The sequence below is a fragment of the Thermobia domestica genome, chromosome 2 (genome assembly GCF_964235325.1).
Source record: "Thermobia domestica chromosome 2, izTheDome1.hap1.1, whole genome shotgun sequence".
Taxonomy (NCBI): Eukaryota; Metazoa; Arthropoda; class Insecta; order Zygentoma; family Lepismatidae; genus Thermobia; species Thermobia domestica.
The window spans coordinates 9,211,777-9,355,955 of NC_137455.1; the positions used below are offsets into that span (position 1 = coordinate 9,211,777).

The 144,179-nt window shown below is 36.5% G+C and overlaps 3 protein-coding genes across 3 annotated transcripts; 1 reads left to right on the forward strand and 2 right to left on the reverse strand.

Moving 5' to 3' along the window:
• Nucleotides 1–4,222: 4,222 nt before the first annotated feature.
• On the reverse strand, nucleotides 4,223–62,542 carry LOC145670034 (serine/threonine-protein kinase Sgk3-like). The gene is made up of 10 exons (XM_081738379.1): nucleotides 62,444–62,542; nucleotides 45,750–45,844; nucleotides 40,736–40,831; nucleotides 40,228–40,364; nucleotides 35,389–35,526; nucleotides 32,316–32,589; nucleotides 29,026–29,292; nucleotides 18,236–18,409; nucleotides 16,391–16,531; nucleotides 4,223–12,194 (listed from the first exon to the last, which is right to left on the reverse strand). The coding sequence occupies exons 1-10, from the start codon at nucleotides 62,451–62,453 to the stop codon at nucleotides 12,024–12,026; spliced, it is 1,503 nt and encodes a 500-aa protein (XP_081594505.1). The 5' UTR covers nucleotides 62,454–62,542; the 3' UTR covers nucleotides 4,223–12,023.
• Nucleotides 62,543–62,760: 218 nt separating this feature from the next.
• Nucleotides 62,761–100,941, forward strand: IFT52 (intraflagellar transport 52). Its single transcript, XM_081738380.1, has 8 exons — nucleotides 62,761–62,971; nucleotides 67,850–67,986; nucleotides 70,729–70,946; nucleotides 75,344–75,482; nucleotides 77,840–78,122; nucleotides 94,907–95,149; nucleotides 97,100–97,354; nucleotides 100,370–100,941. The coding sequence occupies exons 1-8, from the start codon at nucleotides 62,957–62,959 to the stop codon at nucleotides 100,436–100,438; spliced, it is 1,359 nt and encodes a 452-aa protein (XP_081594506.1). The 5' UTR covers nucleotides 62,761–62,956; the 3' UTR covers nucleotides 100,439–100,941.
• A 14,032-nt stretch (nucleotides 100,942–114,973) lies between these two features.
• Nucleotides 114,974–116,871, reverse strand: Uba3 (Ubiquitin-like activating enzyme 3). Its single transcript, XM_081738386.1, has one exon. It carries the CDS (start codon nucleotides 116,671–116,673, stop codon nucleotides 115,333–115,335), a length of 1,341 nt encoding a protein of 446 aa, XP_081594512.1. The 5' UTR covers nucleotides 116,674–116,871; the 3' UTR covers nucleotides 114,974–115,332.
• Nucleotides 116,872–144,179: the final 27,308 nt, after the last annotated feature.

Genomic DNA, 144,179 nt, shown 5'->3' on the forward strand with positions numbered 1-144,179 from the left:
CTCATTATCACTGTCTCCTTTAGCCTAACCGACATAACCGTGGGACGTAAAACTTAAAAATTTCCTTTTTTGTTTTCGTTTACAGATAATATCTGCAAAAATACTAATTGTATTTAACTACCCTTTCTACAGAATGTAAAAACATCCACGGTGAGTGTGTCGCAGCATTTCTGCTTCAAACCAAGTCACCATAAGCATTCAAACACTTGTCCCATTGAGTGACCAATCTACAAATGTAAAATATTCATGTAATTTTTAGAAGATTGATGTTCGAACCTTCGATGGATGGGGGTATTCATCTCGTGAAACTTCTGACGTTTCAATGGCACCTTTAGATGATCAGGACTGTAAGCAGTGGTTCAACAGTTCCCAATTGAATCTTTAAGAAAAAGCCATGAACAGTGTGTGCGACATGGGGACGAGCATTACTTTGCAATACAATTACCCCTAAACTCAGTAAACCAGATCTATTGTTTTTAATGCATGTGCGAAGACGGTAACCATTACTTTTCCCTGCAAACTCCTGTGACGAAATTCTTGAGGCATGGGGATGAGGAGTGTTTCCATTGCACACTGAAAGATTTTGAACTTGGTTCAAAATGATGCCACCAGAATTCATGCCCAGCAATGAGAAGCCATGCCCCTCCAGCAGGTTATGCGACAAATGTTCAAGAGAATGCGCTATACGCTCCAACGTTAAAAAAGAAAAAAAAGTTACTTCATATAGAAATTAGTGTCCACTGATATAGAAATCATAAACATATGAAGCTCTTACTGTAAGCTTTTATGATCCTTGAAGATAGATTCTAGTTTTCATATCTGAAATATTGGTTTTGTTGCTTCTAGATAGTAATATTAGGTAAGTACTATTTTACTCTTAAAGCATGTGTTTTGCAATGAAACTACGAACAGAGCTTCTTTCTTGAATTTTGGCCATTTGCATTGTTAACACATTATAGCGACTTTGAAGTAAACTACAAACAAAAAGCACAACCTTTCTGACCAATTTTGCTTTTGTGTGTCGTTTCAGTACAAGATAAAAATTGGTGCAAAGGAAAGGGTATTTTTGAATAACTCTATATATTACTTTGGGAAACGATTCCTCACACAACAACAAAAGAAACATTGTAAATAAATACGTGTACACAAATAGCTAGAAGAGAGAAAAAACGAGATGTCCGATCTCGGGTGAGTAAAAGGACTTAATGATTATTTTGAGCCATAGATGTCATTAATTCCTTGAATCCCAGCTGTGTAGATAGATTGCATAACCGTATGACCATGCTAAGCAGAGAGTATTAGGCAATGAATAGTGTAAACAAATCAACCACATTGGTCGCTAATACCATAATTGTTTTAAAATTGTTGAAATTAATATTTGGATCTCCTGTAGCCTAGTGGTTAAAGCATTGGACTCATCCGCGTGGTCCTGGGTTCGAGTCCCACAAGCATAAAATCACGTCTCATAAATAGCAAGGGTTCGTACTCTCAGCAACAGATGGCATAACGATCATGCTTTGCTCATTGCTTGCAAAGATCACGTGCTTTAATGTCACAACACGTAGACTTCGGTCCTCCCCAACCAGAATCATTCGTACGTTTCGTGACCATTATCATGCAAGAATATTTCCTCTTCAGCCTTAGGAACCAGCTACGTACGGGCCATACGTAGTGGTAGTAAACTGTTAATGAACCAATGAATAGGAATGTATACCAGTTTCAAGTTCTTCATAGTTTTCGAAGATCACGAATTTCCTTCTTTTCTTTGAAGATAATTTTTGTGCTGTCCCTGTTCTACATCGGCAAGTACATTTAATGGGGTCTATGGTTTAATATCCTTGCCCAAATTGGACATTATGTGCTTGATGCTTTGAAGTTGGCAAAGCGCAGATGTATCCGTCTCTCAGTTGATCCAGCCTACGCGATTGATTTCCATTTTGTGTCGGGTCGTTTAATAAAGAGAGCGAGTGCTAAGTGTTGGGATCCAACCTATTAGTTGTGAGATTTTTAAAGCGTTTTACAAAAACAAAACAAAGATATTAACACCTTCAGTGCTAACACCTATAATCAGACCCATTGTGGGGTAAGCAACTTGCACTGGCCTATTGAATAGTACAGAAAGTGTCCCTAACATTGTCCAATGCCTCCCAGTAATAGTCCAAGTGTGCATAAAATATATGCATATGGTGCTTAGTGTTAAGAAACGCGTATAAAGTCTAAAGAAACACTTGCCGATTAGCTGAAAACACAGGAAGAAAACAGAATAAGATCGAAAATGTAATGCTTGTTTTCCTCATCTTTCTCAAAGAAAATATTTAACATTAAGTGTATGGTATATGTCGAAATTGCTATTATAGCATAATAGGCAGAAACCCGGCGGGAAAGCAATTCAAACTAAGTTTTCTTTATATTAAAAAAAAAAAGGGGGGGGTTATAAAATCAAAGCGGAATCACTTCATTGCATTGTATTGACTTTTAAATACTGCATTATTAGTTGAACTGAAACTTCAATTCTAAATTATATTTTACTGTATGATATTGATAATCAACATGTTCTCTATTTAGATATTGCTAACTTTTACGAAAGATGGGGAATGCTTTTCAAAAAAATATGCAGAATGTTCGGAGTAAATTAAACACTTCGTATGTTGGAGGCTATGTGTTTCACATGTACAGTCAGCAACAAAAGTTCTTTCAGTATGGCTGGAACGTACAGAAAATTACATTCTTTTTAATTTACTGAGAACTATACACAAATTGTCCTTCCATTCTGAAGTTATTTACGAAACTAATTTAATCAAAGGGAAAGAACGTTCGTCGCTGACAGTACGAGATCCCGGAGCCGCATCGAGGCAGTTGTGGCTACTGAGAATGGTTTTGAGTGACTCCTCTTTTCCATGTCACCAATATATTTCGTTTGACTCAGATATGATATTCTCTGTTGTCTTACATCAGCAACTGTCAGATTTAGCTCGAAGATTCTGTATGTATAGCGTATGAAGTAACTAAAATTAACAAGCGGGGAGGGTACTCAACCTGTGGTGTGAGAGGTTCTGGGTCCGATCCTTACCCACGAGAATTGTTATGACCACCGTAGTGTTCGTGCCTTTTCTCAGCGGGTTCTCCAACATTTTCATTTCACCAACTCATAAAAACATTTACTTTTATTAATGATCCGTCTCCTTCATTCTAAAGGGCTTAATAGTTAGACATAAGACGAAATTTAATTTTAATAAAATTTACTGTATCCGTATGAAGATTGTAAATTAATCAAAACTATATAGCCCTTTAGGATGCGTATCTTGCGTCCAGACCTTATATTGATCTTTATTATAAAGCAATTTTTAGACTTCGCTTATATGTCATGATAATGTTCCAACCAATAAGAATACATGTGTAGTTGAAATGAATTTAAAAAATTGTATGAAATGAGGGTTTCGAGATTACTTTTTACGCCTGGGTTCTAGACCTGTGGACGGGGCTTCGTGAGAGAAGCGGGAAGAGCCATTGCGGAATATGACTGATAGGCTAAAGGATCTTTTATAAGTGTTGCATTGTTTTTTCTAAATTAAACCTTTACATATAATACGTACGTATGTAAACTGAGGCTGACAAGAAATTAAATACAAAAAGTTCGATCGTATATGTTTGATTCAATATTTTCCTCGGTGCTACGCCTATACTGGATTTCATATTATGTTATAGTGAAATCAAATTGCTGAAGTTATTGCTTTCAATATAACTCCTAAAATATAGTGGTTTATTGCGGTTGTTTGTGGTGAGGTTGGAACAAAACTTTGTTTTATTTGAATCACATCACAATTTGCAGGAAAACAGCATTTGTGTGCAGATAGCCTTATATGCATTCAGGTTGCTATTAGTGAAGTTGTCAAACCACAGGTGATGGGTGGATTCAAAGTTCGATTCCCGAGCTTGGTCATCACGTTGTTTCTTTCGGCATCCACAGTAATAATCTTCGCAGGAATTGATCGGTCATTAGTTCCAATTTATTGAACAAATTGTCCAATAGAAAACACGATTCTTTATTGGAGATATGAACATTCTACAAATAACTATACAATCTAACTGGAAATGATTGTACCTTAACTAGCTCTTCCATAAATTGTGGGAACGTGACTAACTTAGCTTCCTGTTTTTGATGATTGATGTGAAGAACGAAAACCTATTGGCTTTTTCTCTTTAAAGAAAACTCATTTTAAGAAAGAAAAATAATTATATTGAGACCTTTAGTGCTTTCTAGTACATGAGCATCATAGGTAAGTGAAACAAACCATAATAAATTAACATACATTATTGGCATTAAATTGCCATACTGGAACATCAAAAATATACATTTACTTTTCATAATCACTTTGGACATCACATGCGCATTACGTATTGTTACAACATGCTTAAGGTGCTAGGTTAGTACATTACAAAGATTGTTTTTGGTTTCGATCATATTTAAATGTGACACTAGCTAGCAATAAATGTTTCATCCATTCCAGAAATATTCTTTTTTTGCATTTTGAAAAAAATAAATGCCATGAATTTTTTAAACTTTTTTTCCAATATTTCTGAAATTAATGACAAAAAACATTAATTGCTCAGTACACGTGTAGGCACTTTTCAATTAGGAAATAAGTAGCAATAAAAAATAATTATCAGTAACGACTTCCATTGATTAGTTAAATTTTGAGCTTAGCAATACAATGGATACTTCTCTGTTATCTCGAGATGAGAAATATTCATATAAATATTCTATTGGAATAACAGCCGTTAGAGATTTGTTCACATACCTACAAAGTGGAATGTTACAGTATACTTTCTTTTTTCATAGTCTGTAAAAAAAGGAAAAGACAGAAGATTACCATTTCTTTGGTATATATTATGTATTGCATATTTACAATTACATTGCGAAACTAGCGTTATCTAAAAATCTTTCATTATTGACTAAACAGAATGCACGTTAACTATAAGATTATATATTTTATTGCATATTGCAGAACAGGCTTCTCCGTAGCCTACTAGAAGCATGCTTGCAAATTCAAACCGTCTGCTCAGACCATAACATCTCGACTACAAACCAAAGTGTAACGTGGACTCTAGTTCTCATATAGAAACCTTAGTAACTTCTGTGTTGCCAGAAAATATTTACACAGAACAGTTCTATACAACAAAGAAGAATATCCCGTGAAATCGCAGGGTACCTATAATGAAGACTGGATCCAATGAACGTGTTTAATTACACATAAAAGCTGTAGACCTGACAAAATATGGCCGAGTGCAGATAACTATTCTTTCTGAACGAAAGTGTTTGAGACAAAAGTCGTTGGTTGCCAAATTCAATAGGATATATCCTAGTAGGGTCAATTAAACGTAATACAGTTGGAAAATTGCTACCATGTATTTCTTAAAAAAGGATACCGCATCCGCGAAACAGGATCAGTTCTTCATAATGAACAACGGTGTGGTAAGTGAAGGAACTAAAACTTGAACACGTACAATATGTTTTATATTAATATTAATGGACTGTTTATCAGCTATCCTATGTTTTATAGCTACCTTATAACGTTGTGTAGAACTTATACTGCATTGAAAGTTGTGATGTGTGATATAGCTGAATGAACATACTTCACACAATAACTACCCATTATAGATGGAATGTAATTTTACAATTCTCAAACTGACCCAAATACAAATAATAATCTTACGAATGAGCGATTATATTGCACATTTTCACCTTGCAGAAAAAATGCTGTATCGCTTATACATTAAGAAAAAGTTGGAATGTTATCGGATGGTGCGAACAGTTTAAAATACATCATAGTACTACATAATAAATATAGTACAGCAGACTCCCGAGTAACCGGCTCGCGACTATCCTACCTACTGTTCTTTTATCGTTGGCAAGGCAAGGCATTGCGTTGGCAACATTGCCAAGGCATTGGAAGCAGGCGTCTGCTACGATCCTTCTACGTGTCGAGTGCAAAATTCAAGTTGTGACAGGAAGAGAACAGCGTTCTGTTCCTTGCTCATTGTTTCGTCAGTGTGTAACGGACCGCAACAGTGCGCTTGCCGCTGTTCTCGATTATAACTATACAGTATTCGTGAATTTTTCTTGGGGTATGCTTCATGAGTTCATAGAACTCCGGCCTATCCTTCCGCCAAATTAAGCCGACCTAAAAATTCAGCTAGGAAGAAAAATGAGAAATTCATACACACTGGACATTAGATGCTCCCAAATGTCTACCATTTCAAGCTCAATTTATGATCGTATGTTCAGACTTTGTACTAAGCGGCATGACTACTGTCGAAGAAAAAAAATACTGCAATAATCGGTATTAGATTCTTATTTTAGTAACAGCTCTCTCTCTCTCTCTCTCTAAACAACATATAGAGCACCCTTTACCAAAGAAAGCTTTCTAAGAAAAGCAACAATATTAATTGTAATATATAGTCACAAAAAAGGCAGAACCTAAGGATTAGTCAGATAAATTTCGAATACACTAGTTAAAATTTCAGGATATATTCATTTTTCAAGTTTTCAAACGATGTAACAAATTTAATGTAGTGTGAACTTCTTAAAGTACAATATTTAATACATAATACTATTATTTTCGTGTGGAACGAGAATGTTACATGATTCTTTCTCAATATTTACTTCTAACTTCGTATAATTACTTGTCTTGTTTCGTGAAATTTTTAAAGCTTTCAAACTTTTTTTTTTTTCTTTTTTAAATATAGAAGTACATGTTCTAAGAAACATTCTTTAAAATAATTAACTGCAAATAGGATACGACAGAACTGCACATTTATGACAGCATTTGGATTCTTGTAAGTTACATAATACACAAAAATTTTATAATTCTTTTAAATAAATCTACTCAGAAACATACAAAAAAAAAGTTTTAACAACTCGATAAAATTTCTGTAAGTACAATAATTAGAAAATATATCACCACAAAATATACAATCTTTGGTAACAGAAAAAAAATCTTTGCATAGTATTAATAGTACATAGATTGCTAATCTTTGGCTTTTCTGAAATTTTCACATTTCAAGGAAGTGTATAGATTTGACTCGCCGAATAAACATTAATAATACAAATTAGAAAAAAATATACAAATTCTTCACCCAAATCTACAGAGAAGGAAATGTACTATAATAAGCGTATAATTTAAAATTGTCAAATAGACACATAAGAATAGCTTAACTTTTTTTTCGTTACGTAATATACAGTTACAAACAAAAATTAGTTCCTTCTTATAAATTCTTTTCTTTTTTTTTTTTTTTTTTTCGATTGCATTTGGTATACACAATCCTGGGCAGCCTAGTAGGCTCACATAGAAAAGATATTATGCGGTGAGATCCTCGAAATTATTAAGTTTACGCTTAATAAAATAGCATTCTAAGTTATTTTTAAGTATCTCAAATAAACATCAAATTTAATCACAGACATTATCGTAACCCTGTATTATAAATTTACTTTAAACCTAACTGTAAAGTCAATATTAAAATACACTATATTACCATTCAAAAAAGTACATAGCCTTTAAAATAATAAACTTGTTGTTCTATGAAAATTTCAGATTTGTGCTCTTTTCTAACGTTAAGATCCTAATATACTAAAAAATAATACAAAATTTACCATTTTTCTTTTGCTTGTTTTTCGTAAGTAAAAGGAGATAATGAAATGCAACTTGTAACACTCATAGATAATGTTATTGTATAACAGAAAATATGAACCTCAAGAATTTTCAGTGCTGCCATCCATAGAAATTGCAGCGTTGCCAGAATAACATTTCCCTCAAAATTTAAGTTAAGGCAGCGACTAGAAGAACAAACTCAACTGCATTTGATTACGTATCATGTTGTCTTGGAATCCTGTGAACTACTTTTTAAATAATAGCTGTATTTAGTTTGTAATAAAGAAAATACAGTTACTTCAATTAAATGATAATGTTATTTAAAAAGTAGTTCACAGGATACCAAAACAACATGATACTTAATCAAATGAAGTTGTGTTCGTTCCTCTAGTTGTTGCCTTAACTTAGATTTTGCGGGAAATATTATTCTGGCAACACTGTAAATTTCTATGGATAATAACACTGAAAAATTCTTCAGGTTCATATTTTCTGTTGTAGAATAACATTATCTATGATTGTGGTAAGTTGTATTTCATCTCCTTTCTTTATGAAAAACAAGCAAAAGATAAGGATCTACTGTAGTAACTATAACCGGAAAGAATTCAGGTAAGATGACAAGGGATAAACCCCTTTTTCCAGGTAAATTCTGAGTTAGATACTCCAATCCAAAGGCAAGAATACTTAAGGAAGAATCTTACTTCTCCCAACGGTTCACATCTCCACAAGGTGAAAATGTCTGAATTCACCACTCAAAACAACCATTGATATAGATAAACATAGGAAAAGTTCTGCTTTATAACATGCTACTTGTTTCTAAAGCTAAAACCTAATATAATATAAATGCGACAACAATAGCAAAATATGCTTACAAAGATATAATAACTTTTACGGAATGTATTTTTAAGTAAGTATGTAGCATACGGAATGATATTTTAAAAAAATCACTATTAACAAGATATAAATGAACTTTTTCTATTTACTACCCATAGACTTGATGTGTTACGAGGACATACTGGCAAGTCCTTAACCCTCCTCACTTTCAGTGCAGTAAGGTGAATTTGATAATAAAGAGCATTCTTTTTCCGGTATATACCACAATTTTCATGGATATCTACCTTTTTTTTTTCTTTCTTTCTTTCCAGGGTTAAGAAAAAGTCATGTAACTGACTGATGTAGAATTTTCCAAAAATTGGAAAGTGAAGGAGCTAGGACTTAACCAAGACATCCTCGTATATGTGCCACTATCATGGCGGTTCTGCAAAATGATATTTCAGCTTTTATTCAGTTGATTCCATTTCGTTTATCTGAATTTAGGAAAACAGCATACAAAAAACTACAGTATCAATGGTAAATTTAAATAAGAAAAATGTGAACATCTATTACATGGTTTAGTTATAAAAATAAACTCACTGCATGGCATAATAACGTATCAAACGTATTTCCAGGAACTCCTATTTAGGCCTATATTGTGGTTGAAGTCGCACGATAGTTGACAAAAGAAACATTCAATATACAAAGAAAACAGACTTGGGAAAGTTTTCATTCCCCTCACTTCTTTCTTTCTTGAATAGTGACTTTTTCATAGCTCTCAAGTTGTATTAATTGTAATTCTTTGTCTAATATGTCCCCGACTTTTCACCCGCAATAAAATATTGATTGAAACACCTAATTTTGATGACAAACAATGTATATCTGTATACTATACAATGAAGAGACCTCACTTTACAATGCATATATGGCATTAAAGTGGATAATCTCCAATCCTATCATGGAAACAACCTACAGAAATCACACAGAAAGACGAAAAGAATGTATAGCCTTGTTAAACACCAAATCTGCTTAAAATGTGAGATTTGTTTCGTCTGTTCCAGTGACAATACTATGGTTGAACCAGTTTCATCAATCAAAACAAAAATCTGAACCAATGACTGAAACAGACTTGATCTGATTACAATGGACGCTGGATTGATGTTAATAAACTATTTACAACTTTTAGGATTTCTGTAAGGGGACACTTGTAGTCCAGTGGTTAGAGCGTTGGTCCCGGGTTCGATTCCCGGCTGGAGCTTCCCAATTTTCGGTGTCCACCAAGCGTCGTGAGGCAAATTGGAGAGTCGCGTGAATAAAAGACGTGACTGTTACTAAGTCTAGAAAGCGCCTGATAGGGACCATGTGTTCGTCGCTAGGCTGGACGTAGTTTATCCGGTCGCTAGCAGATGGCGCTGGAGCATGCTTAGGCTCACAAATGGACCGTTACGCCAAGTAGGTTGACTTGTTTCTTTAGGATTTCTGCACATCGGACAGAAGCTGTTACAGACAGCTAAAACTGAAACGAAGCATCTATTTAATGATGATGAATCAAAAGACACGGTAAAACTGTAAGACTTTTTTTTTCACTATTATAAATGCATGCAATGTTTTTTTTTTCTTCTTCTTCTTCCTCATGTACGAATTGTGACCCGTCTTTCACACTGAAAAGCTCGCAGCCGTAACCAAGAGGTTGTGGCTACAGAACCTCGTTATTTCTTTTCGCTTTTTTTTTTTTTTTTTTTTTTTTTTGTCTGATAACGGACTTTTCGATCGAAATAATGTTATGACTATATTGTTTGTGTATTTAATGTTTTTTTGTTTTTTTTAAACCTTATATGTCTTAAACTGTATTATTAATCAAGCATTCCTTTGCTATAACTAAATATGTCAATCCTCTATTCAGTGCCGTGCCGTGGGGATGGGCGACGAGCGGGGCAACGGCCCCGGGCGCCAAAGTAAGGGGGCGCAACATTCAGGAGGAAAAAAATAGAAGAAAAGAAGGAAAGAAAAAAGTGAGGTAAAATTACTTGAAATACTACTAGTATGCACTTAGATCCTCTTCCTGCTTTAGGAAGTGGTCCTATAATATTGCTCATGTTAGGAAAATGCATGTGCACATATATATAATGGAAGGAAAACAGTAATAAAAAGTGCTCAAAATCAAGGAAAAGCACGGTTTATTTTTGAAAATTCTCTTACGCTTCGTGCCAACCATGGTGGCACTTCACGGCTAGTCTGTCGACCTCACTCATATGTACGGGAGCGCCGTCGTGTACTCTCGCCCCGGGCGCTGATTTTCCACGGCACGGCACTGCCTCTATTTATTAAAGAAGTATATGATTTTTATCTTCAAACCACTGTGTTCTGTATAACATTCCTTCTTTCAGGAGGATAATGTATTACAAAATGGACAAAATCAAAAAATTACTAGAATAATTAGAATGACAAACAGACATATATATCTCGAAACATGATTATCTTAATGGCTAATATTGCAACATGAATTACGAGACTTAAAAAAACTGTATATTACGAAAACTACTGGTATTTTCTTTGCGTAAATAAATAAATTACATCTATAGGGACGACATATATAAATGGACAATATTTTGGAAAGGCAATTAACTACTATTTCCACAAATTCAACATATGTTTACATCCTGAAAGTATTCTTTATAATAATAATAATAATACATTATTATTATTGGTATATATTTTTTAACGCTATAAACTCTAACAACACAAAAAATAGTGTTATCTTCTAATCAAACATTTAACAACTAACAACTTGAGCATACATACAAACAAGTCCTAGACGAACTTAACACCGATTTGTTTGATATTAGATACATATTTCAAGATACTGTAAAAGCACAGGGAAAATAATTTTATTTTATAATACAAATTGTCACCAGTTTTTAGAACTTAAAACGGTTACCCTTGAGATATTGATATAGTTGAGAACTGTTTATGCATGAATAGCAACTAAACCAACTTATCGCCTGTTATTTTTGAACGAAAAAAAAAAAAAAAAGTGGTAACATTCAACTAATAGATCCTTATAACTAAGTCGACAGTTGGCTAAGCGACTGCTAATTATAGTTAACTGAAGCTGATGAATATTAACTGGAGATGAGTCAGTCGAATAATTCTCAAGAATAACTAAAGCCTCGAAAGCAATTGCCATTTTAAACTATTTAAACGAAGTTGACAACTTGTAATATAGTATTTTTGACTCTTACAATATTTTGAAAAACACGTGGTTAGCATTCGTAGAGGACCGTTCAAAATAATAATAAATCCAGTTTATTTACAACACTAGAAATGGACGATATAATAATAATTCTCACTACTTGATACTTTGGTGGCTGTAAGGCACTGATTATGCATTAGTTTGTGATCTATTCTAATAAAAGAAAATGACTATCTTCGCAACAGTTTCTCTTTCTAAAATATAAGTTCTGGTATGTTTTGATTACCGACAATCTAGCACCACTTTGGTAGGAAGAAGGAACTGATAACTCTCTTTAGGCTCTTGGGTTTTCGAAGCTTGGTGGCATACTGTCATTGAAGCTCCCCAATCGGAGGCGCATACGAAAATCCTACAAACGCATCATCTGCATCCAGTACACTGGCAGATAATCCGACTCCATTTAGATGTGACCTCTCAAGGGAAGAAGGTATAGGCTCCTTTGTAAATTCAGGATCAATGTTGCTCAGATCAAGTTTATCGCACTAGAACGAAAAAAATGAATTAAGTGCGTATGTCAGCCATGATAGAGAAAGATTGTAAGTTTAAATTAGACTCTAAAAAAAATATTTAAAAGAGTTTCAAACAGAACCACGAGACCATACTAGAAACATTTACCATTTTGATACTACCAATGATCGACCTGTTGATCAAGTGGTTATCTAGTAGTCGTAGTACCATCGGTCGGTTTATTGCCTATGCCTTCGGAGTGAATATGATCTTCAAGTATTAATTCAAACATTAATTACACACAAATAGATCTCCGTCGTGGCCACATTAGTAGTGTAGTGATATCAGCGCAGGAGACCCGGATTCGATACCCGGTGGGAACCCAAGTGGTTTGAATCCCATTTTAAGATGTATGTCCATATTTCATATAGACGGAGGACCATAACTCCAACCCAATTACTCAACCAAATATTAACTACGAACATTTTTAAAAACAGATGAAAATCGGCCGCTGACATTACCACTATTACGTATCGCTTGTTGGAAAATGACATTAAAAGTGCTAATATCCAGGAAAATGTAGTTTTGGAAGGGAATCGGACAGAGTCTATATTTAATGCCACAATACTAGCCTTTACTTGGCAACGACGGAAAAGCCCGGAAAAATCTGTCAGGATTCGAAGCTGAAATGTTTGCATTATAAGGTAAGAATACCATCTGTTTACAAATGTTTAGTGGTACCTGATTTTGTTTCGAAAGACGAAATTTAATCATTAATTCTGAATTCAGCATTTTTGTTCTTCCTAAAATGATAAAGTTGACGTTTTAGAAGTAACTAAAAAAATAGAGTCCGTTCTTCGCATGGGAAGACTAATGTTTACGGAAAATATCTGAAAAGTATATACAAACTTTTTCTGGTTTTCAAGTTACTTGTTGATGTAAGTTTGATTTCACTAGAGTTATGTAAATTCTTCTCGCACAACTGTCCATAAATAATTTTTACAACGTCAAGACCAAGTCAAATCGTTTTCTCACACTTCAAATGGATGCATTCCCCCAATTCATGCAAAATTGGATTTTATTTTTAAATGAAATCTTACAGTTTAACGTCCCACGTTATGCTCTTTAGGCTAAGAGACAGGAATGATTAAGGCAACTGAATGATGATCGAAGAATTGGTGGAATGAAATGTGGAAGGAAACTAGAGTACCACGAATACGATGTCGTCCACAACGAACTTATTTGACCGGGAATCGATCCACAGACCCCACGCACCAGAAGTAAGCGCCCTACTACCGTGCCCCCAAAATTGAAATTTATAATATAGAAATTTCCTGCTGTCTATCCTTTCTGTGACGAGTATATATATATATATATATACCGAATTTTAAGGCACTAAACGCTGGTTTCTGGTTTGCGGAGGAATACTAGGCTTAAATTTTAACAAAGCTTTTTCAGACCAGCCATCCTGTGAGATTTTTCTGGGTTTTCCTCATTCCCACAGGCTAATGCCTGGATAGTACCTAACATATTGGTCCCAGGCCGTTTCCCTTTTATCCCGATTCCCCGGGTAGTGGATCACCGAAGAGTGTCATTCCTCACATGTGACGGACTTAGACAAGCCATAGATGCCAGTAATAATTCATAACCTAACCGAATTTCAACTCCCTACCTTCACGGGGTTGTGAGATACTCAATTCTTGGTCAACCCTCTTCTCCTTAGGACACACATTTAAATCGAAGTGCAATCACAAAAACTCAGCTCAATACAAGTGCTAACATACATAATACTTTTCTGACTAAAGTATATACTTATTTATTAAAATAACTTAACGTTATCTTCATCAGACGTTAACTAGCAGAAACATCTTCATAACATTCAATTAATATTGTTGTATAATTTTCATTTGTTGTTTTAATTTTGAATTTTGAAAAGTCACAAAATACAGACGTGTTCAAATTATTACACTCAATTCAGTTTCTGAATATTTTACTGTTCGTACAATATTATGTGAGAAAATACGTTCGAACTTAGTCCAAATTACTACTTTGTAACTGTCCTAATTTCTAGTGGGTGTAGCATATGCTTTTTAATATCAATAAAACAAATGCGTACTTAACATTCAAATATAATTACTATACATTGTGTATATCCAAATTGGAAACAAAAAATGAAATGGAATACTTACAAGAAAATTATCTCTCACACAAAGATTAATATTTCTTATGAAATCCCTTATTCTTTATTAAGTCTTTTATCCTTTGTGGCATCCTATGTACGAGTTTAGCACATTTTACCTTCAATTCAGAGTCGTGATACCACAAATTGTTGATCTCCTTGATCAATTGCAGTTTAGTTCTAATGTGCTTCTTCTCTAGCTTTTCTTTCATGAAGCTCCTAAAGTTTTCAATCGGGTTCATATCAGGACTAGTGCCTGGCCACGGAAGAATACTAATTTTGTTGTCCTCAAAGAACTTTGTCACAGCTTTGGCCAGGTGGCATGGAGCTCCATCATGCAGAAAGATGAATTTACGTCATCAAACCAGAGTGCAGTCTGGGACAGCAGTTCTTCGTGAAGAACTTATAGGTATTGGTCGTGTGCTTCATTGTCCTCTCTACTATATACAGTCTTCCAGACCGAAAGACAGAGATCACACCCCAGACCATGACTGAAGTAGGATGCTTCACGGTTTATTAAAGACATTCCAACTTGAATTCCTCCCAGGTCAACGTTGCACATATTGTGAACATTCATCAGACACAAAGATACATGATTCATCACTGAAACACACTATTCTCCAATCGTCAGCAATCCAATATTCTAAGCGTCGTGCCCATTAGAGGCGCTTCTTTGCCATAATTGGAGTAGACTCTAATTTTTTCTTTCTTGACCGTGTGCTTTTATTCCCTCGGCACAAAGAATCCTTCAAACACTTTCAGGCCAAATGTCTGCGCCATACTCAGCCATTTTTATGCTTAAGTCTATTAGAAGTTGCACTTCTGTTTCCCAGAGCCAATCTTTTTAGTTTTCTGCTCATGTGGTTCGGATTCCACGTTAATCAGTAGGTCCCGTCTCATATAGCCTCGCTGCTGAAACGGACGTTAAACTCAAAATCAACTGAACTTTTTAGTTTTCTGATACCTCATAGCGATAGCTTTTGTTTTCGCCCACACTTCCCAACCCTATTTTCGCTCTTGTTCATTTCAACAGAGATTCTACTCAGATTTTTTTCTATCCCAACTCTACTAGCAATGTATATCTTGCCGTGTAAATCTTATTTCCACCAGAAGTATTTTGTTAACTTCCATTTTACGCGGAGAAAGGTCTTTTACTCTTCCCATTATGCTGCAATTACAGGACTACACAGAATAAAAGATTGATACACGAAACATGTCACGATCATTTTAAACTGGTCCATTCGAACTGTTGAACGCTTTGAAAGTCGTAAACTTCGTACGACAGCAACCACAACACTTCAGACTGTAACTTGTTGATAGGAACCACGAAGCACAATAGCTATCTACAACTGAAACACCACTTTGAGAATTCCCTCCCTCCCCCTCAGTAATACCATCTGCTGTTTAACAGTGATATCACCACTTCAACTGTACAGTAAACAAATGAAGGATCCTATATTTGTGGTTTAACCATTAAGTTAAAATGTTCTAGAACTCTGAAATTAGGACTCCTATATTAATTTTGCATTTTTCGAGCGTGAGTCTATTAATTTGAACACTTCTTTATTCTGAACTAATTGTTCTTTATAAGAAAACAAAACTTACAATAGAAGAAGTAAACGTGACGATCCGGTGACACAATCATAAAAATGGTACTGATGTTCCCAGACAAGAAGGAAATGTTAAATTAAAGCAATGAACATGGAGGCACAAGGTGAATAACTTTTCGTTTGTTATCCACATACAAGAAAGAAAGGAAAAAAACAAAACATGAAAAATTAATTTACTTAAAGAAAAAACCGAAATTTCCAAACCAAATGAAAAATTCCAGGAGAAATTGAAAAAGAGAAATTCTATATATATTTTCAATATTTGGAAAAAATTTTTGAACTTGCAGGTTTTCCAGGACGCATTATGAGCCTAATAAATGAAACTAAAAGAATTATCTGATTAACTGCACGGAACTCTTCGACCTAATATTTTTAAAGTCACAAGATAATGGTCAAGGAAAAGAGGCAATTACCGAAATTTCCACTCGGTTACAAAACTTACCACATTTGGATTAAATGGTGGTTTTATTTTTTTCTTCACTAAATCTTCCCAGTGAATACATTTATAGAAGTCATGCCTCTTAATGTCTTCAAAGTCTCCTTCACCAGATCCCAAGCGTAAACTTCTATCTTTCTGCAGAAGCTGTAGGAATAATAAAAAAAGAACTTATAAGATATATTGTCTTTTACATAAATTTCATTCTTCACTATGCATTTTGTAACTAAATTACCAAGTTTTGAACTTCAAGAGTAAATAATTGAAACTTATACCGGTAAATCTTCGGATGGAATAAAAATGAAAATGAAATCTTTAAGTTTTACGTCTCACGGTTATGCTGGCTAGGCTGAAGGAGACGGTGATGATGAAAATTGATGATACGGTGGAGTGAAGAAAGTGGGAGGAAACTGGAAACCCCGAGAAAACCTATGTCCCATCACAAAGCTTACTTGGTGCGACCTGGGATCGAACCAAGGACCCCATGCACCAGAGGTGAACGCTCTACCGCTGAGCCACCACGGCCTGTTTCGACGTGTAATACGTCTGTTAGACACCAGAGCACAGCACGTTGTTTCTTCTGGAGACTAAACTAGTCAAACCATGGCACAGCAACTGAGATATTACACAAAAGATGAGGCGCGTAGTGCCATTCGATTCTTGTGTCCCATGGGGAATAAACAGACAGAAATTCATTAAGAATTGATACATGATTATAGATAAAATGTGATAACACGTGAACAAGTGTACAAGTAGGGTCACGCATTTCCCAGCAGAAGACTTTGATGTGATGGATGAAGAAAAAAGTGAAAACCACTCTTTACATAGGGGATATAGTAGCTCAGTGTTAACATCTGGTGCATGAAGTCTCTGGTTCGATCCCCAGCCAAGTAAGTTTGTGGTGGACAACCTAGTGTCCATGGGTTTTCTCGGGGCATTCCCGTTTCCTCCCACATTCTTTTTCACCAATTCTTGCATCATCATTTACTTGCCTTGATCATCCGTCTCCTTTAGTCTAAAGGGCATAATAGTGGGACGTTAAACTGAAAGATTTCATTTCCACTCTCTGTATACCCTCAAATACCCTCTGTATAGTATTGATCTAGCCCCTCCTAACTACCATATTTTGGGACTTATGAAGGAATACATCCGGTGATAACATTTCAACACATTTAAACAAGCGCAAGATGCTTCGATTATCTAACTTACGAGTTTGGGATAAGATTTTTTTTTTTTTTTTTAATCCGGCATGGGAGAATTGCTCTCCCGATGAAATAAATGTCTAAACACCGGTGACGACTACGTGTAATTTTGTATGATACCATTGCCCAATATACTACAATTTCATACTTGTACTCCTCCATGTTTATGAATAAATTCAATATTCACTTTATTTTTTAATTCTTTCTCGTAGTACCCAAAGTTTCATATTATTATACAGAATAATGTATGTACCAAGTTATTATCTTGCCAGACTAATACTTTGCTCTCTGGAAGACTTCCACCAGAAACGCAGCATTTTAAAAATATTAATAGCCTACAGTCTTTTCCCCTCAGTTACCCAGAAATGTGCGAAACCAATGGTGTAGGTTTATGTAGCAGAGAAACATACAATCAAATATTCAGCTTTGTACGATTTGTTTTTACGTCCGCTCACTCTCTCCCTCTCTCACACACACAACTAAAGGCGAATTTTCAATTGAGATCCAAAAGGTATTAATAGAAGATGTCAACTTACACATCAGAAACCACACAAAGAAATAATTCAAAATAGATGAGTCTGTTCATTTATGTGGTTAATTGCAACACTATTCTGGAAGTATTTAACCACATGGAAATTTCTATTCTTACCTTTGTTAGAATATCTTTAGCGCTTTCTGACACTGTGTTTCGAAGCAGAAGTTGCTTATTGACAATATTGTTATACATTTCAGAAGTATTTCTGCAGTAAAATGGCGGTAATCCATAAAGCATTTCATACAGTACAGCTCCAAGGCACCACCAATCAACAGATCGATCATAGGCCTGTTTAAAGAACGGAGAAAAGAAAAACATTTATAATTTAGACGAATAATTGAAAGAAATGTGTTGCTAAGCACACACGTAAAAATATAAACTTCTACTTCAAAGGAGCTATAGAGTAAAATGTCGCTGTAAGAAATATCAATATAACGAAATATTCAGAAATCCGAAATCAATATTATGTGGCTTTTCTTTTCCCTATTTAATGTATGTTAAAACATTTCATTATAACAGATTTCGAACTTTCAGTATAACGAATGAAAATTCCGTCTTTTTGCATATATTTAACTTCAATGTTTTCAAAATAAAATTGATATTAATCCTGTTTTATAATATAAATATTTTCCTTATTACATTATTTTATTATTCAGATGATATAATAGCCGTTTTTTACACACAGTGTATTTACTAAATTTTAAGACTGGCATTATCAGAAAATAATGCAGAAGAGAATTGCCTTGATTGGCTGCTAACCTTCAATATATGACTCTCCTTGTTGTACACAGTCAATTGCACGGCTCTATAGTTTCTGGATTTCTTTCTGGAAATCCTCTTGTCTGAATGTTGAGTTCCTTTGTCATAGCCCTTTGAAATTGAGTCAAAATATTTTCCTTTCAACGTGAAAGAGTGATTCATCACCATTCTTAAGCCATTCTGGATCATTTTCGGCCAGTTTGACCCACTCCTGACACGACGACACCCAGTCTCCTTTTTGCTCTGCTGTCAGAATGTGGGGCACAAATCTGGAACAAATCTTCCTCTTCCGTAGATCTTGTTTCACGGCCTTCTGAACAGTATATTTACCAATGTAAAAGTCCATCTCAATCATCCCGAGGAACTGACAACGATTTTTAGCTTTTTTTTTTTTTTTTTTTTTTTTTTTTAAACATTTTTGTCAGTTCAAGATATTACCGGACGGCCAGGTCTAAGGTCGTCCATGACCACCTCCCGACCCACACGAAAACGACAATTCCACACAAAAATGTTCGCTCGCGAAAAAGAATCATTGTTGTAAGCTTCTTGAATCATGTCCACGGTTTCCATGGCTGTTTTGCCAAGTTTTACGCAAAACTTGATGGCTACTCTCTGCTCCACTTCATTACCCATAACGAACAAAGAAAACATAGTACATTGAAATCACTGTACGTCACAAAATTCGGGACAAACTCCTGAATTCTTATACCATGCACAACACAGTCGGTACTAAAAGCTACACACAATAACCGCTTGGTGTCTCCAGCGGTTATCTTACAGTATTGCCAGTCTTGAAATGTAGTAGACACACTGTGTATATTTACTGCTCGGTTGAGCAAAATAGCGATTGTAACGTAACAAATGAGTTATACCATTAAATAAGCTTTGTTATCCTTCAATGCACGAAATAAGGAATTAAATCACAGCAAAGATAGAGTCCCTTTTATTATAAAATATTAAAAAATTAACTGCTACTATTAAGGACTTGTTAATTGAGGAGTTTGATGTAATAAGGGCGTAAGCGAGATTACGCCCTTTTTGCACCAAACGCACCTGTGGCTTTTGCCATGCTTGTTTAGCATCCTGGTAACATTTCAATTCAATATCGGAATAAAATGCTGCATATTACACTGTTTTATGTAAGAAAACAACTACTTAAATTTTCAACATCGTTTCTCTCCAACTGCATGTTTCAGACTTAATGTTTCAGACTTACGCCCTTATTGCATCAAACTCCTCAATTATGTATATACTCATTTTAACATAACCCCTTTAGAATTGTTTAAAACGTCCCTTTATTTAAAACAGTTGCACAGTGAATAGGTGAATAAATGCAGAACAACTAATTTCATCCTGATACACTTACCCGTTTTCATTGTTTAATTATATATTTCATATTTTTTGCCTGTAAATTCATGTTGAAGTGATGAACAATGTGTGATCAAAAAGTATGGTGAATGTCGTTGCACAGTGTCATCTGTCAATGTTGTATCCATTTCAACTAGTAACCGGGGTAGCCTAAACCTTTTGTACAGTTAGTGTCGAGTTTGAACGAGTTGTGACATGTTAGTTGGCTTCCAGAGGCAGAAGAGTGAGGGCATGTTACAGTGTCTGTCGCGTGCCAACATTAAGCTTTGTTCTAAGCTGCAAATAAGTGCCGAAGAAGCTCACAAAATGTCAAAATCAGTGCATAGCGATGAAGTGGTGGCATTGAAGACTGTTTACAAATGGTATGAGCGATTCTAAAGCGGAAGGAGTCAAGTCGGTTGAAAACAAACAACGATCGAACGGTCTTCGATGTCAAAAACAGACGAAAACCTGCAAAAAGTGGCACAAATGATTTGCTCAAATAGGCGAATGACTATTCGAGAGCTTCCCGAAGAACTAAACATCTTGTATGGATCCATGAAAAGCATTTTCACCGCTGATTAAATGAGCAAATGATCTCCTCCTTCACCACGAACGCGCCGTGCCATACTTTGCTTTTGATCCGCGAGTGTTCCTGTCTGTCCACATCCACCTTACTTATCAGATTTAGTACCATTCGATTTCGGGCTCTTCCCAAAACTTAAAACCATGCTTAAAAGAAAACGTTTTGACACCACTCCAGGACATTCAGAGGACCACGACAGACCAGCTGAACACCCTTAAAAAGCTTCCAGTCATGGATTCAACGTTGGGATAAGTGCATTGCTGGCCAAGAACAGTATTTTGAAGGAGATTAAATCAAATTCCATGTAAGCTTATTACTTTGCTTCTAATAAAATTATTCACCTTACTTTTTAACCACGTATATTCTCGTATATTCTGTATTGGATGAGTGAGTTCTTGAAAATTGACTTATTTCAGTATAGCAAAATTTCACTATAACAGATAAATTTCGGAGCTCTCCAAAATTTAGGTATACTGATACTAATAGTAACATTTCTCCAAGAATATATTTGAAATCTTATACGGTCACAGTAACAATCAAAGATAAGTGAGAGTACTCTCGTTACGAATACGCTCATCGTTAGTTTACACAATAGTGTGTTTTAATTAAACTAACAACTAATCGGTCAAGATATGTATCCCCATTGTATCAATTACTAAATAAAATCTGTCAATTAACTTTCACCGAATTGATCAATATATCTATACATGTAACTACTCATGTATCATTCAAATTAAACACAAGAAACTAAAATAAAAACAGCGCCTGGGGCAAGTGTATTATTTCCTTATGCTGTTATGAATTTTACCGGATAGAAATCTTAACGAAAATTCTATTGTTTTGTTTCTCCTTAATTATAATTTTGAGAAGCGCTCACACACTTAGACAATCCCAAGAATGTTGATTCACTCTCTTTAGTATTTCTACAGTTATATAAGGTTTACACAAGGCCTCTTCAATTATGCGTTAAAAGATTTGAATCGTATTACACTCACCGACAACAACAAAAAAGCACCAAGAAGGAATCGTCCAATTCAACAGCAATTCGGTTGATGTATAGTGCTATGGAGGGTGTGTGAACGATTACAGTTTCAAAAGTTTCAAAGATTGAGAACATCGCGACAGACCACCAGAGAGCAGTAATATCAGAGGTAAGGAATGCAACCCTGGAAGCGTCAGTCAGTTGTTAAATGAGAGAGTGAGTGAGCACAGAGTAGAGAGCATTAACAGCATTTCACGGTACTCAAAAGGGGCATCGTAAGATTGCACGAGGCCAGCTTGGCTTTTCATGCAATTGCCAGACATGTAGGACATTCCAATATCACTGTTCCCAGATTTTGAGGTCCGTGGATACATGAAGGCACCAACGTACGACGCGATGGTTTCGGTCAACCACGACAGACCACAACAAGGGATGATCGTCACATTGTGTGTGAAGCATTACGTAATCCTGTGATGTCTGCGCCTGGCATCCGGACACAAGTAGTAGATTCTCTATTACACCTTGTATCATCCAGCATCGTATCTGAACAACTGGTATCAGCTGGATTGCTGGTGTACCGTCCCCTGCATAGGCTGCCTTTAACACCAGTGCATAAACGATGCGTCGCACTCGGGAAACATGGAATCCTCGTGAATGGCAACGAATCATGTTTAGTAATAATAAGTCTCGATTCTGAATTAGAGATGAATATCATATGTGTGTGTGTGGTGGTGCCGGAGGAGAGGTCATATCCAGCCAATATTGTAGAACTCCTGTCATCATGGTATGAGAAGCCATCGCATATATGACTTTCGGTCACCTTTCGTAGTCATTCGCAAATTACTGATGGCACAGCGATAGGTGAGTGAGATTCTGCGTCCGCATATGTTATCATTTCTGTGAGAACAGGTTGCTAAAATCTTTCAACAAGACAACGCTCCGCCACACGTGTCTATGGATTGTTTTCCTGGCCAGTAGTCACCTGATCTCTCCCAGATTAAACGCATTTGAGACCGGTTCGGACGCCAACTCCGTGCCACTGCCAATCTGCAAGATTTCGAGGCACAGTTACAGCAGCTACGAAGTGACTTACTTCAGGCAAGTTAAGACGACTCTCTACGACTCAGTTCCAAGCCGCATCAACGCATATATCGGTACCCGACGAAGTGCTACAACTTACAACATGCAACACGCATTAAGCTTTTACTACCTAATCCGTTGTCCATTTTTTGTCAGTGAGTGTATATAAGGACGAAGAGACCAACATTAAATCTAGATAAAGGTAATCTGAACGAACGCTAGGATTGTACCTAGGTACCTTTATAAATTTTCTGTATAAACTTCTTTTTCGATGTTTTACGTTACATTATCTTTCCAGGATATTCGACGGAAAATCATTTTGTAAGTCTCGTACGTAAATAGATTATGGATTACTGACGAAGACATGAGAGTGTGTCCAAGTTACATAATGATAATTTGTCCAAACACATACTTAAAGATTTTTTTCTTTTTTTTTAATTTCATAGTTCTCTTTTTCACCGAAATGTACAACTATAAAAATAACCAAAATTTCTCCGACTATAGAAATAAATGATTTGGTAACGATGATTTTCAAAACTGAATTTTAAACATGGTGTTTGTATAATGTCTGCGGTCTTTGTGTAAATAATTTAAGTGTCATATTGCATACTTTAACAATTTATTTTGGCAATTTCCAGTTTTAGTGCAGGAGTTCTACATACTGGAATTAACCGGCCATTACAAGATTATACACAAAAATTGAAAGAGGACGGAAGTTCACCGAATTTGAACATTATACTTAAGAAGATGTAAAGAAGTTCCCAGATTTCAACTTTGCAACTGCTTGGATCTGATGATAAAATAGTTAAAGAGATTAAAATGTGCAGGGCATAGTGGTGAGTATAGTTTTTCTTTAAACTGATATAGAATGCGCTGTTTGCGAACTATGACACATTAGACATTAGTAGATGTCTATAATACAAAACTTATACATGTGTTCATAGCCCCGCCTCTACATATGTCTACGTATCTCCGGTCTTTTCATAACAATTCCTGAAGATAAATGCAAGTCTGCATGCGAAATGTCGGAAGTCAATATTTTCACTCGGCTGATAACTTGAGAAAACGTTGATTTTTCAATGTTATTTATTACATTACGCGAAAGTAGGAATTCAAAATAAATGAATCTGGCCGAAAGTACAAGAAGCAGGTGATAAGTTCGCGGCGTAAGGTTACTTAGCAATGATTCTTATACTCATTAATGATAGTATTAATTGCGGCACTCTTTGGTACTATAAATATGACCTCATTTCAATAATAATCTCATTACGCTATTATTTCTGAAAGGACAACAACGTAATATCAGCCATACTCGAAAAATTCTCCTAATTTTCAGCACCGCGCCATAATAGAATACCTTGTGAAGAAAGGAAAATCGCCTAAAGAAATCTGAAGACAATGAGTTCAGTGAGAATAGGATGAATAGGAAAAAGGATTTGGTGGGGATAAGATGAATGGTAACAAAATGTTAGTGGAAATAGGAGGAATGGAAGAAAAGGGTACAGTGGGATAGGATGAATGGGGGAAGTATTTAGTAGGAGATAAGATGAACGGGGAAAATGGGTTTATTGCAGGATAGGATGAATGTGAAAAGGGTTCAGAGCGGAATAGGATGATTGAAGGAAATTGTTTCCTGGAGACAGGTGGAGAAAGGATTTAGGGCCATAATCTTAATGGGCAAGAAAGTTTAGCGGAGGATAGGGTGAATGGGGAGGAAAAGGTTTAATGAAGCATAAGATGAATGGGAAATAAGATAAATTAGCAAAAAGTTGTTTTATATATATTTAGTGGAGATAAGATGAATGTGAAAAAGGCTTCAGTGAGGGATAAGTTGAATGAGGAAAGAGATTTAGTGGGGGATAGGATGAATGTGAAAAAGGTTTAGTGGGGAATAAGATGAATGGAGAGAAAGGTTTAGTGAAGGATAGAATGAATGGGGAAAAGGGTTTAATGGAGAATAGGATGAGTGGGGATCAAGTGTTTAATGGTGATAGGTTGAATTACGAAAAAGATATATTGGGGAATATGATGAATGGTGACGCAAGGTTTAAAATGGGGATAGAATGTGATAGATTGGTTCAGTAAGGGATAAGATGAATGGAAAAACCGTTTGGTGGAGGATATGATGAATAGTGAAAAGGGTTTAGTGATGAAATGAATAAGGAAAAAAGATTTCGTGGGGATGAGATGAATGGGAAGAAAGGATTTAGCAAGGGATAAGATGAATGGGGAAAAATATTTTAGTGGAGGATTAGGATGAATGGGAATCAACTATACAGGTATCCTGAAACTTCCAGTACAGGTCTTTAACAGCACCTCAAGCCATTGCGATTCTTCTTTTGTGGCTGAAGACAACGGTTAAAGGTGTTCATGACATTATTCCAATTTTTATCCCCCGTCCCAGTGTCGGAATTTAGTTTTCACTGCTTCATTTCAATAAAAAAGGTTTCTACAGATAATGAAGACTTTTGATAACTTGTACTTTATCAAAGATATGTGTTCTATCTTTCAGGTGCTTTGAAATACCGAATGTTGAAGCATTGTTAAATTTGACAACACTGATATGTTCTTCCAGTGTGATGTCTATGTTCTTTGTGATGCTTAGTAAATTATTTATTAATGCACATGGTTGTTTACTGTATAAATAAATCCCATTCATTCTATTCTTACTAAATCTTTTTTACTTATCTATGTCTTGATAAGACGAAAATTCGACACTCAATAAAGATGAATAAGTCATGGTCACCCGTAAATGGGATACGTGCTTACCTCTGAATTTTTTGAAGAGGATTTAGTTTTGCGAAGTATATGCGAAAACATATTAAATTTGCTTACTTACACACTATAGTGTTTAACACATTTATATTAAATACAGGGTGTATCAAAAAGAACTTTACAACTTTGAAAACTCATATTGATTGATTCAATTATCTTACAGACATGGTTTTGGTGGCATTTTGTAGCAAAATAACATCAAGTTTTGACTCACGTACTACACTAGCTCAGAAACAAGCCACCGCAAGCGCTAGCAGCAGTTGCAGCAAAGATGGCTGCCTTTACTAGTTCCGAGAATGCTAGCTGTGTGTTTTAGTTTGAAGACTCCAAGTCTGCGACAACTGTGCAACGTAATTTTTGTACAGTCCGCGGCAAAAAACCTGCAACATGAGCATGTAAGTTTATTGTGAAACGACGAAGTCTTTTGCTCCAAAATAAATATGCAAGGGAGGACGTCGATGTTTCTTCTGGTGTGATTCGTGCCACTTAGATATTATGTTGATTCCCAGCGCTGTTAGGCATAGTTTCACAATAAACTTACATGTTCATGTTACAGGTTTTTTGCTGCGAACTGTACAAAGTATGGTAAAGATCCTCCCAGTAGGCCTACTATTTATCAGTGGGATAAGTGTTTTATTGAAACTAGATGTTCGGTAAGATACAACAAATCTTCATTTCTTCCCCGTATCGTTTGAAGACGTTGTAGAGCAAGTGAGACTTTAGATGGGATTTGTACAGCATCACCAATGGAAGCAACATTGAACCTCTTTAGGTATAAGGTAAAAAGATCCTCCCAGTAGGCCTACTATTTATCAGTGGCATAAGTGTTTTATTGAAACTAGATGTTCGGTAAGATACAACAAATCTTCATTTCTTCCCCGTATCGTTTGAAGACGTTGTAGAGCAAGTGAGACTTTAGATGGGATTTGTACAGCATCACCAATGGAAGCAACATTAAACCTCTTTAGGTATAAGGTAAAAAGATCCTCCCAGTAGGCCTACTATTTATCAGTGGGATAAGTGTTTTATTGAAACTAGATGTTCGGTAAGATACAACAAATCTTCATTTCTTCCCCGTATCGTTTGAAGACGTTGTAGAGCAAGTGAGACTTTAGATGGGATTTGTACAGCATCACCAATGGAAGCAACATTAAACCTCTTTAGGTATAAGGTAAAAAGATCCTCCCAGTAGGCCTACTATTTATCAGTGGGATAAGTGTTTTATTGAAACTAGATGTTCGGTAAGATACAACAAATCTTCATTTCTTCCCCGTATCGTTTGAAGACGTTGTAGAGCAAGTGAGACTTTAGATGGGATTTGTACAGCATCACCAATGGAAGCAACATTAAACCTCTTTAGGTATAAGGTAAAAAGATCCTCCCAGTAGGCCTACTATTTATCAGTGGCATAAGTGTTTTATTGAAACTAGATGTTCGGTAAGATACAACAAATCTTCATTTCTTCCCCGTATCGTTTGAAGACGTTGTAGAGCAAGTGAGACTTTAGATGGGATTTGTACAGCATCACCAATGGAAGCAACATTAAACCTCTTTAGGTATAAGGTAAAAAGATCCTCCCAGTAGGCCTACTATTTATCAGTGGGATAAGTGTTTTATTGAAACTAGATGTTCGGTAAGATACAACAAATCTTCATTTCTTCCCCGTATCGTTTGAAGACGTTGTAGAGCAAGTGAGACTTTAGATGGGATTTGTACAGCATCACCAATGGAAGCAACATTAAACCTCTTTAGGTATAAGGTAAAAAGATCCTCCCAGTAGGCCTACTATTTATCAGTGGGATAAGTGTTTTATTGAAACTAGATGTTCGGTAAGATACAACAAATCTTCATTTCTTCCCCGTATCGTTTGAAGACGTTGTAGAGCAAGTGAGACTTTAGATGGGATTTGTACAGCATCACCAATGGAAGCAACATTAAACCTCTTTAGGTATAAGGTAAAAAGATCCTCCCAGTAGGCCTACTATTTATCAGTGGGATAAGTGTTTTATTGAAACTAGATGTTCGGTAAGATACAACAAATCTTCATTTCTTCCCCGTATCGTTTGAAGACGTTGTAGAGCAAGTGAGACTTTAGATGGGATTTGTACAGCATCACCAATGGAAGCAACATTAAACCTCTTTAGGTATAAGGTAAAAAGATCCTCCCAGTAGGCCTACTATTTATCAGTGGGATAAGTGTTTTATTGAAACTAGATGTTCGGTAAGATACAACAAATCTTCATTTCTTCCCCGTATCGTTTGAAGACGTTGTAGAGCAAGTGAGACTTCAGATGGGATTTGTACAGCATCACCAATGGAAGCAACATTGAACCTCTTTAGGTAAGCAACATTGAACCTCTTTAGGTATAAGGTATATATATATATATATATATATATATATATATATATATATATATATATATATATAACTTGTATTTAGCTACAAAATGACACCAAAACCATGTCTGTAAGATAAATAAATAAACTAATAAGAGTTTTTGAAGTTGTACAGTCTTTTTTGATACACCCTGTATTATAGTATATATATATATACTGTAATTAATGAAGTTACGCAATGTGCGTATAATTGTCGTTTTGCATGAAGTATTATATGCATTCATGCATCAAAGTCTGTGTGTACTTACAACTGGTATGTATGTTGGTCTTCCCATTCAAATCAAATAATAAATAAATAAAAAAAAAAAAAACCGGGCGTCCCTGAACGATCAGTAAAACCTTTTGAACTTATTTAGCTGACAGACCTGTATCTGTATCTAGTTATATGCAGACAATTATACCAACTAGCTTGTAACTAGATACATTACGTTGCAAGAACTATGCTTGTACAAAACAAAGTACAAAATAAAAGTACCTCATCCAACACTGATTATGGTAACAAAGGCACAAACATTAAGTCTTCACCACACCAAAATTAAACTACCGCAAATTTTAGAGTTTCTCTGCAATATCTTCAAAACAAATAAAAATAATCGAAAAACAAACAGGTAGTGCACTATACAATATGATTTTACATGTGATACCTTTATCACAACTCACCTATCTGCTTTTGGTGTGCCGCTATTTACAGAACCCGCAAAAAATGCTAAATCTATCGACAATTGCAAATCAATTGCAGATAGCTGAGTTGTGATAACGGTATCACATGCAAAATAATATTGTCTAGCACACTACATCTTTGCTTTTTGAATGTTTTTATTTATTTTGAAGATATTACAGAAAAAACTCTAAAATTAGCGGCAGTTTAATTTCGCTGTGGTTAGCCAAGAGAAAGCCATCGCAAATCTAGTCGAACTCAATTAACTCTCTAAACTACTCATTTCACTTCAATTAACAAACTTAATACAATATTTTTACCTGCTTCTTAATTACTTCCGGCGCCAAATATTCTGGCGTCCCACAAAAGGTATTTGTGGTATCATTAGCACGTAAGCCTTCTTTACAAAGACCAAAGTCTGTAAGAACAACATGGCCGTCAGAATCCAATAAGAGATTTTCTGGTTTCAAATCTCGGTATACAATTCCTTGCGAGTGCAGATAGCCAAGAGCAGACGCCATTTCCGCACTGTAAAATCGAGCACGAGGTTCTGCAAATGTGCGCTCCCTTTGAAGGTGAAAGAACAACTGAAAAGTAAAAGATAATTATAGAGTAATAATGAGTATGTGGATAGCAATATTATGTAGCACATTGAAATTTGCCGCCATTCAGTATAAAATTCAACAAAAGAGCAGAGTGATTCAGTCAATCTCACCTTGTTTAGAATTAACCGTTTGATTGGCAAACATTGAAATATCCCCGTAAAAACTGCCTGGTTCGTTTTTATGGTTGAAACAAATCATTCTCATAATGATTTCGTAACTTTTAAGGTAGTTCTGTGTTTTGAATACAAAATACAGAATGTATATTTCCAAGCAACATTGTTTTTAATATAGCTGATCATGCGTTGATAGTCAGCAACATGATCTGTAACATGTTCAATTATAATTAGGAATATTTCTCGATACGAGTAATTAGCAGCAATTCCATTAAATATCTGAATGAAATTTACAAGACCACTCCAGCTGGTATCCTTACGCAGACACAAGAAATTACATTCGATTAATTTTCAACAAAATGGGTCCAAACACTGCCATGTCGTGGAAAATTAGCGCCCGGGGCCCGGTACGACGGCGCCCCCATACATATGAGAGGTCGACAGATCAGCCGCGAAACGCCACCATAGTTGGCGCGAAGCGTAAGAAAATTTTCAAAAATAAACTTTTTTCCCCTTGATTTTGAGCACTTTTTATTACTTTTTCCTTCCATTTTTACAGTATATGTAAATGCATTTTCCTAACCTGAGTAACATTTTCTTCTCTCTCTTTTCTTTTCTTTTTCCTCCCAAAGTTTGAGCCCCTTAGTTCGGCGCCCGGGACCTCCGCCCCGTTCGCCCCTCCCACGGCACAACACCGAGTCCAAACTTCTCTAGCCCTAAGCTAACCCACCCTAGTCTACTTTTCTTACTTTACCTTACTTCACTATATACCCATTGAAAGCAGTCCTAATTATGGATGCGCAGCTGACGCGTCTATTGCAAAGTATAGCCAAACATCTTTCTACATACCACGAAACTACAATTTTCGCAATACTCAAAAAATAAACTTGGTGTACTGAATTTAACTGTCCTCTGCTGACAAAGATTAAAACTATGTAAACAACTGATCCGGCAGTCATACATGTGAATATTGTATGAAAGCAATAATGCCAATTAAATTATTACTGAAACTATCATTGGGCGTCTAATGCAATAGAAAACGATGCTACTTGTAACCAACAAGACCAAATAAAGAGTTAAAGAAGAATATTTTAAAACTATCTTATTTGATATTTCATCTAACAATGGTAAGCATTTCATATGTTAATAGAAGTCTTAGGTTAAATTAGAATGAGGGGTACTCATATACAAATTCACACACAAGCCGCGTCCGGAAAGTAAGGTCACAACGGCTAGTATTCATTATAATGTATATAAAAGGTGTATATGACAAAATGCCTACTACAATGTACTTAGTGATACAGGGGTTATTTTCCGACGCAATTGGCGCCATTGTCCATACACTTGTTAAGTCGAGATACCAGCTTCTGTATCCCACAGTCAGAATTCTAGCGCCTGCTGCTGGAACCACATTTCAACTTCGTTGTCCATCTCTTCATTGTCGTAGAAGTGTTATCTAGTTGCAGCAATGTTTCCAGAAATGAAAACAAGAGCTCTGTGAATATACGTTGGGCACTTACCTTGTCATTATAGAAAATATATGACGACGTGCTCTTCATACTTAACGGGATTCTGAATGGCACAGCCATTGTAAACACGTGTTACGCTCATTAGGTTCCACATAGCAATGAGGAACAGCCACGAGAGAGAAGTGGAAGCTAATAGTAAAAGGCAGTATACCCAATTTCTGCACGAAAAAGTATTTGTCCGCCGACAGGGTTGATACCCTTCCTTAAGGGATACGCCTCGCAGCACTTTAACTAAAAGAATTGGTATGTAAGTCCAAACGGTCCTAGGTCGATATTAACATAATTACCGAACACGAAGGCGTTAAGATTAACTTGAGAAGATTACCATTACTAACATCCAAGCTTCCTTTTTGGTCACAAATTTTTGATCCAGGTTTGCCTATGAAATTGTTACAACAGTATCAAAAATCTACCAGTCCCCACGGTGTAAACTCGGTCTTCTCTCATCTTCCTGTAATGTTTGTTTTCATCTTTCAGACCTTTGATTTTAATGTGCTTGAAGTTAGCAAAAATCCCTCCATTGTATCGAAAGTTTGCAACCACAAAATTCTAGTAATGATTAGTTTTTCTCAAGTTGCTAGATAAATTTTGAAAGTTATTATTATTATTATTATTATTATTATTATTATTATTATTTAATATTATTTTTATTTATTTATTTTTTATTTTATTTATTTATTTATTTAGTTTGCGATCAATAAAACTACTGATTAAATCGTACCAGGAAATATCTGACCTGTTGCAATCAACATCGTCCTCACGAAATGCCGAAATTGAGCATAAGAAATCCTCCTTTTAACTAAAATCGTAAAGTTCACACTAGATAAAATGGTATTTCAATTGAGGGTTCTTGTTCCCACAAATCTCGTCGCAATCTTGACAGCAGCCCAGGAAATAAATGGCAAATATAGAATAATAGTCACATGTCTAGTAGTCAGAGTGTCAAATTCCCGCCGCTCTATCAACTATCTGCTCTGTGTTACTTAACATTTTTTTCATAAACACTAGATTTATTATAAAAACAAAATAATTAAGAAAAATACGTACACAGGCATAGTAGTTGTAAAGGAATAATAAAAATTTCATAAAAAACATTAATATTGGAAGTAATAAGTTATTATTCACAGCAAAGGTTAATCAATACTACGTCCAACAATGTTCTTTTGTACTGAGGATGGCAGTAACGCTTTGCCGTAACGTTCCCGGTTAGAACTAGACTCTGGATGTTTTTGGTAAGCACAACATTCGTTCCCAGCAGGTATCAAGAATTACTAATTATCTGGTTATGTGGACTCACAGTTCTTGAAATAAAGACTAAATTATTTTGCTTTTATTGGCTAAAGAAAGTTACAGTAATACTTACTTCACCACCATTTATATAATCCAGGACAAAATACAATTTGTCCTGCGTCTGAAAACTATAATGAAGTCCAACCAAGAACGGATGATTCAAGTTCTTTAACAAGACATTTCTCTCAGCCATAATGTGTTTCATTTCATTCCTTTTTATGATCACTTTCTTCTGTAGAATTTTAATTGCATAGAACTTGTTTTCTATTTTGTGCTTAGCTAGAAAGACTTTTCCAAAACTGCCTTTTCCTATCACTTTGAGAAAGTGGAAATCACATGGTTTCACCCTACAAAGAGAAAACATCATTGCGTTACAGATAAATATACAGGGTGTTCAAAATAACACCGACAACATTTGGGAGGTGATTCCTGACATCAAAATATGACAAAAGGTATAGATCAACCTGGGTGCAGAAATCCGTCATTTCGGAGTTATAGGCTGCCAAAAACATGAAAAAATGAACTTTAAAGTTCCATAGCTTCAATATTATGCGGCCTACCGTAGTCAGGTTAAGACCTCACTTAGGAACTAATATGTGCCCTATCCAAATATTCCTATTTGAGAATCCTGCATTACTTCCGCAACAATTTTTATAGAGATAGTTGGTGAGTACTTCAAATTATATTCCCATAGAAAAACTCTCTCTATAAAAAATGTTGTGTAAACACAGCAGAATTCTGAAACATGTACTTTTGGATAGCGCACATATTAGTTCCTAAGTGAAGTCTTGACCAGACTACAGTAGGCCCCATGGTTTTGGAGGTATGGACCTTTAAAGTTAATTTTTTTCATGTTTTCGGCAGCCTATAACTTCGAAAGAAACATTTGTGCACACAGGTTGGTCTGTACTTTTTGTCTTATTTTGGTGGCAGGAATCATTTCCCAATCGTTGTTCTGAAACACCCTGTATACATCATAAATTCAAAAATTCTAATATTCAATTTATTATTATTACTACTATTACTAATCTCTTTACCATTTCTTTCAGTTCGGCGTAATCTTTCAACACTCAGTGTGTTTTCTGCAGTCGGACGCATGCAGTTTCTTGTTATAGGATATGTAAATGAACCTAATAATCTGAGTGGACAATTTTTGAACAAGAAGAACTTCGTCCTATGTCTTCTTATTTTCCTGCCAAGTGAGTCAATATTGACAATATATGCTGTTCTTCCTGTTATCAATTGGATTTTTAGTTTGTTTTGGGGGCTGAAGTAAGAATAATTGCCTTGTTGGAAGTTCGTACCCCCCTCCCCCTGCCTATAATGAATATAAGTAAGAAATAAAAAAAATGGTTTTGATGTAACGCCCAGTTAAGTGGACACTTATCCTCTATCAATCGTGTTCTCTTCGCTAGCAAAAAATTCATCTAGCCGACGCTGCAGTGTCTTTTCGAATAATTAACCACAGCTCTAAAGTATGAAAAAGGGTAACAAGCAAGCAAGGTAAAAATAGGAAAGCTATCCTGTTGATATTTCCTGTATGTATTGCAGTGGTTCGCTCTCATGAACACCACGACTACCATTACAAATGAGTATATTACTAATCTTCACTGAGCCGGCATACGCGGATAGTAGCATTCTCGCTGCGTAATCGGGAGGTTTCGGGTTCTAATAATGAAGGTTTCACATTTTTCAGAGAATTGTTCCTAGGCTGAAGATGGGAACAGGGATTTCCGAAAGCGCTACTTAGAGGAATACTTTGTTTTTTGCGGTGAGTGCTAGCTTTTGTTTACATTTCTTTCTCAACGTTATCACCGCTCACAATACTGTGATATTGTTTTCCAACATTCGAACAATTTCGTTATTTGATCAATATTCGAGTAAAGAATTTTGTTCCAATATTCGAATAATGAAATTTAAATTTTAACGGTACTACTTAATACTAATCAAGAGCTTTGGCTTCACAAATATTTTTACATTTTACATAATATAGTTTTTTTTTTCACAGAAAACATTAAAATTAACATGTTATTGAAAGTTGGTGATCACTACACATACTGACTCACAACTTTTGTACCAATATGAAAGTCTACGATGTTACTATTTACACACGTTTCATACAATTTAAAATGTCTTCTCTGATACAAAATAGGTCAGTGTTAGTTAAACTTAACAAATAGTGCCAGACTATCTAGATATTAAAATGCTAAGTTTATACGGTTGTAGTGAATCCTCTCGACAATGAGATCTCGAAAACCGCAAGTGCTAGAAACGTTCGATGCTCGATTCCAAATTTTGTGTAATTTCCCAGCTCTAACAAATTTTCAAAAAAGTTTTCTTTATTTTTCTATTCCACATTTAGGCGTTGCTTTGGCCTTATTAGTTTCGAATTGCAACTAGGATGTTATCCTTGTGAAAGGCAACCAGTAGAGGAGCTACGTATAGCGGGTTGACGGACATTTCAGGCGCTTTGCTTTAATCTAAATGACAAAATCTATTGCAAGCTGGCAATTTCGAGGCCTTGTGGACCCACAATGAGGCGTACTCGGATGTAGAATTATAAGAAAAAAATATTTGCATTTGGTATCATCTATCACTTATCCAAGTTTACCACAAACTCCTCCCAACTTTCTATATATTAAAATACTACATTTACATGTTTCTCTATAGCAATACACTCCCTTTGAGCAATACAGAGGCCTTATCACTGCGAAATTAAAATACCGCTAATTTTACGGTAATTATGTGATATCTTCAAATAGTTAAAAGATAATCGGAAAGTGGAACAAGATCTCCCTAGACAATATTATTTTGCGGGAGATACCGTTACTACGACTCAATTATCTGCTTTCGATTTCGAGCCATTTAGAAAATCAGCATTTATTTTCGCGTTTCTAAATAACTGCAGACGGAAAGCTACTAAGTGACTCGTGATAACGGTACCTCATGCAAAATTACATTGTCTAGGGAGGTCTTGTTCCACATTTCGATTATCTTTTATCTATTTGAAGATATCACATAATTACTGTAAAATTTACGGTATTTTAATTTCGCAGTGATAGGACTCTTAAAAAAAAAAAAAAGCCTGAATTATTGAACTTTTACTTTTCCAACTATTTATATATAGGCAGAGCAACAAGACTTACTGAAGCCTTTCAGAGGGTCCTAGGTTAACCGTATGGCTATCTTGAGCATCACCTGACTCCTGTTCACCAGAGTCATCTCCATCACCTTCGGAATCAGACTTGTGCTTATTCAATTGGAAAAAGTCACGTACTTCAGACCTACAAAGAAAAAGTTTCAACTTATATTATACATTACGTATTACATTTTTACATATCATATTGCTGCACAAAACCTAATTAAGTTACAGTTCTCGCTTTCGATGTACGAGATCTGGATTTACTTCCGATAGAATATTTTATTTTTCCCCTCTCTCTTTCTTAATGCTGAATCAAACCATTTAATAAATAATAATAATAATAATAATAATAATAATAATAATAATAATAATAATAATAATAATAATAATAATAATAATAATAATAATAATAATGTATACACAAATACTATTACTACAGTAACAACTATAACGATAATACTCTATGTCAACAGGTTGAACAAATTTGGAAGGTGATAAAAAGGAAAGAGTAAATTTATGCTTCTATTTTTGCATCGATTGACATATATTCATCACGTTTACAATTTTGGAAGTATCTCGAGCTTCTTTTGAAGAACCCAAAGGGAATAAGATATATTTAATCAGCTGTGCGTTACAAGTATAAGATAAAAGAAAACTTTATATTTTTCTTGATGTATACATGATTTTCATAAACCTATAACGGTAAATTACCTAAAGCATACATGAATATGGCAATAAACATATTATGTAAACTATAAATAAAACAAAAGAAACACCTGAAGAAAATCCACCTTGGTTGATTAATGCAAGGAGTGATCAGAAAATAAGGTTACAAAAGCTGCAGAGAAACATTGTGATAAACTTTTTCTGCATTATTCGTACATATATTTTCAAGAGGTTTAATTATTATTGATGTTTTAAAATGCTACTATTTCCTACGAAGATTAAAATCTGTTCTGTTCAGCATCCCATAGCATTGCTGCTCGCTTCGCTGCATAGGCGCTCGTGCTTAGCAACCAAGTTAGCTGCCTAGCAACCAGCAGCCAATGATAGTTCCCGCCATTAATTACGTCACCTTAACGGGAGAGCATGAAGTGAGAACACCAATTGGCAGACTAAAGAAAGGTGACGTTGATGTGACTCATTACTCGCGTCGGAATCAGCCTTGCAGCGAGAAGTAGTGAAGAACTGGTTCATTAGAATTATAGCTAGGACATTTCTCAAGTCTATTTGTGCATCAACATGTAAAGTATTATACAATATTTATCCTTAATTTTAGCACATTTCATTATAAAGGAATGTAAGCATGTAAAAACATAATATAACATTTTTCCATACATTTCTGTTGTTGGTTGTGAGTTAAAGAAATTACCTCGTTGTGGTTCTTTGTCCTACGTACATGGTTTAAGAAACTTTGATATGCATCATTTTATATTGTGTAATGTATGTCAGCCCTATTTTTGAAACCTATATGTGATGCTGACAATACTCTACAATTGTTTGTCATTGAAGTTACTATTTGAATGCTGCTTATGTCTGGTTATCGTTGGAAGAAGCCATTACAAAAGTAATAACATGGTTCATCGTCAATGCTCGGGCGAACATACAAATAGCGACTACTAAATTGTGGTGTTTGCTCTACTTAGGACCAACAGCCTAATGAAGAAAACACCATAACGTGTATACATTATTTCATACAACCAATAGTGTCAACAGATAGTACATACATTAGGTTATTTTTCGACATAGTCTCCATATCGGTTGAGACACTTGTCGCATCGTGGGATGACTTTAAAGATACCCTCTTGGTAAAAATTCCGTCCTTTCGTGTTCAGTTACGCTGTCACGATGTATTTTCACCTCCTCGTCTGAAGTGAAACGACGACCTCCTAGGTGCTCCTTCAAGTGTGGAAACAGGTAAAAGTCACTTGGAGCAAGGTCTGGGCTGTACGGAGGGAGGTAGGGTGTTCAAATCTGTTGAATCCGTGCTGGGTCGGCCACTGCACTCCTCGTCGCTGACGTTTTCTCTAGCAGCCGTAAACTTTCGACATCATTCTGCGACATGCAGACGACACATTACAGTCTTTCTGTAAACCTCTAACAGCTGCCGGTAAATTTCAGCCGTGGTTACATGTTTCGCCTACAGAAATCGAACAACTGAGCCGACTTCTTCGCGCCAACTCCATTTACTAAAATTACCGCACACGCCTCATTCCTTTATAAAAGACGGAACTCCAGAAATATCGGCCTTGTAACGTTAGTTTCTGATCCTCCTTCGTACGACAACGTGGGACCATTGTTAGCCTGCAGTTCGAGAAATTACCACAAGTGTTCAATAATAATGCTGAAGTATGGAGATCGTCCGGGAGTGAGGAGGTGTTGTAGTTCATCTGGATTTTTATGAAGTTATGTATCAACAGTACCAACAGCGTAAATTGACTTATTATAAAATTGATGAATTGCGTCATTAGCCTGAAACATCTAGACTAGAGGATAAAAGTGGTATCCTAAAATGTTCACATAACCACTTGCAGTAATGCGTCCTGTAAGTGTAATAACAAGATCCTACTATGACCCACGGCATCATAGAGACGACACTACGTTTCACAGTAGAGAGCAGCATAACATTTTGGGACGTTTGCCATACATAACTACGGCTTATTGTTGGAAATAAGAAGATTCATCAGATCATATTACGTGCTTTCAATCACTGACACTTCACTTCGAACGTTTTCCTCACTATTTTCTCCGAGCGCTTTCTGGTGGCGATCAGCAGTTTGGAAATAGCAACCCGACTGCGTATGTACAGACTGTGTTCTCGGTGCTGAGTGGCTGATGTTATTTCGCCATGAGTTCTGCACTCATCATCATCTTGGACACTTTTTCTCGCTACACACCTAATATGTAGGCAACCTTAAATACACCTGCATGGCTTAGTGTTAATGCGGTCACCTCTGTGCAACGAGTCTATGATTCCATTCCTAGGCCATGCGAGTTTGTTGATCGTGTCCATGAGTTTTCTCGGGTTATCCCATTTTCTCCCACACTCTCATTTCACCAATTATTATAATCATTCACTTGCATTGATTATCCATCTTCTTTAACCCACACGGCATAATCGTGGGGCGTTAAATTAGATTTCATTTCTTTTAAATGCCCCTACGCCAACTACGTACACTAACAATTCAGCTGCTTTGAAACTCACTGAAGTCTCTCACCACTGTCTGCCCGCTTTAACACACTCCTCCATTTTACCGAGCCTGACGTACTACAGATGATCACCGACCTCCAACGGCCACACGTTGCACATGCCTCAGTGTTACTATCCACTAACACTACGTATTACAATAACCGTGGGACGTAAAACTCAAAGATTTCATTTCATTTCATTTCATTTTCACTACGTATTACAAACTATTATTATTATTATTATTATTATTATTATTATTATTATTATTATTATTAATAATAATAATAATATTTTTATAATCATCTGTACGAGGGGCTGCTGAAAAATTCGTAGCTCAAACCAGAAGAAGTAAAGGTACTGAGAAAATTGTACAGTTCTAAAGAACGTATCTCTGTACGTACAAATACAAATTTTTATATTAATAATGACATTCTTATTGTTTTTTTCAGGCTCCTGAATTGATCATGTATAACCAACCAACGAATTTCACGAACATCAAGATCAGAGCTGTCTTGAAATTTTTGTTCTACCAAGGAAGCCACAGAAGCAAAGTCATAAGCACCTCAGTGAAACACTACGGCACTCTCCTCCGTCATATGCAACGGTGAAGAAGTGGATAACACAGTTTAAACGTGGCAATTTCTCAACAGATGATGTTTTATGTGCAGGAAGACCAAAAACAGTGACTCCTCGAAATCGTGGATGAAATTCATGACATTATTCTTGAAAATCACAGAATCTCAGCAAAACATAGGGCAGAGATAATGAGAACGCGTTTCGAGGCTATCAAGGGAAGTCAACTCCCATTTTGACTGCAATCCCAACCAATTTCTGTCACAAATAATAACCATGGACGAAACATGGTTGCAACACTACGATCCTGAAACGAAACAACAGCTAATGGAGTGGCGGCACTCAGGTTCCCCTCGCCCCAAGAAGTTCACGAGATAGAAACTGGCTAGGAAAGTGTCTGCAAATTCTATTGGGATGAGGACGGAGTCGTACTCATAGATTACCCGCCCAAGGGTCAGACATTAAATGCAGAGTATTACTCTTCACTACTTACAAAGCTGAAAGACGAATTGAAAGTGCGACGTCGCAGACAATTGAAAAAAAAAGGAATTCTGTTCCTTCAGGACAACGCCCCTGCCCATCGAGCACTGCAGACACGCAGACACAACTGATATTGCATGGTCTAAGGTTTCAATGTCTAGATCATTCTTATTTTCCCAGATTTAGCTTCGTCAGACTACTACTTCCTCCCCAACCTCAAAAGAATACTTGAAAGGACGTCATTTAGGATCTGATAAGAATCTGAATAGTGCTATAGGACAGTGGTGTAAGAAACAATCTTCAGAATTTATTTTAACTAGTCTGCAAATATTGGAGCACCGTCAAGGAAGTGTTTTGAACTTCGGTGAAGTAAGCAGAACAACTGTGAAATTTAATCATTCCATGTACATTCCTTTTGGGTTGGGCTACGAACTTTTCATCAGCCCTTCGTACATTTAGCATTACCTTCTATTTGCAGATAGTGTAAATTCGAATATAAGTGGCATGCTCTCATATAAGTCACATTTCTCGAACTTAAAATCCAATGTTTTAATAACTTAACGAAAAAAAGAAAACGAGATAAGCAAAAGGACCACTTACAACTGTACCAGCCTCTCATCGGTCATCAACTTCTTTACGAATTCGTCGAGACCTTCCTGTCTGCTTTTGACGAACTGAGGGTCCAAGTTATTGCCAAACAGTTTCTTCCCTGGGAATTTCAGGTTTAGATTAGGCACCTGAAAATATAAACAAAAAGATATAATCTTTGGACATTATACAATCGATCTACTAATATTTAAAAAGAAATACAACATTGTAACAACCCTCGATCAGCCAACTTCAAGTTCCTGGTTGCTAGGAGTTCGTCATTTCAAAACTGGCCCTCGTTCTTACATAAAGAAAAAAATGATGGCAACTTCAGTTCTCTAAGATCAGTCTTCTTTTCTCTTTTTCTTTTAGTATGTTTCCGTAGAGTTGTAAAGTACTGCATTCAATTACTGTAAATTGTAAAGTATAACTTAAATGAACAATACTTTCGTCAAGAAAGAACCTTACCCTAGTTTATTTTTTATGTTATGTATGTTATGTTATAAAAGGCCTTACATACCCGTTTCTTCAAGAATTCGTGTAGCTTATGGAATTCATTATATCTTCTGAAAATGAACCACGTGTTCTTCCCGGATGTTATGACAACCTTATAAACCTGGAAGAGAAAAATATGTTATCATTTTCGGAAATTTATCGCTGCAACCTGTTTTATGTTAATGTAAAAACGCAGTTTGAACTGCTCTTTTTCCAAGCTCTTGTAAACAGAAGGGCTTTATCATAGTCTCAGCTCTTGCTTTGATGCACATGATAGAGCACTGACAAACATACAAAGAATTCACAACAAACAATTCTATTGCTAGGGTTATTCGCAAGCGCTATCTACAAAGGAAAACTTCCGGAAAACTGTGGGATAAAGATATTTCATGCTGCAAAACGATGATAGAAAGTATACTTCAGGAAACAAGTCAAAAATTTGTAGTAAAAATAGCCGAAAGCAATTAAGGTAAACTAACTAACAACTCTATGGCCTCTGGAACCCGGAGGTTCAATGCCACGTTCACAAAAGCTCTCCAATCACTTCTATTCTTAGCCAACTGGATCCAGTTTCTACTTTCTATTCCTATTTCTGCGAGTTCCGTCTCAATATTGTCCTCCTATCTGCGCCTAGGTCTTCCTAATGGTCATTTTCCGATTGGATTTCCAGTCAAAACTTTGCAAATGTTCCTATCTTTTTCCATTCTGGTTACATGACCTACCCACTTGAGCCTTCTAGACTTGATGATACTAACAATGTCTGGTAAACGGTATAAATTATATAATTCCTCGTTATAAAGTCCTTCCCTACTCCCGTTCCTCTTGGATCCAAATATTCGTTTCAGTATTTTATTCTCAAATACTTTTCGTCTGCGTTCAGAGTAAGCGATTATGTTTCGCAAACATACAGCAACGTTGACCGCCACACACAATAAATAAATAAATAAATAAAAACGGCAATAGATAGTAACAACATTTTTTTTTTTTTTTTTTTGAATCAAATTAGCGTCTGAAGGAAAGATCAACTATTAAAACCGGAAATAGTGGAAATTTACTACTACTTTCGGGCTCGATATTAATCTTCATAGAACATAAACAATAAAAGATTGCGAGTAATCCTTGTTTAATATGAATTCAGCGTCCAAGAAACAGATACTACTTTTGATCGTATCACTCTGCTGGAACCAAAAGTTATAGAGTACTTACGTCCAATTTTAGTATTGAATGTGCATAATTTGTAAGTCAATCATAGTTTCACACTGCGAAACGGAACTCACTTGTTTAAAAATAGAGTGCAAATTTTTATTTCTGTTCATAAAATCCATTGTGAAAATCCTTTCCGAAAAAGTAAATACCGGTACAACAAATAAACTGGGAAGACATACTGCACGTTATATTCAAATCTACTTTGCTGACCTGCATCAGTAAAGTGGGATTTAATGCAAATAAATGTTCCATTAGCAATCTACAGTATATTAAACTGCTGATCGACGATCAATATCAATCGTACTCATACATTCATATTACAAAACACTATTTTAATGCAGAAATCTAAAAACATATGAAATAAGCTATTTACATCGATATTTAAAAAATACATAAATAAAACTTTACTTTGTATGCAGGAAGTTAACTTCAAGAAGGTACGTTCTTGTCCAAAATGATTGTCGCGTATCTATAACTGTCTTCTTCTAAGAATATAATTTGATAATGATTTCGCAGGGTACTTTTAGTACTGGTACTATGTATATAATCGGGAAATGTATATTTGTGGTAAATTTCATAGGAAAAGAATTCATAAATACAAAAATTAGAATGAGTAAAACAAAATGTTGCTAAATGGACAAGAAAGTTTTATTGTTCTTATTTACTGCTCTTTTGACATGAAATTTGCTACATACATGTCTCTGCTGATTATACGCATGCTAACATTATAAGAAATACCGGGCGAATTCGTTATCAAATTACATTCCTACAACATATTTATAGACATGCGACAATAATTTTGGACATGAGTGTACTTTTACCTGTAAATAATTCAATAGTATTCTAAGGGGGGGGGGGGCACGGTAGCTCAGTGGTAGAGAGCTTACTTCTGTTGCGTGAGGTTCCGGGTTCGATTCCCGCCAAGTAAGTTTGTGGTGGACAACATTGTGTCTGTGGGTTTTCTCGGGGTACTCCCATTTCCTCCCACTTTCTCATTCCACCAATTCTTCCATCATTATTCACCGTCTCCCTTAGCCGAAAGGTCATAATCGTGGGACGTTAAACTGAAAGATTTCATTTCACTAGTATTCTAGCTAACTCACTCACTCACTCTATGGTCTATGAAACTCGGAGGTTCAATGCCGCGTTCAAAAAACCTCTCCACTGACTTCTATCCTTTAAACTGGATCCAGTTTCTACTTTGTATTCCTATTTCTGTGAGATCCATCTTAATAGTGTCCTCCCATCTGCGCCTACGTCTTCCTAATGGTCGTTTTCCAATTGGAAACGAAACGAAATTTTTAAGTTTTACGTCCCATGGATATGCCAGTTAGGCTAAAGGATGAGAAATGAATGAAATGGTGGAATGAAGAGTGGGAGGAAACGGGAGAACCCCAAGGAAACTCACGAGCACAATGTTTGTGCACCACAAAGTCCACACGGCGCGAGATGGGATCGAACCAGGGACCCCAAGCACCGGAGGTGAGCGCTCTACACTGAGCTACCGCGTCCCCCGTTTTCCGATTGGTCTTCCAGTCAAGACTTTGAAAGCGTTTCTACGTTCTTCCACTCTGGCCACATGACCTGCCCACCTAAACCTCCTACGTTTGATGATCCTCACAATGTAAGGTAAACGATTTCAATTATGTAGTTCCTCGTTATGAAGTTTCCGCCATTCCCCATTCCCGTTCGTCTTGGGTTCAAAAATTCGTCTCAGGATCTTGTTCTCAAATACTTTCAACATTCTATAGCCACAATTAACAAATATTTACATCGAACTTTGCAGAAGTCACAACCAATATTTTATTTTATTTTATTTATGTATATTTATTTATTTTTTGTGTGTTTGGAATGACTGTACAAAAATGACCTTTCTACGTATATCTTCTCTTAATACAGGAGATTAATGTGTTTGAAACTCTCCATAATACAATCAGATCAGGATCTGAAAAATGAAAGGATGTGTAAAAACATAACCTAAAATACACGAAAGCTGACAAAAACATTTAACTTCATAAGCAGACAAATTAAACTTGTTACACTATCAACACAAATATTTTAATTATATAAACATATAATTAAAATAGTTACTAAAGACACAAGAAAAATATTCCATTTTTTTTTTTTTTTTTTTTTTTTTTTTAAAGGTAAAGTTTGAGAGGTAATTTCTGACATCAAGATAAGACAAAAAGTATAGACCAACCTGGGTGCACTAATGCTTCCTTTCGGAGTTATAGGCTGCCGAAAACATGAAAGGATGATTTTTAAAGGTCCATAGCTTCAATACTATTGGGTCTACCGTAGTCAGGTTAAGACCTCACTTAGAAACTAATGTGTGCCCTATCCAAATATACAAGTTTCAGAATCCTGAGTACTTCAAATTATATGCCCGTAACCAAACTCCCTCTATAAAAATTGTTGCGTGAGTATCTTAGGATTCTGAAACATGAATTTTTGGATAGCGCACATACTAGTTCCTCAGTGATGTCTTGACCCGACTACGATAGGTCCCATAGTGGTGAAGCTAAGAACTTTTTAAGTTCATTTGTTTCACGTTTTCGGCATCCTAAAACTTCGAAAGTAACCACTTTTGAGCACAGGTTCATATGAACTATTTTCTTACTTTGATATGAGGAATCTGTTCACAATATATAGTAACACATTTTCGTATAGGGTGTAACAAGAAGGTATTGTAAAATTTCAGTGGTGGATTCCTTATGGGTAGACAAGCAAAAAAGTTCCTATGACCATATGTCGAAAACTGCATCGTCACAGAGTTACGGCCATTGAGCCGCCCAACGGTGTGAAACAGTCACATTCTGGACGCTCCTCAATAGGACTTATTTTAAACTTCCATAGCGCGGCTCCTACGTAAGCTAGGAAAATAATTTCGGTATCATTGTGTTCCTGAAGGATGAACTACGTATAAACCACATGCAGATATGGCGTGTATGTCGTCGAGCGAGCCTGTATCCATATAACCTGCAGCAAGTGCAGTCTTGGTCAGCAACCGACTATCTGCCGCGAGTATGCTTTTGCCTATGATACTTCCAGCAGTGTGCCGTCAATCACATTTTCCGTTCCGCAATTGCGTTTACAAATGAGGCTCAGTTCACACAAGAAGGCATTTTCAATTGCCATAATGTACATGTTTGAGCAGACGATAATCCTCATGCGATTAGTCCCAGGAGACATCAACAACAATTTGCTCTCAGTATGTGGTGCAGTATTGTTGGTGACACTTTACTAGCCCACCCATACTCCCGTAGAGGCTGACAAGAAACACTTACCAAGACTTCCTGGTAACCCACATTCCGAATGCATTGAATGACTTCCCCTTGGCTCTGCGTCCACCCGTGAAAATGTGTAAGAGTGGAAAGCTTTATCCTTCAGGAAGGCATTGATACCAAAATTATCTTGCTAACAATTAGCAGCTGAACTATTCAGGTATTGAGGTTTAAATTTAATTACGTTGAGGGGGCGTCCAGAATGTGACTACTTCGCACCGTCAGGTAGCTCAATGGCCGTAGCTCTGTAACAATGCATTTCCCGACATATGGTCATATGAACTATTATATTTGTCTATCCATAAGGAATACACTCCTGAAATTTTGCCGTACCTTTTTGTTACACCCTATATATATATATATATATATATATATATATATATATATATATATATATATATATATATATATATATATATATATATATATATATATATGTATATATATGTATATATATATGTATATATATATTGTATCTTACTGCAATATACTGTATCTTAAAACGTAATTCCTAAGTTACACAATATACAATGGAAAAATACTGACCGTAAATTTCTTCTGCTTCTCCCACGTTTCGGAATCTTCCACAGAGACCGTTGTCTGACTCTGGCCATGATCCACACACTTTTGCTCTTTATCTCCTTCGAAAAAGAGAAGCAAATTAGAACACAAATGTTTTATATCACACATTTACAAAACTTAATTAGTAAGCATCCACGAACGCGTAAAAAATCTCCTGCAAAACTGTTAATACAGTCAAAACTCGTGTAGGAAGAAATCTTATTTGACATCAAACATATATCACATTATACACGAGAGAAAACAATCAACGGTACACAAACGACTACTATCGTAACATTGGAACAAGTATTTTATCTTAAATAAACTGATAAAACGTATCGCAGGCCTACATATGAATTTACTGAAAAAAAATGTAAGTTGGTTTTGCCAGAACAACAAACCACAAAATATAGGAAGTCGCTTAAATTGATAAGAATTACTCAAAAATTCAATAATAATGTGTTTAAATGGAAGGTACATATTTAGATTATCACGTACACATTTAATGTTATTTTTATCAAATCAAGTAAATATAGTTTTCAACTATACTTTATCTATATACCTTCATTGTTGCAATTCTTTTTGTCCTTCATTTAGTCTGCTAATATAAATTCTAGAAGAACCGCATTTACTTTATGATATCAAGGCTTATCTGATATCAAGTTTATCATAAATCCACTTCATTCAAGTACTGATAACATTTATCATTGACAGTCCCATTCTAATACTTGTTGATAAGTGTTTTAAAGTTAATAATTTATTTATTCTTAATACCTATCAATGATGACTATGGTTCTTAAACTGGAAACACGTCACCAGTGAAATTGGAGGGATTAGCGGATGTATAAATTCCACACTATTTCCTATTGCAGAAATTAGCGGATACATAAATTCTACACTATTTCCTATGTTTTCTTCTCTAATTTTTCATGAAATACTTTTACGGAGTCCGCGTATCTGCTTACTTTCAATTCAATTCTCCCCCTCCAACTGAATATATTTCCTTCGAGTGACTGCTGATAAAGGGACATCATTTCGAATTAATCACAAAAACGGTAAGAAAATATATTGCGAATTGCGAAAATTAAGATGATTCTGCAAACACACAATATCAAAATTTCGGAAGTTCCTTTTAAATCCACAGGCAAATATATAAATTTTAAGGCATGTTTTACTCACCCTCTACAAAGCAGTGGCGTCTATCGGATAAACTATCAGTGTGATAAAGTGTATATATATATATATAAGTCAAACAAAAAGGACATTTGCACTAAAATAACTGAGAGTGTTCATACATCAAAATCTTGGGGCCTGCAACAGCTGTCTCGTCTGGCAATGCATCTTAGAGATGATAATCATAAAATCGCAGATTCATATTTAATTGAGAGCAAAAACAACAACGGAACGAAAAACCAAAGAATAATATTACATCCACAAAGAGAAACTGAATACTTCATTTAGAAACTATGGGGAGAATAAATATGATTTGGAGCATTTTTTTTTAACTACATACTTTCCCCATCTGGAAAGCTTGGAAAGAAAACAGTGAACAATGTCAGTGAGTGCCTATTCGTAAGTGTTTAATTTTGACAGAAAATTTGTGTTTTACATTTCTTTTTTTTTTCTTTTTTTACATTTATAAGAACGGGATTGGCCAATGGCATGTTCTGCGATTTTCCGTTAAACCTTCTCATTCCATACAAACAAAAGAGATTCTGTTTCAGGTTTAATTTTTTTTCCAGAATTTTCGTTATTCTCGATTCTAGGCTACTTCTATTTCAGTATTATTCACCGTTTGATGTAAACTTCAAAATCTTGTCTTAATAAGTTCATCAACAGAATTTGGAAACTCATTGTTTACAAAACAACCTAACGTACTTCTGACAAGCATCTTCTTCCTGAAGTACATCCATTAGTGGCTCCTCTTTCTGAAACAACTTTAAAATTTATCAAATGGCAGTGACGCATGTAGTAAAAAATACAACTGACCAAATGCACTTGTCGAAATATTATACTTTACACACCACAGTATCCTTTTACACGAACGGTTTTGGCCGAACTTTTGGTGTCGTTTGGGAAGCTCTGAGATAAAATAACTTTCTTATTGCTAGCCATGAGTTATAAAGATTTCCGCAGCTGGCACCAGTGTCAAGTATCATCTTCAAACAAAAATGCAGCTCTCTCAGATATTTTCTTTTGAGGTTCATGGAGATTCTACACATCCGAAAGGTGTTTTGTATTTTGTGTAGATATCAAATTTCGTTCTCATATTAAGTTGGGAGCCGTGACAAAGTGTACCTCCGCGTGGCTTGAAACTATTTATTAAAATAATCAGTTCAACAACATCTATTCTTAAATGATATTGTAAAGAAGTGTTTTGGTTCATATCAATATATTTTGTCTTTTAGAAAGTTACTGTACGAAAAATTATTCCCGTAACTGCTGGAGTTCCTCAAGGTAGTTTTCTGGGTCCACTTCTATTTTTATTATACATGGACGATTTGCCTTCTTTGTTCACAAACAGCTCTACCAAAATTCTTCTATTTGCTGATGATTGCAAACTCTACAGACAAGTTAAATCAGAATACGATGCTCTTGCTCTTCAGCATGGTGCTTCTATTCTTCTCAACTGGTCTAACTCTTGGAAACTTAATTTAAACATCGAAAAATGTGCTTCTCTTACAATTCTCAATAAACACCTATAAACCACATCTACAAAATTGGTCATCAGAACATAAATCCTGTCACCTCTTTCATAGATCTTGGTGTTATCATTGACAGTAAGCTTACTTTTGCGGATCATACAAGCACAGTATCTTGTACTGCTATGAGAAAACTAGGACTCCTTTATCGCTTCCCTAACATAAAAAATCCTAGTTCCTTAAGCTTGTTCTATAAGTCATATGTTGCTCCCACTATTGAGTACTGTTCTCCTATCTGGTCTATGGCCTGCCCTACTCATCTGAAAAAATTAAATTCTGTAATTAATTTCTTTTTAGCCATTGTATCCTACCGAGTACCTCACCTTCGAACACTTCCAAAAAATGATGTTTTAACATTTCTCGATATCAAACCTCCCCTAGTGAGAAACAAAATTTCTGACCTAATATTTTTGCATAAAATTGTAAATGGCCATATATCATGTGAACAGTTATTAAATCAGATCAATTTTCGCGTACCCGCTAGATCAACACGATCTACTGATCTCTATTTTTTTTATACTCGAGCTGTGAGAGTTAATATTGTCCAAAGGTCCCTTCTAAACAGAATTGTTAGCACGTATAATAAGTTACCAGAAACTGTAGACGTTTTTTCAAATGAGCATACCTTCAGAGCAGCATATCTATAAATAAACTATCTTTGTAATGTTGCCATTGTACTGTACTATCTTGATTTTAAATTCTTATTCAATTTTATGTTACATAACTGTTAAAATGTTTCAGTAAAATAGCCTAGTGCTGTATCTGAAACCTATTATAAGTAAATAAAATAAATAAATAAATACATAAAATATGATACAATAATAGTAGTAGTTCAAAACAAAAGGGTGAGAACATTAAAAATCACAGTGATTATTTGATATCGTACCATTCACAAATACAATAAAACATGTCTTTAGCGGAATTGAACAGGATTCGCAAAAATTTCAGTTAAAAATAAGTTTTCGGTTAACGAAGCTAAACCTACATAAAAAAAAGTGCATGCATATAATGGACATACTGAGATGAAATAAAATACTGTACGTACCTTAGTCAATTTATAGTATTTGTTTCTACTACGAATCAATACACACAAACTTACAATGAACAGAAAAATACTGTTACTTAATTACTTAATTTTTTCAATATTCAAGGAGGGTTTTCTGTATACATCGCTGCATGATTGCTCTATTTTCCGCAGACTTTAGCCTGAGAAACCATACTAAGCATATCAGTGTAATTCCGACATAACGCACATGTTGCAGTTCCTTTAAACTTTTGACAGAATCTATATTGTCTTAAGCTTACACTATTCTTCCAACTCAATGCCTTATTTCTCTTCTTCCTCCACCTCCTCTTCGCCGTTCAGATTTTCCATATAATTCTCAATTAAAGCATGTATATCTTTCGTGTCCGCTTCGGTTTGCAAGTCACTGTCTGTTTTGCTAAAAATATATCTGATCTCTCATAGGATGTCTAAAACCTTTCTAAATGCTGCACTCCGAAATTTGAAATATTCTGTTAAGACGCTTATTTTGATATCCGTTGTACGCGTAATAGAGTTTTCGTTTAATGATGGGAATTTAACACGATTTTGCCAGTAAATTCATGCGACCATGAAATATTTCCGTTTAATTAAGGAACCAACATTTGTAGTAGGTACCATTTTTACACGTTTTGTGTGTAGTAGGAGATACGTTTGAATGCCATATACTGAATCAAACGCTGCAAATAGTAATCCACTCCTATAGATAGGCAACCATGCCTGGCAAAGCCACTCGCCAAGAATTTCAGCTCTTCTTAAATTGCTGACTAGAGCCTAAAAAATATCTGTGTGAAGTGTGACCTTTTAGTCATAAAATGCAGAGTTGAACCCCTTAACGGCCGGATTATTGTGAAACAGCTCGCACAAACATTCTACAGCAACGGAGTTGAGTTGAGTTTGTGAGTTTAAGTCCCTTTCAGCAGAAGGCCATATGAGACGGACCTACTGATTAACGTGGAATCCGAACCACATGAGCCCCAGCCAGAAATCGAACCCAAGTCTCCCACACCAAAGGCACGTACGCTAACCGTTTAGTCTAGTACATCGAAAGAACATAATTTTAAGCAATCATTATTTTCGGCTTATATGTCATTACAAAAATTTCTGTCTAACATCAGTTCACTTCTTACAAAATTTTACTAACTTTTACAAGCCTTTTATTTAATTATTCATGAAATTCAGCGTTTTATGTGTCAAACTGCCTTAAAAGAACAAAAGTATTCATCCTTAGGAGATCAGAATTGAGATTACATTTACAGTTAATGGAAAACAACAATATGAAACCACACATGTACCATCTTGTTCCATGATCTTCTGCCATTTTTCCGGCAACATCATAATCCCGTCGCAATAGAATTTCTGTGCTTTCTGGTAAAAAGACACGCGGTTGTCACAAGCCTCTTTTGAAACTAACTTAACACCATTTAGGAAGTCGGCAGACAACGAAATAAACGATACTCTGACGATGCAAGGTTCAGGCTATACGGTGGATGATTATAACCTTTCACTCAAGTTCTCTCAATATTTGAAGGGCCGTTAAAGATGGATGCAGTCTGGTGTCGTCAGCGTGGTATACAACAACTTTTCTGTTGATCAGTTCTGGCCATTTCTTTTGAACTGCTAGATACACTCCTGCTAACTGTTGGCAGTACAGGTCCAAGTCAATCGTTCTGCCCGGTGGCAGCAGCTCGTGATGCACGATGCCCTTCCACAACCAGCAAATGCACAGTATAACCTTCCTGGACGTCAGTGTGGGTTTTGACACAGACTATGGAGATTCTCCTAGCTTCGACCATTCGCACATTGATGTAAAATGAAATGAAATCTTTTAAGTTTTACGTCCCACGGTTATGCTAGCTAGGCAAAAGGAGACGGTAATGATGAGAAATAAATGAAATGGTGAAATGAACATAGTGGGAGGAAACGGGAGACCTGAGAAAACCCACGCACACGGTGTTTATCCACCACAAAGTTCACTTGGTGCGAGCTGGGATCGAACCAAGGATCGCCCATTGTTGTAGTAAATAATCAATTTTTCATCACTCGCGATCAACTATGTCAGAAATGGCTCGAGTTTGTTACGTTTCAGTACACAGAAATTCGACTAAGTAATTTCTATTTCAGACCATATGGCATCCAAACATCGAGGTTCTTTTTGTAGCCAGCATTTTTTAAATAGTTTAATACTGTTTGGTAATGAATGTTTAGGTTCTTGGGATGCGCTTACATGGAGGTCTTGTTCGACTTTTGCCAAAATGTCCACTTTTCCGTGATAGATCGTCTACTTCGAGGAGTATCTTAGACATTAAAATTTCCACAAAAACACGGAATTAACCATTCCCTAGCTGTTGGTTCTCATACGTATCTCGCTCATAAACAGCAGAAATTTCTTCACGGATCTGCGCACCTTTTCCGCCTATATTGAAATAAAATTGCAAACCGGGGCGCATTTTTAAAGAAAGTTCACTCACAAAATTGTAAAACAAAGCGCCGTTTTGCGGAAATTTCACTCATAAAATTGTAAAACGGAGCTCCGTTTTGCGAAAAGTTCATTCATAAAACTAAAGCGGAGCGCATTTTTGCAGAAAGTTAATTCAAAAAATTGTAAAACGGAGCGCAGTTTTGCAGAAAGTTAATTCATAAAATTGTAAAACGGAGCGCAGTTTTGCAGAAAGTTAATTCATAAAATTGTAAAACGGAGTACAGTTTTGAGGAAAGTTAATTCATAAAACTGTACAACGAAACACAGTTTTGCGGAAAGTTCATTCACAAAATTGTATAACGAAGCGCAGTTGTACAAAAAGTTAATTCATAAAATTGTAAAACGGAGTGCAGTTTTGCAGAAAGTTCATTCATAAAATTGTAAAACGGAGCGCAGTTTTGTGGAAAGTTCATTCATAAAATTGTAAAACGAAGCGCAGTTTTAAGGAATGTTCAGTGATTTTCACGGCGCAATATCTTACGTCTGATTACAAGAACTCTAATGCTTCTTGCACACCTCCTAGTTTCATATGTCAGCTCTCAAATGACGTTCGGCCCGACCCGCTATGGCCTGATAGTTAAAGATATCTAACAACAATTACTACGAGGTTTCGTGATATTGAAATTTCGATATTCAAAATACAGTATACTAGGAGTAAGCGTTTTTCGGTGATTATTCCTCGATGGTACATCGGATTTTTGATTTCGACCTATGTTGTCACTCAGCACGACATACTCTATCAGCGTGCTAAGTTTGGTTGAGATCGGCCAAACGGTCTAGGAGGAAGCGTTTTTCGGTGATTATTCCTTGATGGTACATCGGATTTTTGATTTCGACCTATGTTCTCACTCAGCACGACATACTCTATCAGCGTGCTAAGTTTGGTTGAGATCGGCCAAACGGTCTAGGAGGAAGCGTTTTTCGGTGATTATTCCTTGATGGTACATCGGATTTTTGATTTCGACCTATGTTCTCACTCAGCACGACATACTCTATCAGCGTGCTAAGTTTGGTTGAGATCGGCCAAACGGTCTAGGAGGAAGCGTTTTTCGGTGATTATTCCTTGATGGTACATCGGATTTTTGATTTCGACCTATGTTCTCACTCAGCACGACATACTCTATCAGCGTGCTAAGTTTGGTTGAGATCGACCAAACGGTCTAGGAGGAGTTCGCGGACAACCAAACGGCTAACCCGAGTATAAGAGCTTTGCTTCGCTCAGCTCAATAAATTCTTTGGACAAAAAAGAAAAGAAGCATAAATCTTACGCTGCAGAACAAGTGCTAAATCGCCTATTTAGAAGACACTGGCATAACACTTTGAGAAAACAACAGAAAACAGAACATTTAAGACAAAACCGAAAACAAAATAATATGAACAACTGTGACGAGGCAATTGGTTCGTTACAAATTCCAACGAAATACTTAGTTGAATGTAGGTTATTATTCCTAATTAAAAAGTATAGGAAAAGTAGGACTTATTAAAATTAGGATAACTTGAATCTCTGACACAGTATTGATTAAACTGCTTAAAAAAAAAAAAAAAAAAAAAAAAAAAGTCAAGTAAGTAGACCGAAAAGAAAAAGGAAGAAAAACAGAAAGGAGATAACAATAGCTCCGAGTAGATTAAGACAGCACTTGACAGGATTCACTAGCAAGCAATGTTCTTTTAGGTTTCTTAAACATAGGTACCGTTAGCGAACATTATATATAAACAGAAAAAAAAATGTGAACTTTTGACTATAAATTCTGCCTAACATTTTATTCGATTTCCAATTAGTTGTTGTTCGTTATAAAAGAAAAAAACTAACATTTGTTTTTACATAATGAGCCTTTTCCCTTTTTTTTTAAATTTTAATGTCCCAAGATTTTGCACTAAGGCTAAGGGAGACGGTAGTGATGAGATGGATGATAATCGTGGAATGAAGAAAATGGGAGAATCTCGACAAAACAAACGCACACGATGCTGTTTACACTGTGAAAAATCAACTTTCTTTACGTGTTGGACTCTGCGTTAACCGCGCAAGAAAAGTTACATTAATGCCTGCGCACGGACTTAGAGACCATGTTTTCTTTTTATTGCTAAAATTGGGTTATAATGAAAAACAAACGTTGAAATTTATGGCGAACTTACATACAATAGCAAGTATGCTAGCGATAATTACATGTCTACAATAATAGGTGTACTTTAAAATATCCACTAAAAACTTGTAACTAGTATCTAACTACAAGAAACCTTTTACTGGAAATAACTTTTCAAAAAACATTGCTTTTGGGCCAATATGCTCTGCACAGATGTATCTCTTGCATCTACCACTTGTAAATCTGTTTTTTCTGCTCTGCTTCCACGAACAAACCGAACATCTTCCAGCACTACCTTCGACAGTTACACATTGCTGATGATCTGGAACTCCAGCGGCTCTTCGAACCCTCATTTACAGTTAACGAGGAAGGTTCGTCTTCGCTACTCTGGGCTGGGAGGGGTACAAACGGAAGCTACACGGACTGGCCGAATGTGTTGTCAACTTATAGTGATGTAATAAAAAATAATAATAATAAATAAAAAAAACCGACGCCCGGACCGTGAGTAACGCAGGGTTAATTTATATGTGTGGGGTAAGTACGATTCATGCGTTGCAACAAAATTTACCTCCTAAGAATCTTGAAAAGGACATGACCACTGGTTTTTAATGTAGCATCTAGTTTCTTTAAGGTTATAAAAGCTGCAGTTCAAGTAGCTAATTCAACCAGAAATTAGAAACAAAGGAAATTTTATCACATGGCGAACACGTACGTCTGACAATATCAAACAGGCGCGACTACACGACTTAAGTGCCAGCGCTACGTCACGTGTACAGTGCATTGTATTTTCCACTTTATTACTACTCGGATGATGATTATCTCTGCTAATCAGTGAGAAGGGAAATAAATAAATAAATAAACTCAACTATACAAATCTTCTATGTACAAGAAAAGCACTAACATCCCGTAGAAAAGAGCAAATATTGTTGTCTGTGTTGTGAGTCAAGGGATATTCTTCTACAATTTTTCGCGAGCCCCGTTATTTTCTTATTCATATAGACAATATTTTTCGGATTACTTCTTCAGCCGCTTCTTAATTCACGGTTTTCCTTTTGTTCGGGAAAGAGGATAACTTCTGTATTTTCGAGCTCCTTCGTGGCTAAGCGGTTAGCGTACGCGCCTTTGGCGTGGGTAACCCGGGTTCGATTCCCGGCGGGAGCTCATGTGGTTCGGATTTCCGTTAATCAGTAGGTCCACGTCTCATATAGCCTCGCTGCTGAACGGGACGTTAAACCCAAAATCAACTCAACTCAACTTTACTTCTGTATTTGACTTCGAAATCAAGTAAATTAGTATGCCTCTTTCCCAATTCTCAGAAGGAAAAAATAAAGGACACGCGACAACGTAGTAAACTTTCTCGATCTCACTTCTTAAAATGAATCATATCATGCTGTAGTTATTACGAAAATATACATTTACGAAATATCAATAAAATTATAATAGGCATTTTCGGAAAATTGTATCGAAAATAAATAAATAAATAATTTTCATGATTAAGTTACTTATGTAGGTAAAGTTCACCTTTTACAACACTCATTTTTTTTCTTCCTTCTCTTATTCTATACTCACTTTCCTAGTTTGATTTCCAGACTATCCAATGCTACCGCACTTAGCATATTGATTTAGTTATTAATCACGTTAATTTTCTTACTGTTGTAAAAGTATTCATTATTCAAATCTGCTTACAACATTGAACAATAATGATCAATATTTGTTTTACATACACATTTGAGATATGTAATAATATGACGTTAATGCTACGATGGTATCCATATGTACACATGCTACGTCTACTCTAGCAAAATTGTAACCGTATTGTCTCGTTCGTCTCACTTGCGTTATTACTATTGTAGAGGCCTTCACAATTTGGATGTTTGTGACGCTGTACCGTCCTTAGTTTGCAACACTGAGTAATAAATGTGATGTTAGCTTTCGTTTTAACACGTAGAATTGAAATGTGTAATAATTTTGCTACACCCCTCATAGCAGCTGTTCAAATGCAACAGTTAAATTTTAAACGGGGGGGGGGGGGGAAGAGGGGTTGATCGACGCGGCTTATTACTATCCACGGCGAGAGGCTGCCCAAGGTTAATGGATCGCCACTGGGTCAACACCAGATAAATATATCGGATGAAATTTTGTACAAGTATTCTCTTGGGTCCTAAACTATAAGATAGCATTTTGCGAAATGTGACCCCTACGGGGAGGGAAATGAAATGAAATCTTTGAGTTTTACGTCCCACGATTATGCCTGTTAGGCTAAAGGAGACGGTGATGAGTAATGTATGAAATGGTGGAATGAAGAAAGTGGGAGAAAACGGAAGAACCCCGAGGAAACCCACGCACACGGTGTTTGTCCACTACAAAGTTCAGTTGGCGGGAGCAGGGTTTGAACCCGGGACCCCATGCACCAGAGTGGCCCTACGGGGAGAGGGAAGAGCACTTGCATTTTTTTTTTCTTTTTGTATTCATCAATTTCCGAAATATTATGTATGGGACTTGAAATTTTGTACAAATACTCTCCTTGGATATTATGCTGTAGATAAGGCGGAATTTTTCGATATATGACTCCCTAAAGGGGGTACTTGAATATATTTTGAGCATTCTCCAGATCTCCGAAACTATTAGGTGTGGAACCCTCAAATTCTGTAGAAATCTTCTTTATTTACCATAAATTGACAATAAAACTGAACTTTACAAAATGTGATGTCTAAGAGGAGAAAGGGGTCTTGAAAATATAATTTACTGTTTATTACATCTCTGATACAATTGGAAACAGAAAAATTATGTACAAATGTTTCCATTAAACACAGAGTTTTACGAAATACGACTCAAGAGGGGGAGAGCTGTTGAATGAGGAACTTCGAAAATTTTAAAAGTAGGAACTTGAAATTCTGTGGAAATATTCTCCTTGTAGCCCAGGTTAAGAACAAAGTATTAGAAAATGTGATCCGCACGGACGAGGAGGACGGACAAGAAAATATTTTCGCCGTTTATCGAATCTCCGAAACTGTTAGATGTAAGAAACTGCAATTTTTACAGATGTTTTCTTGAACCCTATTCTAGGAATAATGTATAATTTCCGAAATATAAATTTTACATGGGGGAAAGGGAATGGAACTCTTTCCACTGTTTACCAGATTTCCAAAACTACTGCCCAGAGAAACCTGAAATTTAGTACCTACCTATAGAACCCTAGGCCAATGATATGTCTAAGTCCTAGGCCAATAATATATCTGTTTTACGACATACACCTATTGTTGTGAAAAAAAGGAGTGTTGAATTTTTTCTTTGACCTTTACCAGATATTCTCCTGATGTCTTGGGTAAAACTTGAAATTTTATACAAATGATATCCTTCAGTTCTAGGCTGAGAATAATACAAAGACCTAAGGAAAACTACCCCTACGAAGGGAAAGGGTTCTTGAAAGATTTCTCTGAAGTAGCTGGGATTAGAAATTTATTTCGTACAGAGAGCTAACGATCATGCCACTAGTAAAAAGTACCCATACTTGAATACATTTCTAATTGTGTCTTTTATACTAATTTGAGGACGCTCAATCAATGAAAATATTTCAAAGCACATGCGTCCATGAGGTTCTTAGAAAAGTGACCTCAAATGTGGAGTATTTATAAATAAATATACATATCTCAACTTCGAGATTATTTATCTCGTAACACAATAGAGAGATATGTTTTAAAATGTTACATTAGATTCAGGGTTCTCCTATTTATATAAAATATTCAATTCGAAGTTTATCCACGCGTGGCAGGTCGTTGATGCTCTTTCACTGAACCCTAGGATGAGGATAAAACAGACTTAAACGAAATCTGACCAACAAGGAAGAAAAAAAAAAAAGCAGGTGTGCAATACTCTCTGGTGATCACCAGATATTCGAAACAATTTGGCGATGGTGAATGAAATTTTGTCCTAATGTTCTCCTCAGTCTCGTTGACAATAAGTAAGAGAGGATTTTCTGGAATTCAAAATCTAAGGAGTGCATTGTAAGAGCATAAACGTTTTTTCACTCTAGAAAATTCGTTTCTTTTCAAACATTTTCTATATATTCTAAACTGTGTAACACAGAGTCCAAGGGGTACCTTGATAGACTAAATAAACCTTATTCTTTCCATGCGATAAACGGGCATTCTGTTATGCACGGTATGTTTTATATATTGTACACACGGTAATCTCACTTTAGTTTATCATTGTATTCATTTTGGTTTTTCTTACGAAAAAAACATTACACTACAAAGCCAACACTTTAATATAAAAATGAGGGGGCACAGTGGCTTGGTGGTAGAGCCCTTATCTCTGGTGCGTGGGGTCCCTGGTTCGATCCACGGACAATTAATTTGTGGTGGACAATATCATGCCCGTAAGTTTATTTGGAGTACTCCCGTTTCCTCCTACTTTTTCATGCCACTATTTCTTCCGTCAGCATTCACTTGCCTAAATCGTCGTTTTCCTTAACTTAAAGAACATAATCGTGGGACGTTAAACTTAAAAAATTCATTTATTTTAAAATTGGAACATGAAATAAAAATTCAGTAAAAAGAAATTTCCTTATGACAAACTTATTGTATAAAAATCTAACTAAAATGTTCAAATGTTTTCTTTGATTTACTGATATTAATTGAGTTAAGTTGATATTAGTTTAGCGTCCCGTTCAGCAGCGAGGCTATATGAGACGTGGACGTACTTATTAACGTGGAATCCGAATCACATGAGCTCCCGCCGGGAATTGAACCCGGACCTCCCACGCCAAAGGCGCGTACGCGGATAATTCAATTGAAATCATGTAATAAAATTATGAATTCATGTGTCCAATATTTATTATCGACCTGATTCAATGAAAATTTTTGTAACGACTTGTTTGTTGCTAACTGAGAAACTACCAAAGATTTCCAATGTTATTAGGGAAAATTCGGCACAGTGAAGAGGTAGAAATAGCCTCAATAACACAGTATTAGATATTTTTTTAAAAATATTTTTAATTTAACAGTCTAAAACATTGAATGTCCTGACTTATGGCGAGCGTAGCTGGGCTTGCGAGTCTGTTACGGTAGCTTACTGTGTGTGTTTGCAACGCCAGAACGAAGTTATCGTCCAATTAAGTTACTTCGAGTGTGGTTGCGAGGGTGAGTTGTGATCCACTTAACCGCCCCGGACGTCAGTGGCAACGTGCCAGTAGTATACACGATGAGAGGCAGAGGGTTCCCAAAGTAGACGTGCCAAGCAACCCACCAGGAGGCCAGTGCAGGATAGTTATGACCACCTTAATAACAGGTCGGCGACAGCCATTGGAATCAGAACCACTGTGGGCCAGTGTTGCCAGGTCTCCTGATATTCCAGGAGACTTCCTGGTTTTGTAAGTTATCTCCTGGTCTACTGATTTTTGTTTCAAAAATGTTAAAAACTCCTGGTTTTGCGCATCATCCAAAAGCTCTTAGAAAATGTAGTCTTCAAAAACCAACAGGAGTTCTTATCTACAGATGAAATGTACTTTGCAGCAAAAGTTTCCCTACCCATGGCATCAAGAAATCTCCCAAATTATGGACTGCAAGATTTTAAACTCAGGTATCTTGAATTATATATTGAAGCAGTACATCACATTCGAGAGAGATATGAGATCCTCTGTGGCTAAGCGGTTAGCGTACAAGATTTTGGCGTGGAAGGACCGGGTTCAATTCCCGGTGGGACCTTATATAGTTCGGATTCCACGTTAATCAGTAGGTCTACGTCTAATATAGCCTCGCTGTTGAACGGGACGTTAAACTCAACTCAACTCAACTCGAGAGAGAGATATGCTTCATGATTCTGTCATGAAACATTTAGAGATGATTAGCCCATCAAATGAAATAAAGAAATCACTCCTCTCGTAGCTTACTTTCCTAATGATATAGAATAGAGTAAATTGCAACAAGTAGACACAGAATGGCGGTTATTGTGAAACACATATTTGTAAACTGAAAATGATGTTTCTATTCAAGATTTTTGGATGCTTCTCAGAAGCATCATTTCCGATTTTGCTTAGGGGGGATAAGACCCTTTGTTATAAGTAAAATTTCGCACATTTCATTGATTCACTACTACTCTATTGATAAAATCAATATAAATCTCCAACTCCGGGAGGGCAATTGTCCCTCCCCGTCCTCCCTAAATGACGCCTCTGATGCTTGTTAGAAAAAAAAGAAGTAGATAGCCTAACCACTTAATATTTCCGAATTTATCCACATTTGTTATGTGTTTGCTGTGCCTTCTTCAAGAGTCACTGTAGAGAAAAGTGTTTTTAATAGTAAATTTGATGAAGGCGAAACAGACAGACTTGATACCCAAACTTTGCAAGGATTGCTGCACACAAGAAGGCTCACTTCCAACAAATCATGCTAGGATCCCCTGTGAATCGCTCTCTGACCAGCAGAGTCAGTGTTAACATGTACGCAGATAGAGATGATTAACCTTTTATTGGTAAGTATAATCATTGATGGGTGGACTGTTTGCCTTGTAAAAAAATAATCATCCTAATTAACATCTTTAGATTTTAAGTTGTATCTCCTGGATTTTGAATAAGAATTTTCCTGATTTTTCGAAAAATTGGTTGGCAACACTGCTGTGGGGCTCTAAGTGAGCGCACGAATACTACATAAAGGAGGCAGGTGTCTGCTACTTCATTCCTGTCGCTGTCGCACTCTTACTTCGAAACCTGAACAATGACAACATATTCGGTGGTGTCAGAAGACACTGCAGTAGTAACGCGAATGAAGGGTGGTGATATTCAGTGATGAAAGCAGTTCCCGTTTCGGCACACTTCTTAATTAAAAGTTGACTAATTTCCAGAAACCAACATAATTTTAGTTCCTCCCTCTGGTGCACGTGGTCCTGGGTTCGATTCCTGGGGGAGGGTACAAACAACTAATTTCACAATAATAATTTAAACTAATTTCACTTTCATTAATAATCCGTATCTTTTAGCCTAAGGGCACAGGTGGGGATGCCGAACTAGCTTAATTGTAAAGTTCTACGAAAAGCTACTTGAAGGATGAGTTCTATGAAAATTACTGTGAAACTGGGTAGAAGAAAAAGCGTCTTATTACTGCTACAGAAAACAAATAAATCTAGTGTTCGCGTTCTTAGAGCATATTATTTAACATTACATCGTATTATTGAGTACGCAATATAATAAAAACAAACTTAATGTAACAGGAAATCTTCAACATGCCAAAAATAAATTATTATTTTGATATTAATTAATTTTACAATATCCCATAGGGGTCACTAGCCTTTTGTAACATATAGGCCAAACTTCTTTCGTGTTTTCAATAACATATTTCTGAACAGTAATACAGGTAATGCAATAAGTATTACCAATAAACCCCATAAGCTAATAGAAACTGGTTAAGCATTACAATACACACTTCAGCTGTGCAACGATAAGTGGGGCTGCTTTAAAATGATATAGTAGGTAGAGTAGGGTAGGATGGAGTAGACTATAGTAAGAATAAATAGGATAGGTCAGGGTTAGGGAAGTTTGGACCAATTTCGGTCAAATTAATCGAACGTAATTTTTAGTGTATACTTAAGGATATCAATTGGAGCAGGCATCTTAAAGTTTACCCAAAACATGTTAAGAATAACCTTGAAGCAATAATCATTCAATCACTAAAAAAGATCAGAATTACAATAAAGAAAATGATTTCACGTACCTTTGCGAAGTTCTATTTATTTTAATATATATGTTTCGTTCTTTTTTGCTTCTGCGAACGAACTGTAAAGACTAAAATAAATAAAACTATACGCAGAAACACCTAAAATTTATTTATTTTTTTTAATTATACACAACTTGCGTACAGTAATTCGAAAATTTTCAACATACTAGATAAAACTATTTCCAGGGATATAATTATTAGTTTGCGAAAGTTGCATCTTTCAATACTGCATTGATACCATTGTCATTTTCCTATTTACTTATAAAAAGGCAATTGTTAACTGTTACAAATAACCTTTATCATATGGAAACTGGTAATGTTGCAAAATATTAAATTTTATTTTTTAAAAAGACAGACATTTCGCTTAAAGTATTTAAAACAAAACAAACGTATTATATATAACTTTTAATTAAGTTGCAATGTGTTTGTAAAATACGCAGTTTGTATATAATATACTTTCAACGTCGATAAAATTAAAATCAGATAACACACACGAAAGGGTCACTAACATTTACAGAATGACAGGAACTTTCCTGATGTTTGGAATTGCATATTTGAAGAGTCGTACATGCGATGTAACAAGCATTAATAACATACTAATAATGACATATGATACCAAATAGCAAAATAAATGAACTAAAAGGAAATGAATGATTGACTTACGTAGCGTCATTTTCGACGATAACTTATCATAAACATTACAGACTGCAATTAGAAAAACAACACACGCCCTCTGCTTTTATTTAGCAGTGTTCGCAGGTAGTAGTATAAAATTAAATGTCTGAAGTATATTATTGCCGATTCTGAAATTCACTTGCTGTCCAAGCCATTTGCATGAAGCTGCTCTAAAAGTTCAAATAATGCGACAATTTTGAAAATAAAATATTTTTTTAGTTAACCAGCTTTAATAAATTGCATTGCTCAAGTCCATGATTACACCCTAATGGTGCGTTATACTGCAACACTGAATTTTGTTATTCATTTGTTATCAGACGATGCATATCTACATAAATATTTTTATCATGGTGGTTGCATTTTGTGTTGTAAATATGGGTTTACATGTATTTGACGCTCCATAAGTATGAAAAATTCTAAATTTCCATAACGAATACAATGTATAATAACTTTGTGCCTTAAGATTTCTTTGTGATTTATACTGAAGTCTTGATTCTAAGGATGGCTCCAACAGAGGTAAACATTTAATGTGAGATTTAAATAGCAATTGTCTTGCATAAATGATCATAAATTCCTGAGATATATTAGTATATATTGTGTAAACGAAAAATTCGTCCAGATGGAGAATAAATCAACATCCATATGATTTTAGATTACTTAAGGAAATGAAAATAAGCAAGGCTTAAATTTACATTAGGGCATAATTTTGGATTTGGGGGCCAGAGGGTTTTTTTTTTTTTTTTTAATTTTTACTTTGGATATAGTATACATGAAGCTGCATCAGTTCCCGAAGGAGCAGGACGCTCATACGTTTAGGGATTATTCATTGAGTATGTACGAACTTACAAAGGGGGTAACAAAGCGACTTTTATTTACTTATCGACTGATACGAAAATAAAAAAGAACGTACCTGTACTTTATATCTGCATGTGTAGTGCCCTTTACTTTATCTATGACTATGTGTGTGGGGGGGGAGGGAATTTAACGCATATCGCATGTCTTGTGCACATGGATACTTCTTACTATTGCACTACGTAGATAATTTATGGTATTTCATGTAGAAATGGTAATAGAACACAGAAGAAACGCAGATCAGAGGGCTCTCATGTATACTATTACCTTACTTTCTTTCTAAATTTTCTGTGGCACTACTCGAGCAGACGGCTCTACCAAAAACAAAATTTACAGGTAAAATACGATGTCAAACACTTTTCGTAAAAGAAGAGGAGTGTGAATATAAGTAATTTCAGTCAGTGGATATCATATTGAAATATATTTTGAATGCCAATGAACGTATTCTAAGTGTAACTATTTACCGAAGCGGAAGAGTAAAAGGGCGCGAAAAAGGTGGAAATAAACGGTGGGAATATTCTGTTCGTGTTAGCAATGGACGTTTGTGATGCATGTAATGCAATATACAATTCTATTACAAAAAATTGTGCGATAAAGAGCGTAATATTATCGTGCTTTATGCATTAGCTCCTCATTTAGTGCTTTCTGTGCAAGAAGAAATCGGAAAATGCAATAGATGTGTGAAAATTTGGTAGAGCCGTCTGCTCAAGTAATGCCCTCGATCAAACGGTTCTACAAAATTATAACGCATTTCAGTGAAGTTTTACTATACGGATCCACAGATTATGCAAGGCCCTGAAAAATTTAGAGAAGTCTTTAATTTGTCCATTTTATGTCGAGAACAGAACCCAACAAACCCCTTCGGGGCTTCTAATCCGTTCCTACTCCTACTCCTACTTGTACTACTACTACTTATACTATGGATCGTATAGTAAAACTACACGTACATTTCTTACATTTTCAGGTTAGGTTTGAGCTTTGTATTTCTTTTAGCAGAGCATACACTTAATTAGAAACTATATTTTAACTACTTGCAGATTGACTTCAGGGCTAATGTTTAGCAGAAGGGGTCCAGCAATTGTTTATAAAAAAATGTTACAATATCGGTATTTTCTGTTCACATTTGGTTAGGTTAGTTTATGTTAGATTATGTTAGTGTAGGTGTCCAGCATAATGTTCCAAAAATGATAGAATTTCGCTTATTTCTGCTTATATTATGTTAGTTTAGGTTAGGTTCGGTTACATTTGGTTACGTTATACTGGCCGTAGGAAGGAATATTGCTGTTCAGTTGTGTGAAAATTGCCCTGGACCAAGTGGTCAGTAGAAGAGAATGTTGTACTTAGTCTGTATCACGGCAAGTGAAGCTGGAGGAACCGCACGGGAGCTTGTTCATAGAGAGGAGGCATGTTAGCGTCAATGGGAATGCGAATAAAGGACATTGTATTTGTTCCATGGTTTCTTGTCATGGTTGGAAGTACTGTTATCTTTAGTATTTTCCTAAGGAAACGAGCCTGTTATCCAGGGTTACCCAAGTGAATAGTTTTTTTTTTTTTTTAAATATATATATTTATATATATAACAGGAACTGGCGTTATTATTGCGTGCTAAGACTTCTAGGAAATGTTTGAGGAAGAAAAGGGTCTGCTGTACAAAACTTAAGTTACAACAGACTTATTATTTACAGTGTGCTGAATTTGTGGAACATGAAGTGGTAAATGGATTACCCACTATGATTCCGCTTTAACAAATGCAGAAGACGGTTACTGCAGCTACTGAAGAGTCTCTTGCAACAGTCAAGAGGAAATGAAGACTGGCGGTCAGCAATAAACATATGAAAAAAAAAAAAAAAAAAAAAAAAAACGTGTGGGCCGACTTGTGCGTCAGTTTTTGGCCAAAAGAACGGTCACAGTCCTTGAACCCCCTCCCCTCCCATATTCGCCTGATTTTGGTTCGCTCTTCCTTAAACTCATATCTGCTTTTAGTGGGGAGTTCTGACATGTTGCGTCGATTCAAGCGAATGTGACTGTTGTACTGAGCAGCATTCGACTGAATATCTTTCCTAGGGCGTTCCAAGTTTCTGTGACAGGTCTCGAGAATGTATGTTAAAAACTAAATGATAATACATTTTTTGGCATCATTAAATATATTGTTTCAAGGTACACCTGGAACTTAATGAATCCTTTTGTGTATACAAAAGAAGAAAGAATGAAGAAAAAAAAAAAAGGACGGAAACGTAATGTTGAACGAATCACCGATATATTTACGGTTTATGCTGCTAGTTGCCATTAATATGGGATACCTTGCATCATACTGCAAGTTGGCATTATTCTGTGAGCCGAGCAGTTCGTTCATAGTGTTGCATTGTTTGTGGTACTGCGGCCAGAACCTGACATTTTTTTTTTTTTTTTTTTTTTTTTTTTTTTATTGATTGTCGATATGGCTGTCCACAAAGAGCAAAAAACTTTTTCACTGGCTGGATGCCCTTTTTGATTCAGGATCGCACTCGGTAGCACCAGAACTTATCCTTAGTTACAATTCGTTTGAAGTAATGTAGATCATTGTGCAGTTCAGTCGTCAAGTCGCAACAAACAAACATTCGTTCGGATGTCTCTGCTCCTTTGTCAGGAAGCGAGACACAAATTTCACGGAAACCCGTCTCGTCTCCAAATTGTTAAATAAATTGTGATGAGGGCCAGGCCATGGCAAGTCTTTAATTGACATGTCGCTGAAGCGGAATAACCGCTCGTAGACTTTTGTCTTCCCCAAAGCAGCATCATTAAAAGCTTGGCGAAGCATAACAGCGGTCTTAGCTTAAAACAAGAAACAAAGTTTAACATAGATCCTTTGTTCCTTGTGGTCCGCCATCTCAATCAATCAAAAATTGCCGAACTCTTGCCGCAGCACCAGAAACAGTGCAAGACTACAAATGAACCATTCAACACGCAATAATGTTAACTTGCAGACTGATGCAAGATATCCCATACTAATGATACCGAGCAGCCTGAGCCGTAACTACATCGATAATCCGCGCAACATTATGTTTTCATGCCTTTGTGTGTGTGTTGGGGGGGGGGGGTATCCCCTCTTGTATATATATTGTAAAATTCTCTGTTCTATAGAGTAGAGCTAAATATGGTACACGGGAGACTGGACTTTCCCATCACCTTTTTTATTACAAAAGATCCTCTTGAATACAAGTATCTTACAATAAACAAAGTTTCCTCTAATAAGTAGGTAAATAAGTGAAAGGAACCCAATGGCCAGGCGTCTTAGGCTTTGTTGGTTAGTTACTCTCGATGACTGTGCGTCTTAGAGAGGGAAAGGAACTCAATGATCAGGCGTCTTAGAGCTTGTAGGAAAGACACCTCTCAATTGACCAGTCGTCGCTGAGAGGAGTAAGGTGTTCCCAATGGCTGGGCGCCTTAGGGCTTTTTGTAGTTTGATTAACCGGGTGAGATTGATGCTTCTTAAGATGTGCTCTCCTCTTTTATACCACAATATTGCTGACTGCTGGCCCCTGCGTCACAAGTCGAATATTGGCGATGATGGACGACGTCCTCTTCGTTGCTGTCGTCTGGAGTGTGTTTACTGCAAGCACGTGTAGTAGACACATGGATACAGCATGGTGCGAAGATATGTGGAACCTTACAATATATATATATATATAGGGTTTTTCAAAACAATACAATAACGACAACGTTCGGGGAAGGAGAGAGCATACCATAGTCGGGTCAAGACCTCACGTAGGTACTAATATGTACCCTGTATGAAAATCCATGTTTCGGAATCCACAACAATTTTTATAGGGAGTTTGGCTACGGGCATATAGTTTAAAGTGCTCGACAACTCCCTCTATAAAAATTTTTGGGTGATTACCTTACGATTCTGAAACATGGATATTTGGATAGCAGTTCCTAAGTAAAATCTTGACCCGACTACGGTGGGTCCAATAGTTTTGGAACTATGGACCTTTAAAGTTCATATTTTCATGTTTTCGGCAGCTTATAACTCCGAAATGACCGATTTCTGACCCTGGTTGTTCTATACTTTTTGTCTTACCTTTGTGTCACGAATCAGCTCTCAAGAGTTGTTGGTGTTGTTCTGAAACTCCCTGTATATATGGTAGAAAAAGACATATTTTGAGATATAAAAATAACATAAGATATTTTTGCTTTTATTTAATCAATTTAAACTTGAATGTAAGTTCACTTTGAGAAGGGAAAATATAAATCTTTTTAAATGACCGGAAACCGCCCTTCACTCCGAAGTTATTGAGAAAAGATAGGTGTACATTTTGAAACACCTGTACAAGAAACGTGCAGAAAAACACTAAACCTGCCAAATTAAAAGAGATTACTGTAATTGATTATTGGTTATAAACAGTTCATAGTTTTCATCTCCTTTTCTGTACAATATAACTTTTCCTTTTTAAGAGGAAAAGAGAAAGGCGTCTGCATTCATTTTTATTTTATTTCTTTTTAATACCCTGTCATGCATAGTAGTTCACAAATAATTAAAGGATTTATTATTGTGTTTTCCAGGACTTCGGTGTTGAAGCTAAAGACAATAGTTCACGTAATATTGTTTTGTTTAATGCTTCAAAGAGCGAATTGTTTAAGACAAATGAAGGTTATGAAAACCTTTGCAAGAAGCTGAAGGGGAGCTGGCAGATTGAAACGTAAGTTTATCTTATGGAGTAATAATGTGTAATTGACTAAAAATAAACTGAATTTCATTTTTAGTTCCATATATATTTTGAAGCTAGGTGAACGCCTGTTCTTCGCATGGCGGAAATAGGTTTATTGGAAACATTTGAAAGGTATATATGAACCTCATTAGGATGCTTATTTCAATCGAAATAGAACAGTGAGAACACAACTTGACCCAAGTGTAAAATATGTTCACTCAGTTCCCTCAATGTGTAATCGATTTCTTCTTCCTCTGCTGTTCTTAATCTGTCATTGAACACGTCATGTCTGATTTTCCTTTCTCAGTTTGTTTGCTTTTCACTGGCAGTTGGTGATTATGTTTAATATCTACGTCAGAACCAATGGAAGAATATCTTATGGCGTGTATCAGTGAAAAACGGAATATTTAAATGTAATTCATAACTAAATTAATGTAGAGGAATTTAGTTATGAAAAATAGATGAAAATTATGGCTTGGTGGTAGTGAGACATCCAGAGGGTGAGTGGACGTCGGTTATAAGTTTACAGAATTGTTCAACCGTCAGCGGAGGAAATACGTATCATAATACTCTATCCTGAAAATAGGAAACGTGAGACATCCAAGTTGCCTCAATGAGCTAGAAACATTGGCGACTACGAAGACGACAGCCATGATGAAATGACGGCACAACATTATTTGCTGAAAATTTTTAATAACATGTGACTCTTTATCATAGACAACGCTAGCTACCATTTGCTAATGCTAGTAAATATTCCATCAAAAAAGTCCAAAATACAGGACATAGTTACCTTAATTCGTGTACTAAACCTAGTTAGAGGCTATTAAATAGGCATACCTAACCAAAAAATATGTAGAAATTAACTTATAGCCTCATTTGGATATGAAAAGTTTCGTCTGCTCCCTGTCACTACGTGCTGAAGCCAATCTAGCTTCTGGTTGATTTCAAGAGTGTGTTTGAAATAAGATTATACTCATTTTAGGTGCCCTTTATCATCTCGAAACGACGAAAACATTAAAAAGATTCCTGAAATATCAACAAGGTTAATCATTTCAAGATCGACAAATTTTCAGAACATACAAAGAGTGAGTTGGAATTCGTGTCAACGGATTTTGATTGAGGATTTGTAAATGAGAAGTGTTGCCGCTAAGTTTGTCCTTCGCCTGCTCACAGAGGATTAAAGAAACGTTCGTCTGAATTTAAGCCAGAACTTGAAAAATCTGATTGAAATTGACCCAAACTTTTTGACCAAGTCATTACACGTGATGAGAGTTGATGTTACTAATAGACCCCGAAACTAGACAAGGGTCTAGCTAATGGAAGATCTCCGACCAAGAAAAGCAAGACAAGTGAAGTCAAATGTTGATTTATTTTATTTATTTATTTATTTATTTATTTATTTATTTTTTAATGTTCGTAGAATTGTGAGTGTGTCCCCCTGGTCAGATTGTTAATAACACTTTTATTTGGAAGTTTTAAGACATTTGCGGAGGAAATGCCTGGAACTCTGGCGATCAGGCGACTGGTTCGTTCACCATGACAACGCCCGCGCACACACGCCCTTGTCTGTGAACCGCTATTTGGGCTCTTAAGAGTGGACTATCGTTCCCCAACCTCCGTATTCGCCAGACCTAGCCCCAGGTGACATTTTTTTTTTGTTTCCTAGATTGAAAACAAAAATCTAAAAGGGAAGTGTTTTGATTATGTGGAGGCTGCAAAAAGCTTCGTAGAGAGCACTGAACAATATCAAAGTTGAAGAGTTCCAGAGGTGCTTCGAACAGTGGGAAAGAAGACTGGAGAAGTGCATCGCATTTAATGGAGAGTACTTTGAAGGAGACTGAAAGAACATCGTAAAATATTAATGTTTTTTTTAGAACAAAGGTTGAGTTTCGTTTGGGTCCCCCTCTCATATGGGAAAAAGTTTGGAGTGTTAATAATAACCAGCTGATATGAGCAAGAGGCTTAAGCTTAGTGTAAAGGGACAAGTTTAGCCGATAGATGTCACTACAGTCTTCGTATTTCTCCCATGTATTTTTTTACCTTTCACGAAAATTTACAATTTATTTTATAAATTTCAACCTAGAGACTTCAAATTTTTAGAGAAGGAACTTCATAACCTATTAAAGGGAACAATCCGTGCCGATTTTTTATTTAGAATTTTCTTCATTGTTGAAACAATTCTATTGTTAAAGGTTTGGATATCCATTTCAACAATGAAGAAAATTCTAAATAAAAAATCGGCACGGATTATTGCCTTTGATAGATTATGAAGTTTTTTTTTCTAAAAAATTGAAGTCTGTAGGTTGAAATTTGTAAGAGAAATCGTGAATTTTCGTGAAAGATAAAAAATACATGGGAGAGATACGAAGATAGTAGTGTCATCTATCGGCAAAACTTGTCCCTTTAAACCAACCTTAAAACATTAAATTGGCGGTTGCAAGACCTGTGTGTCGTGGGTTCAAATCCCACTCAGGATATGAATGTTACATACTGTCGTTTCACCTTCATTTCATTGCCATAATTGATCTTTTATGCTTTTATGTGCGACCCTGAAGAACTGATAGTGGTAATTAGAATGTTTATTTGTGAAATGGTAATTAAATTTCTTAGAAATTCTGATAAAATTATCAATCAAAACTTAAGATATTTCTTCTATACCATTTTATATTTCTTCTGTACTGTATCTGTATTATAAAGAGTCTATGATTACTGTTATTTATTTTTCTCGTTTAGAAATCGAGATGAAATAACAAGTGAAACGTTGTCAGCGGCCAGAGTGTTCGTTCTGCCTGGTCCAAGGGAAAAGTTCACCGAAAGCGAGTGCAAAGCCATGATCCATTATATGGAAACAGGTGGAAGCATTTTAGTGTTATTGGGAGAAGGAGGTGAGAAAGTATATCAAACAAACATCAACTATCTCTTGGAGAACTATGGGATCATGGTGAACAGTGGTAAGACTCTTTAAAAGTATATATATATATATATATATATATATATATATATTTTTTTTTTTAATGAATTGGTCTGATTCATTAAGTTTTATCTAAAGGTTACATGTAGTAGCAACTTGATATGTGAGCTAATTCTGTTATGACATCAGTGGCGGATCTAGAACGTAAAAACTGTGGGCCAACCAGAAGCCTGACTATGATAGGAATATCATGAGTTTACTATAAACTTTTAAAAATATATAAATAATAGCTTTAATTATTTTTGGCACTCAAAAATCTTGGACCCTAACACCCCTGACCAGGGCTATATCCGCCACTGCATGAGATCTATTTATTCTGCTTTTAGCAGCTAAAATTTACGTTATTTATTTATTACAGTATTTAGTTATTTATGACAGTATTTCAAACCTTACAAAACCCATTGACAGGGATCAAGTATTTTAAATTCCTGGATTAGAGACATTATAACACAGATTATTATTATCATTATTTTAACACAAGCATACACCTTGATTAATATTGAAGACCTGACAGTGATTTATTTTGTTATCATGGAAAGAGAGTAGTAGCGCCCCGCGTAGCGTTGTCGCTGACGCTCTCGCCTTTGGGGCTAGTGGTCTCGGGTCCGATTCCCGGCGGGGCACTCGGTCGATAATAAATCTATAAAAGCTTTTTCAGGCAAGCCATCCTGAATGAGATTTTCCTGGGTTTTCCTCATTCACACCGGGCAAATGCTGGGATGGTACCTAATATAATGGTCCCAGGCAGCGTCCTTCCTTTATTTTTCCTTTCTTCCTCTCCAATTCCCCGGACAATGTGGACGCCGAAGGACATCCCTTATACAGGACGGGTTAGCATGGCCACAGATACCGAAAACCCAGAAGTCTTTAATTCCTAATCCTAATACTAATGATAGAAGACTATAGGGAGGAAATGATTCGATTCGCTATTTATTGTAGATAACAAAATAACTAACTTGTATTGCCGTAATTTTTAATATGTTGACTTGAGATATATCGAGTGTTCTAAAAATGGCGCCCACGAACATCAGAGCGCTAGTCTACAGGTCAAAATTAGGCGAAAATGCTATATAATGGTATACCCTCTGGGGCCTCCTTCAGCCGCTATGGGGACTTATAAATGTTACTATATGACAACGTCGTATATTAACTTGGAACCAATAGCATTGCTCTATGAATCCATCAAGCAGCCACATCCATTGTCATTCTAGTAAGTGATTGTAGTGTCAAAATATATCCACTTTAACTACCATCTGGAAAGAATCAATGTTACTATTTGATGGATTGATTGATCTACTATATGATTGTTTATCTGCAACGTTGCCGTGCAGTGAAATTTCTTTTTGTAGCATGTTTCTTTCGAACCCAGCGGAAATAATTAATGCTAGAAGTCCATCGTGCTTGACCCATTCATTATTATTTGTAGAACATATTTGATCATATTCCTTTGTGTGCAGTTAGTTAAGTTAAGATTAGGTATTAGAATTCTGGTCTTCCCTTATCTGTGTCCATGGTAGCCCGTTACGTATGAGGAACAACGTCCCTGGGCGATCATACTGCCCGGGAAATTGGTGGCATTTGCCTGGTGGGAATGAAAGAAACCTCGCTCAGGATGGCTGGCCTGGATAAACTTTTATACTCTTACTACTGAGGTCCCCAACCGCCAATGGAACCCAGGACCGCTTGCACCAAAGGCGAGACAGTTAGCGACTACGCTACTCGGGGCCACTTATGTGCAGTTCGTGTTTATCTTAACATATCAGTATCATGGTGGACTACCCATGTCCATGGGTTTTCTCGGGGTTCCTCCCATAATCTTTTTCCACCAATTACTTAATAATTATTCTCGTTCATCAATCATCCGTCTCTAGCAGGGCGTCTACTAGTCTGGAAAACATGGAAAACCTGGAAAAGTCAGGGAATTTGATAATTTCTGGAAAAGTCAGGGAAGTTTCTATATATTTCTGGAAATTTCTACACAATGTTTAGACAACAACTTTTCGCCAGGAGAAATCATCATACAATGAAACACTTGTAAAAGGAATTGGCGAACCTTGCGTCTGGAGCTCGTGGTTTCTGATCTCCACGTTAAAAAATGATACTGATGTCCAGGAGTGTAGCTAGGCTTTCTTCCAAACCGTTGCTGCAGATATTCAACCTTTTCTTACGAAATTTCAGTCAGACTCACCAATGCTTCCTTTTCTTTATGGTGAAATACTTAAGCTTCTGAAATCCCTTATGATCAGATTTGATTTAAAAAAAAAAAAAGTGATAGGAGCAGCAAATTCTGAAGACCTGATAAAAATTTGCCAAAAGGATCTATATTCGGCCAAGCAGGTTAATGTCGGATTTGCAACACGTACAGCATTAAAATCAGAGAAGTTATCTGAAATGGATATCCGTTTTAGGAGGATTGTTTGCATATTTTAACAGGTTTTTGTAAAAAGATTCTGTGTACATTGTTATTGAAATGCAGACTTACTTATGGTGCTCCATGCCTCTCTCCCGATTCAGTTTTAAACAAAAGACTTGGAAGGAACAAATAACCGTAGCATTGAAAGTGCTTGTATAATCATCATTCGTCTGGCCCTGCTGCTGATGAAGTAAAACGACTTTGCAGTGAAATTTGTACTCAAGATTCAGTTATCACAAGAATGAAGAATTTTGACGTGACTAAGGATCATTTAGATCACTTGTGGTTCTTCATTGTTGTCGACACTAACACCAGCAACAACTTCGCAACTTTTGTTAAGAAAATTCTGGTGTTATCACACGGAAACACTCCCGTTGAACGCAGTTTCTCATTGAATAAAGAGTTTCTTGTGGATAATCTACACGAAGAGTCTTTAGTTTCGTGGAGAATAGTACATGACACTGTCACGTTTCATGGAAGTGTTTAGGCAGTGCCAATCTCAAAACAGGTCCGAGGTGGCTCAGTGGTAGTGTGTTCACCTCTGGTGCTTGAGGTCTCTGGTTCGATCCCATCTCGCACCAAGTGAACTTGGTAGTGGACAAACACCGTATACGTGGGTTTCCTCGGGGTTCTCCCATTTCCTCCCACTTTCTTCATTCCAACATATTCATTCATTTCTCATCATCACCGTCTCCTTTAGACTAGCTGGCATAAACGTGGGACGTAAAACTCAAAAGATTTCAGTTTTTTCTTTTTTTCAATCTCAAAACAATTCATGCAGTAAGGAATGCAAATATCAAATGGAAAGAGGCCCTCAGAAAGAAGCAGACAACAACTGAGACGGAGAAAAATTGTTCGAAAGAAAGAAAGAGCAGCTGCAGAGTTGGAAAAACTGAAGAGAAAGAAGAAATGTTCTTGAGAAGGCAGCGAAAAAAATCAACGAAGTTGATGAGCACGAAAAATCTTAAGAGAAAGGTCCAGTAACGTGATCATAATTGGAAAACTCATGTATATTTTTGTGTTCTAGATTATTAAGATATTCTGTACTTAGTATTCTACATAGAAATACTAAATATAGAGTACTTTTATAATCTAGAACAGTGCTGTTCAACCTTTTTTTCTCCGGTACCCCTAGACACAGTGCGCCATCCAATTGTGTACTTCTGAAACCGTTTAAAAGAAATCGAAATGAATTTTCTAAACTTAATATACATGTTCTGTTGATTTAAAAGATGAACAAATAGAGACCCAATAAAAGGACAATCAAAAGAGTATTTACAGGGGAATGAACTGCATATCCGGAAAAATTAACATGGGAAAATTTTCTTCAACTATGATCATTCAATAAATATTGAAAATATGCTTATTTTAGAATTACGTACCCCCAGAAACATCTTCGCGTACATCCGGGTGAATAGCACTGATCTAGAATACTAAAATCCATAAGGTTTGTCAGTATTTGTATCTTGCAACGACATTCTTGTTAGTATTCATATATATCTGTGCATTGTCGTGTATAGGCCTACTGAGTGTTGTATTAGGCCTACTTCATGTCCTGGAATAATAAAGAAGTAATAGAAGTAAATGATTTGAATAGTCCAGTTTATGTAACTGAGTGTACCTCACGAGTACGTCGTATGAAATGTAAAATCTTTATACGCATTTTTGTGTTGTATTATGTATGTTTTGGCATATTCACACTTTTTGTATTCGAATATATATAGTTGTATTGAAACAAGAAGCGGAGAGGGGAGAGAGATGTCTGGAAAATTTTCTCTTTTGGTCTGGAAAATCTGGAAGAGTCAGGGAATTTTATTTGCCTGAAATAGTAGACACCTGTCTAGCTTACGAGACATAATCTGAGACGTTAAAGATTCGTTTTTATTTTTGTATCAGTTACGTGATTTGATTATTTCAATTTAAAAAGTAACTTTTGTCGTGATCCATTTATTTCTTTGTTGCAGATTCTGTAGTTCGAACTCACTATTACAAATACTTTCATCCGAAGGAGTGCCTCGTTTCCAATGGAGTTCTTAATCGAGCTGTTGCACAAGCAGCTGGGAAATCACCGGGAGTTTCTTTGGACGACGGGAATAACACGCAGTGAGTATTTCACTCTCCTCTGTTTTAGTTAGGACATACATCCTTGTCGTTTGCTGTATAGGCGTTGTTATCGTACCCACCTTTACTTTTAATCATTTTCCAAGAATGAACCAAACATGAGTATGTATGAAACTGATTTCGTAGAATTGTTAGAGGCAAGTGAAACACTTACTTCGTTGATTGCGTCTTGCGTTTGTAAACAAGTTTGGCGCTGACGACGACGACAACAACAACAACAACACACACACACACACACACACACACACAGACACACAAAGCGACATAAGAATGTTTTAAGTAGTTCACATGTATTAACGTTAAATGTCAACGAATTTGAATTTCAATATAGTGTAATGGTTACATACTCATAATCTCTTAAATGACTAATTATATTTTTGTTCAGATGTTTAATGTTAAGTATGTAAGCTATATAAGGAACGAAAATCATCTCTAAAAGAGATTCTGACATTGTTAATTTATATAGAATTGTTAAAGCTTAAGTTCTTTCATAAAGAAATCTCCGGATTTTTTTTTAATGCATATACTACTAGTATATTTAAAAATTTTATTCCAATTTTGGAATCCTTCCACCGAAAGTGCAAAATATGTTTATATAGTGATTCAATCTTCGTGTGAGTAACTTCGGCCTGTATTTATCAATATTCCCTAAATTCCTTCCCTGAGTGTTACTCAACCGGGAGATAGTCAGCAGTTCGCCTAAAAAGGATAATAAACCACACCCCTACCTGACGGGTACAGTAGTGTTACGGTTATCGAGGTAATGTGGATCGGATCTAACTGGGATAAGCTAAAACTCGGTTAATACGGAGGATACATAGAAAATTGTGTACAGTATTTATTGTTGTTTATTCATTATTTATCTTTATTAGATTATTCATTATTATTGTATTTATTATTTTTATTGGACATACAGTACAGTACATATAATTATACATATATACATAAGGAATTAGCTATAATACAGTAAATAAAATGAGTTTTATATTGATACGTACATAAGTTAAACACAATATAAAAGACAACACAAATAAGGTACTGTTTGGCATACACACATATATATATATATTTAAATAGTTTTCCATAGTCGTCTGTTTCATTAAGCTGTCTCGCTTTTGGCCGCTATATTGCACAGACGTAGCAACATCAAAATGTCAGCCTTGGCCATGTCATCTTGCTGTTCAACGTAGAACACTTGCCTTCTCAAACTGAAACTCAAGACATGCAACAATTAAAGATCGCTAGCTTAATTGTGGCAATGTCAGGCGGAGTCGTTGTTGCTGAAACAAAAGCCTGTTGACTGCTTATCGTTGTAACCGGATTAATTTTTAAGTTTTCGTTTGTTTGGATTAAGCTCGGATAACACGGAGCCTCGGTTAATCGAAACTCGGATAATCGGGACTTCACTGTACCTAGGTAATTACAGACTTGAGATGTGACAACGCTATTTTAACTTACAACTTAGGTGTGAAGGCTAGCCAATGTAACAATACTTTCGCCTTAAGGTTACATAATTAATAAACAGTTTTGAAATATAAAATTTTTGTTTAGTTGAGTGAAGTCTCATAAGCCATGACAGTCAGTAGAATTTCATTCACAGACAAACAACTATTTGCATTTGCACATTTGTTGAAACTTCCAAGTATTGGCAGTAAACAGTTAAATTTGTATGCCGTGTTTGTGGATTATGAACTGCATTTGTTTGTATGGAGTTCGTGTGTTGCCCGCTAAATTACACATCGTCTTGTGTGCCTGAAGAGAAAGAGAATTGCGAGGGATTGACCCATACCTAATTTCGTCTTCATTTGTAATATGTTTAACAACATTTATGAAATCAAAAGAATCTTAGTTTTTCATATTATAAGTTTCTTTCTGTCATCGCAGATTATATTAACAGATCATTACACATATTGCTTCCCCTATCATGCTAGGTGAGTCTCGATATGCCCGCAGGTTTTAATTACACTATAGGTTTGCCAGGAGTGATGTTGAGGTTTATTAATACGAATACTCGTATGTTTTCCCATAGGGGCTTCTGAAGTGTTCCCTTAACCTAGGGGAATTTTTTTAAATACAGACCTTAAAGTGATGAACAAGGCCACTGAATAAGTGGTTGAAAGCGGACAGGAAAACTTTTAGAGACGCAATCGACGCAGTAAGATTTAAAAAAAAAAAAAAAAAAAAAAAAAAAAAAAAAAAGTCTATTACTGTCTTTAAATAAATAATCCTCAGAAGATATCATGTTGACATTTTGTTTAAAAAAAAAAAAAAAAACGAATACCAGTTCCTGTGTCCCATCAATGTACCTCTAACCTGTAGAATTTTCTTCTTTCTTCCAGAGCATTAACGTTTCTGTATGCGTACGGAGCAACGTTAAATGTGGCTAAGCCTGCCGTGCCTGTATTGTCGACGGGAAGTGTTGCTTTCCCATTGAATCGGCCTATCTGTGCCTTCTACCAGCATCCAGAGAAGGAGGGGAAAATTGTAGTGTTGGGATCTGTGCACATGTTCTCGGATGCCTATTTAGATAAAGAAGAGAATAATAAAATCCGAGATGTTTTATTTCAGTTTCTCACGACAAACGATGTTCAGCTGAACAAAATAGATGCCGAAGATCCAGAGGTAAGTACAACGGTTTTACTGATGAAGCGTGAGGATACGGTGGGACTTAATTAATGATTAGTATAAAATTCTTGTGTATATCATATATATCCATTGTGTGGTCTCGTATCGGTATCTTGTGCATTCTGTGCATAAAATTTCTAATGTTCATTTTTTAAATTTTTTTAAGAAGAAGAAAAATTAAGTATTAGTCACCATCATAGGTATTCTGCCATTATTGGTAGGTCACTTGTTGCAACCGAGAAGCTTCCACGGTCTTCCGCTAACTTCTTCGTCTTTACGTACGATTTTTCTGTTTTAATATCGTCCATTAATTGTACAATCCTTCTCCCTCTCCCTCTCTTTCCTGCCATCATACCGCCTAGCACAGGTACGTGCAGGTTGGAAGAGAGGGTGGGCCAATTACAAAATGCTTACTGGTATTGAGGGCCGTACGAAACAATGTGTAACATTTCCACAAAAATTGAATAGCTATATTGAATGAAGAAATTTGTTCGTCGTACAATAACAACACAAGAACAAGAGAACTTTTATAATGGTAACCAAAATATTTACTTACTAAAGAAAAGCAGAAAAATTACTATATAGTGTATTCACTTACTATTTTAGTAGGAAACTTGATCCTTCATGTGTTAAACTAGTCTCTTAATGTTCGATGGTCAATTGGATATTCCAACGCAAAGGATATTTTTAAGGTGGACATCAGTTGTCCAGGAAATATGAATTAAAATTAAGAGGTTACGTAAGAAATACATTGATCACACGGGCCAGATGAAAGGGTTAAATGGGCCGCAATCGGTCCGAGGGCCGGCTGTTGCACATGGCTGCTCTAGTACATCCCTCATGATACAGTTCCTTCTTAGCCAATGTTTCTCTTCTTCTTCTTCTTAATAATATTTTAGAATTGTTCTTTTTCTCCCACCATTTCTAGCACTCTCTCATTTGTTTTCCACTCAACCCAGCTAATTCTCTTCATTCTTCTCCACACCCACATTTCTAAAACCTCCAGTCGTTTCTGATCATTTTTGTGTGATGTCCATGTTTCGGACCCATACAGTACAATACTCTACACGAAGCATGTTATGAGTCTTTTTCTCAACTCTTTATTCAAGATCGCACAAAATAGTATCTTCTTCCTCCTAAAGGCTTCTTTCACCATTCCTATTCTTAATTTTATTTCACGTTCACATTTCATATCATTATTAATAATACTACCCAGCTATCGAAAACGAGTCACCTGTTCTATTTTCTCCCCTCCTACTTCTATATTTGACACCAACCCCTTCGTTTCATTCACCATGGCTTTTGTCTTTCTAACATTTATTTTCATCCCATATTCCTTACAGTTCTTCCTCAAGTTTTCTAACATCTTTATTGATTTTCTCTTCAGATTCAGCAACAAGCACCATATCATCTTCAAACCGTATACACCTAGTCATTCTATCTCCTACTGAAACACCGTCTTCTTTTTGTAGGTTCTTTTTCACTATCTCTTGTGAATAGATATTAAATAATGTAAGTGAGAGACAGCATCTCTATCGAACTCCTATTCCAGTTACACTCTCCTGTCATTTCCTCCTCTATTCTGACACTTACTGGTTGGTTCAAACATAAGTTTCTTATGAGTCTTCGATCTTTCCATTCCAATCCAACTTTCTTTAGAACTTCCAACAATTTCCAATTCACACGGTCAAAAGTCTTTTCTAGATCAATAAATACCACATACACCTCTCTTCTTTTTTCTGTAAAACTTTCACCGATCACTCTTAATAATCAATTGCAATATTCGAGATCAGCTTAATAAAAATGTAACAAATTCGTGGTTCCCATTCTTGCGTTAGATATTATACAATACAAGGGAAAACTAAAAGTAAAATTTTATGGCACTATGAAAGGCTGGTCATATCGTGTTTACTGTTAGATTGATCCTATCAAAACAAACCCACGTGGTCGTTTGGTATTTGCCTACAGCAACCGAAATACAACATAAAAGGGCTGTATCCACAAAAAACGTCATTATGATGTTTCGTCAGAGTTTCTGGTCTTGTACTTCATTTCATCAGCTCTATAACACATTGTATTAGTTTGACACGCTCTGTCATGTTCTGTTTTAAATTTGGCAGAAATGATGGAGGAATACAATTGCACTTTATATTGTATACGTATAAATGGGTTTTTCCTCCTTTCATTATTATATTAAATTACAGCCGTTAAAAAGTGTTCTCAATATATGGACACGGGATTGTCCAAGCACAGCAGCTTACGCTGTGGTATAAGCCATATGATCTGGGTGGAGAGCATCGACTGCAGGAGTGAGAGAGTGTTTGGCTGTTCTGGGTGCGTAGTGGTTAACGCATCAGCACCTTATGCCAGAAATCACGGGTTCGGGTCTCGGTCCAGTCGGGTCACTTTTTCACTCTTTGTAAGTTGTTAAAGAATTGCACCTTGTTTACATTAGTATCACTCTGAAGGTGAACACGCTTGAGCTTATGTGGTGAGTGTATCAAATCTCGGCACATTTATTTGTGGCTTTCTAAAAGAAGTATTTGATACATTTTAACTCACGCAGCTCCTCAATCGCTTCACGATACTTCTCCTAAACACCGAGAAGTCGATGAGGCTGTGCAATCGGACGCTATTATTTTATAGACGCTAACGATCCGTTTATATAGCTACATTTTAAGCAAGACAAAATAACAAGTCCGGATTAAAAATAGAGCTTTAATTATACCATGTCGATTAAAAGTCCTGGTATTTTTATTAGTATTATTATAAACAATACGAAATAATATTGAACTTACGTGTAAAACGTAAACTTGTGTATCACTATGATTGTACTTCTTCTATTGCAAAATACATCAAGTTTTCTACCTTATACCTAAAGAGCTTCAATGTGGCTTCCATTGGGATGCGGCACACATCCTATCTGAAGTCGATGTCTGCATTTCCACACAAAATTCCTTATAAACAATTCTATCTGTGTGTTTTAATTCTTGCATTATTTGTAATTTGTATGGTTTGAGATGTGACTGTTTCCTCAACACACGCCAACTGTCATGTGTGAGACGTCCAGCTGTCGAGAAGTACGCCGGGTTGATTTTGTAGGACTGTTCATAAAGTTTTGTCTCACTTGCTCTACAACGTCTTCAGACGTACGGAGACGACCTGAAGATTTGTTATGTCTTACCGAGCATCTAGTTTCAATAAAACACTTATTCCACTGATAAATAGTAGGCCTACTGGGAGGATCTTTTTACATTATACCTAAAGAGGTTCAATGTTGCTTCCATTGGTGATGAGGTACAAATCCCATCTGAAGTCTCACTTGCTCTACAACGTCTTCAGAAATACGGGGATGATCTGAAGATTTGTCGTGTCTTACTGATCATCTAGTTTCAATAAAACACTTATTCCACTGATAAATAGTAGGCCTACTGGGAGGATCTTTTTACATTATACCTAAAGAGGTTCAATGTTGCTTCCATTGGTGATGAGGTACAAATCCCATCTGAAGTCTCACTTGCTCTACAACGTCTTCAGACGTACGGGGACGACCTAAAGATTTGTTGTGTCTTACTGAACATCCAGTTTCAATCAAACACTTATTCCACTGATAAATAGTAGGCCTACTGGGAGGATCTTTTTACATTATACCTAAAGAGGTTCAATGTTGCTTCCATTGGTGATGAGGTACAAATCCCATCTGAAGTCTCACTTGCTCTACAACGTCTTCAGACGTACGGGGACGACCTGAAGATTTGTTATGTCTTACCGAGCATCTAGTTTCAATAAAACACTTATTCCACTGATAAATAGTAGGCCTACTGGGAGGATCTTTTTACATTATACCTAAAGAGGTTCAATGTTGCTTCCATTGGTGATGAGGTACAAATCCCATTTGAAGTATCACTTGCTCTACAACGTCTTCAGACGTACGGGGACGACCTAAAGATTTGTTGTGTCTTACTGAACATCCAGTTTCAATCAAACACTTATTCCACTGATAAATAGTAGGCCTACTGGGAGGATCTTTTTACATTATACCTAAAGAGGTTCAATGTTGCTTCCATTGGTGATGAGGTACAAATCCCATCTGAAGTCTCACTTGCTCTACAACGTCTTCAGACGTACGGGGACGACCTAAAGATTTGTTATGTCTTACTGAACATCCAGTTTCAATAAAACACTTTGCCACTGATAAATAGTAGGCCTACTGGGAGGATCTTTTTACATTATACCTAAAGAGGTTCAATGTTGCTTCCATTGGTGATGAGGTACAAATCCCATCTGAAGTCTCACTTGCTCTACAACGTCTTCAGACGTACGGGGACGACCTAAAGATTTGTTGTGTCTTACTGAACATCCAGTTTCAATCAAACACTTATTCCACTGATAAATAGTAGGCCTACTGGGAGGATCTTTTTACATTATACCTAAAGAGGTTCAATGTTGCTTCCATTGGTGATGAGGTACAAATCCCATCTGAAGTCTCACTTGCTCTACAACGTCTTCAGACGTACGGGGACGACCTAAAGATTTGTTGTGTCTTACTGAACATCCAGTTTCAATCAAACACTTATTCCACTGATAAATAGTAGGCCTACTGGGAGGATCTTTTTACATTATACCTAAAGAGGTTCAATGTTGCTTCCATTGGTGATGAGGTACAAATCCCATCTGAAGTCTCACTTGCTCTACAACGTCTTCAGACGTACGGGGACGACCTGAAGATTTGTTATGTCTTACCGAGCATCTAGTTTCAATAAAACACTTATTCCACTGATAAATAGTAGGCCTACTGGGAGGATCTTTTTACATTATACCTAAAGAGGTTCAATGTTGCTTCCATTGGTGATGAGGTACAAATCCCATCTGAAGTATCACTTGCTCTACAACGTCTTCAGACGTACGGGGACGACCTAAAGATTTGTTGTGTCTTACTGAACATCCAGTTTCAATCAAACACTTATTCCACTGATAAATAGTAGGCCTACTGGGAGGATCTTTTTACATTATACCTAAAGAGGTTCAATGTTGCTTCCATTGGTGATGAGGTACAAATCCCATCTGAAGTCTCACTTGCTCTACAACGTCTTCAGACGTACGGGGACGACCTAAAGATTTGTTGTGTCTTACTGAACATCCAGTTTCAATCAAACACTTATTCCACTGATAAATAGTAGGCCTACTGGGAGGATCTTTTTACATTATACCTAAAGAGGTTCAATGTTGCTTCCATTGGTGATGAGGTACAAATCCCATCTGAAGTCTCACTTGCTCTACAACGTCTTCAGACGTACGGGGACGACCTAAAGATTTGTTGTGTCTTACTGAACATCCAGTTTCAATCAAACACTTATTCCACTGATAAATAGTAGGCCTACTGGGAGGATCTTTTTACATTATACCTAAAGAGGTTCAATGTTGCTTCCATTGGTGATGAGGTACAAATCCCATCTGAAGTCTCACTTGCTCTACAACGTCTTCAGACGTACGGGGACGACCTAAAGATTTGTTGTGTCTTACTGAACATCCAGTTTCAATCAAACACTTATTCCACTGATAAATAGTAGGCCTACTGGGAGGATCTTTTTACATTATACCTAAAGAGGTTCAATGTTGCTTCCATTGGTGATGAGGTACAAATCCCATCTGAAGTCTCACTTGCTCTACAACGTCTTCAGACGTACGGGGACGACCTAAAGATTTGTTGTGTCTTACTGAACATCCAGTTTCAATCAAACACTTATTCCACTGATAAATAGTAGGCCTACTGGGAGGATCTTTTTACATTATACCTAAAGAGGTTCAATGTTGCTTCCATTGGTGATGAGGTACAAATCCCATCTGAAGTCTCACTTGCTCTACAACGTCTTCAGACGTACGGGGACGACCTAAAGATTTGTTGTGTCTTACTGAACATCCAGTTTCAATCAAACACTTATTCCACTGATAAATAGTAGGCCTACTGGGAGGATCTTTTTACATTATACCTAAAGAGGTTCAATGTTGCTTCCATTGGTGATGAGGTACAAATCCCATCTGAAGTCTCACTTGCTCTACAACGTCTTCAGACGTACGGGGACGACCTAAAGATTTGTTGTGTCTTACTGAACATCCAGTTTCAATCAAACACTTATTCCACTGATAAATAGTAGGCCTACTGGGAGGATCTTTTTACATTATACCTAAAGAGGTTCAATGTTGCTTCCATTGGTGATGAGGTACAAATCCCATCTGAAGTCTCACTTGCTCTACAACGTCTTCAGACGTACGGGGACGACCTAAAGGTTTGTTATGTCTTACTGAACATCCAGTTTCAATAAAACACTTTGCCACTGATAAATAGTAGGCCTACTGGGAGGATCTTTTTACATTATACCTAAAGAGGTTCAATGTTGCTTCCATTGGTGATGAGGTACAAATCCCATCTGAAGTCTCACTTGCTCTACAACGTCTTCAGACGTATGGGGACGACCTAAAGATTTGTTGTGTCTTACTGAACATCCAGTTTCAATCAAACACTTATTCCACTGATAAATAGTAGGCCTACTGGGAGGATCTTTTTACATTATACCTAAAGAGGTTCAATGTTGCTTCCATTGGTGATGAGGTACAAATCCCATCTGAAGTCTCACTTGCTCTACAACGTCTTCAGACGTACGGGGACGACCTAAAGATTTGTTGTGTCTTACTGAACATCCAGTTTCAATCAAACACTTATTCCACTGATAAATAGTAGGCCTACTGGGAGGATCTTTTTACATTATACCTAAAGAGGTTCAATGTTGCTTCCATTGGTGATGAGGTACAAATCCCATCTGAAGTCTCACTTGCTCTACAACGTCTTCAGACGTACGGGGACGACCTAAAGATTTGTTATGTCTTACTGAACATCCAGTTTCAATAAAACACTTTGCCACTGATAAATAGTAGGCCTACTGGGAGGAACTTTTTACATTATACCTAAAGAGGTTCAATGTTGCTTCCATTGGTGATGAGGTACAAATCCCATTTGAAGTATCACTTGCTCTACAACGTCTTCAGACGTACGGGGACGACCTAAAGATTTGTTGTGTCTTACTGAACATCCAGTTTCAATCAAACACTTATTCCACTGATAAATAGTAGGCCTACTGGGAGGATCTTTTTACATTATACCTAAAGAGGTTCAATGTTGCTTCCATTGGTGATGAGGTACAAATCCCATCTGAAGTCTCACTTGCTCTACAACGTCTTCAGACGTACGGGGACGACCTAAAGATTTGTTGTGTCTTACTGAACATCCAGTTTCAATCAAACACTTATTCCACTGATAAATAGTAGGCCTACTGGGAGGATCTTTTTACATTATACCTAAAGAGGTTCAATGTTGCTTCCATTGGTGATGAGGTACAAATCCCATCTGAAGTCTCACTTGCTCTACAACGTCTTCAGACGTACGGGGACGACCTAAAGATTTGTTGTGTCTTACTGAACATCCAGTTTCAATCAAACACTTATTCCACTGATAAATAGTAGGCCTACTGGGAGGATATTTTTACATTATACCTAAAGAGGTTCAATGTTGCTTCCATTGGTGATGAGGTACAAATCCCATCTGAAGTCTCACTTGCTCTACAACGTCTTCAGACGTACGGGGACGACCTAAAGATTTGTTGTGTCTTACTGAACATCCAGTTTCAATCAAACACTTATTCCACTGATAAATAGTAGGCCTACTGGGAGGATCTTTTTACATTATACCTAAAGAGGTTCAATGTTGCTTCCATTGGTGATGAGGTACAAATCCCATCTGAAGTCTCACTTGCTCTACAACGTCTTCAGACGTACGGGGACGACCTAAAGATTTGTTGTGTCTTACTGAACATCCAGTTTCAATCAAACACTTATTCCACTGATAAATAGTAGGCCTACTGGGAGGATCTTTTTACATTATACCTAAAGAGGTTCAATGTTGCTTCCATTGGTGATGAGGTACAAATCCCATCTGAAGTCTCACTTGCTCTACAACGTCTTCAGACGTACGGGGACGACCTAAAGATTTGTTGTGTCTTACTGAACATCCAGTTTCAATCAAACACTTATTCCACTGATAAATAGTAGGCCTACTGGGAGGATCTTTTTACATTATACCTAAAGAGGTTCAATGTTGCTTCCATTGGTGATGAGGTACAAATCCCATCTGAAGTCTCACTTGCTCTACAACGTCTTCAGACGTACGGGGACGACCTAAAGATTTGTTGTGTCTTACTGAACATCCAGTTTCAATCAAACACTTATTCCACTGATAAATAGTAGGCCTACTGGGAGGATCTTTTTACATTATACCTAAAGAGGTTCAATGTTGCTTCCATTGGTGATGAGGTACAAATCCCATCTCAAGTCTCACTTGCTCTACAACGTCTTCAGACGTACGGGGACGACCTAAAGATTTGTTATGTCTTACTGAACATCCAGTTTCAATAAAACACTTTGCCACTGATAAATAGTAGGCCTACTGGGAGGATCTTTTTACCTTATACCTAAAGAGGTTCAATGTTGCTTCCATTGGTGATGAGGTACAAATCCCATCTGAAGTCTCACTTGCTCTACAACGTCTTCAGACGTACGGGGACGACCTAAAGATTTGTTATGTCTTACTGAACATCCAGTTTCAATAAAACACTTTGCCACTGATAAATAGTAGGCCTACTGGGAGGATCTTTTTACATTATACCTAAAGAGGTTCAATGTTGCTTCCATTGGTGATGAGGTACAAATCCCATCTGAAGTCTCACTTGCTCTACAACGTCTTCAGACGTACGGGGACGATCTAAAGATTTGTTGTGTCCTACTGAACATCCAGTTTCAATAAAACACTTTGCCACTGATAAATAGTAGGCCTACTGGGAGGATCTTTTTACATTATACCTAAAGAGGTTCAATGTTGCTTCCATTGGCGATGAGGTACAAATCCCATCTGAAGTCTCACTTGCTCTACAACGTCTTCAGACGTACGGGGACGACCTAAAGATTTGTTGTGTCTTACTGAACATCCAGTTTCAATCAAACACTTATTCCACTGATAAATAGTAGGCCTACTGGGAGGATCTTTTTACATTATACCTAAAGAGGTTCAATGTTGCTTCCATTGGTGATGAGGTACAAATCCCATCTGAAGTCTCACTTGCTCTACAACGTCTTCAGACGTACGGGGACGACCTAAAGATTTGTTGTGTCTTACTGAACATCCAGTTTCAATCAAACACTTATTCCACTGATAAATAGTAGGCCTACTGGGAGGATCTTTTTACATTATACCTAAAGAGGTTCAATGTTGCTTCCATTGGTGATGAGGTACAAATCCCATCTGAAGTCTCACTTGCTCTACAACGTCTTCAGACGTACGGGGACGACCTAAAGATTTGTTATGTCTTACTGAACATCCAGTTTCAATAAAACACTTTGCCACTGATAAATAGTAGGCCTACTGGGAGGATCTTTTTACATTATACCTAAAGAGGTTCAATGTTGCTTCCATTGGTGATGAGGTACAAATCCCATCTGAAGTCTCACTTGCTCTACAACGTCTTCAGACGTACGGGGACGACCTAAAGATTTGTTGTGTCTTACTGAACATCCAGTTTCAATCAAACACTTATTCCACTGATAAATAGTAGGCCTACTGGGAGGATCTTTTTACATTATACCTAAAGAGGTTCAATGTTGCTTCCATTGGTGATGAGGTACAAATCCCATCTGAAGTCTCACTTGCTCTACAACGTCTTCAGACGTACGGGGACGACCTAAAGATTTGTTGTGTCTTACTGAACATCCAGTTTCAATCAAACACTTATTCCACTGATAAATAGTAGGCCTACTGGGAGGATCTTTTTACATTATACCTAAAGAGGTTCAATGTTGCTTCCATTGGTGATGAGGTACAAATCCCATCTGAAGTCTCACTTGCTCTACAACGTCTTCAGAAATACGGGGATGATCTGAAGATTTGTCGTGTCTTACTGATCATCTAGTTTCAATAAAACACTTATTCCACTGATAAATAGTAGGCCTACTGGGAGGATCTTTTTACATTATACCTAAAGAGGTTCAATGTTGCTTCCATTGGTGATGAGGTACAAATCCCATCTGAAGTCTCACTTGCTCTACAACGTCTTCAGACGTACGGGGACGACCTAAAGATTTGTTGTGTCTTACTGAACATCCAGTTTCAATAAAACACTTATTCCACTGATAAATAGTAGGCCTACTGGGAGGATCTTTTTACATTATACCTAAAGAGGTTGAATGTTGCTTCCATTGGTGATGAGGTACAAATCCCATCTGAAGTCTCACTTGCTCTACAACGTCTTCAGACGTACGGGGACGACCTAAAGATTTGTTGTGTCTTACTGAACATCCAGTTTCAATCAAACACTTATTCCACTGATAAATAGTAGGCCTACTGGGAGGATCTTTTTACATTATACCTAAAGAGGTTCAATGTTGCTTCCATTGGTGATGAGGTACAAATCCCATCTGAAGTCTCACTTGCTCTACAACGTCTTCAGACGTACGGGGACGACCTAAAGATTTGTTGTGTCTTACTGAACATCCAGTTTCAATCAAACACTTATTCCACTGATAAATAGTAGGCCTACTGGGAGGATCTTTTTACATTATACCTAAAGAGGTTCAATGTTGCTTCCATTGGTGATGAGGTACAAATCCCATCTGAAGTCTCACTTGCTCTACAACGTCTTCAGACGTACGGGGACGACCTAAAGATTTGTTGTGTCTTACTGAACATCCAGTTTCAATCAAACACTTATTCCACTGATAAATAGTAGGCCTACTGGGAGGATCTTTTTACATTATACCTAAAGAGGTTCAATGTTGCTTCCATTGGTGATGAGGTACAAATCCCATCTGAAGTCTCACTTGCTCTACAACGTCTTCAGACGTACGGGGACGACCTAAAGATTTGTTGTGTCTTACTGAACATCCAGTTTCAATCAAACACTTATTCCACTGATAAATAGTAGGCCTACTGGGAGGATCTTTTTACATTATACCTAAAGAGGTTCAATGTTGCTTCCATTGGTGATGAGGTACAAATCCCATCTGAAGTCTCACTTGCTCTACAACGTCTTCAGACGTACGGGGACGACCTAAAGATTTGTTGTGTCTTACTGAACATCCAGTTTCAATCAAACACTTATTCCACTGATAAATAGTAGGCCTACTGGGAGGATCTTTTTACATTATACCTAAAGAGGTTCAATGTTGCTTCCATTGGTGATGAGGTACAAATCCCATCTGAAGTCTCACTTGCTCTACGTCTTCAGACGTACGGGGACGACCTAAAGATTTGTTGTGTCTTACTGAACATCCAGTTTCAATCAAACACTTATTCCACTGATAAATAGTAGGCCTACTGGGAGGATCTTTTTACATTATACCTAAAGAGGTTCAATGTTGCTTCCATTGGTGATGAGGTACAAATCCCATCTGAAGTCTCACTTGCTCTACAACGTCTTCAGACGTACGGGGACGACCTAAAGATTTGTTGTGTCTTACTGAACATCCAGTTTCAATCAAACACTTATTCCACTGATAAATAGTAGGCCTACTGGGAGGATCTTTTTACATTATACCTAAAGAGGTTCAATGTTGCTTCCATTGGTGATGAGGTACAAATCCCATCTGAAGTCTCACTTGCTCTACAACGTCTTCAGACGTACGGGGACGACCTAAAGATTTGTTATGTCTTACTGAACATCCAGTTTCAATAAAACACTTTGCCACTGATAAATAGTAGGCCTACTGGGAGGATCTTTTTACATTATACCTAAAGAGGTTCAATGTTGCTTCCATTGGTGATGAGGTACAAATCCCATCTGAAGTCTCACTTGCTCTACAACGTCTTCAGACGTACGGGGACGACCTAAAGATTTGTTGTGTCTTACTGAACATCCAGTTTCAATCAAACACTTATTCCACTGATAAATAGTAGGCCTACTGGGAGGATCTTTTTACATTATACCTAAAGAGGTTCAATGTTGCTTCCATTGGTGATGAGGTACAAATCCCATCTGAAGTCTCACTTGCTCTACAACGTCTTCAGACGTACGGGGACGACCTAAAGATTTGTTATGTCTTACTGAACATCCAGTTTCAATAAAACACTTTGCCACTGATAAATAGTAGGCCTACTGGGAGGATCTTTTTACATTATACCTAAAGAGGTTCAATGTTGCTTTCATTGGTGATGAGGTACAAATCCCATCTGAAGTCTCACTTGCTCTACAACGTCTTCAGACGTACGGGGACGACCTAAAGATTTGTTATGTCTTACTGAACATCCAGTTTCAATAAAACACTTTGCCACTGATAAATAGTAGGCCTACTGGGAGGATCTTTTTACCTTATACCTAAAGAGGTTCAATGTTGCTTCCATTGGTGATGAGGTACAAATCCCATCTGAAGTCTCACTTGCTCTACAACGTCTTCAGACGTACGGGGACGACCTAAAGATTTGTTGTGTCTTACTGAACATCCAGTTTCAATCAAACACTTATTCCACTGATAAATAGTAGGCCTACTGGGAGGATCTTTTTACATTATACCTAAAGAGGTTCAATGTTGCTTCCATTGGTGATGAGGTACAAATCCCATCTGAAGTCTCACTTGCTCTACAACGTCTTCAGACGTACGGGGACGACCTAAAGATTTGTTGTGTCTTACTGAACATCCAGTTTCAATCAAACACTTATTCCACTGATAAATAGTAGGCCTACTGGGAGGATCTTTTTACATTATACCTAAAGAGGTTCAATGTTGCTTCCATTGGTGATGAGGTACAAATCCCATCTGAAGTCTCACTTGCTCTACAACGTCTTCAGACGTACGGGGACGACCTAAAGATTTGTTGTGTCTTACTGAACATCCAGTTTCAATCAAACACTTATTCCACTGATAAATAGTAGGCCTACTGGGAGGATCTTTTTACATTATACCTAAAGAGGTTCAATGTTGCTTCCATTGGTGATGAGGTACAAATCCCATCTGAAGTCTCACTTGCTCTACAACGTCTTCAGACGTACGGGGACGACCTAAAGATTTGTTGTGTCTTACTGAACATCCAGTTTCAATCAAACACTTATTCCACTGATAAATAGTAGGCCTACTGGGAGGATCTTTTTACATTATACCTAAAGAGGTTCAATGTTGCTTCCATTGGTGATGAGGTACAAATCCCATCTGAAGTCTCACTTGCTCTACAACGTCTTCAGACGTACGGGGACGACCTAAAGATTTGTTGTGTCTTACTGAACATCCAGTTTCAATCAAACACTTATTCCACTGATAAATAGTAGGCCTACTGGGAGGATCTTTTTACATTATACCTAAAGAGGTTCAATGTTGCTTCCATTGGTGATGAGGTACAAATCCCATCTGAAGTCTCACTTGCTCTACAACGTCTTCAGACGTACGGGGACGACCTAAAGATTTGTTGTGTCTTACTGAACATCCAGTTTCAATCAAACACTTATTCCACTGATAAATAGTAGGCCTACTGGGAGGATCTTTTTACATTATACCTAAAGAGGTTCAATGTTGCTTCCATTGGTGATGAGGTACAAATCCCATCTGAAGTCTCACTTGCTCTACAACGTCTTCAGACGTACGGGGACGACCTAAAGATTTGTTGTGTCTTACTGAACATCCAGTTTCAATCAAACACTTATTCCACTGATAAATAGTAGGCCTACTGGGAGGATCTTTTTACATTATACCTAAAGAGGTTCAATGTTGCTTCCATTGGTGATGAGGTACAAATCCCATCTGAAGTCTCACTTGCTCTACGTCTTCAGACGTACGGGGACGACCTAAAGATTTGTTGTGTCTTACTGAACATCCAGTTTCAATCAAACACTTATTCCACTGATAAATAGTAGGCCTACTGGGAGGATCTTTTTACATTATACCTAAAGAGGTTCAATGTTGCTTCCATTGGTGATGAGGTACAAATCCCATCTGAAGTCTCACTTGCTCTACAACGTCTTCAGACGTACGGGGACGACCTAAAGATTTGTTGTGTCTTACTGAACATCCAGTTTCAATCAAACACTTATTCCACTGATAAATAGTAGGCCTACTGGGAGGATCTTTTTACATTATACCTAAAGAGGTTCAATGTTGCTTCCATTGGTGATGAGGTACAAATCCCATCTGAAGTCTCACTTGCTCTACAACGTCTTCAGACGTACGGGGACGACCTAAAGATTTGTTATGTCTTACTGAACATCCAGTTTCAATAAAACACTTTGCCACTGATAAATAGTAGGCCTACTGGGAGGATCTTTTTACATTATACCTAAAGAGGTTCAATGTTGCTTCCATTGGTGATGAGGTACAAATCCCATCTGAAGTCTCACTTGCTCTACAACGTCTTCAGACGTACGGGGACGACCTAAAGATTTGTTGTGTCTTACTGAACATCCAGTTTCAATCAAACACTTATTCCACTGATAAATAGTAGGCCTACTGGGAGGATCTTTTTACATTATACCTAAAGAGGTTCAATGTTGCTTCCATTGGTGATGAGGTACAAATCCCATCTGAAGTCTCACTTGCTCTACAACGTCTTCAGACGTACGGGGACGACCTAAAGATTTGTTATGTCTTACTGAACATCCAGTTTCAATAAAACACTTTGCCACTGATAAATAGTAGGCCTACTGGGAGGATCTTTTTACATTATACCTAAAGAGGTTCAATGTTGCTTTCATTGGTGATGAGGTACAAATCCCATCTGAAGTCTCACTTGCTCTACAACGTCTTCAGACGTACGGGGACGACCTAAAGATTTGTTATGTCTTACTGAACATCCAGTTTCAATAAAACACTTTGCCACTGATAAATAGTAGGCCTACTGGGAGGATCTTTTTACCTTATACCTAAAGAGGTTCAATGTTGCTTCCATTGGTGATGAGGTACAAATCCCATCTGAAGTCTCACTTGCTCTACAACGTCTTCAGACGTACGGGGACGACCTAAAGATTTGTTGTGTCTTACTGAACATCCAGTTTCAATCAAACACTTATTCCACTGATAAATAGTAGGCCTACTGGGAGGATCTTTTTACATTATACCTAAAGAGGTTCAATGTTGCTTCCATTGGTGATGAGGTACAAATCCCATCTGAAGTCTCACTTGCTCTACAACGTCTTCAGACGTACGGGGACGACCTAAAGATTTGTTGTGTCTTACTGAACATCCAGTTTCAATCAAACACTTATTCCACTGATAAATAGTAGGCCTACTGGGAGGATCTTTTTACATTATACCTAAAGAGGTTCAATGTTGCTTCCATTGGTGATGAGGTACAAATCCCATCTGAAGTCTCACTTGCTCTACAACGTCTTCAGACGTACGGGGACGACCTAAAGATTTGTTGTGTCTTACTGAACATCCAGTTTCAATCAAACACTTATTCCACTGATAAATAGTAGGCCTACTTGGAGGATCTTTTTACATTATACCTAAAGAGGTTCAATGTTGCTTCCATTGGTGATGAGGTACAAATCCCATCTGAAGTCTCACTTGCTCTACAACGTCTTCAGACGTACGGGGACGACCTAAAGATTTGTTGTGTCTTACTGAACATCCAGTTTCAATCAAACACTTATTCCACTGATAAATAGTAGGCCTACTGGGAGGATCTTTTTACATTATACCTAAAGAGGTTCAATGTTGCTTCCATTGGTGATGAGGTACAAATCCCATCTGAAGTCTCACTTGCTCTACAACGTCTTCAGACGTACGGGGACGACCTAAAGATTTGTTGTGTCTTACTGAACATCCAGTTTCAATCAAACACTTATTCCACTGATAAATAGTAGGCCTACTGGGAGGATCTTTTTACATTATACCTAAAGAGGTTCAATGTTGCTTCCATTGGTGATGAGGTACAAATCCCATCTGAAGTCTCACTTGCTCTACAACGTCTTCAGACGTACGGGGACGACCTAAAGATTTGTTATGTCTTACCGAGCATCTAGTTTCAATAAAACACTTATTCCACTGATAAATAGTAGGCCTACTTTGAGGATCTTTACCATACTTTGTACGAAAATTACGGTGCACAGTTGTCGCAGACTTGGATTCTTTAAACCAAAACACACAGCTAACACGCTTGGGACCAGTAAAGGCAGCCATCTTTGCTGCAACTGCCACTAGCGCTTGCGGTGGCTTGTTTCTGAACTAGTGTACTACGTGAGTCAAAACTTGATGTATTTTGCTACAAAATGACATCAAAACCATGTCTGTTAAATAATTGAATAAATCAATATGGGTTTTTAAAGTTGTAAAGTCCTTTTTGATACACCCTATATATATTCAGATATTGTAATAATTAGAGACTTGTGCAAAGATTTAACGTAAGTTACGTTAAATGTAACATATCCCATTTTACGTAAACTATACTATATAAATGAAATTGGAATTGTTACCTGAGGAGGAACTATGAATATCTGAAGGATGTGCACTTCCCTGGAAGAAGTTTACATCCTCATGAAGACCACAGTAGTTGAAAATTCAGTAATATAATAATAATAAACTTAATGTGAGTTATGTCCTCAAACATGCTTAGGTTACACTTCAATTTTAGAGATATTTGTTCTTTTATTCTGTTCTTAATATTTCGTTTCGTAAAGCATAAGAATCTTTTTGTAACTGTTAATGTGTGTTGAATTTTATTGTGTTCACAAGAATATTTTATTTTTGTTTGGTACCAGATCTCGGACTACAATATGATACCTGACACTGCTAAACTGTCCGAAAAGTTACGAGTTTGTTTACAAGAATCAGAAGAAATCCCGACTGACTACACGAAACTCTTCGACCAGAAGCTGTTTTCCATCAATACAGATGTGGTGCCTGCTGCGATCAAAGCCTATGAACAATTGAATGTGAAACATGAGCAACTCCGGTTAATAACTCCACAATTCGAAACGCCTTTACCACTACTTCAGGCAGCCGTAAGTCTCTTTCAAGGATACTGTAATATTTTAATATTATTATTTTAGAATTTTAACTTAAGTAATACATATTTTGTAAGTATGGTTTTATATTTTGGAGTAGTGTGTATGGTTTAAGCGTTGAAAAGGGTATGGTATGACTCCGAAAAGTTTATTGGAGAAACACAAAAAATTACGTTTACTGTAGTGACGTAGATCAAAACCTGGTCTTCTGTTCGCTGTGCAAATACTCTGCAGGTTGAAGCAGGTAAATTAGAAATATTCGTAGAGTGAAGAATTGCCGTCCGATCAGGTGTTGGAGGTTTCGTGAAGAATTCAGGATTATTGCAGACACTCAAAATTGATCGTGTCCCTGTAAATTTAAGCATAAAAACTAATTCTTCAAAATTATTTTCAGAGCGATCAAGTCAGGGGTGCCCATTGCCCGATGATGTAGGCGCAGTCCATCAATCTTACTATTCTTCCCTCGCAAAATTTACCATTTTACTTCAAAATATACCATTCTGACCCCCATAATTAACATTCTTTCCACCTAAAATTTACCATTCTATCTCAAAAATCATTCTGACTCCCATAATTACTATTCTTTCCCACAAAATATACCATTCTTTCCCCCATAATTACCATTGTTCTCCCATTACCATTCTTTCCCCCAAAGTTTACCATCGTGCTCAAAATATTTTTGCCCCCATAATTACTGCTGTTTCTCCCAAAATTTACCATTCTACCTCAAAATATACCATTCTGCCCCCATAAATGCCGTTGTTCCCCATTACCATTCTTTCCCCCAAGATTTACCATTCTACCTCAAAATATACCATTCTGCCCCCATAATTACCATTGTTCCCCTCTTTAACATTCTGCCCCCACATTTACCACTCCTTAGTTTGATTGTAGAATTTTCAATTAGAAATTATGTCCCCAAATAATTTCAGGGTGCAACTTTCGCCCTATAAAATCACCTATAGGCAACCCTGAATCAGGTAAACAAGTATTTGATTTTTTCTTACAAGGTAAGTACTTACCTCTATAAACTTACTGAGTGTCACTACTTCCATACCAGATTATGTGAACTTGGGTAGACAGCATCGAGTCTGAGAGTTTTCTAGGAGCTTTCTTGTTACCTCACACTTTCTGGTTCCACTAATTCCTTCGTGTCATTTATTTCTAGTTATTATTCTTCTCCTTTAATGTTCAGCATGTAATCGTGGGACGTTAAACTAATGATTTCATTAAACTTAATTTTCAAAGTTACCAGATTTTTTTTTTTCACTGAATGTTTCGTGTATTTTTTAAATTCCCTTTTCTACACCGCAAAAAACAAAGTATTGTTCTAAGTAGCGCTTTCGGAAATCCCTGTTCCCATCTTCAGCCTAGAAACAATTCAAAGAGGATTTTAACCATAGAATTGCTAATTCATGTTTGATAGAAAAAGCAGAAACAATAACTGAACGAAAAATTAAAGAAGTCTATTACATTCATAAAGAGAAGCTTATACTCAATTTAGATAATGGAGGCATAAATGTGATTTGGAACAGTCTTTTTACTACATATTTCCGCTGTCTGGAAGGTAAGAAAAAAAGCAGTGAACAACAATAAACGGTGACGAGAGAGTGACCATTGTCATGTGTTCAATTTTGACAAGAAGATTTGTGCGTCACGTATTTTAAGTCCTTGTAACCTTTTTTTTACGTATGCATATTTCTTCCGTGTGTTTTAAATTCTGTTTGAATTGTTCCTAGGCTGAAGATGGAAACAAGATCTCCCGAAAGCGCTACCTAGAAGAATACTTTGTTTTTTTGCAGTGAGTATTAGTCTTTTGCTTACATTTCTTTCTAATTATTTTCAGAAGTTTCTGTAAGAAAAAAGTAAGATACTGAGTATTAAGATAATAGGAAGAGTTGTTGATGTAATTATTGATAATTAAAAGATGAATTTGATTTATTCCAGGTTTTCCCTCCTTCGTTCCGAGAACTTCCGAATCCCCCGCTGGAGTTGTTTGATTTAGACGAAGCGTTTAGCTCTGAAAAGTCTCGCCTTGCCCAGTTGACGAACAAATGCACCGACGAGGACGCTGAGTACTACATTCGTGAATGCGCAGACATCCTTGGGATTACAAGGAAACTACCTCAGACAGCAAGAGACGCAAAGCATATCCTGGAATACATATCTTTACACATAGCGGAATTCAAAAAACTTAATCAGGTAAATTATTGTCAATAGCAATATCAAACTGAATCCCACAAAGTAATGCCGTAGCAAAAAATTGTTCATGTTGATAAATGTCAAGTATCGTTACATTAAGTAAAAGCTGACATGATTTATCTTTGTTACAAAGTTGATTGTTTCTATTTTAATGTGCTTTATACACAATTTGGTAATTAGGAAATGAGACGAAAGCATAAACGAATGACAAATGGAATCAACTCAACCTCGATTTCTTACAAAAACAGATTTGACTGGACGGGGATTCAAACCCGGAATCGCCGGCATACAATCTCGATGCGTGAAGCACTACGCCACCCAGTTCGCTTCCCAGAGCAGCCAAATACTCTCATTCCTGCAGTCGGTGCTCTCCACTCAGACCACATGCTCTGGGAAACGGACTGGGTGACGTAATGGTTAACGCATCGGGACGGTATGCCGGAGATTCCGGGTCCAGTCAGATAACTTTTTCACTCTTTGTAAGTTATTGAATTCACACCTACAGAGAATTTGGTGTATAAAAATGAGTTTAAATCGGTTGTGTCCTTCTTTCATTTAATATATTAATCTCGATTTATTCAAACCAGGAATCTCCTTTGTCTGTATAGTTTTATACAGGGTTAGGCAGCGTTCAACCGCCATTTGAAACTTGTAATAAATAACTCACTACTCATACAAACTTTGTATTGTTAGTGAAAAATATATGAGAAAGGTTTGCTATTTTATACCAGTGGTTACAACCGTCAGTATGGTCACTTTTGATAAATCATGTCCCGTAGATATTGTCCATCGTGATTATAATAAACCGTGGACTCTGTGATTGAGGGTTTCCATCACACGTACAAGCATATCTCCCAGAATTGCATACACTTCTTCCTGAAATCTTCGTTTTAATGTTGTTTTGTCTGATACGGTGTTGAGAATACCTTCCTTTTCAGATACCACCAAAGAAAATAATCACACACGTGAGATAGATTTAGATGAGATAGAAATAGATTTAGTGAGCTGCATGATCAGTTAGTGTTTCCAGATTGGGAGAACACACGACTTCCGAAAACATAACACAACGTAGCCATGTACCAGCGAGTCTTGTGTGAACTAGCTCGATCTTGCTGCTTTTAGATCCTGACGAGATCAACATTTAACTCCCAAAAACGTGAAAACACAAAGTTCTCTAGCATGTGCACGTATCGATCTGAGGTTACCGCCATGCTGGTCCTCGAAGAAATATAGTCCTAATATCCTGAAAGCTACAGTGCCACATGGAGTGTTTTTCTGATGCAACTGTTGTGAATTTTGATGATTCCAATATCGCATGTTTTGTTTGTTCACAACACCACATAGCTCAAACTGAGTTTTATCAGACATCAACAAATTCACGAGAGGAATCGCAAACTAACTGCAAAAAGTCTTCAAAGAACTTTTCTTAACTCACAATGACGTGCTGACAATTCCTGAAAACCTGCGTAATGTATGAGTGATAATGGAGATAGTCGTGTAAAACAGATAGTAACAGAACCCACACGGTTATCACCTGAGTATCGGTTGTCACACCAGCGTCAGCCAGAATTAAACACAATTTGCTCGTCTCCGGCATTACGCGGTTGGGCTACTTATGTAAAGAAACAATATATCAATCATTCACTCATACAATACCAGATTATCATAACATGTTAAATTTATCAAGATTTCAGCCGCCAGGATCTGAAATTTTTAATGGAGCAAGTTGTTTCCTTCATTTGTAAAACTCAGCAAATATTGTGCAGTAGTTTGAGGCTCATCTATTTCCAAAAAACCTGGCATTTCAATCGCTATTCTTTTTAACATTTATTATTATTTTTTTTAAATGTATCAACAGAATTCGGAATGTAAGTGTGGAGCTATTCCGTACCATAACAGTTAACAATGAAGCATAAAGATTCCATCCGAATATTTGTCTGGTGGGACTGAGGAAAAACCTGTTAGAATGGCCGAATACTTTGTTTAAAGCCGTAACTGCTCAATTGCGAAGGGAACGCCAGCCGTTCACCTGGGTTCGTTTGGCAATTGATTATATTGAGATCAGTATTTGTATTAAAATATTTCTTTAACTAAAGTAATCAATTAGGTATAAAATGTAGAGAAATTTAGATATAATAAATAGATAGTAACATTAAAATTACAGATTGTTAATGTTTTGAATCATAATTAATAAGAGAGAGGGTGGTACGTTGCAGGTGAAGTAAAGAAAGTACCTTTCCTAGTAAGATAGTGAAATCAACCCTTGATCTAAATTGGGTCGTTATTGACTCAAAATGTTAGTTTTCACCTAAAAGCACCCCAAAAAAAGTTCTAATCCCATACAGCCACCCCTTACCGAATTATTGTATCATACATGCTCAAAATTTATTTTTTTAAATTCTGGTGGGTGTGGTCCAAATAATTTAAAAGCTTCACAAATTGTAGATACTACGTTGGTGTAAATGTGAACATTTTTTCCAAAAAAAAAAAAAAAAAAAAAAAATCGATGCGTTTTGCGCGTTGAAAATTTCAGAAAATCGTAGAAAAAAATTTGGAGCGGGGGGGGGGGGACATAGCTGATTTTTGTTCAAAATATTGTATACCCTTAAGTACAACATATATTTTTTTCGTGTCTGAAAGTGATGGCAACAATTTTTTTTTTTTTAAATAGTTTTTTGACCATTTTAGGACTCTTAAGGTCAAAACTTCGAACATTTATTTGCCAAAGTTTACGATTTTCTTCTCTTTCGTCACTAATTTATTTAAAACAGGCTGTAAAGTTGAAATTATTCCAATCAACAAAGACAACGACGAAGATTGAATGAATTTCGCAAATTATATGGTGGTTGATTTTTGATTTGTTCTCATTTTCAGAGAATATTTTTGTGTACCTTATTGCTTTGTATGTTAAAATAAGTGAATACATGTATAGTAACTAAGTATACACAAACATATGTAGGTAAAATGAAAACACATTGATACAGCTATAATCCAAATACCGTTTTTCTTTTCCAGGGCCATGACACAGATGAAGCAGATCTCTCCATATCCCAGTCAGTGGACCATTCAGGTGACCAACAGTGAAATCATTTCTCAGTGGCATCCGCGTATTAAGTTCATCTCTATATTGTGACGATAGACGTTTAGAATAGACTGGCAACATTTATATCCTCAAAGCCCCTCGAGGAATAGCAAATGAAATTAATATTTTTTTTTAATTATTTTGAAATGGGGATGGTCATCTTAAGATCTAAGTGGTAAATGTTCATCACAGTAATACATAAAAATATCATTTTATTTCAACATTACACTCTGTGTTAACTATCTTGATGTGTGAAACTTTTGAACATAATTAGCAATGTACTAATTTACCATCATTAGGGTTTATCTTCTCGAACCATAGTCTCTTAAAATTAACAAATCTTATTTTAAGGCGTTGCTTGTTCCGTCCTTATTACCAGTCTATTCTGTATAATGTCTTGTAGTCATGAGACGTTGTCCAAGATCTCATTTTTATTTTTTTATTTATTGAAATAATATAGTTTGTGCGGTAATTTTATTGACATTAAAGTCCATTGTTTGTTCAACTACTTTGTTTGAATTTCTTGAAAAGTTCAGGTGATTCCTACCTTCCTTTCCTTTCAAGCATTTCCGATCAAACAAAGAACAATCCTTTGGCGTTAAAGTATTGGTGTTAGATAATAATTTATGTGTTTAAGTTTGTCCCTTTTCAGCACGGAGACTATATGAGGCGTGGACTTGGAATCTGAACTACTATAATGCTTTCAATCTTCAATTCTCTCACACCAAGAATCAAACCCTGAACCGCATATACCAAAGGGATCATCCGTTTTGAGCCCTTGAGGAAGAAGATAACCTTGATCTGTGGACTTTGAATAAAGATTTAAGAAAAAGACTCACCAAATGTTTCGTGTAAAGTATTGTAATTTATCCGGAAGAACATGGACACTACGTAAAATACTTTCCAAATGTGGGCGTGGAGAAGAGTGAAGAAAATTAGTTGGATCAAGTGGAAAACGAATCAGGAGGTGTTAAAGTAGCAGGGGAGAAAAGAATTAAGAAGAGGAAAAGAATTCTACTCGGATAGACGTAATGGAATGTACGATGGAAGGAAAAAGAGGAGTCGAGAAAGGTTGAAATTGATGAATGAAAGAACGAAAAACAGGTGAGGACCGTGGTGGATGAAAACGTGTCAGTTTGCGGCAAATGACCTGCCACTAATCGCAGAATGTTTATAATGATGATGATAAGCATGAAGAGGAGTAAGAAAATTTTAATGATAAAGATAGAATTGAATATGCCTGCGTCAGCTTTCAGGGCTTCACCATATTAGTAACAATTGCCAATGACTATAAAAATATTAATCAAATAACCACAAACAAGTAGAAGACAGAGCTTAAGCTGCATGCCGTCATTTGTTTTCATTATATTTCATGCAAAATCTTGTGATCCTCCATGGTCAAGTGGCTAAAGTACGTGCTGTCTGTGCTCGTGGTGGGAGTGCATGCTTCGACTACAAACCGCAGTAGGCCCTATCTCACGTAGCTTCGGTGCTCGAAAGACCAACTCCTATGAATCAATCAATTTCCAAAATTTTGTATATATTGCGCACAAGGAATTTTTGCCTACAGAACAGATTGTTACTGCTCATTTTATCTTGAGTTACTGAAATATTTGATGCGAAGAATAACAAGCGTGAAGTCAGGGTAGTGTAACTGGCGTCTTCTCCATGACAATGCCCTAAAGTCACAAGGCTTTGATTGTAAAAGACTTTTTAATCCGAAATGTGTGGGGGTTGTCCCTCCCTGCCTATTCATCAGATCTGACTCCATGTGATTATTTTTTATCTCTTAAGTTGAAAATCACCGAATAGTTTCTACTTTAATAATGTACCAACAATCAAGAAGGTTATGACAAGGATTTTAATGCTAATATCTATATCGTCATGGTCAAATTTTCAGTGAAAAATATTAAAAAAAAAAAAAAAAAGCATAATACATATGAATTTCCTGTGGAATTACAAAAATTTTTAATGTCAGGACATGAGTACATAAACAGTTGAACCTGATTAGCCTTTATGTGTTAGGTTACCTTTCTCTTTGTTTTCATATCTAATTACGGTTACTCGTCAGAATTGTTCATTATTAATATTTAATTGGTTACGTAATCCCATTTAAGTTGAAACAACAAAAATGCAACGTGTTTCCTCTACGTCACAAAATATAATAATCTTGTCAGACTACTAAGGATGAATGGCCGAGGAATTACTCGAAATATTTAGAGAAAGCCAATTCTTTGGCTGTTATAAGTATGATGCTGAATGAAGTTGAAGATAATTGAAGTAAATCTTCGTTACGTTCTATTACGTACTATATAAGACATACAGTTTAACACATATTTCCATCCAAGGCCGGCCTACCGTATGTGCAACACGCGCATGTGACAGGGGCGTCATGCAGTATACAAAATAAGATTATTCTGAATTATAGTTAGCACAGTAATCCTTTTAACTTGAATTGGGGCCCGCCCAGTAGAAGATCCTTACATTTTAACAGGCCAAATTCTCACAGTTATTTATTTCGCTTATTTCCTATTTGTACCTTACCTCTCCTCCTTATGAGATTTCTTACTAAACAAGACTTAGTTCTTTGGCTGAGAATAAGCACATGTTTTGAAAACATACAACAGAGCAAAGCTCTAAGAACTTATTCTCAATTTAATACACTTAAATTAAAAGAGAAATAAAGAGAAGCTTTATCCCTCCTAAAAATAAAAGATAATTAAGAGATAAAGGCAAAAAGCACTTTCAAGCAAGATATATTAATTTATCATACCGAAATCGAGGTAGCGTTCCTCGTACTCAAATAAATCCAAAAGAAATAAATACTACCTTACAAAAAAACAAAATAGAAAAAATATCATGCCCCAGAAACAAGATACTAAATAAAGTTCTTATAAACAAAATACTAGCATATTCAGCCATAAAAATAAGAGCAAACCCTCCTGCTCTATATTCAATATTAAATCCAGAAACAAGTTCTGACTCCCCCTCCGCGAAATCAAAGGGAGTGCGGTTAGTTTCAGCTAAGCAAGAAGCGAATCAAACTATATATATACATGAAAAGCATATTTCTTGAAGTAAATAATTCGAAATGGAACGTGACATCATGATGTTGATAGTATTAATCTGATCCATCTATTTGCATATTAATTCATAATGTTGACGTCCCATTTGTTTATGAAACCGGTGGAGAGTTTAATATCCTAACAACACAACGCGACAAAGCAAGTGAGTTTATGGACCTGAGTAACTACATTTTTAATTGCATTGTTGACCCGATAGTCACCCTTCACGGAAGTTTAAAAAGCCTAAAAATTGACGAGAATGAAATGTATATATTTTCTGTAGTTCAAATTTAATTCCTGACAAACATACATTACATTTTGTGCGCTCTTACTAACGCTTCAACTCATGCTATTATTAATAACACTACTACAATTATGATGGGGTAATGTATTAATTGTGATTAAGGTGTGACGAAAGGGTAGCAAATGATCATATTTCACAGGGCGACAAAGTGCCTAGAGCTGGCCCTGCTTCGTCTTGAAATCTAACTTTTCAGACAAAAACGGTGACTCAGTGGTAAAGTGTAGGGTCCTAGTTCGATCCCTACCCAGGTAAGTTTGTGATGGACAATCGTGTCCGTGGATTTTCTCGGGATGTCCCCGTTTGCTGCCACATTCTTATTCCACCAAGTCACTTGCCTTAATCATCCGTCTCCCTTAGCCTAAAGGACATAATCGTTGGACGTTAAACTGAAAGATTTCATTTTATAAGAGAAGAGAAATAATTCTCATTCCACCAATTCTTCCATCATCATTCACTTCCCTTAATCATCCGTCTCCCTTAGCCTAAAGGGAATAATCGTTGGACGTTAAACTGAAAGATTTCATTTTATAAGAGAAGAGAAATAATTCTCATTCCACCAATTCCTCCATCATCATTCACTTGCCTTAATCATCCGTCTCCCTTAGCCTAAAGGGAATAATCGTTGGACGTCAAACTGAAAGATTTCATTTTATAAGAGAAGAAAAATAATTCTCATTCCACCAATTCTTCCATCATCATTCACTTGCCTTAATCATCCGTCTCCCTTAGCCTAAAGGGAATAATCGTTGGACGTTAAACTGAAAGATTTCATTTTATAAGAGAAGAGAAATAATTCTCATTCCACCAATTCTTTCATCATCATTCACTTGCCTTAATCATCCGTCTCCCTTAGCCTAAAGGACGTAATCGTTGGACGTTAAACTGAAAGATTTCATTTTATAAGAGAAGAGAAATAATTCTCATTCCACCAATTCTTCCATCATCATTCACTTGCCTTAATCATCCCTCTCCCTTAGACTAAAGGGCATAATCGTTGGACGTTAAACTGAAAGATTTCATTTTATAAGAGAAGAAAAATAATTCTCATTCCACCAATTCTTCCATCATCATTCACTTGCCTTAATCATCCGTCTCCCTTAGCCTAAAGGGAATAATCGTTGGACGTTAAACTGAAAAATTTCATTTTATAAGAGAAGAAAAATAATTCTCATTCCACCAATTCTTCCATCATCATTCACTTGCCTTAATCATCCGTCTCCCTTAGCCTAAAGGGAATAATCGTTGGACGTTAAACTGAAAGATTTCATTTTATAAGAGAAGAAAAATAATTCTCATTCCACCAATTCTTCCATCATCATTCACTTGCCTTAATCATCCGTCTCCCTTAGCCTAAAGGGAATAATCGTTGGACGTTAAACTGAAAGATTTCATTTTATAAGAGAAGAAAAATAATTCTCATTCCACCAATTCTTCCATCATCATTCACTTGCCTTAATCATCCGTCTCCCTTAGCCTAAAGGGAATAATCGTTGGACGTTAAACTGAAAGATTTCATTTTATAAGAGAAGAAAAATAATTCTCATTCCACCAATTCTTCCATCATCATTCACTTGCTTTAATCATCCGTCTCCCTTAGCCTAAAGGGAATAATCGTTGGACGTTAAACTGAAAGATTTCATTTTATAAGAGAAGAAAAATAATTCTCATTCCACCAATTCTTCCATCATCATTCACTTGCCTTAATCATCCGTCTCCCTTAGCCTAAAGGGAATAATCGTTGGACGTTAAACTGAAAGATTTCATTTTATAAGAGAAGAAAAATAATTCTCATTCCACCAATTCTTCCATCATCATTCACTTGCTTTAATCATCCGTCTCCCTTAGCCTAAAGGGAATAATCGTTGGACGTTAAACTGAAAGATTTCATTTTATAAGAGAAGAAAAATAATTCTCATTCCACCAATTCTTCCATCATCATTCACTTGCCTTAATCATCCGTCTCCCTTAGCCTAAAGGGAATAATCGTTGGACGTTAAACTGAAAGATTTCATTTTATAAGAGAAGAAAAATAATTCTCATTCCACCAATTCTTCCATCATCATTCACTTGCCTTAATCATCCGTCTCCCTTAGCCTAAAGGGAATAATCGTTGGACGTTAAACTGAAAGATTTCATTTTATAAGAGAAGAGAAATAATTCTCATTCCACCAATTCTTCCATCATCATTCACTTGCCTTAATCATCCGTCTCCCTTAGCCTAAAGGGAATAATCGTTGGACGTTAAACTGAAAGATTTCATTTTATAAGAGAAGAAAAATAATTCTCATTCCACCAATTCTTCCATCATCATTCACTTGCCTTAATCATCCGTCTCCCTTAGCCTAAAGGGAATAATCGTTGGACGTTAAACTGAAAGATTTCATTTTATAAGAGAAGAAAAATAATTCTCATTCCACCAATTCTTCCATCATCATTCACTTGCTTTAATCATCCGTCTCCCTTAGCCTAAAGGGAATAATCGTTGGACGTTAAACTGAAAGATTTCATTTTATAAGAGAAGAAAAATAATTCTCATTCCACCAATTCTTCCATCATCATTCACTTGCCTTAATCATCCGTCTCCCTTAGCCTAAAGGGAATAATCGTTGGACGTTAAACTGAAAGATTTCATTTTATAAGAGAAGAAAAATAATTCTCATTCCACCAATTCTTCCATCATCATTCACTTGCCTTAATCATCCGTCTCCCTTAGCCTAAAGGGAATAATCGTTGGACGTTAAACTGAAAGATTTCATTTTATAAGAGAAGAGAAATAATTCTCATTCCACCAATTCTTCCATCATCATTCACTTGCCTTAATCATCCGTCTCCCTTAGCCTAAAGAACATAATCGGGGGACGTTAAACTTCCAAGATTTCATTTTCATTTGAAACGTATACACTTGCCGATCTGTAATATGCACTTGGGACCACTTTGCGAGTCTTCAGAAAATATATATCATTGATTCCATTTATTTGTCAGACGATCCAAACGACAAAGAATGTAGACATGTTTCAAAGCGTTGACTAAAGAGCACTGAATTTTTATGTCGGGTTGACCAAAAATCAGTACGAGCATGTATATACAGCGCTGAAGGAGAAACAGTGCTCCGTTCTTCCCACCTACCATAGGTTCCAAGAAGCTAAACAAGATTGTTATCCTCCACTTTCTATATGTGAGGTTCCTATTTCACTTCAAAGTCTGTTGGATGTAAGATTTTCTACATTCGCTTATACTTATAACCTACCACAAAACACTTATTTGACTTTTGTCATGGAAATAGGGTTGTGATGACTCCTGAAATCAAAGAACTTCTTCCATAACTCCAATATTTCTGATTTGAGTCGTACCACTCCAGCTAGCACCTGCTGAAGAAACCTTTCGAAGTTGGGTTTATCCTTCCCCCTCGTCCGTTGAGCTTTCCTCTACGCCTAGCAAAATTTTGGACGAAGACAAAAGCGTAAAAAGTGATATGAAGACCTCCGTTCAATTTCAGTCACAGACAACAGCACACTGTTCACTGTCCACCATGAATTCTATTTCATAATGATTGACGGTACGGTTCGACAATTCTTCACTGAAATAACCTCCATGTCTTTTTTATGTGTTTGTATAGTGAAGCCTTCTGAAATGAGTAACTTTAGCTGTAATGAGCCAGAAAACTATCAATCCAATACTTACCAATTCCGAATTCAACAATAACTAATAGATAAAGAAAAAGATAGACAACGTGGTTCATCGAAAATTCAGCAAGCACTTGAAAATGCAGGACGCTTAAAAGGTAAAATTTCTTACAGATGTTTGCTTTCTGCCATGGGCGTGTCTGGCGGTGGGGAGCAGAGTAAACGCGTCTCCCTAAAGTTTTATGTAAAAAAGGAAATAAATTAAGGCTGAAAGTACTTAAATGGAGGGAGTAAAGAAATAGGATGAACACACACAAATGTTAAGTAGAAATATTACATTGTGTCCGAGTGCCGTGGCATAATGGAAGGCAAAGAAGAGAGGAAGGTAAAAGATAAACAGTGAAAATAATTTGAGTTTTAAAATATAAATGAAAAAGTTGCAAGTAATGTTGGTTGGGATTATTGAGGTCGAGTCAATTGTATAAGTTTGAGAAAAAAAAAAAAAAAGAATAGGTTGCTAATTTTCAACACTTGTACTACAGAGCCATTAGTAATAAGAGGTATATTTCATACCTCTAAAACAAAGCTACCAAATGTCAACGAAAAATAAAAATAATAATAAAATATATGAGAAATTATGATATCTGATGATGATTGTGGTGATAATGAAGAGAGGATATGAGTTACTGAATTAAGATATACAAAGGGAACTTGAATGCGTTGTACGAAGCAGGAACATGGACATTACAAAAAGACGGCAAAAGATACTGTGCTTCAATTCTCCGATTTGTACGTAGACGAGAATAGCAAATTTCTGATTGACACGATAAACTATGAGGCATTAGGAATAATAGGGATGAAAGAGAATAATGTGAAAGAACGCAAAAGGTGTTAAGGAAACTAGGATGGTAAAGAAATATAAAATTATTGTATGGAATTAATATAACTCCTATATTAAGACGAAGTTCCCTAAGGATCATAGTGTATACTGTGTAGACACTTCTGAAGGAGAGTATGTAGCAGGTGACTTAACAGTGAAGCAAAAATACATTATGATTAATTGTGCTGGAAGAGGTAGAAACTCGATTCCTCTAGCACAAGTAGATTCTCATTTGACTCAGGATTTTGACGTAAATTTAGTGATATCTAGTCATTCCCCTCAATTTTTATCTGCAAAAGACGCCCATGCTTTCTGCTTAATCCAGCCATCTTGACCGAACTTCGGTAATTACAGAACATCTGATTTTGTGGTCACGTTTCCACTTGCATAGTTTAGTATTCACCCAGCGGTGAAGACAAGAGGTTCTCTTCGTTGAAACAGCATGCTTAACTGAATGGTAAGCAGTGTTACTACATGTCCTGTTTTTACTCGGACATTTTTTAACGTATAAAATAAGCGTCCAGACGGACTTCCTTCACAACGAAATCATCCGAGTTCTCTAAAGATTCGTAAAAAATTAAAATAAATGGTCCCATCTCGACTCTTGCGACCGCCAAGAAGTGCGCAATAGCCGAAAGGTCTGCTAACATTGTAATTCTCTCAATGTGCTCAGCAATAACATCATTGTATGGCTATAAAGGAAAGTAATGTTATTTAAAATACAGTGTGTTTCAAAAAGAATCATCTGATTTCAAACAATCGTAATTATGCAGCTTTTTATTCATTTTGAACAATGAATTGTCGGAAAGAAGCAATTCCCAAGTTTCACGTGGCTGCCGGTAGGTTGCAGTAGTGCGCTTCCTTCACCGGTCACTTCAGTGTTTGTCGGAATGGTGACTAGACAGCATAAATAATTTTGCGTTCCACGCATCGTGAAGTGCGAATACATAAAAATTCAAGTTTATGTGCCTCCCCTTCCAACAACAGTAGTCAAACTACGAGAACGCATAATAGGGTCGTGTAATCAGAAATGATCACAAACACTTTGGATGAATTTGACTACCGTATGGATGTATGCTGTGAATCCCAAGGGAGTCATATTGAGCACCCAAAATTAATCTGAAGTCTCGTATGTTCTATACTGCCAACACTATTTACATTTTAATTCGGATGATTCTTTTCGAAACACCCTGTATATTTAACGTTATGTAAAAAATGGCATTTAAAAGAGGAAAATTTATTTACACTTGTTCACATATAGCAAACAAATGTGTTAGTCAGATATTCTCTTCAAAATTTGGTATCCCTGATAATAGGACGCTCTAGCATTTTTAGTTTTAATATTGTAACTGTACACCCTCCATTCCAAAAGAAACCGAACGTTTTAAAAAACAAAAAAGCAATGTATGTTTTGGAACAAATCATTTTTATTAATCAATGTATTCCCCTTCTGCATCGATACACATATTTGCACGCTCCAACAAGTTGTCAAACGACTTCTCCATGTCCTTTATTGGAATGGTCTTTAGGACGGCGGTCGTCGCCTTCTCAATGGCATCAATCGATGCGTGCCACTTTCCTTTCATCGCCAAATGCAGTTTCGGGAACAGATAGAAATCGCACGGAGCGAGATCTGGTGAATAGGGCGGATGATGCAACCGAATAATGTGATTTTTGACCAAAAATTCAGTTACAAGTCGCGAACGATGTGATGGTGCATTATCGTCCAAAAGATTTTAACTGCCGATTTCGCGATATTCGGGCCGAATACGACGAATTCTTGCCAGCAAACGCTTCATGACGCCCAAGTAAAACTCTCCAGTGACTGTCTGGCCGGGCTGAACAAATTCTTTGTGGATAATTCCTTTTGAATCGTAAAAACAAATCAGCATCACCTTAACTTTTGACTTCACCAAGCGACTTTTTTTTGGGTGTTCCTTCATCCGGCGCTCTCCATTCACCACTTTGCCGCTTTGTTTCGGGCTCATATTCAAAACACCACGTCTCGTCACCAGTTACAATCGATTTCAAGAAGTATCGATCCTGCCGAGCACTTTTAACGATGTCTTTGCAATGCGCAATTCGATCAACGTTTTGGTCTTCGGTGAGTTTGTGTGGTACAAACCGCGAATTAACCTTCTTAAGGCCCAAAACTTCGATCAAAATGCGGTATGCGGTTGTTTGAGGAATGCCTAATTCCATTTCAATAACTTTCACCGACGATTTTTTGTTATGTTTGATGAATTCACGCTTTTTCGATGTTTTCTTCCGATAATCCGGTTCTGGGACGGCCTGATCTTTCGTCATCATCCAACGTCTCTCTACCCGATTTGAATCGCCTGAACCACTCGTAAACTTGCGTACGGGATAGACACTCATCACCATATGCATTTTGTAGCATTTGGTGCGTTTCACTAAAAGTTTTACCCAGTTTAACACAAAACTCAATTGCAGCTCGTTGTTTGAAACTCATTTTCCGACCGATGTACACAACACACTGACAGTTGAAACGCAATAACTTTGTTGCCGTGCATCCAAATGTCATGACATTTATACCAGTTGTCAATGAGGGACTACGCCATCTACCGGTAAAATATTACAACAGATGGCACTAGTGGTACTATTTGTTTTCAAAAGTTCGGTTTCTTTTGCAATGGAGGGTGTAATATTGCAATATCTCAGCTGCTTAGTAGCGTGGTGATCGTATATAAAAGGTTATCTAAAGTGAAAAAATAATACAAAACGTTGAACTGCGCTTTTTTTTTTTTTTTTTCAAAATTTACCATCAGACGTTAAAGTTTAGAACATTACTTTGGAGATAACTCAAAAGTACTTCAAATGTTCTTTGCGAATTCTCATTTTAGAAAACACCTGTAATCGCACAAAAATAGTCAGACTAAAATAAAAAGGACTGAATCTCACTTAATCTACCCAGACCTGGACAAGCGTAAAGGAAATAATAGCATATCATCAAGGAAAGTAAAAATTAAATTTACAATATTAAAAGAATTTTTATTTTTGGAAGGAATTTTTAGACTACGTGTTAACTACCCCACATGGATGATCGTTGCTTACGTGCTGTTGGATAAATCGGTTATCTCATATGTTAATATAGCATTGGGATTACTAACAAAGATATTCAATTTTGTTGAAAAATTTCAGAAGTATCTGCTACTTTCTTCCGTAACTTCATGAACTGCTACGATAGACTTATTGTGTATCCTCTCATCCTGTGACTTTTCAAAAGTTTCTGCTACTTTCTTCAGTAACTGCTACGCTAGACTTATTGTGTATCCTCTCATCCTGTGACTTTTTCAGAAGTTTCTGTTACATTCTTCAGTAACTTAATGAACTGCTACGCTAGACTTATTGTGTATCTTCTCATCCTGTGACTTTTTCAGAAGTTTCTGTTACATTCTTCAGTAACTTAATGAACTGCTACGCTAGACTTATTGTGTATCCTCTTATCCTGTGACTTTTTCAGAAGTCTGCTACTTTCTTCCGTAACTTCATGAACTGCTACGCTAGAATTATTGTGTATCCTCTCATCCTGTGACTTTTCAAGTTTCTGCTACTTTCTTTAGTAACTGCTACGCTAGACTTATTGTGTACCCTCTCATCCTGTGACTTTTCAAAAGTTTCTGCTACTTTCTTCAGTAACTGCTACGCTAGACTTGTGTATTCTCTCATCCTGTGACTTTTTCAGAAGTTTCTGCTACTTTCTTCAGTAACTGCTACGCTAGACTTATTGTGTATCCTCTCATCCTGTGACTTTTTCAGAAGTTTCTGCTACTTTCTTCAGTAACTTCATGAACTGCTACGCTAGACTTATTATGTATCCTCTCATCCTGTGACTTTTTCAGAAGTTTCTGTTACATTCTTCAGTAACTTAATGAACTGCTACGCTAGACTTATTGTGTATCCTCTCATCCTGTGACTTTTTCAGAAGTTTCTGCTACATTCTTCAGTAACTTAATGAACTGCTACGGTAGACTTATTGTATATCCTCTCATCCTGCGACTTTTTCAGAAGTTTCTGCTACATTCTTCAGTAAGTTAATGAACTGCTACGCTAGACTTATTGTGTATCCTCTCATCCTGTGACTTTTTCAGAAGTTTCTGCTACATTCTTCCGTAACTTCATGAACTGCTATGCTAGACTTATTGTGTATCCTCTCATCCTGTGACTTTTCAAAAGTTTCTGCTACTTTCTTCAGTAACTGCTACGCTAGACTTATTGTGTATTCTCTCATCCTGTGACTTTTTCAGAAGTTTCTGCTACTTTCTTCAGTAACTGCTACGCTAGACTTATTGTGTATCCTCTCATCCTGTGACTTTTTCAGAAGTTTCTGCTACTTTCTTCAGTAACTTCATGAACTGCTACGCTAGACTTATTGTGTATCCTCTCATCCTGTGACTTTTTCAGAAGTGTCTGCTACTTTCTTCAGTAACTTCATGAACTGCTACGCTACTTATTGTGTATCCTCTCATCCTGTGACTCGCAGAAGAAGACAATGACCTTACTTGGAAGCGTAGATGAAAATCTATTTACGAATGACACTGAATTATGAAGCACTTGTACAGCTTGTTGTAAGAAATTGAAATAACGATTATATGTTAAACAATAGTAAGTCACTTGAACGAACAGAATCACAAAACACCAGAAAGATCGTTAATCTTCACTTTTCACTTCACGATCGCCTTGAACATGTAAGGCATAACATAATATTCACAGTCAATTCGCGCCTTGCTTAACTTGTGCGTACAAAATGTGGCGATTTTAATTATTGCAGACAGTTATTTGCATGTGGAAATTATTTATTCGTAACTATTATAACCAAAGCGAGTGTAATCACAATTCATTTTTTGCAGAATTCAGAAATGTGTGGGTTACACTGCATATTTGTAATTTCTTTCGTAAGATGATACTTCTGACATAAAATTACTTCACCTCTCGAAGTTCAAAATAATGGGTACGAAACGAATTACGATATCGTACTTTTGTCTTTTGGACAGAACTTGGCAAGCTTAAGAATAGAAACAGGATATAAGGAAAAAATGAAATGAAATCTTTACGTCCCACGATTATGCCGACTAGGATAAAGGAGACGGCGATAATGAGAAAAGCTGGAATGAAGGAAGTGGAAGGAAACAAAAAAAAAAAAAAACATTCACACGGCGTGTCTAACACAAAGCTCACTTGGCGCGAGCTGGGAACGAACTACGGACCCCATGCACCAGAGGTGAAAGGACACAAGGAATTGTAACGCTATGCAACAGGTTGAGTTTGAATGACGTTATCTCCAGTTTTGGGAAAGTAATATTTCAATGTTATTTATGAAGTGATTTGTGCGTATTTTTATATATATATATATATAAAAAAAGAGCGTGTCACACTTTCCGTGTGTATCGGGGAACAACAAAGAAAAATCTGCCATTGGTAGCAGAATTTTAACAAATGAGCATTACAATAGTGTACTAACATAATCCGAGTTCATACAAAAATATTGAACTCAATTTCCCTGAACTTTCCAGGTTTTCCAGGTATTGATTTTGCAATTTCCAGGTCTAGTGAAAGAAACTAACACTAAGAGAACACAAATTTTAAGAATAATATATTTAAATATTTAAGAATGGCCACCCTTCTCCCCAATGAACGATTGCAATTAAATATTGAGTCACAAGAAAATAAATAAAATTTAAGTTGAGAAGATACTTTTGTTCTATACTTGAATACATTCAAAATATACAAAAATATTGAACTCGAATTTCCCTGATATTTCCAGGTTTATTAAAAGATATGATCGATTTCCCTGAATTATCCAGGACTTTTCCTTCCAAAATCAATTTCCCTGAGATTTCCAAGTTTTTCAGATAGTGTATAAACCCTGATTATTAAAAATGGACGCTGTGGGACGCATATTACGAGTTGAGATTATATTAACTTCGTATCCGTGAAAAAGACAATCTCTTTTGGTAAATAATTTTAGTAGACTGCCAATTTAAAAATTAATTAAAAAAAAAAAAAGATAGCGACTCCGATTTTCAGATTTTTGTGTTATTACATAACTGGCTCTGTATTTTCAGATAAAAGAAGTCGCAGAGCACTCAAAAAAATATAAAATTATGGCCTTAAATACAGTATTACCAGTACTAAACTTTATTCAATGAAACATTTAGCATTTTATATCGAGATTTGGGACACTCTTTTTACAGAAATTCGTTTCAAAATATACACAGAGTGAAAAATTACACGATTAGATCGGAAATCGAACCTGAGTCTCCGACCTAACGTGCCGATGCTGTAGCTACTACACTGCCCGATTCGGTGCCTGGACAACAATATATTTACTCACTATTTGAGATCAGTGTTTAGTCAGAATGTATAGCTTTTCAGAGGACAGTCTGGGTAGTTAATAATTAATGTATACTGGCATCTTTAACCGGAGACAAAGGTTTGATTCCCGGTTCGATCGTGTATTTCTTCACTTCTTGTGTAGTACCCATACAGAAACGTGAGAGATCTTCCATTCATAATAGTTGCATTCCAATGAATTATCTGGTAGTTCTATTGCATACGTTAACCTATCACAAGTTTATGCTATAATTAGATTAGGCAAACGAATATGGGTAGAATATTTGCCCTTATAGTTACTGAACATGTCATACCTGCTGACAATAGATTTATTCAGAAAGTAATTACAAACTTATACACCTCTTTTCCTTCAAGGATGTTACCGGTAGTTATAAACGAACAATTCGTTTTTTTCTTATACCAACACACATATCAAACAGGAAAAGAAAATGTGTATTTCGATCAGAACAACCTCGTAAATAGTAAGATTCAAAGAACAATATTATTATTATGCATTATTTGATACTATGAATATACATAAAATTTCAAAGATTATACCAGAAAGAGCCTACATTAGTTTCTAATCCATATATACGTATGGTACGTATAATTATTTTACAGGTGATCACAAAATTTATATAAAATATTGAACATGAGAAACAAAAGCAGTTTATAATTCTTCATCTTTGTTCGTAAGACACAACTTGAGTACAATAGTATTTGGAGTAGTGGAATCAGCCACTAAAAGGTGTGTACCATTTTCAAGACCCAATTCCACAAACGTTTTCTTTAAATTACACCTAGTTTGTTCTTCGATGTTTTTAGGACTTGACATATACATTGTTTTAATTTTCCCATTAATATTTGCTTGGACCCCAGGATTCTTCATTTGGAATTTTGCATTTTCCGTCAATTCAGTCATTAAATCTTCCAATTTTGCATCATTTGGCAATGAGATGTCTTGAGTTTTCTGACCGCATGCGAGGCAATCCTCCTTCCTCTCCGCTTCGTACGTATATGTATATATACCATCCACATCATTAAACACCAAATAATTGTTTAAAGGTACACAACAACTCGTTGCCAATTTAAAAACTTCCGTAGCACATATGGCAGCAATAACAGCATTTGTTGAAGATACAGCAGGTATGATGTTCTTAACCACACCTTGAACGAGTCTCAAATTAACTCCTGTAATCTCAAATTGAGTTGCGCGTTCGAGGGACTTTTCGTATAACCAGTTTAGGTGATGCGGATCATCCCCATCGATCGGAACATCTTTACCAAACGGGTTCTCTTTCGGCCATTGGATAAGTTTAACGTACTCAATACAGTGTTCCGGTAAGCGAGGAGTATTAGCAATCGTACAAATAGGATATGTAACTTGCTGAGGGAAAAGATCGAGAGTGCACTCAATACAAGCAGTCATACCTGGAATAATAACTCTTGCGTTACCTTTAAAACCTTCAGTGCCTCCATCAATCATTGGAATAATGGTCGATTCATCTAGCATATCATCAGAATACGACAGTAAAGATATTAACATGCCATTAATCCACCTTCTAGCGACTATTGAATCCAGCCCACAAACAACAACGTGAAATTGTTTATAAAACGAATCGTCGTAATCTTGTATTTTGCAAAAATGCGGAGTAACACTAGCACCAGGCACCCTTGAATTGATAAAGTCCGCAGCAACTTTAGCTTTAGATTGTCCTATATCCTTCCTTCGAAATAAGAACTGTCTGTTTAAGTTCGATAAATCAATAGTATCCATATCAATAACATGTATGTCTCTAAAACCCATTAAGGCCAAATCTTTTAACAGCTCACAGCCTAAACCGCCTGCTCCTATCACAAGGATTTTACAGTTTTTCATAAGAAACTCCAGATTTTCAGTTGATGGTTTAAACTCAGGGTGGCAGAAGGGTCCTGCCCGTTCTAATAATTTTCTGACATGAGTCCATCTTCTCTGCATTGTGACTGCTTCACCTGACCCTGCTGTTTCCATTTCAGCAAGTCGTCTGTTAAGTTAATAAGAATAGGTTGCCACTATTCCACACGCACACACAAAGTAACGTTTTGTTTATTCACTTCAACTAAACAGTCATATTTCAGTTCTTGTTTTTCTCAAATGTTTCTAATTTGGCTTTCACCGGCTAAAAAATTCGGAACCCAAGATGCATACCACAGAAGTAGATATGCCAATACTTAGATTCTTTCTTCGCAGCTGATTGTCTAATAAGAAAAAAGTGTTCGTAAAACACGGGTAAACACAAATAATTCCTGCCGGTAAAAACTTTCTTAAGCCGGCAGTTGACAAATAGTATATCCCAAAATACATTTAAGTTTAATATCCTTCAAATTATCTCATTTCCAAACAGTTTGATTCATCAGGACCCGAGACTACACGAATATATCATTAATGATTTGGGTTTAGTTCTATAACGCTATAGACCCCATTCAGTAAGGTTTGTGATTTGCAAAGTGTCTTTTCTAGTTTACCATTATAAGACACCAATTATAAAATATAATTTTTGTGAAAGATAATCCGCTTTTTGCAAAGTCGTTTTGACATGTGATTAGTGTTGTACTAAAGTCTTTACTACTCCAGGAAACACAATGGGCCGTATGCAGAATCGTTTTGAAGCGCGATTAGTGCCATACTAAAGAGTTCGACTAACATAAGTCTTCTGCAGTAGTCAGTGTTTTAGTATGATGCTAATCATACGTCGAAACGACTCTGCATAAGGCAGAATGCTACTCATATTCTTTAGTATGACACTAATAACGCGTCAGAATGATTGTATAAGGCACAATATGAATAACCCCCTATTTCTGGAAATGAGAGATTCAATTATTTAGGTATTTAACCTGATGTATATTGCATGTTTTGCAATATTGAATTTTGATACGCATATTTTGCGAAATATTATATAGAATGAGACAGAATGTATAATAATGGACGATTTTTAGAGGGTCTGTTTCCGTAATTGATTGCGTCAACGAAATACAAAATCTGTTTTAGTTTGTGATAATAAACTACTTGCAACAGTTATGAACCATTTTTTCAAATCTTCCTTACTTTAGCAACAAGCCGCTTGGGAGAGGGTCTCCTAGACGCAGAGTGCCAGTACCATCTAAATTATTTGAATGTGCAATGAAGTGGACACTTTCAGAAATGGTTTGCGTCAAGACAACGCTAATCCTAACAATAATCTGCTACGCCGTTGAATGTCGCTACCATCCACATATAACGCGACTCAGCCAGACTTACACAGTCCCAGTTCTAGTTTACCTACTTCTCATGAGATGTCGCCATGGTCTCTATTCCATAATTTTTGCCTTCAGTGTTGCTACTTCAGTGTTTGAAACACATTCAGTTATTTAGTTCATCAGCATACGCGTATGTGCAATTGAACTAGATAGATATGTGAGGTGATTTTTTTCCAAAGGTCGACCGGAACTCCTTCTACACGAATATATAATTATTTAATTATTAGTAAACTATAATAATATGTCAAGTAAATGCTTATGCGAAATTCTTGTTTGTACACAAATAGTTTCGATGCCAGTGCCAACAGAAAATTGCTTTCTTCTAAATCGTAGCAACCACCATCATATTCGATTAAACCATAAGTTGCCCCATCGTTTGTTTAATTTATTCTGTATACAAGGTGACCAGACGTCCCGTTTTAGCCGGGACAGTCCCTTTTTTCCAACAGTTGTCCCGTTTTTTCTGATTATCGAACGGGACGCCTAAATGTCCCGTTTTTAAATAAAAATGGTCTAGGTGTCCCGTAATTATTATTCAAAATATAAATCGTCAATGCAAATTCTACTCTCTTCCGTACCAACTCTCGTTGCCAAGGTTCAGCCGTGTCTAGTCTAGAACTTCTGAATTTTCAAATGGGAGTTGTGTGTTCGTGGCTCAAGTGGGAATTCTGAGTGTTCAACTAATTAAAAGAATTGTTGGGCAGAATTTGCAATCGGGAACTATTATTTGTTGTGTGGTATACGTAAAGTTAGAAACGGTGTGTTATCACTCTTACTTGTGTATTTTGTAAATTGAGAACACTGCTGAGTCCCAAAATACAATCTGGAAGTCAGAAATCCCCCCCCCCCCGTAGCCGATTCGTATGCGTCCCGTTTTCGCAAGTGAAAATTCTGGTCACCTTGTCTGTATATAAATAATAATTTCATTTGTAATTTGGAAATGTTTCAATGGTTTGCACAGACTTCGATTAAAAAATAAATAAATAAATAAAAAGTTAGTTGTAAAATATGCTCGATTGGTTTCCTTTTTCCCTCTACTTTTGTAAAGCTTAATAATTTATAGTATTGACACGGAATAGATAGTCATAATGTTCATTTTAGAAAAGCGTCTGATTTCAAATAATCAGAAAACTTATTTTAATATATTAATAATTCTGTAAATGAAAATGAAATGAAATCTTTAAGTTTTACTATTACTATATTATGGTTTCAAAGTTCGTTTTTTTTTTTTTTTTTTAATCACAGTAGCTATATTATTACAGTTGTCTCCAGGCCCGTATTCAGGGGGTCTAGCCCCCCCCTGAATTCTGGCTGCCTAAATTTTGCTCCTAGTTTTTTGCGATATTCTATTCCGATGTTGTTGTTTTATGGTTTCATACGTTAAATTACGTTACCAACATTAAATTTAGAGAGCATTGCCGAGCAAGCGTTAGCGAGTGAAGGCGGATTATATCCCCGCAGGGCACGTTGTTTTCTATCTTCGTTACCAACAATTCACCTTCTTTTCTCACATAAATCACTTCGACTTACCTTTACGGTTTGTACAAATCCCCTACTGCTTTAAAAAGAAAAAAATGTGTTCGATACTTTCTTGACTACTTGAACACTACTTTCAACTCATTTCTTCAGTAAATCATCCTACTTTCGGCTATTTTTGGCCCCCCAATACTAAACAATTACTTTACTTTTTAGTGCAAATGGAAATTGAACTTAAAAAGTCATATTATTACTTATATAAAGTACTGTCAAAGAATTTTAAATTTTTTAACCTTCAAATTCTTTAAAACCTAGAAGTAAATCATAAAATATTAAAATTGTAATTAGTCGTACGGTTCTTATAATTTGGAAGATGAAGTAAAGAAATGGAAATATATTCCTTCCCGGGAATTTATAGGCCAGGGAAAAACCCGGGAATATTCCCATTTTTTAAATTCCTTTCCACCGGGAATATTCCCACTGCCCATCACTAAATAAGCTCACATGGCGCAATCTGTGATCGAACCATTTACTCCTTGCACCAGAGATAAACGCTCTACCACTGACCTTGTTTTTAAAGGACTTAAAATATGGAGTAGGTTCATTAAAATGAGGGATGAAAATGTACACATAGGGTGAATTTTGTTATTCCATACTGCAAAATATTTCGAAAAAAAAAAAAGCATCAGACGAAAAAATGTACGAAATAAAATTTATATTTTGCAGGCAGAAATTTCTCTATGCTAAAATTCCCTTCCGCCTTAGAGGTGTACGGTGAAACTGAAAAACTGTTTACAAACCCCGTCATTTTAATTGATGATTCGATACGTAAATTTTATTGGAAACATTTTTCGAATGCTGATAGGCTGGTGTAATCGGTTAAATCTAAGTTCACTAAGGTATCTTCAAGTAGGTAGATTAGATAGGCCTTTCTCATCACCGAAGCTATATAAAATACAGAGAGACCATTTAACTTGGAATTCGAACCACTCTAGTGGGTTCAAATGTCAATATTTTCCACCGGGAATCGAATATTTCGTATGTAGACGTTACTTTATTTGTTAGTTACAAATTTTACTTTAAATAAGTTATATATAGGGGAAACTATACAGTCGTGGGCACCTTAAGGCATTTTTTTTTAGTAATTAATTTATAACTTTTATACGTTTGGCCATATGTATCTAATATTTGTCAAATAATATTGTTACAGTATGGGCTTTAAAATAAATATGATATCGGACTGAAATGTAACGTTAGGTACGTGTAATATTTTTTTAAAAAAAAGTACTACAACTTTTATAGTGATGGGCCCTACAGAGACTGAGTTGGGCACTTTTGATTACAGTTATGGGCACCTGTGCAGAAATTTCTAAAATTATTTAATAATGTCAAGATACATTACTTTGTTACATAAATGCATAATACAGCATCTCGTTTTGATGTTTTGTAGTTTTATAGTAACAATTTTAATAAAAAATTAAGAACTTATGAAATCAGGCACTCTGTTTGCCTAATCGCTGTCACTTTCAGTTTCGTCTAAGATCTGCAAACACTGGATACAATAACATACATCATCATCGTAGGCTTCTCCACAGCAAGAAGGCAAGCTTTATGAAAAGCCTGTCCACAGCGTTTGCAGTTCATTCCTGGAAAACGAAGTCCTACAGTCTCACCACACTGGTTACACAATCCAGAAAGTGAAAAAGAACGGTTTTCTAATTGTTCCATACTGTTTTCCAATACCCTCACTTTCAATATGTTTGAATCTTCTTTGGATGCTGAAGAAGAACGAACTTCCTCATTTTTGTTCTCTTGCAGTTCGCCAAAAAGCTCTCGTTTAGCCGGAGGGGCAGAGGGTAATTTCTCCACATCAGCTCCAGTTATACCTGTACGTTCAGAAGAAAATAGATTAACACTAGGAGTATCTTCGTGTCTTTTTTCTACTTTTCTAGCTGGACCTGACTGTTTAACATCTCTTTTCCTCTTTCTCTCCTCTTTCTTCCTCTCTTGTTTTTCTTTTGTATTTCTTTTCTCTTTGTGCAGCTCTTTCCATTTACCTGATGTTATTACAAATGGGAATCTTTGAATATTGCGACCTTTCCGCTTTGGCGTTTCTGGCCATACCAAACAGTCCTTAAAAAGCGGCATATCTGATTTCTTGATTGGATACATTTTACCCCGGTCAGTAGTTGCGTTTTGCTCTTCTGGCGTCACCTCAACTTGTAGAGAAATGCTTGCTTCATCAAGTTGTTCTGCTAAAGCACTTTCAGTCTGTTGTAATCGTGGTGAGTTTGAGGCTTCATCTGACGGCAACTCATCATTTGTGTGGATTTTTATGAGCGTTTCATCTTTAGAAAATTCTTCAAATATTTTACAGCAAAGGCGAAAATCTTCACACTTTTCTTCATGACCATTTGCACCTTTACCTCTAAACTGTTTTATTTGGTTACATTCTCGGACCGAAGTAAATCACAAAACTTCTCATAAGTCAAATCACGAAAACTTGATTGCATTTAAATTGTATTTACATAATCTTGGAAATAATTTAGTCCTCACTCAGCGCCGCAAACTAACTTGGGCAGCTACCTGAGTGAAAACGCTGTGATTAGTTTCTTAAAAGCCGGTATTAACAGCAGTGGCAAATGATGTGCTGAGTAATCACATCCGATGCATCAATGCAAAAGTCACCGATAGACACTGGCCATTACATCACAGAATTCAGCTTAAAAAGCAACTAGGCCTATTTCATATTCCATAGCTTCACGTGTAAGTACTGTACATGGCCACAACGTAAGTCACTGGCGTTTCTCCTAGCGCGAGGACTGTAGCTATATTTTAAATGTAATCATATGTGATAAATATGAACAGGCCTTGTTATTAATTTTCAAGGAAAAAACTGTACACTTAGCAATATGAAAAAAAGAGGCTTCGGACTTCCAACGCACACTGACGTTTGTGCAGTGCTTCCCCTTCTTGTTCTTTTTTGGGATCATGACCTAGGTCTATCTGAGTCGAAGCGTCGAAACCTTCCTTTCATATTGGTAAGAGTGCAGATTTCCTCTTTTTCCCTAAAATTAAATGTAATCAGATACATGAGAAACTTAAACCTACTTAAGTAACCTGATTATAATGGGCCCTATACCGAGATCGTAGTTATACACTCTCTTGTACATTTTTTCCAGAAAGGGGTCTCTTTAAAATAAGCCTAGTTCTATTGTTATGCTTAATCACGGCCGCCTTTAGTGTTATAAGGCCAGTCTTGAAATGGCAACTACGCCTTTTTGCCTCCCACAGACTATCCACCCAGCACAGCCGGCTGCCCAAATTCTCTGCATTAATATCTAGAGAAAGGGAGGATCCTCGCTAAAATGATAGAGAAATAGTCTGTGGACTGCCAACTGTTGAAGGTCTGCAATAGTCTGTGGCATGCCGATTTGCGCAGTTGCCACATTCAAGGTCCTGGCTTGTATAACAAAGGAGGCGTGGCTTAATCCAATATAAACATACAGTGATGGGCATAGTGAGTTTACAGTAATGGGCACTGGGCCCATCACTGTTAAATAACCTTTAAATTTCATGACATTTTCGAGCAAGAAACACAACAGTCTGAAATGCACTTTAGGCTTAAAATAACGACAAAAAAATTCATATAGTAAAATATAGTTATGGGCACTAGGTGCCCATCACTGTCATGTTCCATTAAATTAAAATACAGTGGTGAGCACCTCATGATTTCAGAGCAAAACTCATTTAGACTTACATCTCATTAGTATGAAGTGCTCTTATCGTTTAATAATCACTCAAAACACAAAATTTTAATTTCCAATTGATTTATAATGAAACAAAACCTTAATCAGTGCACCTATCTGATTAAAAGAATTCTTTAGAAATGAACAACAACCATCACAACGTTTCACATCGCGTACCTTTTTACACCCCGCCACACACACGAAAGAAGGAAGACAATTGAGAAACTGTGAGCGTAAAGAAGAAAGACGTACCAACATTTGAAAATCGTCAATAGCTCGCTACAGGCGCTCAGACTCTTATTATTTGAAAATAATTGGCATAGGTGCCCATCACTATCAGAGTGCCCACGACTGTATAGTTTCCCCTATATATATATATATATATATATATATATATATATATATATATATATATATATAGGCCTATATGTGGGGTCCAACTAAAATTTAAATCCCATAAGGTACCGTACGTCGAATGGTATTGTCGCTGTGCCTCCCAGGGTCGCTCTTCATTGGGGCTCAGGGCCCAACTTTAAAAATTTAAATGTAAATATATATCCAGTAATATCTCGTTCGTTAGTTTTTTAAAAACTAAAGAGCACTGTTGCAAAAGATTTTTCATATCAGTCACCGTTTTCAAAATGGCCGCCAAGACATGGTGCCTGTATCAGATAAAACTTCAAGTACCACTAATATGAAAACTAGGGACGGGCACGAGTCGAGCTAAAACTCGACTCGAATAAATATATAATTACTGTAGTTCTTACCATCTAGGCTGAGACTTGCACGGTCGAATTTTTGAATTGAGTTGATTTTGATTTTAACGTCCCTTTGAGCAGCGAGGCTATATGAGACGGGACCTACTGATTAACGTGGAGTCCTAACCACAAGAGTTCCCGACGAGAATCGAACCCGCTTAGCCACGAAGGAGCTCTGGTTGAATTTTTTAGCCCAATTAGAAGAAGAACCCGGATAGTGATGTCAACCGGCTCGGCTCGGTGCAAGTGAGTGAACAGCTTGAGCCGGTTTGGTTAGGATTAGCACTGGCTCGGTAGAAGCGATTAATCGGTTCTGTCCGACCCAGGGGCGGATCCAGGACCTACTTCTGGGGGGACGATGGGTTGTCATACTGCTACTTTTAAAGGCTCCAAACTTTGGGATGGGCTTTGTTTATATATATAAAATAATAAAGTTTCCTCTTCTGGGGGGCGATCGCCCCCCACCGGATCCGCCCCTGGTTCGACCTGGCTCAACTCAGCAGCCAATGGCTCGAACCGGCTCTGTTGGGATGAGTCATTAGCTCGGTTCGGTTCTGCTCAAGTGAGCCATCGGCTCGATCCGGCCAACTCGGTAGACGTGACATGTGAGCGGTCCTTCTGAGCTTGGCTCTGTGGTGAACAAGCCGTGAGTCGACCCATTTAAACCAATTGCACCATTAGAGTAGGTAAAGTAGGCTCAGGTCATTTAACCTGATCAAATGTTCGAGTTGGTTCGCTACAGGTCAGATGTGGCTTTTATGGAAGTGACTGTATATTCGGCTCAATGGGTCTTCTTGTATCTGGGGTCTAGTTTAAAGAAATCCTTGATTCGGCTGTGAAGAAGACTATTACGAATCTAAGTTCTTGCACAGTCAGGTATAAATTTCCAACTTGATAAATTTCCTGTATATCTATCTTGATGAATTAATGGATTGAAGCTGTGTTTAGTACCTTCCATTGCTTTAGGTGGGTGGGATCATGGGTCTCTTGCGCCTCCTTTGGGTATGACATTGGTGTTCTAAATGATCTCTTCCTGCGCATACCTTTGTTGGAACTGAGGCAACAAACTTGCTGAGAATAGACAAACTTGATGCAAGGTAATGCTTTGGAATTTAAAAGTAACTTAATCAATATTGAAATCACTTTAGACAAGACATTTCAGGTTTCTGTCAAATTATCTTTTGATATCAATAAAATTTTTTTTTTTTTCATTTTGCTTTTAATGTGCCCATATTATTCAAACTTACCCTATTTCTAGTCAAAAGATTGGCCTACGTTTTAATAAAATTCATTTCTGATAATTTATGCATCTTCGCGCGTACACTTTGAAGGCTGAGAGAACCTCAGCATGTCGCTGGTGTCCAAATTGATAATGATTAAACACTTTTACTGATATTTCCAACAGTCAAATCCAATAACAATAAAGAAAATGTCAGTTGAGTTGAGTTGATTTTAACGTCCCGTTCAGCAGTGAGACTATATGAGACGTGGATCTACTGATTAACGTGGAATCCGAACCACAGCAGCCTCCGCCGACATCGAACCCAGTTCTCCCACGCCAAATGCGCGTACGTTAACTGCTTATAAAGAAAATTTGTGTTAATTGTCATTGGAATACCTTATACAGTATATACTTAAAGTATTAACAAATCAAGACACTCTAAGAATTTAACGACTAGAATTATAAAACAATTATTTTGCCTGTCTTTTGTCTTTTACGTTAATGTATGAACGCACATTTAAAGCTTTTGAGAGAAATTTTGAGGGCTCTAGTCGGGTCGGATGAGTGAGCTGTTGGCGTATGGGAGTGAGAAATGACGTATGGGTTTTCACAGCGGGACAGTTGTCTGTTGATGTTATTTAGTTTTGTTTTCTGGTTTCGTGGAAGACAGGAACCGAGCCTGTGGGTTTCTGAAACTGTATAAGCAAACAAAGAGGCGTGTCTCCCGTTTGAGTGACCGCATGTTGCATGCAACCCAGTCAACTGGCACGTGTCAACTATTAAGGGCTGTGCTGGTGAAGTTGGTGGAAAAAAAAAGGCGCGGAATAAAAAGAAGGAGGTTTCCAACTTTTGCCTCAATTCACATAAACGAACCTGTATTATTTGGCCTTTCTTTGAATTTTCATTCTTTTTTTCATCTTTTTCTTAAAGTAAAATCCGGTTACTGTGTCCCACGATTACGCTGACTACGTTAAAGGAGACGGGTATGAGAAATGTAGGACATGGAGGAATAAAACAATTGGGAGGAAGTGGGACAATTCACAGAAAACGCACCCTAACATTATTTGTCCACCACATAGTTCACTTGGCTTAGGTGGGTATCTAACCAAGGATCACATGCAGCAGAAGTGAACGCTCTACCTCTGTTATCATGTTTAAATTTAAATATTAATACATAACTGAATGAGTAAACAATAATATTTAACAATAAGGCATGGCTAACTTACAATATAATATTGATAGTTTGTTACGTAATCATTTTTTTCGGCACCATGATATTTTTATATCAGTGACGGAAAGAGTTACTAACTTTCACTCATGTCCCCGAAGCTTTCAAGCCAACAGATATACTCGGTGACAAACACGGTATGACTGAGTCTACGAAACATTGACACGCATATGCAAAGTATGTTTCAGGATTATTAATCCAAGGAGCATAATTTACAGTTATATTTTTCTCTCTTCTTACTATAATCATCTCTGTTGTTGTTATGGTTGTCAAAATATTACAGTCAACTATAAATTGCAATGTATGCCAATCTATAAAGCGCTTGAGAATAACTTTTTTTTTTTTTTTAAAAAAAAAAGGAAACTTTCCTTTTTTTCATGACGTAGAACTTTAATCGAACGTATGTATGCTAAAACTCAAGTCGAACATGAGGGTTGACGTCAAATTTTCATAACTACGAATCAGAGATGAAAGAAAGAAAAACTACATGGCAAGATGCAATCTAGAATTTTATATAATTGCCGCTAGAGAGGGGTGTTCGTTTAGAGGTCATCCGCCCTTTAACCCGAATTTCAGGTTTTGGGGACATAGAAACCTTTGGCTGAGCAAAGTCCAACATAAAAAATTGAAAGTCCTTACACCTAATAAGTACGAATTTTGATCAGTTATAATCCATTTCCATTGGCCGTAAGGAGCTATAAGCCTATATTGCTCTCTTGTATACTTTTTTGCACAAGGATTAAAAAGAGCCTGCTTAACATTTGGTAATTGGGCTTGAGCAACTTTACAGTTTTAATTATCTGTGTGTTCTCCGTATTTATTCGGTTTAAGGTCCTCAAGCTTGTTTTGTTGGACTTTGCTTATCAAGAGACTTCTAAAACTTCCTTACTGAGCCCAAAATCTTAAATCCAGAGTGGGGATGGGGGCGGTTGCCCTCATGTCCCACTGACGCCATTGTCCAGCGATTGTCACATGAAACTACCCCACGCCATTTCGCATGGTTCGAGACAACGAGCTTGCTCATAACATCTATGAGGTCAAAAATGTTTCGGTAGCTTAAAAGGTTGTATCCCATCTTCCTACATTTTCGTCTAGTCTAATGACCTTTTCACAATACACTACATCGTCTGAGTTATGGTTTGCAAAGAGTCGAAATCTGTTCATTAATTTTCCGTCATACAGTCTATCTTACGAAAAGCTAGCAGCATTTCCTCGTTTAAGTATTTTCAGCAGTCAAGAATAACCTTCATTACTTCTCGACGATGATTTACAAGTTCATTACTTTGCACCAAAACACTTGAATCAATTCGATTTCCTGCTAACAATTGTATTCTTGCAATTTGATATTCGAAATACCATTTTTATATTTCGGTGACCTCTCTATCTCTAGAAGCATTTTTAAAAAAAGAAATCCACCCTTTGTATCCCGTTGAAGATCATACGGTTTGATATCTTGGTGAGGCATAGCATGCAATGCACGCTGAAAGTCGCATGTTTAGATTTGCTATAGGCTAACCATTTTCCCTTTTTGGGTACAATAATGTAATAATTAACTTGGTAACTGGATTTTACGTTTCTTTTTGTCTTTGCGTGAAAAGAGGCAAATTTAATTTTTTTAAATTAAAACAATCCTCCACCCCAAAATTGTAATGACACTATTGAGGTCATGTTTCCCTCGTGCGAACATCCCTGACTGTAGATATTTCCGTTAATTTCCATTAAATCTTTCGCCGCCAGAAAAAATATATATTTCTTTAAAACAGCTGCCATATTCAAAGATTCTGAAGAATCATGATTTTAGCGCATGCTAAGTTTGATTTAGTAAATAACTAGCAGAATATCCGTTCTTCGCATGGGGAGAATAGTTTCAGTTTTGACATAAAAGGGCACCAAAATTATCACCAATCAACTTATGGACCCGAAAAACGATTAATTAGAAACTAATATCGGTAACTTACAATGAATTTTACCTGTCACCATCCGCCTTCAGGAGTAGTAATGGCGTATGAATTATAATTTAAAGGGCATTGCAAGTATCATTGTGCATCTCAGCGACCCCGAAAACTATGGATTGGACATTAATATTCGTCATATTCTTTGTATATCTCCTCCTCCCTCTGCCCCAACTTGCGGGGTGAATTGGGATTTAAACGACGACGGAATTGTCACTGTTCATCTCGGCGATCCCGAAAACTATGGATTCGACACTAATATCGATTATTTACGATCATTTTTATATAGCCCCAAGTCGTGTCTTCGAAGTTAAATGATGAAAACCATCCCAGGCCCGAAACTAATTCATGTTGAAAATGTGATCGAGATCAGTCTTTAACTTACAAACATAATCACTTTCATTTGTATATAGGTTCCTATATACATTGCAGAATAGGTTAATAATTGCAAGAATTACGATTTTTTGCAAAGTTCATAATTCCATGCGATTATGCATTTTGAAATTTATCACGCGATCTCACTGGCTAACAATCATATTTTCTAGAGGATGACGAAGAAAAAATGCATACAATTTGTCACTAAATATCTTATATGAGGGTTTCTGCAATAAAGTAGCGTTGTAAAGAAATGTTCATTATACCGATATAAAATGCACGTTATATTTAATAAATAGCTGCAATATATGCATGGAATTTTTTAAAGATGTTATTTTCTGATGTATTCTCTAAGAAATGAACTGAAAACTTAACTTCTTCGTACACTTTTTTCGGGTTCACCCTTTTATCTACTGTAGTATGTGCTATCGTTTATTTTACTAAATTGTTAATTAAAGCAAGATTAAGTTAAAAATTATCAGTTTTTCTGGCTAGTCCACTACAGTGAAGATTAATATTATGCATTAGAAAAAGTTTATATTTCATTCTTCTGAGATTAATTTTATGCCTCTGAAGAACCTTTAAAGTTCATGACTTGTAGCCGGCAATCATAATAATATTTTTAACTAGGGATGCATTCGAGTCGAGTCGAGTCGAGATTTAAGCCTGTCTCGACTCGTCTCGAGAAAATGTTGTCTCGACTCGTGTCTCGACTCGAAAATATGTTTCTGTCTCGACTCGTGTCTCGACTCGACAGACTCTGTCTCGACTCGACTCGAATTCGAGTCGAGACGTCTCGAAATTCGAGTCGAGACAAAATATACGAGTTAAAATATACGCACACATCAGCCAGAATATTATGACTACCTACCTTATTGTCAGTGTGTCCAACTTTGGCACGGATAACAATGGCGACGCGTCTTGGCATGGACGCAATGACCCTTGAAAGGTCACTGGAGAGAGTTGATTGGTACACATAGGCAAGGGCGCCGATTTTTCTGTAAATGTGGGGGGGGGCATTCAGATGCAGAAGGCATATATATGAGGATTTTAAGACAAATTGTATTCAAATTATGCCAAATATTGTATATTCATAAATACAATGCGGGGGCTCACATGAGCTTTGAGAGTGTCCGGGCCCCCTCGGCCCCCCAGGATCGGCGCCCTTGCACACAGATCATCTAATTCCCGTAAATTCCAGAGAGAGGGGCGATGCGCTCTGAAGTCATGTTCAATCACATCCCATTTGTGTTCGATTAAGTTCAGATCAGGCGAGTTGGGCGGCCAGCACATCACTTGGAACTTGCCCCTGTGTTCCTCGAACCAGTCTATCACAATCCTGGCCTTGTGATATGGTGCATTATCTTTTCGAAAAATGCCACTACGTTGGGAAACATGGTCGTCGTCTGCAAGCAGTGTGTGATACGCCTTGGCCGTCATGGTGCCTTGCTCGACCTTCACTAGACACACGGATGCTCACGTGAATGTTTTTCGGAGCATAATTAAGCAACCGCCAGCTTGTCTCCGTCCCGCAGTACAGGTGTCAAAGAACTGTTCTCTTGAAACACGACGGATTCGCACCCTCCCATCGTCATGATGAAGAAGGTATCGGGATTCATCAGACAATGCAACGCTCTGCCACTGTGCCAAGGTTTAATGACGATGGTCATGTGTTCATTTCAGTCGTAGTTGCCGATGTCGTGGTGTTAATATTCGCACATAGATTGGACATGGGCTTCGGAGGCCCATCGTTAGGGGTGTTCGGTGCACTGTGTGTTCAAACGCACTTGTACTTTGCCCAGCAATAAAGTATGATGTTAGTTCTGCCACAGTTCGCTGCCTGTCTTGTTTTACCAGTCTGCCCAGCCTATGACGTCCGACATCTGTAATGAGGTGGGGGCGCCCAACCCCTCGACGTTTGGACGTCGTTTTCCCTTGGTTTCGCGACTTGTTGAAGACACTCACCACAGCACTCCTCGAACATCCGACAAGTCCTGCAGTTTCCGAAATTCTCCTGCCGAGTCTGCGGGCCATTACAACCTGCCCTCGGTCAAACTCAGATCGCGCGCCTTCCCCATTCTACACACGACCAGCACTCTCACTGATACTGCATGCACCGTACGTGTGACTGACTAGCAGGCATTCGTCGGCAGGTGACACAGATATTGCCTGGACGGAAATTATATCGATAGTAGGTTGGTAGTCATAATGTTCTGACTGATCAGTACATACTAAATAAATTTAAAATGTAGGAAATTTTCAACATTCTGATTAACTTGCAGGAAATTTCACAATGAAAAGAAGCAACTGACTTGGACAAGACAACGGTTAGTTGATGGGGCAATCTTTTTTTCTGGTCTTTGAGGTGTGAGCTTTGACCATGCCTTGTGAAATTTTGATGTTTGGTGCTCATCAGTCGCGCTTCCATTTTTTTTCTAATTGTTCCAGTTCATGATAATTAACAATACATTGCGCACTTCGAATACATGTTCACGTTTTCATTCAATCCAACTCAAGCCGCTTCAGATACTATAGAGTTGTATTTGTTTACGAAGAATTAATTGCGTATTAGAAATACACCCAAACAAAACATTCTGCGTGCTCATCTGCTCAGTATTCAAGGTTTTAATTACAACCTGAATTGTTAAAATGCGAACGTAAGTTGCATTAGATATCTAAGCAGTTCCTAGTCTATGGATAATTCAAGCAATGCTAATTAAGGTCTTTCTAGCAAGCACTTCTGCTGTTCATAAACCTTACGCATTGGAGTAGGGGGAAAAAAAAGAAAAGAAAAGAAAAGAAAGAAAGAAAGAAGTAAAATTGGTAATTTTGCAACCGTGACTCGCTCGGGCTCATGCTCTCTATCCTCAATGGAGCTCGCGTTCGCTAATCTCAATGAGGATCACACTAGTCAAGTTTCTCACTAATTCGAGCTTGAGCTTGATATTTACTGTGAAATTCTCTTTAGCTCGATTTCGTAATGCCACACGTCCTTTCTTGTTTTTACATTTGTCTCACCATTTTCGATTTATACGGGTGGCCGTGGACTTTTTAATTAAGTTTTTGTTTTCATTTTGACCCGCCGCCATTTTGCACAGGGTTGTCGTAGAGAGTCGAGACTTGCTCCATTTTCCTTCATTTTACAACAGATTTCAAACGATGTGCTACTTAACCCCCTTTGCCATTTGAAACTTTTTAGTTGGATCCCGTCTGGGGTCCTGCGGGGAACCCTGGGGCAAACTTTTTACCCCAAAAAGTGTGGCCTTGAAAATGATGGGATACATGTTCACCGAGTTTTCCATTTACCCAATCGTTTCCGAACAAATGACTCGGTTCAAACTATTCTAGCAGGTAATTTCCTAGCTATGGCTTTTTAAATATTTAGAAATTGGCCATGTTTTTGGTCAATATCACGGGAACGGTAAGCCATAGAGATATGATATTGGTGGTAATCAATCCCTAATAGAATGCTAAACATTTTTGTTCTGATATTAATTGGTGGCCACTGGCCAACTGGCCATTGGCCAAACAACTGGCCAGTTGGACAGTGACTACCGGTTACTATTTGGTACCAAAATGTTCACCATCCTTTTAGATATTGATCAACACCAATATGATCTCTCTATGACTTACGGTTCCCGAGATATGGCTGCTTAAATTTCTGTAAATCGGTCATTTTTTGGCCATTATCTTGCGAACGGTTAGATTGACGCGAAAAATTTAATCATTTTGTCTGATAGTTTTTGATGCTCTATCTAATGCAGTGTACAAAATAGAGAATTCAGTAACGAACTTTTTAAGTTCGTTGAATATGTTGTAACTCCCGATATCCCGCCCGGTGACACGTATAACTTCGGGATTCGTCTAGTTATAACATATCAAATGCGAACACAATTGTCTCGTTCGGATCTCAGTGGAGCCACTCTCTTGTCAGTAAGCAACTGTCTTCTTCAAATAACAAGTTGTTATATCTCGAATTATTTTCTTGGAAGATATTTCTGGTAAATACGATAATTTATTGTAATACACTGTAATTCTAGTCTAAGATACACGATATCGAAAATATGGCATTATAGACTAACATAATAATATTCAAATATTACACTGGAAAATAAAATCTTTGGAAAATCGCAAAGAGGAATCTGACATTCATGTTCACAGTCATTCCTCATTATTTGATTTTAATTATTACTTCATTATCAACGAACTTAAAAAGTTCGATACTGAGAATGAAATGAAATCTTTGAGTTTTACGTCCCACGCTTATGCCGGTTAGGCTAAAGGAGACGGTGATGATGAGTAATGAATGAAATGGTGGAATGAAGAAAGTGGGAGGAAACGGGAGTACCCCGAGAAAACCCACGCACACAAAGTTCGATACTGAATTCTCTATGTCTGTGTGTGTGTCTGTCTGTCTGTCCGTCTGTCTGTTATTTGCGATTTTTCAATTTTGAACCGTGTATTTGATAGAGCTTCAAAAACTATCAGAAAAAGTGATTAAATTTTTCGCGTCACTCTTACCGTTCCCAAGATATTGGCCAAAATATAGCCGACTTCCAGAGATTTAAGGAGCCATATCTCGGGAACCATAAGTTACAGAGAGATCACATTGATGTTGTTCATTACCTAAGAGGATGGTGAACATTTTGGTACCAAATAGTAACCGATTAACACTGGCCAATTGGCCACTAGTTTGGCCAATGGCCAGTTGTATAGTGGCCACCAATTAATATCGGTACTAAAATGCATACCATCCTCTTAGGTATTGACTAACACCAATATCATCTCTCTATGACTTACCGTTCCCGTGATATTGGCCAAAAATGGCCAATTTCTACCTATTTAAGGAGCCATAGCTCATGGACCATAAGTTGTAGAGAGATGACATTGATGTTGATCAATACCTAAGAAGATGGTGAACTTTTTGGTACCAAATAGTAACCGGTGGCCACTGGCCAACTGGCCACTGGTTTGGCCAATGGCCAGTGGCCACGAATTAATATCGGTACCAAATTGTTTACCTTTCTCTTAGGTATTGATTAACACCAATATCATCTCTCTATGACTTACCGTTCCCGTGATGTTGGCCAAAAATGGCCAATTTCTAGATATTTAACTAGCCATAGCTTGGGAACCGTAGGTTGTAGAGATATCATATTGGTGTTGATCAATACCTAAGAGGGTGGTGAACATTTTAATACCAAATAATAACCAGTGTCCACTGATTAACTGTCTACTGGCCAACTGGCCATCGTTCCCCAAATACTGGCCAAAAAGTTCAAATTTCTAGATATTTAAGCAGTCATATCTCGAGAACTGTAAGTCATAGAGAGACAATATTTTACTAATTTTTGCGAGAGAGAATGTGGTGAGAATACAATGATTTACTTTTACATCTAGGAACGATGACAGTTTTCCTTCCCGCTCCATATCTCCATTCTTTTTAAGTTCGTTCTGGCAATGCTCATGGAGCATTCTCAACTGGTTTAATTCTGTGAAACTGTTAGAATTAATTATAGGCTGTGTAGAAACGCTTTCAAAACGCATTAAAATTATAAATGACAAGTAAAAGGTGCCTTGCTGAGCGTACGTTGTAGAGGCCCCCTCAAGTATGCTCCCCCGCACCCCAGGGTAGCGCAGGGCCGGCGAGAGCGGTCGTGGGCCTCGGGGCTGAGCAATCTCGGGCCCCTTACATGTTTCCTTATAACTTTTTACGTACTTACCACTTTGGACGGAAATAAACTAAAATGAACATTAAGACTTATTTTGAACTCTTTATTAGACCATTAATGCGTTTAATTTACATGGTAAACAGTATTGCTATATCTCCAAATAAGTGATTAATAAGAATTCTGAACCTAGCCTATGTTCACTGTTCGCTGAAAAAAAAAAAAAACTTCATTAATTCACTATTTATGATTTTGTTTAAACCCTATACTTGTTGGTTTTAAGATTTTTGAAGGCTTCAAAACTAAAATGAATAAAAAATATATATATATTTAAATACAATGGTATCAAAATATGGAAAAAAAAGTAACTTATCTATTTGTAATAGCAAAAGTTCTCCCCTAATACTCAATCAAATGCTCAAAACAAACTAATTTGTGAAGGAAATACAAAAAGAAAGTATTAAATAGTTAATAAAAGTTGAGAAAGTAAATGTTCTCAACCATCCAAACTACCCTGTACTATGCATATCTTTGCATAAATTGTTGCTATAAATAATTATATAGAAGTAAGCTTTGCAGTTAGTCTTCCTTAACAAGAGACATGAGGTATTAGGCCTAATTTAGTTATTTCAATGAAATATTGCTCAACTTAATTACAGTGTGATTAATAATGTGATATTAATGGTAATTGTCTGTAGAAGAAATTTATTATATGTATTACTGCTAGACAACTGTTACAGTTACAATGTATCCTTTTCTACGTATAGTTACAACAAAATTCCCTTTCTTTTTTTTTCTTTTTTTCTTTTGCTTTTTTTTTTTTTTTCAGGGCGAATTCATCAATGATAGCATCCAGTTTGGTACACTTGATAAGTTCTGTCTCCACTGCCAAGCCTAAGCTTGACAATCTGTCTTGACATTGTAGAGAGTAAAACATTTTTTACTCTATTTAACAGAGAGAAAGAGCGCTCTGCACTAGTAACGGTACCAGGGATTGTGACGAATATACGAAGGGCCACTGTCAGATTTGGAAATAAAGTTTCTATATTCAAGGTTTTGATGTTATTTAGGAGATCCCATGGTGAAAGCGTTGGCCGTATATATCAATTTCAGGCTATGCAGTCAGGGCCGCAACTAGGGGGGAGCAGAGGGGGCACGTGCCCCGGGCGCGTGGTTGGAGGGGGCGCCAGAAAGAAGATAGTATATCAATTGTTTTAAAAATCGCACCCTTTCCCTTGAGGAACTTATTCTAGAGGTTAAAATAAATCAAAAGTTTACTTGGCCTTTCCATGGGACCTCTTTTAGAGAGAGAGAGAATCTCATCTAAATAGGTGTAATGTCATACATTAAAAACCTAATATTGCATGCATTTGTTCCCTTGGGCGACCACAGAGAATCCGCCCCCTTTGCTTTTCCTACCACAAGGAGCTGTTTGTCTGTATAATTCCATTGAGTTGAGTTGATTTTGAGTTTAACGTCCCTTTCAGCAGCAAGGCTATATGAGACGTGGACCTACTGATTAACGTGGAATCCGAACCACATGAGCTCCCGCCAGGAATCGAACCCGGGTCTCCCACGCCAAAGGCGCGTACGCTAACCGCTTAGCCACGAAGAAGCTTTATAATTCCATTGAGAACCGCTCTGAAGTTTAAAACGCTGTTATCAATAGGGGCGGGGGCGAAAAGTTACCGATTTTTGTTGCTTGCTGGTGGTTGAAGAGTTTAGCTCAGACGCGCCCCCTGTAATGTTACGGAATTGCTGCAATGTTTTTAAACTAGAGGGCAGGTGGCGGAAAAGATAAGTTACACGCCTCGGTGTATTTAATTGTTTCTTGTACGCCTACCAAGGGAGTTTGCGAGTGAAGGCTGTATGAAGTTTTATCTATTAGTTTTGCTTGAGAGCTTTTCAAGGCATTTTGAATTATTATCTATCAGTCCAACTTGTGCTTTATTATGCTTTATTGTTAATTTCAATCATTGTTTTACATTAATCGTGTTTAATGTATAATATTTACTATATATTAAATAATCTAAATATCTTGATCTATTTATTAATATTTTATGAAGCAATTTCTTTCATATTTAATGAACTTTCTAGTTAATGCGCTGTAAAGAGATATGCTTTGCTCGAATCAGTTTTTTTCTATCACTTGTGTGCACCTTAGAGGTGCATATATACAGAAAGAGAAAGTATACAGAAAGGTGCACAAAAAGTACAGAAAGTGCTCAAGTTCGAGAGATACACATAACAATATAGTGTGGAGTTCTTGTGTGCTTCATTGTTGATGGAAAGTTTTTCTTTTCTTTTCTTCTTTTCTTCACATCAAAGGATTACACCGAAAAATTTACAGAAATAAAAATAAGCTTTTCATTGTTGCATTGTCATGTTCTCAATGATTTTGCATTGTAAATATTTTTTTAAAAATATTAATCTATTATATAAAAGAGAACGCACAAATCCTTTGTTACCTCATCACGCTAATACGGCTGAACCAATTTCTTTTATTTTTGGGGGGTTATTAGGATTTGGACCCTAGATGGTTTTTATCATATCACTTTAATTTTTAATTACCAGTGTCTTGAGATAATTGACCATTCAAGTGTCCATAACGTACAAATCCTTTGTTAGTTCATCATAGGTAAAAATAAACGTATTTATATGCAACCCGCATGACCGTGTCACTCGGCGGGTTAACATAAATGACAGGCGATATAATGTTAACATTTACTGCAATCTACTATGGTTTTTATCATATCACTTGAAAGCGAAAAAGTAAAAATTATCTAAGTAACAAAGTTTATTGCGTTCCGGGGTGACCGCAGCGAAGCGGGGCGGGTTAACATAAATGACAGGCGATATAATGTTAACATTTACTGCAATCTTCTATGGTTTTTATCATATCACTTGAAAGCGAAAAAGTAAAAATTATCTAAGTAACAAAGTTTATTGCGTTCCGGGGTGACCGCAGCGTAGCGGGGTGAACGCTGCTAGTATAGTATATGTTAAACTTGCAGTTAAATAGAATTTCCAAGAATTATGCTATATATTTTAAATTATGCTTTTGTTTCTAAAATTATGCTTTATTATTCTTTAAAATTAGTTTCTTCTGGACCCTTAGACAACCACACCCATGTTCAAGGTACCAACCATATGTCTAAATTGCTATTATGCTTTTTATGCTTTTGGGTTGCTCTATTTATAATATACCAGATATTTTCAAGTTTATTTTTATTGTTTTTGTATTTTTAAATGAAAGCTTATGTACAAAATTATTTTTGGGTTTATTAGAACTAAATGTTATTTCAATTATAACTTTATGATGTACTAGATATTTTCTAGTTTATTTTGTATTAGTTTCTTATTTTAATATGAAAGCGTATGTTCATAATTATTCTTCGGGTTATTAAAACTAAATGTGTTATTTCAATTAATAACTGTATAATGTGGCAGATATTTTCTAGTTCATTTTGTTTTGATTTCTTCATACAACATTAAAACAAAATGTATGTACAAAATTATTCTTAAAACTTGTAAGTTTGATTAAAGTACTTAAAAATCGATATAACTGGTTTCATTAAGAATGTTATTTACAGTTGCAATCCATAAGTAAGTGATACTTTTCGTCTAAACCTGGGGGGCGGCGAATTGTGTGTTTGCCCCGGGTGACAGAAACCCTAGTTGCGGGCCTGTATGCAGTTCATCAGAAAGATCATCTCCTAAATCTTTTGGGTATCGCTGGACTAGTGCAGCTGCTTGTTCTTGGATCTGGTCACCTGTCATTTCTTTGCAACACCACAGTACACAAAAATTGTTACACAAAGAGCGCACTGATTGGAAGTGAACTGAGTAAAAATATACAACATTTAGTAATTATTTATCCTCGGCCGCCGGGCCCCCTTTGGGGCCCTGGGCCCCAGGGCTTTGGCCCCTCCTGTCCTCCCCTCTCGCCGGCCCTGGGTATGCGCGCCCTTTATCGCTGTCACTGGCTAATATAAATATGAAACAGATGTCAGGCAAGGACAACTAGCGGTGTTTCCCATACGATCAGACGATGACTTATTTATGACACGTGCCATAGTAGAAGGCGGTATAGTTGAAGAAACTACACCCTCTCAGTAACCTAAATTGCACGAAAATTTCCAAAGCAGGTTCATTGACCTGACTACCGCATGTTGCCCACTTTGTCCAAGAGCGGGATGGTTTGTTTCTAACTTTTCTACCGAAAAGCATTTGTCTGGAATGGTGTTTCGGAGACAATAAAATAAAGAAAATATACTAGGCAGAGAGAGAGCAGGGAGGAGGGAGTGTACCAATTATTCTTTTCTCTAAACCAGCGTTTCCCAACCTTTTTCAGCTTGCAGCACACTACGGGTGTAACATGAATTCTCGCGGCACACTTATAGATATTATTATTTGTAAATATAAAACACACTGGTATTTTTTTCTTTGATTACTTATCTCCTTCGCACAGAGAAGAAAGCTCGATCACTGGGTTTTCCTCGTGGTAAATCACTATGCTTATTTTTCATTCTAATTTAAAAGGAGAAAACAACTGCAATGAAATGTTGGACTCAGGTTATTAAAAATACGCTTACTCTTTCGAAAACTGTATCCAACCTTTTACTAAGAATGAAGATCATTAAATAACGAACGAACAAATAAATCTGTGTTACTTTTAAAACACAAATGTAAATAATTTATCGAAAGGATTGAATAATATTTTAAATTTTCAAGTTACGAAATAGTCTGTAACGATAAAGAAGCAATAATGGTCATAACAATAACAAATACTTTTTTCAACATTAGAAATGTACAGAAAAGGAACACGGCATGAAACTTAAAATTGTATATTCATAGTAGAGGTTGATAGTAATGTGCAATACAAATATACATTTTCCCCTACGTTTTACAATTTTATTGCTATAGAATTAATAATTTTGTTTTGATATCCTCGCGGTACACCAGTGGCCCATTCACGACACACCAGTGTCGCGGTATTTTCACTGCTAGCTTCTCATTTTAGATAGGTATATTTACAACAAAGGGGGGGTAGCGTGCACCTTTGCACCCCCCTAAATCCGGCCCTGTCCAGAAGTTATGTAGCCCTATGGCGTTCATGGAAATAAAAACACAATAGTTATAACTATGCTAAATTACTATAGACTACCAATTGCTCATTCAGAGAATTTATGATGTTCACTTTATTGCAATGTTCTTATACAGACTAGATATAGGCTACGGATAATAGTTTTATACAAACTAGATAATCAATTATCATTATTATTATTATTATTATTATTATTATTATTATTATTATTATTATTATTTTATTATTATTATATTTGAAGTACAATCAAATATCACGACATTAATTACTAGTTTTAATTAACTGAATTGAGCTGAAAATTAAATCTTGATCTCGGAAGATTAACTATTAAATTTATGCGTTCTGTGCCTTTCTAAAGTAATAAATGCTGGAATTGGTTTCAAGGCTGTTCCTGAGTGAATAATTTCTTCATAATAATATTAAAAGTTTTAGAAAAATTTTCGAGACATTCGAGTCGAGTCGAGATTTTTATGAGCTGTCTCGACTCGACTCGTGTCTCGACTCGAAAATTCGAGTCGAGAAACACGTTTGTCTCGACTCGTCTCGAATTTTACAAAGTGTGTCTCGACTCGAATCTCGACTCGAATTCGAGTCGAGTCGAGTCGAGATTCGAGACATGTCTCGACTCGTGCGCATCCCTATTTTTAACCACACAATCCTTTTATCTTGTCAAGGAAGTACCGAAATTAGGTCGAATAATAAATAAATTATTGGTCCTCCTCTCTTTTCTGGCAGTCATAAATACATTTATTTAGGAATAGTTAGTATTGTTACCTCAATCAACCCTAGGCCTACATGAACGTGTCGACACGTGTCGAATGTTTGGCCTAATCCTCGTTTCGCCTTTCCAATTATCTGACACTTTTATGACAGATAAATGATAAGATTTGTGTCCGCCATTATAGGCGAAAAAAAGGATCCTCGTTTTGTCTAATCCATGTTACGCCTAAAATGGCGGACAATAAGAAAAAACCGTGGAAATTCAACTAAAGGGAAATTATATAAGAGAAAATTCCCTAGTATATAAAGAGTTAAGAAATGCAAAGTATATAGATTAATATTATATTAACTATTTTCGAGAAGTTAAAATTACCAAAACTCCTTTATGTATTTACTAGGACCATGGATATATACGAATATATATGAGTAAGCGAATAGCAAAACCCGTTAAATTCACATTTTAAAATTTGTGACAAATCGAGAAAAACTGTTTAAACACGTCATAATTGTAAAATAACATTAGAAACTAGAGAACATTAAAGAATTAAGAATATTGTGATTGTGGGTCTGTCGAAAGCTGCATAATCACACTAGTCTGTGAATTGCGTTATTGAAGAAAATAGTTTGGATTTAACAGCTTTTGCGTATGTAAATGGAAATAACAGCTTTTGCATCTGGACGAGCGGCCATTTTTTTAGGCTCAAGATACAAAACCTATCAAAAAGAAAGGGAGTCAGAGTCAGAAATCAGTATTATGCCTACTAAAGAATTGGGGGAGGGAGGGGGTAATGTATTATCAACTATACATTGCACAAGATTGGCACAAATGAATATTTATACACAAATGCTACATTAATTTTGTTCTAAATCGAAAACAATGGATCCAAATGTGCAAAAAATTGAGTTATGTAACCTCCTCTCCATCATCTACTAAATGGAAATCCATATCGTCTTCGTCCTCTGGTGCATCACCATTTTCTCGGTTTTCTATTCCTCAAAAACCTCTTTGTAAAACGTGAGCTTTGAGCTTCTTTCAATCGTCAAACCCTTCGTAACTACAAGCGGAGTTAATTATAGGCCTACCAATCTGTATACATTTCTAAATTGAATGAATATATTTTGGAAGAGTTTGTAACCTTTTATGGACTAACATAGGGTGAATATTAATTTGCCAATTATCCCAATATATGAATTTGAAATATAGCAAAACAAAATGTGCAAATGTTGAGTTTGAGCAAAACAGTGGCAGAAAGAGAATCAGAAATGGTAAATAAGTGGCAAAGTTTTTTTAACATGTTGTACTAGAAGCATGTTATAATTTTGAATGATAATTGATACGAGACATTTTAAGAAAGAGGTTCTGCTGAAGCTGAAGATACTGTTTAGAGAAGAACTTAATCCAACAATGTTCTGTTCAAAGTAAAGAGTTACCCTGAAATGTAAAACAAATGACTTTTAAGCATAGGATAGTCCACTCACCTTGTCTTTTAGGCTACATTTCGTTTCCAGTTTTTCATGTGTCTTGTACGTTTTCTAGACAATTTTGGTGTTGTCTGATAATAAAATTATGATCATCGCTGCCTAGAGTATCGTTTTCTTTCGATTTTTCGTGCATTTGTCTAGTAATTATTAAAGAAAAGCAAATAAGCACAGAAAAGTTTCACGAACAGTTAGGTTAAGACATATAGTGTCTCCATTTTCAGTCCAGGGTGCGCGGTGACTCTGTAGTAGAGCGTTCACCTCCGGTGCTTGGGGTCCCTGGTTCGATCTCAGCTCGCGCCGTGTGGACTTTGTGGTGGACAAACACCGTGCTCGTGAGTTTTATCGGGGTTCTCCCGTTTTTCCCACTTTCTTCATTCCATCATTTCATTCATTTCTCATCATCACCGTCTCCTTTAGCCTAACCGGCATAATCGTGGGACGTAAAACTAAATATTTCATTTTCATTTTTTTTCAATTTTCAGTCCAAAAATAAAAAAAAATGAAAGCACACACTTCAAATTCTGCCAAATAAAATATCGAATGATTTCGGAAGAGTTGCAATAAATATTCAGATTACTAAACTAATCCTATACAGCACGAAACCTAAAATTGTTTGAAATATGGAATTAACCGGGTTTGATTCTGCTTTCCTCATAAGGTTATTTGCAGGTTTGGGATTTAACAGTTTATGAAACTGAATATGGAAGAGGAATTTAACTGGTTTTGCATCTGTTGCCATGATGGATTTAACAAGTTTTGGTAATTGGCACATACTTCAATCTCAATTTTCAACTAGTTAAAATGGCTTTTTCTACTATTTGGAAATAATAGCTTTACAACAAAGGTTTCCAAAGCAACCACTATCTCGTTTTTTTTTTTTTTTTTTTTTTTTTGTGAATTTAACGGGTTTTGCCATTGGCCTACTCATATATCGTATATATATCGACACGTTCTCTAACGATCCAAACGATTATGGTATGGATTCCAAATCTTAAGAATAGATTTCATCTCAGCTTGAGTCTTCTATTAAAGTAAGAACTAGTACAACTTTCGGTTTCAATATTGATTCCTAAATATTTAAAATCGTAAGAGATCATGATAAATCAGCTTCCGATAAACAGGTTGCAACTCTCACACTATCACTCTATTCCTGCCGTGCGTTATAGGTATATTTCCGGTTTCAATATTGAATCTGCATAATTTGAAAATCTACAGTACTTTAACAATGTAAAAAGAAACTCACATGAAAGAGAACAAGGTATACTGCACCGAACACCAGTAAACCTTAACCAAGACGGACGCCCAACTGAATAAGGGGTTTAGCCGGATAGTTAGTAGACAATGTTCGCTTCATCATATGCACTTCAGAAGCCGATAACACACGAGGTTACTACTTGTCATTATATGTCACAACGGTTAATGTTTTACACTGGCAACAGAATGCCGTGACTGGACCATAGAAACGAGTAGCATGGTGCGATGCAGGGTTGACAAAAACCATGTTTAAAAAATTAAATAAATGAAAACAATAAACCCATTTTCTGTTTAAACCCGGTATTTTTTGGGTTTAAAGAAGTTTTTTGTTTAAAAAATTTGCTGTATGTATTTATATCACATATGGAGAGAAATAAATTTGTTTCATCTTGGTGTTATTGTGCAACAACCGGGTTATGCTGGAAGAGGTCACATAAGCTTAAAGCGGAATCAAACCGCTTCTCGGCTTAATCCTGGACTAATTGACCACAAATGCGATATGTCTGCCGACTCACTCATGAAGGACTCCTGGTAAAAATACGTTGTCCTGATCTTTAGGTACTTGTTAATGTAACTGTCAAGAGTCAGTTCAGAAGGACAAAAAGATAACCAGTTGCACAAGTGAAACCATTATACAGAATTACATATGGACAATTTCAAAATGCTGCAGAGTACAGAAGAACTAATTCAGTCCAAGTTAGTTCATTACAACTTTTATAAGTCCAAGTTAGAAATACACCGAGAAGAAGAAGAAATAGGCTTAATTTGCATATCAGTAAGAAAAGTGAATAAAGATACGAATTATTTGAGTCCAGTTTGGCTCTGACCTATTTATACATACATAAATAAATACCAAAGATACTTCTGATTTCAATAAATGCCTCTCGTGGGATTTGTATGAACCCTCCTCCCCCCCCCAAAAAACTACAGCATTTCGATGTATTTTATCAACAGTAAACATTATTAAAACGAAACAATATTTAGAATTTTTCTTTGATTGAAATTGCATAACAATAATAACAAACTATAAAAAAATCACAAAAGAAGCATTCATAAACTTATAAAAAAAATACAAAAGTTGCTTTTGTAGTATAATCTTTTTGAGTAATGAATGGGGAATTTAGGTCTGAATATAATACGAATAATATACGGGAGTGAAACGTGATAACCCATAAATGTGTACTCATCAAGATTGTACGGACATTTACACTTTTACGAACATTTTTCGTGTTTTTGTTTAAACCATTTT

Excerpts from the sequence above, each read along its gene's own strand:
- Uba3 (XM_081738386.1), bottom strand. The coding sequence starts at position 116,673 with ATGGAAACAGCAGGGTCAGGTGAAGCAGTCACAATGCAGAGAAGATGG.
- IFT52 (XM_081738380.1), top strand. Across the intron at positions 67,987-70,728 it reads GGGAGCTGGCAGATTGAAAC|AAATCGAGATGAAATAACAA; the intron begins GTAAGTTTATCT and ends TTTCTCGTTTAG. Across the intron at positions 78,123-94,906 it reads TAGATGCCGAAGATCCAGAG|ATCTCGGACTACAATATGAT; the intron begins GTAAGTACAACG and ends GTTTGGTACCAG.
- LOC145670034 (XM_081738379.1), bottom strand. Across the intron at positions 40,365-40,735 it reads ACGAATTCTTGAAGAAACGG|GTGCCTAATCTAAACCTGAA; the intron begins GTATGTAAGGCC and ends TTATATTTTCAG. Across the intron at positions 18,410-29,025 it reads CGGAAGTAATTAAGAAGCAG|GCCTATGATCGATCTGTTGA; the intron begins GTAAAAATATTG and ends TTCTTTAAACAG.